General features: G+C 44.4%; 1 protein-coding gene across 11 annotated transcripts; it reads left to right on the top strand.

Annotated features, from left to right (window-relative positions):
• Positions 1 to 78096: 78096 nt before the first annotated feature.
• Positions 78097 to 143611, top strand: LOC115200117 (AP2-associated protein kinase 1). 11 transcript variants are annotated; one of them, XM_029762874.1, is made up of 20 exons: positions 78097 to 78876; positions 102372 to 102490; positions 104071 to 104179; positions 104307 to 104449; positions 104662 to 104783; positions 104948 to 105029; positions 105194 to 105326; positions 107037 to 107140; positions 107732 to 107811; positions 107909 to 108063; positions 108473 to 108645; positions 110004 to 110197; positions 116519 to 116706; positions 116823 to 116918; positions 117374 to 117469; positions 128491 to 128595; positions 128800 to 128868; positions 131305 to 131481; positions 131977 to 132087; positions 132882 to 139125. In XM_029762874.1, exons 1-20 carry the CDS (start codon positions 78714 to 78716, stop codon positions 132974 to 132976), a joined length of 2514 nt encoding a protein of 837 aa, XP_029618734.1. In that variant the 5' UTR covers positions 78097 to 78713; the 3' UTR covers positions 132977 to 139125. The 11 variants fall into 11 exon arrangements, with proteins under 11 accessions (XP_029618734.1, XP_029618725.1, XP_029618724.1 ...); XM_029762865.1 differs by lacking the exon at positions 132882 to 139125 and adding an exon at positions 140734 to 143611 and having other exon boundaries at positions 78099 to 78876; positions 128803 to 128868; XM_029762864.1 differs by lacking the exon at positions 132882 to 139125 and adding an exon at positions 140734 to 143611 and having other exon boundaries at positions 78100 to 78876.
• Positions 143612 to 144179: the final 568 nt, after the last annotated feature.

Here is a 144179-nt window from a genome sequence, read left to right as displayed (position 1 = left end):
TATGGAATCATGTAGTAACCTAAAAAGTTTTAAATAGATTCTTCAAAATAGTTACTCTGCCTTGATGACAGCTTTGCACACTCTTGGCATTCTCTCAACAAACTTCATGAGGAATTATTTTCAAATAGTCTTGAAGTAGTTCCCACATATGCTGAGCACTTGATGGCTGCTTTTCCTTTACTCTGTGGTCCAACTCATTCCAAACCATCTCAATTGATTGTGGAGGCCAGGTCATCTGATGCAGAACTCCATCAGTCTCTTTGTTCAAATAGACCTTACACACCCTGGAGGTGTGTTTTGGGTCATTGTCCTGTTGAAAAACAAATGATAGTCCCACTGAGCACAAACCAGATGGGATGCTGGGGTTGCCATGCTGGTTAAGTGTGCTTTGAATTCTAAATAAATCACTGACAGTGTCATCAGCAAAGCACCCCCACACCATCACACCTCCCCCTCCATGCTTCACGGTGGGAACCTCACATGCGGAGATCATCCGTTCATATACTCTGCGTCTCACAAAGACACGGCGGTTGGAACCAACAATCTCAAATTTGGACTCAACAGACCAAAGGACATATTTCCACCGGTCTAATGTCCATTGGTCGTGTTTCTTGGACAAAGCAAGTCTCGTCTTATTATTTGTGTCCTTTAGTAGTGGTTTCTTTCAGCAATTCGACCATGAAGGCCTGATTCACGCAGTCTCTGAACAGTTGATGTTGAGATGTGTCTGTTACTTGAACTCTGTGAAGCATTTATTTGGGCTGCAATCTGAGGTGCAGTTAACTCTAATGAACTTATCCTCTGCAGCAGAGGTAACTCGGAGTCTTCCTTTCCTGTGGCGGTCCTCATGAGAGCCAGTTTCATCATAGAGCTTGATGGTTTTTGCGACTGCAGTTTAAGAAACTTTCAAGGTTCTTGAAATGTTCCGTGTTGACTGACCTTCATGTCTTAAAGTAATGATGGACTGTCATTTCTCTTTGCTTGTTTGAGCTGTTCTTGACATAATATGGTCTTGGTCTTTTACCAAATAGGGATATCTTCTGTATAGCACCCCTTCCTTGTCACAACACAACTGATTGGCTCAAACGCATTAAGAAGGGATGTAATTCCACAAAGGCACACCTGTTAATTGAAATGCATTCCAGGTGACTACCTCATGAAGCTGGTTGAAAGAATGCCAAGAGTGTGCAAAGCTGTAATCAAGGCAAAGGGTGGCTACTTTGAAGAATATGAAATCTAAAATATATTTAAATTTGTTTAACACTTTTTTGGTTAATACATGATGACTACTATATGTGTTATTTCATAGTTTTAATGTCTTCACTATTATTCTACAATATAAAAAATAGTACAAATAAAGAATAACCCTTGAATGAGTAGGTGTGTCCAAACTTTTCACTGGGACTGTATGTGTAAGGTGGGTATATAGTTTGTGGATTGCTTAGTAGTTATGCGTATCAGAAATGGAGATATACTCGATATATTGCCTTTCTAGGTCCTCTAGTGAAATACTTTTTACAGGCTCTCTTTGTTAGAATGCTACATGCTGTATGTTTGCATAATACTACTACAGGTAGCAGTTGGTTTGTTGTTGTTCAAAATGTCCTTTACTGATGCTGTGTGTTCCTGCAGTACTAGAACTTGATGCCCTGTGGCTTGGCAGGGGCTCGGAGGGAGATTTATCTCTCCACACTGTGTACAAGCTGATTGCCAGGCTGTGTGAGACACTGTCAGGCCTCTTCTCTCACAGCAACAACACCTACACTCAGTCACCATAGTCATCAACCTTAGGACTGCATGTGAATCCATATGTTGGGAAGAAGTAAATTGTATTTCTCACATTCACCTTAAAGTGAAATGCTTACTTACAAGTTCTTTCCCAACAATGCAGAGTTATTACAAAGATTCAGGCATCCTTCCTAACTCGGTTGCCAGAGAGGAAGGAAACCGCTCAGGGATTTTACCATAAGGCCAATGGTGACTTGAAAACAGTTACAGTTTAGTGGCTGTAATAGGAGAAAACTTAGAATGGCTCAACAACATTGTAATTACTCTACAATACTAATAATACTACAATACTAGAGTGAAAAGAAGGAACCCTGTACAGAATACAAATATTCCAAAACATGCATCCTGTTTGCAATACAGCACTAAAGTAAAACTGCAAAAAATGTGGCAAAGAAATTAACTTTTTGTCCTGAATACAAAGCGTTATGTTTGGGGCAAATCCAACACAACACATCACTGAGTACCACTCTTCATATTTTGAAGCACGATTGTGGCAGCATCATGTTATGGGTATGCTTGTCATCGACAAGGACTAGGGAGTTTTTTTAGGATAAAAGGAATAGAGCTGAGCACAGGCAAAGTCCTAGAGGAAAACCTGGTTCAGTTTGCTTTCCAACAGACACTGGGAGACAAATCCACCTTTGAGCAGGACAACAACCTAAAACCTAATGCTAAATATACACTGGAGTTACTTACCAAGGTGACGTTGAATGTTCCTGAGCAGCCTAGTTACAGTTTTGACTTAAATCGGCTTTCTAGCAATGATCAACAACCACCTTGACAGAGCTTGAATAATTTTTAGAAGAATAATGGGCAAATATTGTACAATCCACATTTGCAAAGCTCTTAGAGACTCAGAAAGACTACCAGCTGTAATCACTGCAAAAGGTGATTCTAACATGTATTGACTCAGGGGGTTGAATATTTATCTAATCAAAATATGAGTGTTTTATTTTCCATTAATTAAAAAAAGTCTTCCACTTTGGCATTACAGAGTATTTTGTGTAGATTGTTGACAAAAAATGACAATTAAATTCATTTTAATCTCACTTTGTAACACAACAAGTCAAGGGGTGTGAATACTTTCTGAAGGCACTGTAGGTATAGTTTCCATATTTACTGCATACAACACCACCAACATGATGAAGTGAAAAACCTGTTTTCTAGCAATCCTTTTCATTCACCCTCTCTCTGCTTTATTTGTTGTTACTCGTGAGAATGCCCTTTTATAGCCTACATTTATTCAGCTCTAATTGCCCCTACCCATACCCTATCATGCCCCATCAAAAACATTAGCCCTACTCTGAATCTATTGCAAGCCCCCATTATCACCAACACTGCCTAATTCACTGAGGTTGAGGTCTATTACCGGTGCTCTCACTACATTTTCAAATGTCAGGCTATTTACCAAATACACTGAGGGCACAACAAGAAAAAACTGGATTTCTAGTCCGGTGCAACTACTGCTTAAACTTCTTAGTTCCTTTACTAGCTCTCTCACAATTTTTAAAAGCATGATTAATGTGTGATGGTATTGCATTTTCACCGAGATAGACATTTGAAAGGAAATGAGGGCAATTTCAGATTGTGTCATGTTGCTCTCTCTGTTTATGTCAACTAAGCTCCTCAAAAGCTGATGTTGAGACTAGCATGTATTCCAATGGCAACATTGTGGGCTTTAAAGAGCGACTGCCTTTAATAAGCAACAAATTCCTTTTAGAAAATGGCCTTTATGACATTGATATGAGTCAGAAACATTTATTCTATTGTCAAAATTGACTACAAAGTGTAAATAGGATAATTTTGGTTATATTAGTCTGTCTCGTCTTAAACAGAGTTTGGAACATCTGTGCGTCACAACGGGTAAATGGAGGTTGGGTTTCGATTTGATAATGTCCATTTGCCCATTAACATGGGGTGAACAGTTACGGTGTTTGCTGTCTATCCAATAGCATAGAAAGTGAGACAGAGCTGCCCAGAAATACTGCACTAAACACCTTAGTTACAGTTGAAGTTGGAAGTTTACATACACCTTAGCCAAATACATTTAAACTCAGTTCTTCACAATTCCTGACATTTAATCCTAGTAAAAATTCCCTGTCTTAGGTCAGTTAGGATCACAAATTTATTTTAAGAATGTCAAATGTCAGAATAATAGTAGAGAGAATGATTTATTTCAGCTTTTATTTCTTTCATCACATTCCCAGTGGGTCAGAAGTTTACATACACTCAATTAGTATTTGGAGCATTGCCTTTAAATTGTTTAACTTGGGTCAAACGTTTCAGGTAGCCTTCCACAAGCTTCCCACAATAGGTTGGGTGAATTTTGGCCCATTTCTCCTGACAGAGCTGGTGTAACTGAGTCAGGTTTGTAGGCCTCCGTGCTAGCACACACTTTTTCAGTTCTGCCAACAAATTTTCTCTGGGATTGAGGTCAGGGCTTTGTGATGGCCACTCCAATACCTTGACTTTGTTGTCCTTAAACCATTTTGCCACAACTTTGGAAGTATGTTTGGGGTCATTGTCCATTTGGAAAACCCATTTGCGACCAAGCTTTAACTTCCTGACTGATGTCTTGAGATGTTGCTTCAATATATCCACATAATTTTCCTTCTCATGATGCTGTCTATTTTGTGAAGTGCACCAGTCCCTCCTGCAGAAAAGCATGCCTACAACATGATGCTGCCACCCCGTGCTTCACGGTTGGGATGGTGTTCTTTGACTTGCAAGCCTCCCCCTTTTTCCTCCAAACATAACGATGGTCCTTATGGCCAAACAGTTCTGTTTTTGTTTCATCAGACCAGAGGACATTTCTCCAAAAAGTACGATCTTTGTCCCCATGTGCAGTTGCAAACCGTAGTCGGGCTTTTTTATGGCGGTTTTTGAGCAGTGGCTTCTTCCTTGCTGAGCGGCCTTTCAGGACTTGTTTTACTGTGGATACAGATACTTTTGTACCTGTTTCCTCCAGCATCTTCACAAGGTCCTTTGCTGTTGTTCTAGGATTGATTTGCACTTTTCGCACGAAAGTACGTTCATGTCTAGGAGACAGAACGCGTCTCCTTCCTGAGCAGTATGACGGCTGCATGGTCCCATGGTGTTTATACTTGCGTACTATTGTTTGTACAGATGAACGTGGTACCTTCAGGCGTTTGGAATCGCTCCCAAGGATGAACCAGACTTGTGGAGGGCTACAATTGTTTTCTGAGGTTTTGGCTGATTTCTTTTGATTTTCCCATGATGTCAAGCAAAGATTCACTTAGTTTGAAGGTAGGCCTTGAAATACATCCACAGGTACACCTCCAATGGACTCAAATTATGTCAATTAGCCTATCAGAAGCTTCTAAAGCCATGACATCATTTTCTGGAATTTTCTGGAATTTTCTGGAATCCAAGCTATTTAAAGGCACAGTCAACTTAGTGTATGTACACTTCTGACCCACTGGAATTGTGATACAGTGAATTATAAGTGAAATAATCTGTCAGTAAACAATTGTTGGAAACATTACTTGTGTCATGCACAAAGTAGATGTCCTAACCGACTTGCCAAAACTATAGTTTGTTAACAAGAAATTTGTGGAGTGGCTGAAAAACGAGTTTTAATGACTCCAACCTAAGTGTATGTAAACTTCCGACTTCAACTGTAGATGTAAAATTGAGAAACTAAAACATCCTCAACAAAAAAACGTAAAAAATAATTACATATTTCTTGATTTATTTTAGATTCATTCTGGGGACTTTGAGGATGTGAAATCGGCTTCCGCGTCTACAGTGTGTCATGGGGACAAACATCATTAACCAAATGCAGAATCAGTCAGGAAACACACCTCCAAGACTGAAATCTAGTTTTTCTAATTAGCAACAGAAAAACACAAGCGCCAATCGGCGTGGTCAGTTGCTCTTTAATCAAAGATGAATGCCCCCAACTACTTTGGGCATTAATCACAGAGGTATGTCTACCGAGCATCTACTCTTTCTATGTCTTTAGGGATTCCACAATGATGGTTTCAGCAGTTGTGGCTCTGAGCAGGATGTCTAAAGAGTTAGAGCATGTGAGGGCTCTGCCCCTGGCGCCAGGCTACGCATATTGTAATAAGGCTTAGCTGTGCTGATTGCAGATAAAGCTACATGAGGAAAATAGGAAAGGGGATTGAATTATATTAAAGGAATCAGTGAAAGATCTCTCACTTTAAAGCAACACTCTGTAATCTGTAATGAGCCTTTACAACCTTACATTATACATGTATTTTATGAGAGTATAGGTTTTCCCTCTCTCCCGTGGCTCTGGGAAAGCATTGTTTTGGTCTTTCTCAGTACACATGGTGATCCCAGGGGGCTTAGAGATAACGCGAGAGGAGAGAGGCTGGAAGACTTTGAGGCATCTGCCTTCTTTTGTTGTTGAATTCTTTCGCTGCACGCAAGTCCCTGAACATACTCACCTCCTTCACATGGGTCAGACTGCTAAGGAGCAAGAGACACACCTCAACATTCCTTTGTGATACAACTTGTTGTTTTTCACCTGCATGCACTGAAGAATCTGGCCTGGGCAGTTAATGCTTGAGTTGATCTGAGGAGACAGAGAGAGCAAAATGGAGACAGAGAGGAGGATGTCGTAAGATTGGGTTGTCTGGGGGTGGGGAGTCGACAGGCATGGCAGAGGAGGGAGAGACAGCCAAGTTTATAACCTACTGTAGGTTGAGACAGGAGGGGGTGAGAGAGAGGGGAGAGAAAACATGAGATCCTGGCCTGTGATAGCATTTCTGCAGCCCGCTTCCCTTTGCTTTGGAACATTACTCACATTGCTAATGGTATATGAAGGCTGGCGGCGAGCACAGACCTGTTCCTCTGAATTCTGAAATAGAACAGCTAGGGCTCTATTCAATCCTTATCACGGAAGTTCAGCGTTAAAGCCCAACTGAAATTTAACGGCAATGTTTCCGCGTTGACGGAGAGTATTTATTTCAAAATACAGAGTGATAGAGAGACAGTGGCCTGACATGAGCCTGTACACTCTGCAGATCAAGTCCAAATACCAGCGGGAGAAAAGGGGGTTGTAATCCCAAGGTTGAATTGCCAGTAATCACGTTTCAGGATGAGTCATTTGATTGAATCCCTGACATCACTGTTCTTTGTCATTCTGCAAACTATATGTAATTTGTCCAGCTAAACAATTTTTCTTCCCATCCCGTCGGGGTGACGCAAGTGATGACATTGGGGCCAGGCACAAAGTAGTGCATTGGGACTTGGATCTGGCTTCATGGAACAATCTAGGATTACCCAATGTTCATTAAGGGTAAGAACACCAACAGTTACAAAGTAGTAATTCAATTATATGTCACTGAGACTTTCATTACGGTGTCTAATCAAGGTCTTATCAGCTGCAGACTAATTACAATGTAGACAGGTGTGCATAACACAGGTCAGCTGGTAGCCTAGGTTAATTTAATGAACCAGAGATGGAAATGTGAGCGCTCATAATTTGCACCAAGGTGATCTATTGTTTCATGTAAATGACTACCCATAGCAATTTGATACAGGTTCTATCCTTTGATGCGTTTAGATGAGATTGAGGTTAAGATAACTCTGATACGGGTCTTACCATATGTCCTCTCAGTACCAAGTGAGAAGAAACATTCATACACAGCTCATAATTGTAATGTTGTCGGTCTACATTACCCGTCATCTCGGTAATACTATCTGTGGCATAAAGTCAGAGAGAGAGAGAGCAGAACACTTTAGCAGACTGTTTGTTCTCATGGCTCCACCCTCGGTGGGCTTGATGCCCAGTCAGTCCCTCTCTGTCCACTGCAGCCAGACACACATCCCCGGATGTTTCCCATTGCTGCACCAGTTGTGTGATGACAGATTACACAGAGGGTCACCAGTAAACTGGTCCCTCTAAATGCACATCGTAATGATGCCAAACAGCACACAGCAAAATTCAATGTGTTCATTGGAGCCAAGGGGAAGTTGTTCACTGAGATACGAGAGCAATTGCTTTTACTGTTGCTAGTCTGATGACTCCCGCTGTGTTCCTTGCGCTTATCAGTTTGCAGTACAAGTTTTACTGTAAAAATGTCTCTCGTTTTGACTCTACAAAAATAGAAGTGTTGTAATAATTGGGTCGTCTAAGTGATATGTTTATGCCATTGGAAATATCCCATTCCTGTGATGTGGCCGCTTTGCCTGATTTAATGTTGTTGTTATTGTTTTCGTTGCATTCCATGAGCAAATCGTTTTGGTTCCACAGTTGGCCTTGAAAAGAGACCGAACAGGCTGTTCAGTACATGCACTCAATTAGATCTATTCAGGCAATGTGAAAAGAGCTGGAATGACTCACCAGAGTTCAGCTAAGTTGCTACCTGAAACTTTAGATTGAGTTTGGTGCTTTCCAATGTCCATCTCACTCACCTTGTTCTGGCCTCCCTGAGCTCTACCAGGGAAGAGTGGTAGGAAGTTCAACATGTGGAATATAAATCTGGGTTCTGGCCAGTTGAGATCGGACATTCAGACAGTTTCCTCCCACACTTGTCATATACAGTAGGCTTGAACAGCTCATTTATGTTCATCTATCATTCTGCATTCTGGTCAAGGCTTAAGCTCATCAGCAGACCTTTCTGGCCGGACGTAAGAGTGCACCCATGCACATGGGTCTGTACGTGTGTGTACGTGTGTATGTACAGTATGTGTGTGTATGTGTAGGTGTGTGCGCAAAAAGCCACTTCTCCGGGAATGGTTTTGTAATGAGGGCTTATGCAGTGTTTTCATATGTGTGGGGGTGGACAAAGTGAATGATACAAGCAGACAAAGTGAAAACAAATATTTGTCCACTGGCCGGTTTTCCATCATCAGTTGAGACAGCCGCCAGTTGCCTAGACAGGAATTGGAGAACTTGAGACGTGCATGAAGATGAGGAGGGAGTGAGGGAGTGATGGAAAGATCTATCTGAGGGACTAATCTCCAGGTTTAGTCTGCCATTGTGCAAGTGTCCAAGCCAATACCTCCTACCCAGGAACAGAGGCACTGAATTCAAATAATAAATAATTTGATTATGCTGCACTTATGTTGTAGACCACTTAGCCTCAATGGGGTGATGAGGCCAGTGCACCAACCATTACAGTTTACTGAAGGAGTGCCATAAATTGTCTTAGGAGTGGTGTAAAGGTACGAGGAGACTGGAATCATGGTGGCTCAGGAGACAAACCGTTATTGTTGATCAAGGCAAATAAGTCAAACCCAGATCTAAAATACCTACCAGGCGAACAGAAAAATAACTAGGTGAAAATCAGCTAATTGATAGAATATCAATATCACAGCATCTGGTGGTAGAAAGTCAATCTTTGCATGTTTAAGGTATTGGTTCCTAATTCGCTGTACCAGACAGTTACATAATGTCCTCCTCTATTCATTCTATATAGTAAAATGCCAAATCCCTTCAAAACACTTCCTCTCGCTGCAGCTGCATGTAATTATTGCTACATTGTATCCAAAATGATGAGCCTCTTTTACGGTCTTCTTAACCTAAAGTAGTGAGGAACACTTCACCCTATGAATTCCTCAACATGAAAAGAACATTCCCCTTATGTTAGGAAAGAGGACTTGCCAACAACATTCATACTGAAGTCTCAGTTCAGTGTTGTGAGATCTGTTGGAGTGCCAATGCAAGCCATACATTATACACTCTCTCACGCAAGTAATTTTCTCTGAAATTGATCACTTTTCCCTGCAGGGCCTTGTCTTCAGTCTAGTCTGGGAGAATGTGGTGGTAATGTATGACCAGAGTCAGATCTGTGGTCTTTTAACACAGCTTAGTGTTTATTGTGGGTTCCTTTTGGCAGGCGGTCATGTTTTCTTTTTGTCTCTTGTCAAATTATCGTGTTGCTCTTTGCTATTTTGGTGCTATGCTGGGCTGGTTGTGTTATCAGTCTCTGTCGATTTCCCTCGCATCGTCCATTAATTTGATTCCTCTTTTATCTGAAGACAGAATCACACTTCCTGCTCCTGCTACCGGGGGCTCCTGGGAACCTCAGTGTTTGGCCTGCTCCAGCATTCCCCTATCCTGCATGGCCCAATCACAGCCCCCTCTCCTCTGTCAGGTACAATGGGTCCAGACTTGGGCTGTAGCCATGAGGTGGTGGAAATAGGGTTCAATGTTATTACGCATTCAGTCATAGAGGACTACAGTGGTTTCCCACTATCTGAGTGCTAATAGTGGGTGTATGATCCAATGTCTGTCAGAAAGAGCTCTACACTCTTTGAAGAACCCTTGTTGGTTCCGGGTAGAACCCGTTTGGTTCCAAGTAGAACCCTTTTGGGTTCCATGTAAAACCCTTTCCACAAAGGGCTCTACATGGGACCCAAAAGGGTTCTTCCTGGAACCAAAAAGGGTTCTACCTGGAACCGAAAAGGTTTCTCCTATGGGGACATCTGAAGAACCCTTTTGGAACCCTTTTTTCTAAAAGTGTAGAGATACTGATGAATGAGCTGGCCATGGGTGCTAAGAGATGAGCATATTGCTCATCAGCAGGTCTAGAGCTCCAGGTCTATCTATCAGTCATGTGAGGAATCTGAGCCTTCAGGACACAGCTCAACCACCACGTATCCCTGCACATTGATATTGTAATGGTACTCTTTGTATACAGTGCATTTGGAAAGTATTCAGGCCCCTTTACTTCGCACACCTGGATTGTACAATATTTTCCCATTATTCTTTTAAAAATGATTCAAGGCTTGTCAAATTGGTTGTTGATCATCGCTAGATAGCCATTTTAAAGTCTTGCCATAGACTTTACAGGGTGATTTTTAAAAATGTATTTATCCTTTATTTAACTAGGCAAGTCAGTTAAGAACAAATTCTTATTTACAATGACGGCCTACCCGGGGAACAGTGGGTTAACTACCTTGTTCAGGGGCAAAATTACATATTTTTACCTGGTCAGCTCAGGGATTTGATCCAGCAACCTTTCGGTTACTGGCCCAACACTCTAACCACTAGGCTTCCTGCCACCCTGAATTTGTCTCCAAGTATCTGTTGGAAAGCAATTTTTCCTCTAGGATTTTGCCTGTGCTTAGCTCTATTCCTTTTCTTTTTATTCCAAAAAACTCCCTAGCCCTTGCCGATGACATGCAAACCCATTACATGATGAAGCCACCACAACGTTCAAAATATGAAGAGTGGTACTCAGTGATGTGTTCTGTTAGATTTGCCCCAAACATAACACTTTGTATTCAGGACAAAAAGTAAAAAAAATTTTGCCAAATTCTTTGCAGTATACTTTGGCGTCTTATTGTAAACAGGTTACATGTTTTGGAATAGTTGTATTCTGTACAGGCATCTTTCTTTTCACTTTGTCATTTAGGTTAGTATTGTGCAGTAACTACAATGTTGTTGATCCATCCTCAGTTATCTCCTATCACAGCCATTAAACTCTGTAACTGTTTTAATGTCACCGTTGTGAAATCCATGAGCGGTTTCCTTCCTCTCTGGCAACTGAGTTAGGAAGGGTGCCTGTATCTTTGTAGTAAATGGGTGTATTGATACACCATCCAAAATGTAATTAACAACTGTACCATGCTCAAAGGGATATTCAATGTCTGCTTTTTTTACCCATCTACCAACCCATCTACCAACCCTTCTTTGCGTGACGTTGCAACACCTCCCTGGTCTTTGTGGTTGAATCTGTGCTTGAAATTCACTGCTCGACTGAGGGACCGTAGAGGTAATTGTATGTGTGGGGTATAGAGATGAGTTTGTCATTTACAAATCATGTTAAACACTATTATTGCACACAGTGTGAGTCCATGCAACTTATTATGTGACTTGTTAAGCACATTTTTATTCTTGAACTTATTTAGGCTTAACAAAAAGGTTGAATAATTATTGACTTAAGATATTTTAGCTTTTCATTTTTAATGGATTTGTAAAGATTTCTAAAAACATAATTCCACTTTGACATTATGGGTTATTCTGTTTATCTCAATGATACAAAATCTCAATTTAATACATTTTTAATTCAGACTGCAACACAACAAAATGTGGAAAAAGGCAAGGCGTGTGAATACTTTCTGAAGGCACTGTAGCTTCATTATTGTGTTTAATTTCTTATGTTTTTCTTTTTCTTATTTAACTCTACACATTTGGGAAAGAGTTTGTAAGTAAGCATTTCACTGTAAGGTGAATGTGAGAAATACAATTTGATTTGAGGCTGCTGCTGACTCCACCTTGACCTTCCGTCTGTCAGTCTGCTGACTCCAGCATGTTTCACATTCTTCTACAGGTGCGTTTGTGACACAGTCGATCCCATCATAGATTGTTTGTCGTCTCCTTTCCATATACTTCTCACGTTGCTAAATAGTTTCAGGGTTGGTCATTTTGTGCACTGTACCTGGCGGCTTTTTAGAGAGCAAGCATTTTGTTGGTGAGTAATTTTTCTGAAAAGTAACTTAACTGATCACTGCATACAAAAATCTGAGGCAATTGAACAGGACACATTAACAAACACTTATTGTAGTTGTGCAAAGATAAACAGTCTAATTTGGCTTTGAAACAGTTTGAAATGATCACATATACTATATTTCTATATTGAGGAAATGGAGCAGTTGTCACGTCCTGACCCTAGTAAGATGTACTTTTCTATTGTAGAGTAGGTCAGGGCGTGACAGGGGGTGTTTTGTGTTTTTCTATGTTTTTTGGGGGGGTTGATCTCCAATTGGAGGCAGCTGGTCCTCGTTGCCTCTGATTGGAGATCATATTTAAGTAGCGGTTTTTCTTCCTGGGTTTTTGTGGGTAGTTGTTTTCCGTTTTGTCGAGTGTACCTGACGGAACTGTTGGCTGCCGTTTTGTTTAAGTGTCTTCATTAAAGTAAAAAAATTAGCACTCTACACGCTGCGCCTTGGTCTCCTTTAGACTACCCTCGTAACAGAATTACCCACCATGACTGGATCAAGTGGCGTGCCCGGGCAGAAATGGACACCTGGTCACATACGGAGTAGATGGAGAGGAGGAACTGGACTTGGGGCCAGGTAATCGATAGATATCGGAGCCTACCTGGGAAAAACGAGAGGCAGCCCCAACATTTTTTGGGGGGGCACACGGGTAGTTTGGCTGGGCCAGGGGTGAGGCCTGAGTCAACTACCCGTGCTTTTTGTGGTAAGCATGTGCCTGCCTCTCGCACTCTCTCTCCAGTGCGCCTCCATAGCACAGTACGTCCTGTGCCTGCTCCTCGCGCTCTCCCTCCAGTTCGCATCCATAACCCAGTACGGTCGGTGCCCGCTTTGAGCACTCGGTCCTCAGTGCGTCTCCCCAGTCCGGTGAGACCGGTTCCTGCTCCACGTACAAAGCCTCCAGTAATAATCGATGGTCCGACGCCTGTAGAGATGATCCATGGCACTAAGCCTCTAGTGATGATCCATGGCCCGGAGCCTGTAGGGGTATTCCATGGCACTAAGCCTGAAGAGGTCATCCATGGCCCGGAACCTGAAGAAATAATCCTTGGCAAAAAGCCTTGAGGGATTATAAATGGTCCAGAGCCTGTAGGGATAAACCATGGCACGAAGCCTGTAGGAATAATCCATGGCCCGGCACCTGTAGAGATAATCCATGGTAAGAAGCCTCCAGTGATGATCCTTGGCGCGGAACCTGTAGAGATGATCCATGGCATGGAGCCAGCAGCAACGGTCATTAGTCCGGAACCTATTATGACGCCTCCCAGTCCAGAGCCTCCGGCAACGCTTTTCCGTTCGGAGCCTCCAGCGACACTCCTCAGTTCAGAGCCTCCAGCGACACTCCTCAGTTCAGAGCCTCCAGCGACACTCCTCAGTTCAGAGCCTCCAGCGACACTCCTCAGTTTAGAGCCTCCAGCGGCGGCCAGCAGCCCGGAGCCTCCAGTGGCGGCCTGCAGCCCAGAGCATCCAGCAATGATCTACAGTCCGGTTCCTTTGACGATCCACGGTCAGGTGGTATTAAAGCAGAAGGATCAGCGGGTGGAGCGGGGAGTACACCCCGAACCGGAGCCGCCTCCTATGCTGGAGGTTAAGGTTATGTGGACTGACAATTATCACCCTCCCTACCCTCCCTTTTGTTTTGTGTTTTTTTGGGGGGGGTTTGTTGCATTCGGAGTCTACACCTTTGGGGGGGGGGGGGGGGTACTGTCATGTCCTGACCCTAGTAAGATGTAATTTTCTATAGTAGAGTAGGTCAGGGCGTGACAGGGGGTGTTTTGTGTTTTTCTATGTTTTCTGTTTGTGTTCTAGGTTTTCTATTTCTATGTTGGGTTTTTTGGGTTGATCTCCAATTGGAGGCAGCTGGTCCTCGTTGCCTCTGATTGGAGATCATATTTAAGTAGGGATTTTTCTTCCTGGGTTTTTGTGGGTAGTTGTTTTGTTTAAGTGTCTTCATTAAAGTCAAAATGAGCACTCTACACGCTGCGCCTTGGTCTCCTTTAGACAACCCTCGTTAAACCAGTACTGTAGTTGAATCTATTTTCTACCTCTACATACTCAGTGAATCAACAGTGGTGTACAAATCTCAGCACTTTATTGATCATATCACCCCAACAGTCCCTCACTAATACTACAGTATATCAATACCACTTAACAAGTTTTGTTAATTCATAAATTACATATCTTAAGCTTGTAATTGATAGTTTCCAGACCGCAGTGAATCAGGTTTCCACACAGGGATTTTTAATCCCGCAATGCTATCATAGTACAAAGGAAATGTCCAGTCCTCCACGGCGGCCTGTTTAATGAATGGTGTGGCATATGTTTGTTCTGTGTAAACTTTGCTTGTTCTGTGGGCCCCAGACCACAGGTAGAGTCCAGATGGCAGCTGCACAACTGACCAGGCTTTGACCCCCCTCATATCTGTCTGGGTGTGTGTGTGTGGTCCAGTGATTAAGCTAGGTGTGTCTTTTCTTTGTGTTTGAGCTTGCTAGGAGAGCGAGGCTGGGCAGAGAGTAGGTAGTGTACAGTAAATGGTTGTGGGGCATGGAGACTGGCACAGTGGAATGGGCTAAACTAAGCTGCCCAGGAACAGGTCTACTTTTTCCACAGTCCTTGAACAAACAGCAAGAGGTTCTCTCTTCTCCACAACAGGAACACCACACCCTATCTTCAACAATGGACAACCCTCAAACCCACCAACACAATACAGTAATTAATATTATGAAATAATTTAATGCTGTCAGGCGCGTAACTTACCGGTGGACAGGGAAGGGGGGGGGACATGAACCCCACCCCAATATTAGAAACAGGTCAATTTGACCCTCCCACAATAATATACCATGAGGAATTTGATGGATCGGAAATTCTTTTTCCCACCGTAGCTACTGACTTTCTGTGGCTTTACACTACTACTCAATTCTTTATTTTATGATTGAATCCCCCCGCCACCAATTATGCTTGGTTTGGCCCGGTCCTCAGAGGCCTTGATTTGTGAAGGGAAAAAAAGTTGTGCAAGGCGTGCTATGAGAACGAGCAATATAAGCTACATGGCCAAAAGTATGTGGACAGCCCTTCAAATTACAGCCACACCTGTTGTTGACAGGTTTATAAAATCGAGCACACAGCCATGCAATCTCCATAGCGAAACATTTGCTTTAGAGTGGCCCGTACTGAAGAGCTCAGTGACTTTCAACGTGGCACCACATTTCAGTCATTTTTCCTCAATAAAGTAGCTATGAGCAATGTCAGAGCTAGTAAGGGGGTGGGGCTGTGGGATTATTTAAAATACTTTTTGAAGAGGTAGGGTTTCAGATGTTTTCAGAAGATGGGCAGGGACTCTGCTGTCCTAGCTAGAGGGGAAACTGGTTCCACCATTGGGGTGCCAGGACAGGGAAGAGCTTGGACTGGTCTGGGCCGGAGCCCAGTCAACAGCGAGTTGCAGTAGTCCAGACGGGAGATGACAAGCGCCCAGATTAGGACCTGCGCTACTTCCTGTGTGAGGTAGGGTCATACTCTACGGACGTTGTAGAGCATGAACCTGCAGGAGTGAGTCACTACTTTGATGTTTGCAGACGCAAAGGTTCTTTGCACTCTGGAAGGGGGACACCGTGATGGAGAGGTCTTTGAGCGGGCAGGTCCTCAGGAGAAAGAGCGGCTCTGTCTTTTTGGAGGTTGAGCTTGAGGTGGTGGGCCAACATCCAAGGGGAGATATCTGCCAGGCACGCAGCGATGCGTGTTGCCACCTGGGTTTCAAAAGGGAGGGAAGGAGAATATTAGTTGAGTGTCATCCTCATAGCAATGATAGGAGAGACCATGTGAGGATATGACAGAGCCGAGTGACTTGGTGTATAGAGAGAAAAGGACAGGGCCTAGAACTGAGCCCTGGGCGACACCAGTCATGAGAGTATGTGGTGCAGACACAGACCCTCTCCAAGATAGGAGCGGCCTGCCAGGTAGGATGGAATCCAAGAGTGTGCAAAGCCTGAGACGCCCAGCCCTGAAAGGAGGATCTGATGGTTCTCAGTGTTGAAGGCAGGAGGTAGATCTAGGAGGATCAGAACATAGGAGAAAGAGTCAACTTTGGCAGTGTGGAGAGCCGCAGTGACACCCATCTTGAAGCCTGATTGGTTAGGGTCAAGAAGATCAATCTGAGCGAGTTGGTCAGATAGATCTAGGAGGATGAGAACAGAGGAGAGAGTCGGCTTAGGCAGTGCCTCTAGTAAAGAGAGGTCAAGCGCGTTGCCTGTCTTGTGAGTGGGAGGAGACTGGGAAAGGGTGAGGTCAAAAGAGGCAAGAAGGGGAAAGAGAGAGTTGGAAAGAAATTAATCAAATGCATACGTCAGGAGATTGAAGTCACCAACTGGGAAAAATGGTGAGCCATCAGGAACTGAGGTTATGAAGGTGTTCAAGCTCATTGAGGAACTCTAAGGGCACCTGGTTGGTGATTAGCTGACAACAATGTTAAGCTTGAGTGGAAAAGTGACAGCATGGAATTCAAAGGAGGAGATGGACAGATGAGAGATGGAGAAAATGTAGTCAGATGAAGAGAGAGCAGCTGGAGTAGCAGTAATCTCTGGGGTGATCCATGTCTCTGTCAGGGCCAAAAAGTCAAGGGACTGAAGAGCAACTTAGGCTGAGCTAAACTCAACGTTCTTGACTGCAGATCGGCAGTTCCAAATGCTACCAGAGACCAGGAATTCCATATGGGTTGGGCAGGGTACACTAAATTAGAAGGGTTGCAGCCAAGGGGTGGGGAACTTCTGTAAAGCTTATAGGGAGAGGAGTGAACAGGTATAGAAAACACACACACATGTCAACACTACAAAAGAGCTATATGAGATCATCTGAAAATAACTAGGTAAGATACTCAAGTGAGAGAGTGGTTTGGAGCCTTTCTCTCTTTCCTTCCTGAGACAACTCGGCAGAACCTTCCTAGTTTTCCGACACAAACACTGCTTAAAGACTGAAGTACTAATACTAATTGCTAATTACCTTGCAAAGGTCAAGAGCACACCTCCCGGCACTAATTGCTGGTTGCCTAGGAGAGAAGAAACCACTCCCCCTCCAAAACAGCCACTGATTACCAAAACAACAACAGTCACAGATTGCCCTGCCCCTTGATCCTGGTTGATGTGTCAACAATCATCTGCAAGTTAATAGCGGTCAGCAATTCACACACCAAGTAGGCTCCTGGGAAGACAGGCAGCACTTAAAGTAGATGTCCCTAGGTAGCAAAAAACTGTACTAGGCAATCACAGATAAAGACAAAAATGATACATGTCACTCCTGTAGATATCAGGAGTCCTTTAGCTATAGAATGAATGTTTAGAAAACAAATATGAAGGCCAAACTTGTGGGGGGAAAGCACTCATCATGTTATGCAACCTAATAAAGACCCTAAGAATACCTCCAAAACCACCATTACATTTTATTTCAATTGAGAAAATCTACAAAAGAAATTGGCCCAGCCTAGTCTTTATCGATAGAGATGGATGTGACATTGCACAGCGGTAAAGTGGTTAATTTCTCCTTTATATATTTTTTTCTTCTTGATTTCAATATGGAAGGGAAACCAGGTATTGGTGTTTGTACGTACTGTTTCTTGTTGAGTAAAATGTATTGTTATACCATATTTTTGTGTAACATAGTAGCAGTTCATTCAATTGGGGGAGGTGGGGGGGAGCATAGGATGTTCCCCCATGATGAAAGGGGCATAAGTTAAAAGGTTTGGGAAACACTGATATACTGTAGCGAATCAAATCAAACCAAATGTTATTGGTCACACACATTTTTAGCAGATGCTATTGCGGGTGTAGCGAAATGCTTGTACAGTTGCTTAGGAGCTAGAAGCAGAGCTGCCATATCTGTCGGCGCCATTTACCTACTAATGACTAGCATAACTACAGATGGGCATGCTTCAATCAGCCTATTTATTTATGGTCACTAAGATGCGTATTGGTGGACTACAGGTGATAATGTGGTAACACTTTATTGGATAGTTCATCTGTAGATGCTCTACAGACTATCAACAGATCAGTAACATTTCAACTAACCAGCGTTGGGGAGTAGTGAACTACATGTGGTTCAACTAGTAATTTTACTACATTTTGCAGGAGCTTGGTGGTAGCTGTACTGTATTCAAATGCAAATAGTGTTTTCAGTAGTTAATTCATTATTTTGCCATGTAGCGGTGTAGCTAACTACTGGAACTACAGACACATTTTTGGCAAATAGAAAATAAAATATGGGTGAGGTAGGCAAGAATTTCCTTCCTTTTCAGCATCACCCCTTTGTAATTAATTTTTGTGTTTAATATGCTAAATTACACATTCTGTTAAAATCTTTCTCCAGAGCAATCTGTTCTTACAATTTCCAGTCTATGACAAGGTGTCTAAAGCATGCCACAGGGATGCTGGCCCATGTTGACTCCAATGCTTCCCACAGTTGTCCTTTGTGTGGTGGAACATTCTTGATACACAGGGGGAACTCTTCAGTCGTGAAGAGGGCACGGCAACACCTTTTCCCCCTCAGGAGACTGAAAAGAATTGGCATGGGTCCCCAGATCCTCAAAAAGTTTTACAGCTGCACCATCGAGAGCATCCTGACCGGTTGCATCACTGCCTTGTATGGCAACTGCTCGGCATCTAACCGTAAGTAGCTACAGAGGGTAGTGCGTATGGCCCAGTACATCACTGGGGCCAAGCTTCCTGCCATCCAGGAGCTGTATAATAGGTGGTGTCAGAGGAAAGTCCCAAAAATTGTCAGAGACTCCAGTCACCCAAGTCATAGACTGTTTTCTCTGCTACCGCACGGCAAGCGGTACCGGAGCGCTAAGTCTTAACAGCTTTTACCCCCAAGCCATAAGACTGCTGAACAAGACTACCTCCCCTCCATTTGTTTTGTATACTGCTGCTACTCACTGTTTATTATCTATGAATGGTCACTTCACCCTTACCTACATGTACAAATGACCTCAACTAACCTGTACCCCCGCACATTGACTCGGTACCGGAACCCCCTGTATATAGTCTCGTTATTGTTATTTTATTGTGTTACTTTTTATTTTTTACTTTAGTTTATTTGGTAAATATTTTCTTGACTCTTCTTAAACTGCACTGTTGGTTAAGGGCTTGTAAGCAAGCATTTCACGGCAAGGTCTACACTTATTCGGTGCATGTGACAAATAAAGTTTGATTTGATTTTAAACTGTTGAGCGTGAAAAACCCAGCAATGTTGCAGTTCTTGACACAAACCGGTTCGCCTGGCACTTACTACCATATCCCATTCAAAGGCACTTAAATATTTTGTCTTGCCCATTCACCCTCTAAATGACACACATACACAATCCATATTGAAAATCCAAGATGGCGTAGCAGTCAGGCGTCTTTGTCTTCGTCTTGTCGTGTCCCGTGTATATTTTTATATATTTTAACTTCGCATATATTTTTAAATATTTTTCTTAACCTCAACTTCAACATACTCTCCTGCAAACCGCCTCACCCAATGTGGTATGGATCTGCTATTTTCTTTACTTTAGAACCGGAAACCCGGTTAGCCAGCTAACTAGCTACTAGCTAATAGTCATCGCAGCTAGCTAGCTGCTATCCGAGTGGCTACTCCTGGCTAACATCTCTGTCCCAAAGCAAGCACCAATTAGCCTCAAGCTAGCCTATGCTAGGCCTATCTCCCGGCTAGCTGAAGAGGTCCATCAGCCACTCCTTGGGCTACAATACCTATTTTGCCAATTGGCCTGGACCTCTTTTACTGCCGATATGGAGCCCCGCCGATTCATTACGACTGGACTACCGACGTAATCCGCCCGAGGGTGTTTTTCAACAGGCTCCTCTGTCGCGACGTCCCCTGAATGCCCATCTGCTAGCCTGCTAGCCGCGGCCTGCTAGCTGTCTAGAGCATATCGGACTGTTAGCTGAAGAGGTCCATCAGCCAATTTCTTGGGCTACTGTACCTATTTTGTCAATTGGCCTGGACCCTTTTACTACACTGAGCACTGCTGAGCCATCATGACTGGTCTGCCGACGTAACCGCACGAGGGGGCTACAGCAGACTTATTCCGTCTCAACGTCCCTCTAAAGCCCTTCTGCTAGCCTGCTAGCCCCGGCTGTCGGAATCGCCATGTCTCCAGCCCGCCTAGCTACTCACCCGACCTCTATGATGACTTGTCTACGCATGCCTCTCCCTAATGTCAATATGCCTTGTCCATTGCTGTTTTGATTAGTGATTATTGTCTTATTTCACTGTAGAGCCTCCAGCCCTGCTCAATATGCCTTAGCTTACCCTTTTGTACCACCTCCCACACATGCGGTGACCTCACCTGGTTTAAATGGTGTCTCTAAAGACAATACCTCTCTCATCGTCACTCAATGCCTAGGTTTACCTCCACTGTATTTACATCCTACCATACCTTTGTCTGTACATTATGCCTTGAATCTATTCTACCATGCCCAGAAACCTGCTCCTTTTACTCTCTGTTCCAAACGTACTAGACGACCAGTTCTTATAGCCTTTAGCCGTACCCTTATCCTACTTCTCCTCTGTTCCTCTGGTGATGTAGAGGTTAATCAAGGCCCTGCAGTGCCTAGCTCCACTCCCATTCTCCAGGCGCTCTCATTTGTTGACTTCTGTAACCGTAAAAGCATTGGTTTCATGCATGTAAACATTAGAAGCCTCCTCCCTAAGTTTGTTTTACTCACTGCTTTAGCACACTCTGCCAACCTGTATGTCCAAGCCATGTCTGAATCCTGGCTTAATAAGAAGGCCACCAAAAACCCTGAAATGTCCATCCCTAAGTATAACATTTTCCGACAAGATAGAACTGCCAAAGGGGGCGGAGTTGCAATCTACTGCAGTGATAGCCTGCAGAGTTGTGTCTTACTATCCAGGTCTGTGCCCAAACAATTTGAGCTTCTACGTTTAAAAATCCACCTTTCCAGAAACAAGTCTCTCGCCGTTGCCACTTGCTATAGACCCCCTTCTGCCCCCAGCTGTGCCCTGGACACCATATGTGAATTGATTACCCCCCATCTATCTTCAGAGCTCGTGCTGTTAGGTGACCTAAACTGGGAAATGCTTAACACCCCAGTGTCACGGCTCCTCCTCTGCAGTGCAGGGGTGGTTCCCCCTGCAGGCAGAGGAGGGTCGTTAGTGATTGCAGCTGGTGTGATTGGAGCCACCTGGGCTCAGGGTATTTAACAAACTGCTCCACTAACCTCTCTGCCTGTCTCCTCGCTGAGCTTCTGGCTCGCTTGGCTTTCTCTCTCTCTCTCTCTCTCTCTCTCTCTCTCTCTCTCTCTCTCTCTCTCTCTCTCTCTCTCTCTGCATGTTTGGAATTTTTGGGAGTTTGAGTGTTTGGTGAGGAGGACTCTGTCCTAACTAACTTTCTAGACTCTTGTCTTGATCTTTTCCTTACATTTTATTTTCTATGGTATACGGTTAATGCAATATTTGTTTTAGCGGTATCCACAGTTTTTTTCAGAGTTAGGGTGGAAGAGGACAGAGTAAGTTTTCTGGGGTTTGCAAGGCGTGGTATGCGCGATGGCTTCTCAGCCTAGCGCGGAGGAGATGCTGTCGATACGGCATGGATTCAGGTGTGTTCCTGAGAATGGAGTTAAGGTGGAGGAGGTTCTGCTCGCGGTCGGCGAACAGGTAGGAGCTGAATTTATACATTCTGCTTCTAGAATGAACAAAGCTGTGGTTGTGTTCATGAAAAGAGAAAATTTGGTTGGTAGGCTAATTGCTAGCGGAATATTTGTAAGGGATGTGTTGGTGCCAGTTTTACCTCTTTCTTGCAAATTTACCTCCGTTTATTACGGACGATCAGATCAGGAAAGAGCTGAGTCGTTTTGGTAAGTTTGCTAGCGGGTTTCGTGTACTGTCGGCAGGCTTTCAGGCAGCTGCTGTTAAGCACGTTGTTTCGTTCCGGAGGCAAGTGTTTATGTTTCTGAACAACAATGAGCAACAGCTAAATGTGCATTTTAAAGTGAGGCATGGGGAGGGGCTCTATGCAGGGTTTGCCAGCACAGACAGTCTACGGTGTTTTGAGTGTGGGGATTTGGGGCATAAGAGCTTTGCATGCCCACTTAAAGGCCGTAGACAAAGTGAGGGTACAAGCGCTGGTGGGGGAAATCGAGATCAAAGTGCAGGGGGTAATGAGATGCAGACAGCAGAGGCTGGGCCTAGTCATACCAGGGATGGTGGGGTAGCTGAGGCTGGGTCTAGTCAGACTAGAGATGGTGGGGTAGTGGAGGCTGGGTCTAGTCAGACTAGAGATGGTGGTGTAGCGGAGGCTCGGCCTAGTCAGGCTAGAGATGGTGGGGTAGTGGAGGCTGGGTCTAGTCAGACTAGAGATGGTGGGGTAGTGGAGGCTGGGTCTAGTCAGGCTAGAGATGGTGGGGTAGTGGAGGCTGGGTCTAGTCAGGTTATAGATGGTGGTGTAGTGGAGGCTGGGTCTAGTCAGGCTAGAGATGGTGGGGTAGTGGAGGCTGGGTCTAGTCAGGCTAGAGATGGTGGGGTAGCTGAGGCTGGGCTTAGCTATGATATGGAGGGTGGTGTAGAGGATGCTAAGTCTAGTCAGGTTATGACAGTGGATGAAGAGAGTACAGTGGGGAAGTATAAGAGACTAGGGGGGGAGGAGGAGGGTGCCAAGCGGAAAAGGAAAAAGGGTGTGGTTAAAGGCACAATGGAAACTTTGCCTGTTGCTGTGGGAGATGCCCTGACCAGAGAGGAAGGGCAGGTGGTCAGGGTGGGAGATAGAGATGAGGAGGAAAGTGAGTCTGAGGAAGAGGATGAGGAGTTATTTTTTTCAGACTCCTCTTCAATAGGCCCGGAGCTGACAGCCAGTCAAGCAGAGGGGTCTAAGTACACGGTGAGGGAACTGACAAGGTTTCTGAATGAGACCAAGGGGAAAAAAGTCAATCTTGAGGCTTTTTTCCCTGATTCAAGAAAGTTTGTACGATCAGTACAACATGCTGTGAGAAATGAGGGGCATGGTGTCCTCTCACCCAGGAAACGGTTTAGGTTGAGGAAGTGGGTCACAACAGTGCGTAAGGGTCTACCTTCGGACACTGTTTAGATGTACACTTTCTTTCTGACACTGGGGTTTTTGAGCTTTGCTATTGGTCTCTTTCTCTGCTGGCTTTTCTCCCACTTCTTATGGAGACTCTACGGGTAGGCTCGCTCAATATAAATGGCGCCAGAGATGCGGGAAAGAGAAGTGTGTTGGGTGAATATGTAAAACAAAAAAAAGTACAGGTGTTGTTTCTGCAGGAGACACATAGTGATGTATTGAATGAAGTCGATTGGGGGCTCTGGTGGAAAGGGGCAAGTGTGTTGAGCCATGGGACAAATCTTAGTGCAGGAGTGGCAGTCCTTTTTGCACCGGGTCTGTCTGTAAAAATTTGCTCCTCAAAGGAGGTGTGTAGGGGTAGGCTCCTTGTTGTTAAAGCAGAAATTAACAATATGGGGTTTGTCTTTATAAATGTGTATGCGCCTAACACAGGGAGAGAAAGAGGGGTTCTATTTGGGAGTCTTAGACAGGAACTCTCACAGGTAGCGCCTGAGGAGACACTGGTGGTTGGAGGGGACTGGAACTGCACAATAGATTTTACAAAAGACAGAAATGGGGAAGAGCCTCATTCAGTGTCAGTTGGAGTGTTAAGGGATATTATTAATCAGTTTGACCTAGTGGATGTTTGGAGAACTAAACATCCGAACACAAGACAGTATACATGGGTGAAGGTTTTTGGGGCTAGGGTGAGTGCAGCCCGACTTGATCGGTTTTATATGTCTAGGAATCGGAGCAATAGGCTGTTGGGCGCTACCATTCTCCCGGTGGGGTTTTCCGATCATCATATAACCATGGCTCGGCTGTCTATTTCACCAGGGCCCTGGCAGGCATCCTATTGGAAATTCAATGTAAAGCTCTTACAAGATGCCACTTTTTGCGCAAGTTTCCAGACCTTCTGGGAAAGGTGGAGGCAGCGAATAGAGGATTATGAGTCTCTGAGCCAATGGTGGGATGTGGGGAAAGTCCAAATTCGGCTTTTCTGTCAACAATACACAGCTCTCTCATCCTCAGAGGCTAGGAGAGTTTTGGGGGAACTAGAGCGGTGTATTAGTGAGATGGAGGTAGAGATGGTGGGGCAAGGCAATGTAGGCCTCCAGGCTAATTTAGCTGAATTACGCAGGGACCTGGGCAGTTTTTTCCAGGTTAAAGCAAAGGGAGCACTTGTAAGAGCTAGATTCTCCATGCTCAAGGAGATGGATGCTCCCAGCTCCTTCTTCTTTGGTTTGGAAAGACAGAGCAGTGAAGCCAAGGGTATGCATTGTCTACGGCTGTCTGATGGGCGGGTGACCTCTGTGGTGGGTGAGATGCGGGAGCGGACTGTGGAGTTTTATACTGAATTGTATAGGGCAGAAGAGTGTGATCCTGTGTGTGCTCAGGTCTTGTTCACAGGACTCCCTAAACTCTCTCTGGCACAGAGGGATGATTTGGACGTTCCTCTGTTGTCCCATGAACTGGCAGAGGCCGTAACCCAGATGTCCACCGGTCGTGCACCGGGGGTTGATGGACTCCCAGTGGAGTTTTATAAAAAATTCTGGGGAATAGTTGGACGGGACTTCTTTTGCGTGTTGCGTGAATGCGTCGGGGTAGGGGAGTTGCCGATGAGCTGCCGTCGGGCGGCTCTGACTCTCCTGCCAAAAAAAGGGGACTTGTGTGAACTTAAGAACTGGAGGCCTGTGGCATTGCTCTGTGCGGACTACAAGATATTTGCCAAGGTCCTCTCTAACAGACTGAAGTCCCACTTGGACTCAATAGTACATAAGGACCAAACATATTGTGTACCGGGACGCTCAATCACGGACAACTTGTTCTTAATTAGGGACATGTTGGACTTGTCGAGAGGGTCTAATGTGAACTTCGGACTGGTCTCTTTAGATCAAGAGAAGGCTTTTGATAGAGTGGACCATGAGTATCTGTTTAATGTGATGTCTGTGTATGGGTTTGGGAGGAGTTTTTTGACCTGTGTGAAGCTGTTGTATGCTGGGGCGTCATGCATGGTCAAGGTGGGAGGGGGGCTCAGTAGGCCAGTCTGGGTGAGACGGGGCATTAGACAAGGATGCCCTCTATCTGGGCAGTTATACACACTAGCCATTGAGCCTTTTTTAGGACTGCTACGCAGGAGACTGCAGGGAGTGTGCTGGACAGGCATGGATGTGTTGACAGGAATAGCAGTGTCAGCATATGCAGATGATGTTTCTGTGATGGTCAGGGATGGCCAAGATATGCAGGCACTGGAGACCAGTCTGAAGGTGTACGAGGGAGCTTCTTCAGCTAAGGTAAACTGGGGCAAGAGCAAAGCTCTGTTATGCGGGGCATGGGGGGATAGGGCTCCTCCTCTGCTTCCAGGGGGTTTGCAGTGGGGTTGTGAAGGGCTTAAAGTGTTGGGGGTGTACCTGGGCTCGGAGAGGTGGGTCAGGAAGAACTGGGAGGGGCTGTCACAGGCAGTGGTGTCAAGACTGGCCAGGTGGAGGTGGCTCCTGTCCCAAGTGTCATATAGAGGGAGGGTGCTGATAATTAACAACCTGGTGGCATCTTCCCTGTGGCATAAACTGGCTGTCCTCAACCCCCCCGCCGGTCTGCTTGCAGACCTGCAACGCAAGCTGGTGGACTTCTTCTGGTCGGGCCATCACTGGCTGAGGGCAGCAGTGTTGTATATGACCGTCCATGAAGGAGGACAGGGCCTGGTGGAACTGGAGAGCAGGATGGCTGCGTTCCGGCTAAAGGCGGTGCAGAGACTGCTGTACCATACTGACGTTGGCTGGAGGGAACCAGCATGCGCGCTGCTGAGGAGAGCTGGCGGATTAGGTTTGGATCGGCAGCTGTTCCTCATGAAGCTGGAGAGGCTGAGTACAGCAGGTCTCTCAGACTTTTACTCTGGGGTGCTGAGGGCCTGGCAGCTGCTAAGGCCCACACGAGAAGGGGGTGTGGAGCCTGGGCTGTGGGTGTGGGAGGAGCCTATCTTCCACAACCCAGCCATCCCTTTGAGATCGGTCCAGTCGGCCACCCTGCAGAGACAACTGATGGCAGGGGGTGTAAAAAGGCTGGGTGACTTGAGACTGCTGGGAGAGGAGGGGTGGAAAAACCCGGAAGTCTTGGCACAGCAAACAGGGATAATGTCTCTTAGGCTGCTGGAGAGATTCCTGGAGGAGGTCCAGGAGGCACTGTCTGAGCCGGTAAGAGGGATGTTTGAGCAGCCAAAGGGAGAGGGGCCACCAAGCTTTCCGCCACTGCAGGTGACGGCAGAGACTGGAGACTGGCAAGGGGGTCTGGAGGACTTGTTAGATTTTAACACTCCGAGCCTGGGCGAGTTTGAAGGGGTGGGAGGTAAAGCCCTCTACAACCTATGCGTTAAGGTTAGGAACATTCGGAACCTAACAGGAGTAAAGGCACATCAGTGGCAGGGGGTATGTGGGGAGGAGAGTATGGTGGGTTTTAGATGGAGGGGGCTCTACAAATCCCCAGCACCAAAGAGGTCAGGGGACCTCCAGTGGAGGGTTCTACATGGAGCCCTGGCCACTAACAGCTGGCTGGCACGGGTTGAACCGGGAGTTGGGCAGGAGTGTCCTTTCTGTAAAATGAAAGAAACAGTGCACCATGTGTTTTCTGTGTGCACCAGGTTGATGCCATTAATGTCTCTGTTGGAATGTCTGTGTGAGAGGTTGGGGGTGGTCTTTACTGTTGGGGTGTTCATAATGGGATACAGGTATTCAAATAAGGAGAAGGCCAAATGTGTTTTGTTGAATTTTCTGTTTGCTCAGGCGAAGTTGTCTATTTGGCTAACAAGGAGGAACAGGGTCAAAGGTGGGGGGATAACAGACCCTTTACTATTGTTTAATGGGATGGTCTCTGCGCGCCTTAGGGTTGAGTTTGAGTTCTATAAAATGATAAAAAGTGTGGAGATGTTTCAGGAGATATGGTGTGTTGGGGGGGCTGTCTGTATAGCTGGGGAAGATGTTTTGGATATACGGTTATAGGAGTGGGTATTGTTTTGAGTATTGTGATGTTGGTTTGTATCATGTGGTACATGTATGAATCACAGGATGTATTTTTGGTTTTATTTTTAAGGGGGGGTTGGGTGGTGAGTTTTAAATGAAATGAGAATGGTTCAATAAAGAAAGACAAAAAGTCAAAGTCTCTCTCTCTCTCTCTCTCTCTGAGATCCGGTTTAGTTAGTTTCCATTCAGTCATGTTTACACACACATATTCACGCATCCATGCACCTTACATTATGACATTTCCACACCTCATTCCTTTTTCTTTGTTTATAGTTAATAGTTTTGTTTTATAATAAAGAACGTTTTGAATTGGCCTATACCAGTTGTTGATGTCCTCTCATTTTTGCCACAGGCTATGAGCCGGCCTATGACAAGTGGGGGCTCATCCATAAGTTGTGACAAGTGGGGGCTCATCCATAAGTTAAGGTTAGTTGTACTTATAGTTGTAGTTGGGTTAGTTTAGTTCAGATTGCCAAGTTTTTGTTTGAGAGGGATGTTTTGGTTTGGCCAATATTGTTGAGAGCATTGAGAGCCATGTGTTCGTTTGGTTCAGTTAGTTTGGTAACTAAATTTAGTTAGCAATTCACTCTGGGTTTTTCTGGGTTTTTGTTCAAGTGGGAGTCCTCTCCTGTTCAGGCTTATCAGCGAGTGTCAATAGGAGGCTCGTGGTGTTTTTGTTTTAGGTGGCAGTGAACGTGGGTAGAGCTTCCCTTTTCCTTTTCCCCTACATCGGCTCGGGAGCACCTCCGTGGTTATGGGGGGGCCGCCAGTTTCTGGTTGTCTTTTCCACTCCGCTGGTTTTGTGTGCATAAAACCCCACCACATGTGACTGCACGGAGACCAGGGCCAGTTAGTTAGTTGTTTTTGGAGGATAGTGGAGTGTGGCTCCTGTCCTTGAACCCAGACTGACAGCAGGTGAGTTGTGTTTTTTTTGTTGAGCATTTGTAATAGTTGTATTGGTTGAGGAAAATGTCTTCCATTCTGAGTGGTTTTGTTCAAGCTCCTTCAGAGGTAGCCTTAGAGTTGTGTACTAAGGAGCAGTTAATTGAAATTGCTGAACATTATCAGATTGAGATTGTTGATAAAAAAATTCAAGAGACTATTAAAGCTAAATTAAAGCAGGGTCTTATGGAAATAGGTGTTTTTTCGGGTCAATCTGCTAGTAGTGAAGGTACAAGTTTTCAGTCTAGTACTTCATTAACTTTTGAGCAACAGCGGGAGCTGTTGGGAATGCAGTTGGAGATAGCATGTCGCAATCGCGCTAATAGACCAGAAGGACTACCACAGTTTAATGTTTCACAGAATCTTCGTTTGTTGCCTAAATTTGATGAGTCAGATCCAGATACATACTTTACTTTATTTGAGCGTATTGCGGAAGCTAGAGCTTGGTCTGATTTGGACATGACTATGTTGTTGCAATGTGTACTTACAGGTAAAGCACGTGAGGCTTTTGCAGCACTGAGTGTAGCTGACAGGAAAGTGTATGCTAAAGTTAAATCAACAGTTCTGAAGGTTAACGAACTTGTGCCGGAGGCATATCGTCAACGTTTTCGTTACAGGAAAAAGCTAGATTCACAAACCTATTCTGAGTTTGTTTGTGATTTGACTTCTGCATTTAATCGTTGGTGTACAGCTTCTGAAGTTAGTACTTTTGAGGATCTGTCTAATTTGATTGTGTTAGAACAGTTCAAAAATTCTGTGTCTGACCAGGTTGCTACATACATGAATGAACATAAAGTTAAGTCTCCAAGTGATGCAGCAATAACTTTACTTCCAGGAATAGTAGGTCAAATTTCTTTTGAGCTTCTTTCCAAAGGCCTCAACAGAAGTTTGGGTCTGGAGGACTTAAAGCACCGGTGAATGCTAATACCTGTCGCTATTGTTTAATTGAAGGACATTGGAAGAAAGATTGTCCTCTACTTAAATAAAAAAAGTCAGGTCAAGTTAAACCTGCTTTGATGGCAACTCCTGTTTCAGCCTCTGACCACCAGGGTGAGTTTTTTCAGCCACTAGTTGAGTTTGATTCTCAGTCTTCCCATTGTGATTTTTCAGCCTTTATTTCAGATGGTGTAGTGTCCCTGAAAGATGGCAACCAAAATGTTTCGATCAAGATCTTAAGAGACACTGGAGCTTTAGATTATTTTATTCTGGAATCTGTTTTGCCGTTCTCTAAGGAGTCTGATACTGGCAGATGTGTAATGGTACGTGATATGGGTTTAGCTCCATTCTCTTCTCCTTTACATGAAGTTACCTTAAAATGTGGTCTGGTAGAGGGTGATGTAGATGTTGGGGTTAGACCCCAGTTGCCAGAAGAGGGAGTCCACATGATTTTGGGGAATGATTTGGCAGGTAGTAAGGTGTGGGCAGATGGAAAAGTAAGCATCTTTACAAAGCAACCTTCAGTGTCCCCAGCAAGGGTATCTCCAGATAGCAACTGTGTATCTCCTGAGATATTTCCAGTTTGTGCTGTTACCCGCGCTGCCTCTTGTAATAAGGTTGAGAGTAAGCCAGAAAGTATTGAGTTGCCAGTCAAACTCCAGACAGAACAGTTGACTAGTTCTAGAGATTCATTGATAGCTGAGCAAAAGGCTGATACTACTTTGGATGATCTGTTTGAGAAAGTTGTTCCTGATTCAGTGGTGAGGAATAGTGCTCAGTGTTACTTTCTTCTTGATGGGCTGTTGGTTAGGAAATGGGTTCCACACTATGATCAGGGTCTAGGAGAACCAGTCTTTCAAATAGTTGTACCTACTACTTTGCGAAATAAAGTGTTGCGAACTTCACATGGTGATGTGGCAGGTCATATGGGTGTTCGTAAAACTTATGATCGCGTACTCCGTTATTTTTTTCTGGCCACGTTTAAAGCGGGATGTATCTCAGTTTAGTAAAACATGTCAGCGCACAAGCAAGCCAAACCAGGTTGTAAAGCCAGCGCCTTTGTATCCAATACCAGCCGTAGGGCAACCTTTTGAGCATCTTATTATCGATTGTGTTGGGCCTTTACCACGGTCCAAGTCAGGTCATAGCTACTTATTAACTGTTATGTGTCAAGCAACTAGATATCCGGCAGCTTTTCCCTTGCGTACCATTACTTCAAAATCAGTAGTTAAAGCGTTAACTCAATTTATTTCAACATTTGGGATTCCAAAAATCATCCAGTCAGATCAGGGATCTAACTTTACCTCCCATTTATTTGCTCAGGTTCTCAAACAGCTTAAAGTTAAACACAATAAGTCTACTGCGTACCATGCTCAGAGTCAGGGAGCTTTGGAACGTTTTCATCAAACTTTAAAATCCTTGCTTCGTGCATACTGTACAGAACTGTCTGCAGATTGGGAGGAGGGGTTACCTTGGCTGTTACTAGCTGCTCGTGAAGTAGTGCAGGAAAGCACTGGGTTTAGCCCAAATGACTTAGTGTTTGGTCATAAGGTGCGTGGGCCTTTAGCAGTACTGCAGGATGGTTGTTTGCCTGAGGAACCACCTTGGAACCTTATTGACTATGTAAATGGTTTTACATTTAACATTTAACATTTAAGTCATTTAGCAGACGCTCTTATCCAGAGCGACTTACAAATTGGTGCATTCACCTTATGATATCCAGTGGAACAACCACTTTACAATAGTGCATCTAAATCTTTTGGGGGGGGGGTTAGAAGGATTACTTTATCCTATCCCAGGTATTCCTTAAAGAGGTGGGGTTTCAGGTGTCTCCGGAAGGTGGTGATTGACTCCGCTGTCCTGGCGTCGTGAGGGAGCTTGTTCCACCATTGGGGTGCCAGAGCAGCGAACAGTTTTGACTGGGCTGAGCGGGAACTGTGCTTCCTCAGAGGTAGGGAGGCGAGCAGGCCAGAGGTGGATGAACGCAGTGCCCTTGTTTGGGTGTAGGGCCTGATCAGAGCCTGAAGGTACGGAGGTGCCGTTCCCCTCACAGCTCCGTAGGCAAGCACCATGGACTTGTAGCGGATGCGAGCTTCAACTGGAAGCCAGTGGAGAGAGCGGAGGAGCGGGGTGACGTGAGAGAACTTGGGAAGGTTGAAGACCAGACGGGCTGCGGCGTTCTGGATGAGTTGTAGGGGTTTAATGGCACAGGCAGGGAGCCCAGCCAACAGCGAGTTGCAGTAATCCAGACGGGAGATGACAAGTGCCTGGACTAGGACCTGCGCCGCTTCCTGTGTGAGGCAGGGTCGTACTCTGCGAATGTTGTAGAGCATGAACCTACAGGATCGGGTCACCGCCTTGATGTTAGTGGAGAACGACAGGGTGTTGTCCAGGGTCACGCCAAGGTTCTTAGCACTCTGGGAGGAGGACACAAGGGAGTTGTCAACCGTGATGGTGAGATCATGGAACGGGCAGTCCTTCCCCGGGAGGAAGAGCAGCTCCGTCTTGCCGAGGTTCAGCTTGAGGTAGTGAGCCGTCATCCACACTGATATGTCTGCCAGACATGCAGAGATGCGATTCGCCACCTGGTTATCAGAAGGGGGAAAGGAGAAGATTAATTGTGTGTCGTCTGCGTAGCAATGATAGGAGAGACCATGTGAGGATATGACCGAGCCAAGTGACTTGGTGTATAGTGAGAATAGGAGAGGGCCTAGAACAGAGCCCTGGGGGACACCAGTGGTGAGAGCACGTGGTGCGGAGACAGATTCTCGCCACGCCACCTGGTAGGAGCGACCTGAGATGCCCAGCTCGGAGAGGGTGGAGAGGAGGATCTGATGGTTCACAGTATCAAAGGCAGCAGATAGGTCTAGAAGGATGAGAGCAGAGGAGAGAGAGTTAGCTTTAGCAGTGCGGAGAGCCTCCGTGACACAGAGAAGAGCAGTCTCAGTTGAATGCCCAGTCTTGAAACCTGACTGATTAGAATCAAGAAGGTCATTCTGAGAGAGATAGCAGGAGAGCTGGCCAAGGACGGCACGTTCAAGAGTTTTGGAGAGAAAAGAAAGAAGGGATACTGGTCTGTAGTTGTTGATATCGGAGGGATCGAGTGTAGGTTTTTTCAGAAGGGGTGCAACTCTCGCTCTCTTGAAGACGGAAGGGACGTAGCCAGCGGTCAAGGATGAGTTTATGAGCGAGGTGAGGTAGGGGAGAAGGTCTCCGGAAATGGTCTGGAGAAGAGAGGAAGGGATAGGGTCAAGTGGGCAGGTTGTTGGGCGGCCGGCCGTCACGAGACGCGAGATTTCATCTGGAGAGAGAGGGGAGAAAGAGGTCAAAGCACAGGGTAGGGCAGTGTGAGCAGGACCAGCGGTGTCGTTTGGCTTAGCAAACGAGGATCGGATGTCATCAGCCTTCTTTTCAAAATGGTTGACGAAGTCATCCGCAGAGAGAGAGGAGGGGGGGAGGGGGAGGAGGATTCAGGAGGGAGGAGAAGGTAGCAAAGAGCTTCCTAGGGTTAGAGGCAGATGCTTGGAATTTAGAGTGGTAGAAAGTGGCTTTAGCAGCAGAGACAGAAGAGGAAAATGTAGAGAGGAGGGCGTGAAAGGATGCCAAGTCCGCAGGGAGGCGAGTTTTCCTCCATTTCCGCTCGGCTGCCCGGAGCCCTGTTCTGTGAGCTCGCAGTGAGTCGTCGAGCCACGGCGCAGGGGTGGAGGACCGAGCCGGCCTGGAGGATAGGGGACAGAGAAAATCAAAGGATGCAGAAAGGGAGAAGAGGAGGGTTGAGGAGGCAGAATCAGGAGATAGGTTGGAGAAGGTTTGAGCAGAGGGAAGAGATGATAGGATGGAAGAGGAGAGAGTAGCGGGAGAGAGAGAGCGAAGGTTGGGACGGCGCAATACCATCCGAGTAGGGGCAGAGTGAGAAGTGTTGGATGAGAGCGAGAGGGAAAAGGATACAAGGTAGTGGTCGGAGACTTGGAGGGGAGTTGCAATGAGATTAGTGGAAGAACAGCATCTAGTAAAGATGAGGTCAAGCGTATTGCCTGCCTTGTGAGTAGGGGGGAAGGTGAGAGGGTGAGGTCAAAAGAGGAAAGGAGTGGAAAGAAGGAGGCAGAGAGGAATGAGTCAAAGGTAGACGTGGGGAGGTTAAAGTCACCCAGAACTGTGAGAGGTGAGCCATCCTCAGGGAAGGAACTTATCAAGGCATCAAGCTCATTGATGAACTCTCCAAGGGAACCTGGAGGGCGATAAATGATAAGGATGTTAAGCTTGAAAGGGCTGGTAACTGTGACAGCATGGAATTCAAATGAGGAGATAGACAGATGGGTCAGGGGAGAAAGAGAGAATGTCCACTTGGGAGAGATGAGGATTCCAGTGCCACCACCCCGCTGGCTCGATGCTCTAGGGGTATGCGAGAACACGTAGGCAGACGAGGAGAGAGCAGTAGGAGTAGCAGTGTTATCTGTGGTAATCCATGTTTCCGTCAGCGCCAGGAAGTCTAGGGACTGGAGGGTAGCATAGGCTGAGATGAACTCAGCCTTGTTGGCCGCAGACCGGCAGTTCCAGAGGCTGCCGGAGACCTGGAACTCCACGTGGGTCGTGCGCGCTGGGACCACCAGGTTAGAGTGGCAGCGGCCACGCGGTGTGAAGCGTTTGTATGGCCTGTGCAGAGGGGAGAGAACAGGGATAGACAGACACATAGTTGACAAGCTACAGAAGAGGCTATGCTAATGCAAAGGAGATTGGAATGACAAGTGGACTACACGTCTCGAATGTTCAGAAAGTTAAGCTTACGTTGCGAAAATCTTATTGACTAAAATGACGAAAATGCTAGCTAACTAACACAACACTACACTAATCAAGTCGTTCCGTTGTAATGTAATAGTTTCTACAGTGCTGCTAGTCGGTAGAGGTTGGCTATTATACAAAAGCAACTTTGTAGCTAGCTAACATAACACTAATCAAGACGTTCCTTTGTAATGTATTTAGTTTCTACAATGCTGCTCGTCGGTAATAGTTGGCTGGGTATGGAACAATGGCGTCGCGGGGGACGGAAATAGCTGGCTAGCTAACCTAGCTAACCTAGCTAACCTCGATAATTAAAAAAAGTGTCAGATTTGAACTATCTTATTGAAACCCCTGGTCATAGGAAGTCCTCTAAATTATGCCATGTGAACCTGTTAAAATGTTATCACTCCCGTGATCTAAGCAAAGTGGAAGGCACTCCAGCAGTGAGGTCAGCATTGACTGCTGCTCCAGTCACTGAATCTTGTGGCTTTAACTTTGTGGAGGGGGTAGAAGAGGTAGTTAGGATTTCGGATGAGGTCTTACAAGGTCGGTTGAAAAACTCCCAGACTTTGCAAAACCTTGGGGTTTTGGTAGATCATTTAGACTCTAAGAAACGTGATGAATTGGTAGCTCTTATTAGAAGCTACCCTGTTTTGTTTTCTGACACTCTATCGAAAACCCACTTAATTGAGCATGACATAGACATCGGAGATGCTAAGCCTATCAAACAGAGATTTTATCGTGTATCTCAGGAGAAGAGGGTGCAATTGGAAACAGAGGTGCAGTATATGTTGGACAATGGTATTGCGGAGCCATGTTATTCAAATTGGGCTTCACCCTGTCTTCTGGTTAAAAAGTCTGATTCCACTTTCAGACCTTGCACTGACTATAGAAAAGTTAACAATGTTACTAAAGCAGACCTTTACCCTCTTCCTAGGATGGAGGACTGTATTGATCAAGTTGGGTCAGCAAAGTATGTTAGCAAATTTGATCTTTTAAAGGGATATTGGCAAGTACCCCTTACCAAAAGAGCTTGTGAGATTGCTGCCTTTATAACTCCATCTGGTTTGTTCTCTTATACAGTGATGCCCTTCGGGTTGCGGAATGCTCCAGCCACTTTCCAGAGGCTGATGAATCGGGTGGTCTCAGGTCTGGAAGGGTGTGCCGTGTATTTGGACGACGTGGTCGTCTACTCAGACTCCTGGGAGGAGCATGTCTGTAGAGTGCAAGCCCTGTTCGAAAGACTGGTGTGGGCCAGGTTGACTATCAATTTGGCCAAGTGTGAGTTTGCCAAAGCTACAGTCACATACCTAGGCAAGGTTGTTGGTCAGGGTGTTGTCTGTCCCGTGGAAGCCAAGGTTCAGGCTGTGAAGCAGTTCCCACAGCCCTCCACAAAGAAAGAACTGATGCACTTCCTGGGAATGGCGGGGTACTACCGTGCTTTTTGTAAAAACTTTTCGGGAGTAGTGTCCCCACTGACCAATCTGCTGAAGGCCAAGGCTGAATTTCTCTGGTCCACCCAGTGTCAAGAGGCATTTGATGCAGTTAAGGCTCTTTTGTGTTTGTCACCTGTGTTGGTAGCACCAAATTTTGAGAAACCTTTCAAATTGCAGGTAGACGCCAGTCAAATCGGTGCTGGGGCTGTGCTTCTCCAGGAAAATGATGACAATATTGAGTGTCCAGTCAGTTTCTTTTCCCGGAAATTTAAGAAGTATCAGGAAAAACTATTCTGTAATTGAAAAGGAGGCTTTAGGTCTCATTTGGGCTTTATAGCACTTCGAGGTCTATGTTGGTTCTGGTTTAACCCCTTTAACTGTGTTCACGGACCACAACCCACTTACTTTTCTGAAGTCCTTGCAAAATCCCAACCAGCGCCTGATGCGTTGGGCTTTGTTCTTGCAACCATTCAACCTGGATATTAGACACATTAGGGGTATGGATAATATAATTGCTGATGCTCTGTCTTGTGCTCCTTTAACCTAGTTTGTATTTTCTCTCTGCTGAACCCTGCGGGCTGTCTGCGCCTCTTTCCTCTTAATTTGCTCCCCAGGTACCAGGGCTGCTGAGCTTGAGGACGGACAGCCAGCTAGGGGACACGGGGCTACTACTAGGAGCCGGGACTGGTATCTGTTTGTTTTTTTGGGGGGGGGGGGGATTTGGATTATGTGATTATTATGTTGGGTCATAATTTGAATTGAGGGTGGGACCCTCATTTTAAGGAGGGGGGTGTCACGGCTTCTCCTCTGCAGTGCAGGGGTGGTTCCCCCTGCAGGCAGAGGAGGGTCGTTAGTGATTGCAGCTGGTGTGATTGGAGCCACCTGGGCTAAGGGTATTTAACAAACTGCTCCACTAACCTCTCTGTCTGTCTGTCTCCTCGCTGAGCTTCTGGCTCGCTTGGCTTGCTCTCTCTCTCTCTCTCTGTCCCTGCTCCTCCTCCTCCTCCTCCTCCTCCTCCAGGTATGATCCGGTTTCGTTTGTTACTTTGTTGGTTTAGTTAGTTTCCATTCAGTCATGTTTACACACACATATTCACGCATCCATGCACCTTACCTACACCTTACATTATGACATTTCCACACCTCATTCCTTTTTCTTTGTTTATAGTTAATAGTTTTGTTTTATAATAAAGAACGTTTTGAATTGGCCTATACCAGTTGTTAATGTCCTCTCATTTTTGCCACAGGCTATGAGCCGGCCTGTGACACCAGCCATCCTACAATCTAAGCTTGATGCCCTCAATCTCACACAAATTATCAATGAAACTACCAGGTACAACCCCAAATCCGTAAACACGGGCACACTCATAGATATCATCCTAACCAACCTGCCCTCCAAATACACCTCTGCTGTCTTCAACCAGGATCTCAGCGATCACTGCCTCATTGCTTGCGTCCGTAATGGGTCTGCGGTCAAACGACCACCTCTCATCACTGGCAAACGCTCCCTAAAACACTTCAGCGAGCAGGCCTTTCTAATCGACCTGGCCCAGGTATCCTGGAAGGATATTGACCTCATTCCGTCAGTAGAGGATGCCTGGTTATTCTTTAAAAGTGCTTTCCTCACCATCTTAAATAAGCATGCCCCATTCAAAAAAATTAGAACCAGGAACAGATATAGCCCTTGGTTCACTCCAGACCTGACTGCCCTTGACCAGCACAAAAACATCCTGTGGCGTACTGCATTAGCATCGAATAGCCCCCACGATATGCGACTTTTCAGGGAAGTTAGGAACCAATATACACAAGCAGTTAGGAAAGCAAAGGCTAGCTTTTTCAAACAAACTTGCATCCTGTAGCACAAACTCCAAAAAGTTCTGGGACACTAAAGTCCATGGAGAATAAGAGCACCTCCTCCCAGCTGCCCACTGCACTGAGGCTAGGAAACATTGTCACCACCGATGAATCCACAATAATTGAGAATTTCAATAAGCATTTGTCTACGGCTGGCCATGCTTTCCACCTGGCTAGCCCTACCCCGGTCAACAGCCCTGCACCCCCAACAGCAACTTGCCCAAGCCTCCCCCATTACTCCTTCACCCAAATCCAGATAGCTGATGTTCTGAAAGAGTTGCAAAATCTGGACCCCTACAAATCAGCTGGGATAGACAATCTGGACCCATGCTAATCTGGACCCTCTCTTTCCAAAACTAACTGCCGAAATTGTTGCAACCCCTATTTCTAGCCTGTTCAACCTCTCTTTCGTATCATCTGAGATCCCCAAAGATTGGAAAGCTTCCGCGGTCATCCCCCTCTTCAAAAGGGGAGACACTCTAGACCCAAACTGCTACAGACCTACTGTATATCTATCCTACCTTGCCTTTCTAAGGTCTTTGAAAGCCAAGTTAACAAACAGATCACCGACCATTTCGAATCCCACCGTACCTTCTCCGCTATGCAATCTGGTTTCCGAGCTGGTCATGGGTGCACCTCAGACACGCTCAAGGTCCTAAATGATATCATAACCGCCATCAATAAGAGGCAATACTGTGCAGCCGTATTCATCGACCTGGCCAAGGCTTTCGACTCTGTCAATCACCACATTCTTATCGGCAGACTCAACAGCCTTGGTTTCTCAAATGACTGCCTCGCCTGGTTCACCAACTACTTCTCAGACAGAGTTCAGTGTGTCAAATCGGAGGCCCTGCTGTACGTACCTCTGGCAGTCTCTATGGGGGTGCCACAGGGTTCAATTCTCGGGCCGACTCTTTTCTCTGTATATATCAATGATGCCGCTCTTGCTGCGGGTGATTATCTGATCCACCTATACGCAGATGACACCCTTCTGTATACTTCTGGCCCTTCTTTGGGCACTGTGTTAACTAACCTCCAGACGAGCTTCAATGCCATACAATTCTCCTTCCGTGGCCTCCAACTGCTCTTAAATGCAAGTAAAACTAAATGCATGCTCTTCAACCGATTGCTGCCTGCACCTGCCCGCCCATCCAGCATCACTACTCTGGACGGTTCTGACTTAGAATATGTGGAGAAATACAAATACCTAGGTGTCTGGTTAGACTGTAAACTCTCCTTCCAGACTCACATTAAGCATCTCCAATCCAAAATTACATCTAGAATCAGCTTCCTATTTCGCAACAAAGCATCCTTCACTCATCCTGCCGATCCTTGACTTCGGCGATGTCATTTACAAAATAGCCTCCAACACTACTCAGCAAATTGGATGCAGTCTATCACAGTGCCATCCGTTTTGTCACCAAAGCCCCATATACTACCAACCACTGCGACCTGTATGCTCTTGTTGGCTGGCCCTCGCTTCATATTCGTCGCCAAACCCACTGGCTCCAGGTCATCTATAAGTCTTTGCTAGGTAAATGCCCCGCCTTATCTCAGCTCACTGGTCACCATAGCAGCACCCACCCGTAGCACGCTCTCCAGCAGTTATATTTCACTGGTCACCCCCAAAGCCAATTCCTACTTTGGCCGCCTTTCCTTCCAGTTCTCTGCTGCCAATGACTGGAACGAATTGCAAAAATCACTGAAGCTGGAGACTCATATCTCCCTCACTAACTTTAAGCACCAGCTGTCAGAGCAGCTCACAGATCACTGCACCTGTACATAGCCCATCTGTAAAAAGCCCATCCAACTACCTCATCCCCATACTGTTATTTTTATTTTATTTTATTTTTGCTCCTTTGCACCCAAGTATCTCTACTTGCACATTCATCTTCTGCACATCTATCACTCCAGTGTTTAATTAATAAACTGTAATTATTTTGCCACTATGGCCTATTTATTGCCTTACCTCCTTATCTTACCTCATTTGCACACACTGTATATAGACTTTTTCTATTGTGCTATTGACTGTATGTTTGTTTATTCCATGTGTAACTCTGTGTTGTTGTTTGTGTCGCACTGCTTTGCTTTATCTTGGCCAGGTCGCAGTTTTAAATGAGAACTCGTTCTCAACTAGCCTACCTGGTTTGTCACAGGTGTAGCAGTGTTGTATTGACCAAAACTCAGCCGGGATGTGAATGCTCATCTTTAATATTAGAATAAAGAGAACACGGGAAAAACAATAAACAAGAATGACTAATGACAGTTTCACAGGCTATATAGATACTTACAGCAGTGCGAAATAAACAACCCACAAAAACCAGGTGACAAACACACTCCTAATATATGACTCCCAATCAGGAACAACGATAACCAGCTGTCCCTGATCGGGAGCCACACAGACCAACATAGAAACAGAAATACTAGACAAACACATACCCAGTACTTCTGCCACGTCCTGACCACAATACTAAACAACTACTCCCTCTGCTGGTCAGGACGTGACATGGTTAAATAAAGGTGAAATCAAAAATAAATACAAAATAAATATCTCAATTGTCTCAAGGCTTAAACATATTTGTTTTACCTTTCTCTTCCCCAAAGAATGGAGTTTGATACATCTGGTATTGGATATGACTGAAAAAGTATGTCTCACAGAGATTCATACCTGAACCACACCGTTATTTGCCAAGGAAAAGTACATGATCAGTGAATATATTCAATATACAGGCTACAATGTGGGGATCTCATGTGTGGTAATAACTACAGTACATGTGTATAGGACTTGCATCCTTGGCACAATAAAGTTATTATATTCTACTCAATCCATAGGCTTCATTAATGCCATTCAGACTTGAAGTTGATACAACAACTATGATAGCTGAGGTTCATAGATTGGTATGAATAGGAGTTCAGAACCTAACGTTTTAGGGTCCATACACAGATCGGCTACATACTGTAGCTAGCTACATATCCATAGGCATACAGTTATTTTTATCCTCCACTACACAATAAACAAGTAAATAGTTAGCTAGCTATGTTACTTCAGCTGCATTGCACGGCAAGGCAAGCTTACACAATGGTACATTCAATTTGCAGTAAATACTTTAGCTAGCTAGATTCTTTACATCCACTGTTTCCCAAGACGATAGCCTGGTTTGCTGGTTTTCTCAGGAGTCCCTAAAACATTAAACAATACGAATTACAATGTCATACTCATGTCATTACACCAGCTAGCTAGCTGACTAATGTTAGCTAGTCAGCTAACTTGCTAAATATCGATTTTCATAAATGTACTTTATGACAAAAGAATATGCACAATGGTTGGTCTCTACATTAACAAACATATTCCTCTCAGTTGTAAATGTTTTGCTTGACTCATTAGGACATTATAATTACTTACATTTGCTTCCCCCGTAATGTTTTGTCAGCCATCTTTGCTGAAGAAAGTCTCCAGGGATGGGTGGCTCGTGTGAAATTCGTCATTGGAACCACTCAATATGATTGGGCATACAGTATAAAAACCTTGGGACCCAAATGCATAATGAGCGCTCTAACTCCCCCTTGTGGTGGTCTGGAACAATGAAGCCGTGACGCTGGGTATCTCTAAGTCCTGTGGTGTAAGTTCGCAACTTTTAAAGGAGGAACCACTGTACACTGATTGAAGTGGATTTAACAGGTGACATCAATAAGGGATCATAGCTTTCAACTGGATTCACCTGGTCAGTCTATGTCATGGAAAGAGCAGGTGTTCATAATATTTTGTACACTCAGTGTACATTTTTATTAAGGGTTACTGTAGTGTAGCTTTACTTCTTCCAGTGTAAAGTAATTGGTAGCTTGGTAAACTATAAGTTCAGAGTAGCTTCCCCAACACTGCAACTAACTATCTACTAACCCTAACCCTAGCGCTAACCTTTATCCTAATCCTAAACGTAACCCTTACCCTAACCCTAGACCTAACCCTAACCTTAACCTTAACCTTAACCTTAACCTTAACCCTTACCTTTATTCTAAACCTAACCATAACCTTAGTAAGCAGTTACTTATCACCAGATTTGTTGATAGTATGACCATCTGTAAAGCATCTACAGATGGACTTTCGGAATATCCAAATAAAGTGTGACTGCTAATGCTTATTGCTAAATAACACACCAGCTCATACAGTGCCTTGCAAAGTATTCATCCCCCTGTGTGTTTTTCTTATTTTGTTGCATTACAACTTGTAATTTAAATTGATATTTATTTTGATTTCATGTAATGGACAAACACAAAATATTACAAATTGGTGAAATGAAATTAAAAAATAACTTGTTTCAAAAAATTCTAAAAAATGTAAAACTGAAAAGTGGTATTCACCTCCTTTGCTATGAAGCCCCTAAATAAGATCTGGTGCAACCAATTACCTTCAGAAGTCAGATAATTAGTTAAATAAAGTCCACCTGTGTGCAATCTAAGTCTCACATGATCTCAGTATATATAGACCTGTTCTGAAAGGCCCCAGAGTCCGCAACACCACAAAGCAAGGGGCACCACCAAGCAAGCGGCACCATGAAGACCAAGGAGCTCTCCAAACAGGTCAGGGACAAAGTTGTGGAGAAGTACAGATCAAGGTTGGGTTATAGAAAAATATCCGAAACTTTTAACATCCCACGGAGCACCATTAAATCCATTATTAAAACATGGAAAGAATATGGCACCATAATAAACCTGCCAAGAGAGGGCCGCCCACCAAAACTCACGGACCAGGCAAGGAGGGCATTAATCAGAGAGACAACAAAGAGACCAAAGATAACCCTGAAAGAGCTGCAAAGCTCCACTGCTGAGATTGGAGTATCTGTCCATATGACCACTTTAGGGCTTTATGGAAGAGTGGCCAAAGAAAAGCCATTGCTTAAAGAAAAAAATAAGCAAACACATTTGGTGTTCACCAAAAGGCATGTGGGAGACTCCCCAAATATATGGAAGAAGGGACTCTGGTCAGATGAGACTAAAATTGAGCTATTTGGCCATCAAGGAAAACGCTATGTCTGGCACAAACCCTACTCCTCTCATCACCCCGAGAGCATCATCCCCACAGTGAAGCATGGTGGTGGCAGCATCATGCTGTGCGGATGTTTTTCATCGACAGGGACTGGGAAACTGGTCAGAATTTAAGGAATGATGGATGGCGCTAAATACAGGGAAATTCTTGAGGGAAACCTGTTTGTCTTCCAGAGATTTGAGACTAGGACGGAGGTTCACCTTCCAGCAGGACATTGACCCTAAGCACACTGCTAAAGCAACACTCGAGTGGTTTAAGGGGAAACATTTAAATGTCTTGGAATGGCCTATTCAAAGTCCACACCTCAATCCGATTGAGAATCTGTGGTATGGCTTAAAGATTGCTGTACACCAGCGGAACCCATCCAACTTGAAGGAGCTGGAGAAGTTTTGCCTTAAAGAATAGGTCAAATTCCCAGTGGCTAGATGTGCCAAGCTGTAATTGCTGCAAATGGTGGCTCTACAAATTATTGACTTTGGGGGGGGGGTGAATAGTTATGTGTAACCGATGTGAAATGGCTAGTTAGTTAGCGGTGGTGCGCGCTAATAGCGTTTCAATCAGTGACGTCACTGTTGACCCAGATCATTGGTTGCTGCGGAAAAGGAGGAGGTCAAAGAGGGGTGAGTGTAACCGATGTGAAATGGCTAGTTAGTTAGCGGTGGTGCGCGCTAATAGCGTTTCAATCAGTGACGTCACTCGCTCTGAGACCTGAAGTTGTTGTTCCCCTTGCATTGCAAGGGCCGTGGCTTTTGTGGCGCGATGGGTAATGATGCTTCGTGGGTGTCAGTTGTTGATGTGTGCAAGAGTCCCTGGTTCGAGCCCAGGTTGGGGCGAAGAGAGGGATGGAACCTACACTGTTACATATGCACGCTCAAGTTTTTAGTTTTTTGTCTCCAAACCCCTAAAAAATCTATTTTAACTCCAGGTTGTAAGGCAACAAAATAGGAAAAATTCCAAGGGGGGTGAATACTACAGTATATTGTTAGGCACATTTTTTTAGGGGAAAATTATATTTTAATGGTGTCACCATAATTCTATTTTCATTCATTTTGGAGTCGAAAAGTCGCCAGGGCTGCGTTCAGTACACAATAACGTAATGCAACATTCAATTAAATGGAAACGGTGCTGTTCGGAACGACCAGTTGAAAAAAGAGGAACGGGTTTGGTTATGTGTTCAAAATGCACGCAAAGTCTGTTTAAGAACGTTGAAGAACGTTTTGGGGAAAGGTGTCGTTCAGTACAAGCCGTTCCGCAATGTAGCAAATGTTCAATCAAACTGAACACACCCCAGAACTGACTTTCTCACAGTGATTCTACAAATAAATTGCCAAGCGTGGTTACTTTCTGAATTGTTAGAGTTAGACCAACAGTTTAAAGTATTAAAGTAATACAGAAAAGATTGGTATTGTATTTCAGTTGTTGGGATATATTGACCAAATTATCAGTAATGTTTTGGATGTATTTTCCCTTCAAAATGCCACAGAAATAACCATTTCACAGCATGCCCCTGGGTGTTGAGCCCGGAACCCATTGACCCAGACCCCCCCCCTCCCTCCCAATATGCAATACAATGTTACGCCCTTGCTGTCAACAGGGACTTCACAATATGACATTATCAGTGGCATGTATCCATGGATGCCAAGGGAAGCCAGGCTTCCCCAAATACTGTATTTGACCAATACAAAATTAGAATGATAAAATAGTGTCTCTTTCGTCTCTCTGTGTTTTCGTAATTTTCTGTCTATTCGCAAGTGGCTAAATCTCACGGGAGAAATCATCCTAAATCATAAAAAATCATCCATGATTTGCTGGTGTTTTTATAGTCTTTTATGTCCAACAATTTATGTCCAGCTACTCCATTTGGCTTGTATCCGTCCCCATATCCAAAGAGTGCCTCTTGTCCGGTGCCTCTTGACCAAAGACGCGCTCCTCCAAACATATTAAATTATTCAGTCCTATAACCATATCAATTGTAGGCATAGGCAGAATATTGCTTATTGAGAACATTTCTCACACACATGAGAAATGCAATGCGTAAAGAAAAGACTATACTCATGGAAGCCAATTACAACAATGTCGACTGTCAACACTCCAAATATATTTTTACTGTTGCTATTACTCGTTACTGTGCTATTTAATAAACTGTATTAATCCACAATGGACTAGGAAGAGAATATTCCATGCCCCCAGCTGAATTGGAGTTGATGCCAATGCAAAGACTGTCAATAACCTACAGAACTTGAAACAACGGCATGCAGTATTAAGCCATGAAGTGTGTTGATTGACCATTGAGTAGCCAAGCCTTCATCACAACTATAATAACTTTTTTCATCAAAACCCAACCCTTTTCGCACCCCTGCCAGCTATTGTGCTCATAATTCACGCAGTGAAAATAGCTCAAATATATCTGACACACAACATATAGCCCTACTGTCAGTGCTAAGATTTACCACTGCATTAGGTTTGTTAAAATAAACCCCAGAATGTTAAAATTAGGTTTAATTCACCACATTATACTACTCAAAAGGCACCTAAATGGTGGAACAACTCGACCAGAAGTGTTCATAAGTGTTCTCTTGAGGTGAGAGATGATGCTTGTCACCTGCAGTGTACAGCTGTCTGGACTGGGCAGCTCAAGCCATTGCTGTGGTCCCCCCCCCTGAGCTCTGGGGAGTGACCGTTGTTTGTCTACTAGGATTAGGTGATGGTATGCTGTCAGCATCAGATGCCTCCTCTGAATCCAGTCGGACTCCATTAGATCATCTGATCTCCTGCTGGGCTTTCATTCCAAACCAGATTAACCTGTGCCTCACCTCCACATGACCCTTACCCACCAACCCATCCACCGACTCCCTGTCTGATTGCAGGCATGGTTAATGGACACAGTGCACATGCCTTACATATTTAACATAAAGACATTCATAGGTAAAGGATTAGAGCCAGTGATACTGTTGAAAAACTGATACAAAACGTATAGTCTGTTGAAAAACTGATACAAAACGTATAGTCTGTTGAAAAACTGATACAAAATGTATAGTCTGTTGAAAAACTGATACAAAACGTATAGTCTGTTGAAAAACTGATACAAAACGTATAGTCTGTTGAAAAACTGATACAAAACGTATAGTCTGTTGAAAAACTGATACAAAATGTATAGTCTGTTGAAAAACTGATACAAAACGTATAGTCTGTTGAAAAACTGATACAAAATGTATAGTCTGTTGAAAAACTGATACAAAATGTATAGTCTGTTGAAAAACTGATACAAAACGTATAGTCTGTTGAAAAACTGATACAAAATGTATAGTCTGTTGAAAAACTGATACAAAACGTATAGTCTGTTGAAAAACTGATACAAAACGTATGGTCTGTTGAAAAACTGATACATGACTACACATGCATGGTCGGCTCACCATGTGTTAGCATTATGCAGCAGTAGTATGTTTAAATTCCCAAATGATGTGCTCTATGAGGACTGTGATTGATACAATATGGGTAGGGGATGGCTTGGCTTGGCAAAATGTTCTGTTTCCAGACTGGAGTAACGAGGCTCAGTGAGATAATGTCTGAGCAGGGGCTTTTCTGGTGAAATGAGTCCATAATGGCTGGAAAAACAACACTGTACTTATTCCTCCAGCATTATCAGCAATTCAAGAGATATCACTGGCTGTTTCTACTGGAAGAGACAATGGGAAGTGTGTGTGTGTGTGGGGGGGGGGGGGGCATTGTGAACTTGGAGAGGTCTGTGTGTCGTTATGCCAACATGATTAATCCCAGACAGCCACCCATGTGCGGCCGTGGTCAATGGCAGCCTGTGGGAACCTGGCCCTAGCCAATAGGAGACGTCTGTATTAATGTGCGCTTCAAGTTAAAAGGCCCCATTCCCTTGAGAGTCACAAGATTTGTTCTAAATAGAAAAATAAGAGATATTTGCCTTAAATCTATACATTTATTTATAATGCCTGTGCTGATATATTTTGGGCTCAGCTGTACTGTATACATCACTTGTGAAATGGTATTGGGTGGGACATTCCAGTCTTTTTCTCAGGCCCTGAATCTAGTCCCCCCCACTGTGTCCCCATGTGTATGTTCCTGCCACAGAACAAGCCACAGTTGAATCCAGTTCAAATACACTGTGAGTTGAACCAACTTAAAGGAATTGGAACCAGTTGTTGGAGATATTGAGAGGTCTCTTGTCACACAAATGAGGAAAAGATGCAAGCAGAGGCACGGTGTAGATCAGAGATGATAGATACAACTATCTCCCCAGGTCAGAGGGCATGCTGTGAGAATGAGCAGGTGGTAACTCTTGTTAAAGGTATAATTGGACAGGCAGGTGTTACTCTCTGTGTGTTGTTACACATCAAGTTAATATTATGGAAAACTAACCGTTTAGTTTGAAGTAGTGTTTTATGGTGTAAAATTATGTATTTTTCCCTGTAGCTCAGTTGGTAGAACATGGTGTTTGTAATGCCAGGGTTGTAGGTTCAATTCCCACGGGGGGCCAGCACAGAAAAAAAATGTATGAAATGTGTGCATTCACTACTGTAAGTCGCTCTGGATAAGAGCGTCTGCTAAATGACTCAAATGTAAATGTATGTAATTTATATGTTCAATCAAAGGAACTACTTTTGGAAAATATGTGATCCTGACTTGCGGTGCATAATAAACTCAGCAAAAAAAGAAATGTCCCTTTTTCAGGACCCTGTCTTTCAAAGATAATTCGTAAAAATCCAAATAACTTCACAGATCTTCATTGTAAAAGGGTTTAAACACTGTTTCACATGCTTGTTCAATGAACAATCAATAAACAATTAATGAACATGAACCTGTGGAACGGTCGTTAAGACACTAACAGCTTACAGACGGTAGGCACTTAAGGTCACAGTTATGAAAAAACTTATGACACTAAAGACGCCTTTCTACTGACTCTGAAAAACACCAAAAGAAAGATGCCTAGGGTCCCTGCTCATCTGCGTGAACGTGCCTTAGGCATGCTGCAAGGAGGCATGAGGACTGCAGATGTGGCCAGGGCAATAAATTGCATTGTCCGTACTGTGAGACGCCTAAACCAGCGGTATAGGGAGACAGGACGGACAGCTGATCATCCTCGCTAGTGGCAGACCACATGTAACAACACCTGCACAGGATCGGTACATCCAAACATCACACCTGCGGGACAGGTACAGGATGGCAACAACAACTGCCCGAGTTACACCAGGAATGCACAATCCCTCCATCAGTGCTCAGACTCTCAGCCTATTGCGGACAGAGGCTGGACTGAGGGCTTGTAGGACTGTTGTAAGGCAGGTCCTCACCAGACATCACCGGCAACAACGTCGCCTATGGGCACAAACCCAACGTCGCTGGATCAGACAGGACTGGCAAAGCGTGCTCTTCACTGACGAGTTGCGGTTTTGTCTTACCAGGGGTTATGGTCGGATTCGCGTTTATCGGTTAAAAAAATTAAGTTACACAGAGGCCTGTACTTTGGAGTGGGATCGATTTGGAGGTGGAGGGTCTGTTATGGTCTGGGGTGGTGTGTCACAGCATCATCAGACTGAGTTGTTTGTCATTGCAGGCAATCTCAACGCTGTGAGTTACAGGGAAGACATCCTCCTCCCTCATATGGTACCCTTCCTGCAGGCTCATCCTTAGATGACCCTCCAGCATGACAATGCCACCAGCCATACTGCTTGTTCTGTCTGTGATTTCCTGCAAGACAGGAATGTCAGTGTTCTGCCATGGCCAGCGAAGAGCCCGGATCTCAATCCCATTGAGCATGTCTGGGACCTGTTGGATCGGAGGATGAGGGCTAGGGCCATTCCCCCCAGAAATGTCCAGGAACTTGCAGGTGCCTTGGTGGAAGACTGGGGTAACATCTCACAGAAAGAACCGGCAAATCTGGTGCAGTCTATGAGGAGGAGATGCACTGCAGTACTTAATGCAGCTGGTGGCCACACCAGATACTGACTGTTACTTTTGATTTTGACCCCCCCCCCCCCTTGTTCAGGGACACATTATTCAATTTCTGTTAGTCACATGTCTGTAGAACTTGTTCAGTTTATGTCTGTTGTTGAATCTTGTTATGTTCATACACATATTTACACATGTTAAATTTTATGAAAATAAACGCAGTTGACAGTGAGAGGACGTTTATTTTTTTGCTGAGTTTGTTTTATCTTTATACAGAGCATTAGAAAAGGTTTGGATCCACCTTGGACCAATTGGCTGCTTGGCCTTTTTGGCTTCTGATTCATGAAGTGTTTAGTGCAGCAAAAATACCAGCATACCTAAAAGCCTCAAAATAGAGCTTTCCAGTTTTTTAAAGGTCAGAGGGAGAGAGAGAGAGAGAGAGAGAGAGAGAGAGAGAGAGAGAGAGAGAAAGAGAGAGAGAGAGAGAGAGAAAGAGAGAGCTCTGGAGCTATGGGATTTATTGTGTTGTCTTAAATAATCTTCTCTCCTCTTTAACAAATTAGTCTTGATTGTAAAGCAAAACAACAGATTAGACTTCTGTGTTTGCGTTCAGGCACACTGCTTTCAAGTCTCTGCCTGGCTTACTATGGACATAGTGCCAAGCTCACTCTCTCTTTCTCTCATTCTGTCTCTCTCTCTCACTCAACTCCATTGCACTGATTATCTCTCTCTTCCCTACTCTGTTTTTCTGTTACAGTACACAAACATATGATTGCATGTGATTGCTAAGTCTATATGGGGTGTTTTTCTAATTTATAGAAAAATTCACTTTAATGTACCGTAATGACGGTTTCTTTACCACAGACTACAAATACTCCATGCAGGTCAAGTGAAAGGTAACACAGCACATGACCAGCTGCTGTCAACTTAATCTGGCAATAACAGGCAACTGTCAAACACTCCACACCAAAACCACCAAAGTGGTTGGCTCTGATCAGATAAGTGCAGATATTTGAGAAAAATCTTGTCTTTGACAAATTATACGGATCAGTGCAAGTATAATTTTGCAACATACTGTAGCAATACTCAATACAATATTTTCTTGTGTTCATTTTATAGTGCAATCTTGTGGGCCAAGCAGAACACTCACTGGGATTACGTAATGCTCTGTACCATTATCAGCAAGAACAATATAATATACCAACACCTGCTTTTTTCATGACATAGACTGACCAGGTGAATCCAGGTGAAAGCTATGATCCCTTATTGATGTACCTTCTTAAATCCACTTCCATCAGTGTAGATGAAGGGGAGGAGACAGGTTAAAGAAGGATTTTTAAGCCTTGAGACAATTGAGACATGGATTGTGTATGCGTGCCGTTCAGAGGGTGTATGGGCAAAAATATTTAGGTACCTTTGAATGGGATATGGTAGTAAATGCTAGGCGCACCGGTTTGTGTCAAGAACTGCAACGCTGCTGGGTTTTTCACGCCCAACATTTTCCCGTGTGTATAAATAATGTTCTACCACCCAAAGGACAACCAGCCACAACACCTTGTAGAGGGGGGAGGTTCAACTGGGCTGACAGATAACCTAGCGGTTAAGAGCGTTGGGCCAGTAACTGAAAGGTCGCTAGTTTTAATCCCCAAGACAACTAGGTGAAAAACAATCTGTCAATGTGCCCTTGAGCAAAGCACTTAACCCTAATTACTCCTCTGCTAAATGACTCAAATGTAATATTAGGAAGGTGTTCTTAATGTTTTGTACATTCAGTGTATCTTGGCCGTAGTACATCTCTGCTCTCCGCTCCCGTGGGCTAGCACTTTCCCCATAGTAATTTAGGTAATTACTGAACATTTAGACGTTCTGTACTTGGTTGGGAAATGGCAGTCGCTTATTTGAGGCATTTTAAAAATGCTCTGTGATAGTGCCATTAGGGTTCCTAAATGTAGGGAACAATACGTCAACTTTTTGTATTGGTTAAAGGTCTAGTTCCGCTGTTTTAATCTCAATATCAAATCATTTCTGGATAACAATTAAGTACCTTATTGTTTTCAATTAAAATAATCAAAAATAGCTTCTAAGCAAAGAGCAATTTCTCAAGCTAGAATTTAGTTAGGTCTGTTTGGTACTGGTCTAAGTGGGGAGGGGAAAACTGAACGCTAGCTGTTATTGGCAGAGAGGTTTGGAACTTTCTTTCTTATTGGTCTATTAACTCATTTGATGGTGATGTCACCAGGCAGGCCAAAACTCCATCCCAACAAAACAGGCTACAATTTAAGGTGTTTTTTTCAAACAAGGTTTTACAATTAGAAGGGCATTATCATCATTTTCACAATTTGACAATATTATTCCAATCTTTTGTGTGGAAAATTATGTTTTTGACTGCACTGGGCCTTTAAAGCATCATGAAAGCTTTATGATTCAGTAGGGACATTTAATAGTGACTGTTGCTGATCCTGTTGCTGACCTTTTGTCAGCAAGACAAGGGAGCTGATCGTGGACTACAGGAAACGGAGGGCCGAGCACGCCTCCATCAACATCGACGGGGCTGTAGTGGAGTGGGTCGAGAGCTTAAAGTTCCTCGGTGTCCACATCACTAAAGACCTATTATGGTCTAAACGCACCAACTCAGTAATGAAAAGGGCACGACAACGCCTCTTCCCCCTCAGGAAGCTGAAAATATTTGTTATGGGCCCTCAGATCGCCAAGTGCCAAGTCTAGGTCTAAGATGCTTCTAAACAGCTTCTACCCCCAAGCCATAAGACTCCTGAACATCTAATCAAATGGCTACCCAGACTATTTGCCTTGCCCCCCTTTTACACCACTTCTACTCTCTGTTGTTATCATCTATGCATAGTCACTTTAATAACTCTACCTACATGTACTTATTACCTCAATTAGACTACCGTTTGGGGTCACTTAGAAATGTCCTTGTTTTTGAAAGAAAGCAAATTTTTTTGTCCATTAAAATAATATCAAATTGATCATAAATACAGAGTAAACATTGTTAATGTTGTAAATTACTATTGTAGCCGGAAACGGCAGATTTTTTATGAAATATCTACTTAGGCGTACGGAGGCCCATTATCAGCAACCATCACGTCTGAGTTCCAATGGCATGTTGTGTTACCTAATCCAAGTTTATCACTTTAAAAGGCTAATTGATCATTAGAAAACCCTTTTGCAAGTATGTTAGCACAGCTGAAAACTGTTGTTCTGATTAAAGAAGAAATTAAACTGTCCTTCTTTAGACTAGTTGAGTATCTGGAGCATCAGCAATTGTGGGTTCGATTACAGCTCAAAATGGCCAGAAACAAAGAACTTTATTCTGAAACTCATCAGTCTATTCTTGTTCTGAGAAATGAAGGCTATTCCATGCGAGAAATTGGCAAGAAACTGAAGATCTCGTACAACGATGTGTACTACTCCCTTCACAAAACAGCATAAACTGGCTCTAACCAGAATAGAAAGAGGAGTGGGAGGCCCCTGTGCACAACTGAGCAAGAGGACAAGTACATTAGAGTGTCTAGTTTGAGAAACAGACGCCTCACAAGTCCTCAACTGGCAGCTTCATTAAATAGTACCCGCATAACACCAGTCTCAACGTCAACAGTGAAGAGGCGACTCCGGGATGCTGGCCTTCTAGGCAGAGTTCCTCTGTCCAGTGTCTGTGCTCTTTGCCCATCTTAGTCTTTTCTTTTTATTGCCAGTCTGAGATATGGCTTTTTCTTTGCAAGCGTTGTACGAGATCTTTAAAAATCTTACATTTCTAGCTACAATAATCATTTACAACATTAACAATGTCTACACTGTATTTCTGATCAATTTGATGTTATTTTAATGGACAGAAAATGTGCTTTTCTTTCAAAAACAAGGACATTTCTAAGTGACCCCAAACATTTGAACGGTAGTGTTCCTCATCTACCTTGTACTCCTGCACATTGACTCTGTACCGGTACTTGGTACTGAGTCAAAGTCGCTCACACAGGACTAATAAAGGCCCAGTGCACTACTTTTTTGAAAGAAAATTCTGATTTATTAGGGAGTGCTGCAGCACCCTCAACACCCCTTTTCCCGTGGCTATGAGTACCGGGTCAGACTCGGACCCCCCTTTGCCTCCAGAACAGCCATAATTTTTCGGGCCATGTATTCTACAAGTTGGAAGCTATCCACAGGGATGTTGGTCCATGCTGACGAGATGGCATAACGCAGTTGCTGCAGATTGGATGCCGGTACACTACCGCCACCAGTCTGTACCGTTGACAACAGTCAGGACTCATGCTTCTTACGCCAAATCCTGACTCTGCCATCAGCATGACACAACAGGAACTATGATTCGTCGGACCAGGTAATTTTTTCCACTCCTCAGATGTCCAGTGTTGGTGATCGGGTGCCCACTGGAGCCACTTCTTCTTGTTTTTAGCTGATAGGAGTGGAATCCGGTGTGGTCGTCTGCTGCAATAGCCCGTCAATGACAAGGACCGACGAGTTGTGTGTTTCGAGATGCCGTTCTGCACACCACTGTTGTACTGCGCCGTTATTTGTATGTTTGTGGCCCTCCTGTTAGCTTGAACAATTCTTGCCATCCTCTTTCGAATTCTCGCATCAACGAGCTGTTTTTGCCCACAGAACTGCCGCTGACAGACACCTAGACACTGTCATGCGTGAAAAGCCCAGGAAGGAGCCTGTTTCTGCTATGGTGGATCTGGCGTGCCTGGCACCGACGATCATCCTACGCTCAAAGTCGCTTAGGTAACTCATTTGAACCATTCTAACGTTCAATCGAACAGTAACTGAATGCCTCGATGCCTGTCTGCCTGCTTTATATATAAAACCACGGCCATGTGACCATTTTCATGAACGTGGTGGTGTACCTAATAAGTGTATAGCCTCGTTATTGTTATTTTTTAATGAAGCATTTCACTGTAAATTCTACGCCTGTTGTATTTGGCGCATGTGACAAATACAATTTGATTTCATTTGATCAGATAATCTTTTAATGAACTATGCCAAGTTTAAGGCACAGAGGCTTATGTTTGACTACATTATGACTCTCTGTCTCCCAATGAGATTAGAGACTGGAGGATAGAGTGAGGCAGAGAGAGATGTTCCACTGGAGTCTCCTTGGTGTCTTGACCACTGCAGGGCTGTTAAAGGGAGCCGGAGGCTATAGCCTTGGGCCCACTGCCCAATCTCAAACCTCATTAATCCGTTCCCAGCCTGACGTTGCCTGGACCCATGATGTATTGGGAGGGTCATTTGAAATAGTCCCCACTTCACCCACTCATCCGAGCGGGATTGTGATTAATACGACCCAAGAACCAAGGAAAAACACTGGGAAATTGCTTCTGTGTGGTTGAGTTTGGAGAACCTTATTGACTTCTTAAGGTGCAACTCACAACCTCATCCACCCACAATGTGTTCATAGTTAGATTCAGTGTTAAAATTACTTTCCCACCTGTAGGAATTTCAGAAAGCACATCTATCAAATTATCAGAGGCAATGCTTTATTCCATATCTCTTCTGAATAATCCCCATCTCCCCTGAAATGGGAGAAGGGATCATTGGCAAACATCTTCACCAAAACTTGGAGCCTCAGGTTAGCTATAGCTGACAAAACCATATATCACCCCTATGAATAAGTGTCACATAGGAGCCAGTAGCGTGGAAATAGATAATAGCTTCTCCAGTGCTAACCACAATGACATAAGTAATTGTCTTTATGAGGACACAATAATTTGTTTCCTTTCTCTTTAGTAACCAATCCGTCAGTAGTCCCCTGAACCCTGCAGAAAAGTAACTTCCTTTCTGAAACGTCTGTGACACCTCTGATTAATGTAACTATTTACGCCGACTCTGCCGAGTCAGACTTTGATACCATGACAAGGCACTATGCTCTCCCCAGGTGTGAGTCTACAGAAGCAGCTATGGACTATTCTCCTAAAAAGCACATGGCCTGAGATGAAATTGAAATTGTACTAGTCAGGGCTCAGAGCTCTATCACAGACTTTTCAAGACATGCCTCTCACTTCCTTACAATTTGATCAGCTTTATATGTGGAAGGAAACAAACAAGACAGTCTGAGTGAAATAATCCATCTCCAATGCAGCATGAAGATTACCCTTTCCTGACTGGGGCACGTGCAGACCAGGTTTAGCCTATGATTGAGGTCAACCAGTAGGCTTTCAGAGGCTGGCTCTGCTGAGTGGGACTCGCTGCCAGTGAGTGAATCTAAGGATCATTACTCATCTCTGGGCAGCTCAGAGGAATCCTCTGGTCTAGAGGTCAGATCCAAGGTCAGTAGACCATACTCCTATCTGAAGGACACAACTGGTAGGTGACTGATTGTTCCTAAAATGCTATGATTGCAAGACAATAATTATAATGTAATACATCAGAAATCAGCTCCCCTGGTCCAGGTATGCCTAACAGGATTGGTACTGGGATTGATGGTCAACGTCTGGCCTTGCTCTTGAAGTACATTGCAAATATTGACACAGAGTGCACACATGCTGAAGATGGAAGTATTCAGAATGTCATAAACACTCACAGCCTGACACTGAGCCTGGCACTCTTCCTCAGTTTAAGGAAAACAAAAGAAAAATTATGAAGAAGACAGAAAAAAATGCATCAAAAGTAATACTGGCCCTCAGCAACAGAAGACATATTTCCTTGTCAAATTGTATTTCAGTCAAAACAAGCAATATGTATGAGAGAGAGAAGAATTGGCAATCACACCACATCACTGTTAACGCAGAACAAATAAAAATAGAATATTCAAATCTGAATGCACAATATTAAGTGTAAAGAATGGTGCTAAAAAGGTTTTTAATTAGTAGGCTATTAATGCACATAACGTGAATGTGAAGAAGCATTTCTATTATACCCTTCAATGAGTTTCATTGTTTATAAGGTGCGTGGGACTGACATTATGAGACAGGAAGAACAGGAAAACATATTGTCAATTAAATTGCTTTTTAGCTTTACAGGAAAACAGGTAAGTAAATACAGGAAGATTTTACCACTTCTTCCTTCTTGGGGTCACACTGGTTGAGATTGATAGATACTTTCATGAAAATAGATACTGTCATTTTTTCCCCTTCTATTTGTGTTATTGACTGTACGTTTGTTTATTCCATGTGTAACTCTGTGTTGTTGTTTGCGTCGCAGTGCTGTGCTTTATCTTGGCCAGGTCGCAGTTGTAAATGAGAACTTGTTCTCAACCAGCCTACCTGGTTAAATAAAGGTGGAATACATAAAAAATTAAAAAGAAAAAAGAAAAGCCTCAAACTTGAAATGTATAGTGCACGTTGTGAAGTGGAAAGTTATGGCCATTCTATGTGATGACTAATGATCTAGGGAAAGAAGGGAAAGTCTCTGAAGTGAAATCGGAGTGAGAAAGCACATCCTCCTACAGCTTGTTATTTCAAGTTGGAGCTCTGTTTTGTCTGCCAGTATCTTTTGTGTTATTTTTGTGAGCACAATGAATAATATTCTAACGTGCCAGGATTGTAGTAGCATCTGCGTCATGAGTTCACAATCCTCGGCTCATTTTACAGTAGCTGGACATTTGTCTGGTGTTTGTCAACGTATGGTCCTCAGATAGGCACACAGTGGGTTCCTGCATGCAGTGAGCCTCCTCTGTGATCCCCTTCCGTCTGCACGTACACCTCCAAAGTGCCTCGGTGCAGTTGAACGTCTCCCATGACGCTTTTGGCCTCGTCTCTTGTAATGAAAGAAGTTCAAGCTCTGTCTGTGACCTATAGAGGTGGGGTCTCTCATGAAGGACCTGCTGCCCACACCGTTAACAGCCTGTTAGAGCATTAGGTTACTTTCTGTGCATCTACATTGTATTATACCTGGGGATTACAGGTGTGTTTAATTATTTCATTCTCGGGAAGGATGTTTATGTTACCCACAAGGGGCTCATTAACAGAATATGTTGCCCCTCCGAGCATTGCTTAGACACCCATAGGATTAGGATACAATCACATTATAACTGTTGATAAAACTACACAGATTAGTATCAACAATGCTGGTTTCCACTGTGTTTTATTATGGTTGATTGCTTGGGACAGGCTGCTATCCAGCCCTGAGGGAGCCACTACTCAGATCCATCCGGGGTCTTCCCCTCCCCACTCAATGCTGTGGTATTAGGGTCCAGTGAGGTCGGTGTATATTTGGTAAATGCAGTGTGACATGCCAAAGGATGGGATGAAAGTAGCAGGGATATCTGTATCAGTCACACATGGGAACAGGCAGCTTTATTCTGGTCTATGAGATTTCTAAGTAGAGTGGGAACTTTCCGCTTAAAATGAATTCCATTTGATCACTAAGATCCCATGGTTCTACTAGGCCTACCTCCTGACTACTGCTGTGTCTTGTGACCTTGACATGACCTTATGGTGTCATTTTCATTGTATTCAGATTTCCTGTTCTCAGATGTCTACACAAGTTTCAAGGAGTATACTAAAATGGACACTGAATTATGAGTAGGGCTGTTGTGGTGACTGTATGACCTCTAATCACTCTTACATCAATGCAAATGTGTTCAAAATTGAATCAAACACTTCATGAGAGCCCATGAGCTCATGTTGTGCAACATTTCAATAGCCTATGCAATTGCATGAGAAAACAGAGGGATGGCCTCTACTAATAATAGGATCAGCTTTCTATAGACTAGGCCTACTATATTTATTTCTCAACTTTCCTAATATTAAGCACATTGCTTACATTTACAAGAGGAGTATAGCCTACCTGGTTGGAATTCAAATAAACCACAATGAAAAGCATCCTCCATTCGCTATTTAAGTGCATAGATGACGTATTTTTTCCGCCGACCCTGTTTCAGTACAGGTGCATGATAATGGTCCATTCTAAATCAAATCAAATTTCACAAATATATTATTTAGTGTATGTAAAGACAAGATTAAATCAAGAATAGTCTGATGGGTGACAATGTTAGCCTATCACTTGTGAATGATATACAGTTGAAGTTGGAAGTTTACATACACCTTAGCCAAATCCATTTAAACTCAGTTTTTCACAATTCCTGACATTTAATCCTAGTAAAAACTCCCTGTCTTAGGATCACCACTTTATTTTAAGAATGTGAAATGTCAGAATAATAGTAGAGTGATTTATTTCAGCTTTTATTTCTTTCATCACGTTCCCAGTGGGTCAGAAGTTTACATACACTCAATTAGTATTTGGTAGCATTGCCTTTAAATTGTTTAACTTGGGCCAAACGTTTCAGGTAGCTTTCCACAAGCTTCCCACAATAAGTTGGGTGAATTTTGGCCCATTCCTCCTGACAGAGCTGGTGTAACTGAGTCAGGTTTGTAGGATCCTTGCTCGCACACACTTTTTCAGATCTGCCCACAAATTTTCTATAGGACTGAGGTCAGGGCTTTGTGATGGCCACTCCAATACCTTGACTTTGTTGTCCTTAAGCCATTTTGCCACAACTTTGGAAGTATGTTTGGGGTCATTGTCCACTTGGAAGACCCATTTGCAACCAAGCTTTAACTTCCTGTCTGATGTCTTGAGATTTTGCTTCAATATATCCACATCATTTTCCTTCTCATGATGCCATCTATTTTGTGAAGTTCACCAGTCCCTCCTGCAGCAAAGCACCCCCAAAACATGATGCTGCCACCCCCGTGCTTCACGGTTGGGATGGTGTTCTTTGGCTTGCGAGCATCCCCCTTTTTCCTCCAAACATAACGATGGTCATTATGGCCAAACAGTTCTATTTATTTTTCATCAGACCAGAGGACATTTCTCCAAAAAGTATGATCTTTGTCCCCATGTGCAGTTGCAAACTGTAGTCTGGCTTTTTTATGGTGGTTTTGGAGCAGTGGCTTCTTCCTTGCTGAGCAGCCTTTCAGGTTATGTCGATATAGGTCTCGTTTTACTGTGGATATAGATACTTTTGTACCTGTTTCCTGCAACATCTTCACAAGGTCCTTTGCTGTTGTTCTGGGATTGATTTGTACTTTTCGCACCAAAGTACGTTCATCTCTAGGATACATAACGTGTCTCCTTCCTGAGCGGTATGACGGCTGCGTGGTCCCATGGTGTTTACACTTGCGAACTATTGTTTGTACAGATGAACGTGGTACCTTCAGGCATTTGGAAATTGCTCCCAAGGATGAACCAGACTTGTGGAGGTCTACAATTTTTTTTCTGAAGTCTTGGCTGATTTCTTTTGATTTTCCCATGATGTCAAGCAAAGAGGCACTGAGTCTGAAGGTAGGCCTTGAAATACATCCACAGGTACACCTCCAATTGACTCAAATGATGTCAATTAACCTATCAGAAGCTTCTAAAGCCATGACATAATTTTCTGGAATTTTCCAAGCTGTTTAAAGACACAGTCAACTTATTGTATGTAAACTTCTGACCCACTGGAATTGTGATACAGTGAATTATAAGTGAAATAATCTGTCTGTAAACAATTGTTGGAAAAATTACTTGTGTCATGCACAAAGTAGATGTCCTAACCGACTTGCCAAAACTATAGTTTGTAAACAAGAAATTTGTGGAGTGGTTGAAAAACTAGTTTTAATGACTCCAACCTAAGTGTATGTAAACTTCCGACTTCAACTGTATTATCAATTGTGAATGATGCCCAGCATAAGAAACAATGCCTTTTTTTACAACTTTTTCAAATTATAGTCGCACATCTCATGTAGCCCATAGGCCTATATGTTTTAATAAGGTTTGTATCACAACTAAAGTGGCCAAATAACTTCTTAAAATGAAGCACTTTAATCCACTTTACAAGGGGTGTAGAGCCTAACTGGCATACATAAGCAGCTCGTGAGTTTCAAGTTTGGGGAAGATAATTTTCACCATAAAAATGCACCTTTATAATAAAATAATTACACACATAATTGCATTTGCGGTCACTTTTGCTAATGGTGTTTTCCGCTAATGGAACATTTAATCTTATTGCCTACTACCATGTGCTCATTGCTGCGCTTATAGTATGAAGAAATAGCATAATAGTTTATCAACATTTTAAGCTAAACGTGCTGATCTGTTGCTTCAGCTACATTGCGTTAAAATGTTTTTTGATGCTAGTGGTTGTATTCATTTGGGATCTATCGCGTCCCACAACTGTCCCAGACTATGTTTGGAATATTTATTTCTCATACAGAATAGAATAGGTCAACCTTTGTACTATGGGGGATAGTAGATTGACATAGGCCAGTGCTTTTGCTGTTCGTTAGGCCTACTCATATTGTTGTCAGACGAAAAGTAAATGTTGACAGTTCTTCCAATATCTTCAATCTACACTTCGGAATTGGATAAGGACACGCAGTTGCGTCCCGGATGTCTGTCTTCATGTAGCCTGTGAGAAAGAGCCGATCACGTGATGGAGCATGCAGCACTCAGGGGGAAGCGCACAACCGCCACTGGCTGCAAAAGGTATGGATTCTTTTAGGGTGCGTTATGGCCACACAAAGGGGATGCCGCTGTGAAATTCTAGGCATTATCAATTGCTGGTGTAGTGTGTACAGCCTGCCCAAGAAACAAAGCAGAGCTCATACCATTCAAGCAACTTTTTTCAAAGTATCATTAGAGTCGCATCATGCAGCCTTACAATGATTTAAAATCAAAACATATATCCCAACGTTTTTAAAACAACTAAAGTTACATTAATTACTCTAAATTAATCATTTAGGAAGTTATATGTCTTTGTTAACATGTGTGGAAGCCAGGAGATGCGACATCTGTTTATGTTAATTAATGGTAAATTATCATGAGACCGACAGTTATTTGCTTGACAATCACAGGCTGACGAAATTTCATGACCACCACAGCCCTAATTTATAATTATTTATTTGGGGAATCATAAAATGGAGAACAAAGTGTCATTATGAAAATATGGAGGCACTGTCAGAGGAAACAATTGGCAAAGCTAATCCACCATTAATAACCACTGAGTAGTGAAATGGAGGACTCTTGTTAGTTATCTTGCATCACAGCATACCATCTGTTTTCACTTGATTTAACACAAATAGATGTTACTCTGTCCTTTACAACATAAACATATGACAACATTTCCAATGAGGAGCACGTTCTAGATGTCACCCCCACACTTTTCCTGAAGCAGGGGGCACAACCTTAAGTTAATCACATTACAGTTTAAGTATACTCCTCAAAACATCAATGATATAGTTTAGTTCTGAGAATTTTATATCTTTAATACATGTTTTATCCATTTTTACATAATTTCACTACTTTGTCAATTAAAGCTTGTGTGGTTAGCTATAATGGAGGAATTTAAGATCGTGATAAACATTCCCACAGAGTCCATTGATCTCTCTGTATTGTTTTCACTACAAGAACCTTAGCAACTCAGAGACCTGCATGGCTCTACCTGTCTACCCCCTTATCTGTGCTATCAAGCCCTTTAAAGGAACTTGCAGTCAGGTGCTTGTGAAGTTAAATTCTATCTTAAACCACCTCTCAAATCCTTGCCTTCAATTATGTAGCGTTTTCACCAAACATAGACATTTTCTAAAGAGACTGCTCTCGAAGATCTGACCCTCACGATGCTGGCTCAGAATAAAAAGCCTTCATTATCTGTGATTGCAACCTAACAAAGACTAAAAGGGCTTTGTTTTGTGAGCCAGGGCTGATATTTATCTGCAGCTAGGTAGGCAGCTGTGATTGTGGAGTGGAGCTGGACTGACCTGAGCATATCAGGAATCAAGGTAAGACCCAAGTGCAGACTGTGTGAGGTAACAATGTTTATTGTAACAGGGGCAGGCAAACGACAGGTCAAGGCATGCAGGGGTCGATAATCCAGAGTAGAGGCCAAGGTACAGGACGGCAGGCAGGGTCAGGGTCAGGTCAGGCAGAGGTCGGTAATCCAGAGGTGGAGCAAAGGTACAGGACGGCAGGCTCAGGGACAGGCAGAGTGGTCAGGTGGGCGGGTACAGGGTCAGGACAGGCAAGGGTCAAAAACCAGGAGGACGAGAAAAAGAGAGACTGGGGAAAAACAGGAGCAGAGACAAACACTGGTTGACTTGAACAAACAAGACAAACTGGCACAGACAGACAGACAGAAAACACAGGTATAAATACCCAGAGGATAAGTGGGGAAGATGGGCGACACCTGGAGGGGGTGGAGACAAGCACAAGGACAGGTGAAACAGATCAGAGTGTGACAGAGCAAAGCAAAGAGTGCTCAGTATAAGGCCAGGGGTAGCCTTAGTTATAATCACTAACAGAACCTGTGGCTGCAGATGGAGAACTAGGGCACCTGCTCTTTCTGTGCATGGCCAATGATAATCGAAAGACAGATGGTCTTGGCATAAGCTGATTTAAGAGCTCCTCACTCACTGTCTTGAAGAAGGATGTATGCTGGTGTCTATTTCCAACCTGTTTGAAGGATGTATGCTGGTGTCTATTTCCAACCTGTTTGAAGGATGTATGCTGGTGTCTATTTCCAACCTGTTTGAAGGCTGTATGCTAGTGTCTATATCCAAACTGTTTGAAGGCTGTATGCTGGTGTCTATATCCAAACTGTCTGAAGGCTGTATGCTGGTGTCTATATCCAAACTGTCTGAAGGCTGTATGCTGGTGTCTATATCCAAACTGTCTGAAGGCTGTATGCTGGTGTCTATATCCAAACTGTCTGAAGGCTGTATGCTGGTGTCTATATCCAAACTGTCTGAAGGCTGTATGCTGGTGTCTATTTCCAAACTGTCTGAAGGCTGTATGCTGGTGTCTATATCCAAACTGTCTGAAGGCTGTATGCTGGTGTCTATATCCAAACTGTCTGAAGGCTGTATGCTGGTGTCTATTTCCAAACTGTTTGAAGGCTGTATGCTGGTGTCTATATCCAAACTGTCTGAAGGCTGTATGCTGGTGTCTATATCCAAACTGTCTGAAGGCTGTATGCTGGTGTCTATATCCAAACTGTCTGAAGGCTGTATGCTGGTGTCTATATCCAAACTGTCTGAAGGCTGTATGCTGGTGTCTATATCCAAACTGTCTGAAGGCTGTATGCTGGTGTCTATATCCAAACTGTCTGAAGGCTGTATGCTGGTGTCTATTTCCAAACTGTCTGAAGGCTGTATGCTGGTGTCTATATCCAAACTGTCTGAAGGCTGTATGCTGGTGTCTATATCCAAACTGTCTGAAGGCTGTATGCTGGTGTCTATATCCAAACTGTCTGAAGGCTGTATGCTGGTGTCTATATCCAAACTGTCTGAAAGCTGTATGCTGGTGTCTATATCCAAACTGTCTGAAGGCTGTATGCTGGTGTCTATATCCAAACTGTCTGAAGGCTGTATGCTGGTGTTTGTATCCAAAGTGTCTGAATGCTCAGGTGGAGACATGAGGATACAGTATGAGCTAAATAGTCCTGCAGAGAAGAGGGCCTTATTTGATACACACTTGCCTCTCCTTCTCTGGGCAGTCTGTTAGGAGTGCCCCACCCTGTGCTATAAGAAAGAGGCACATTCCACAGGAAGTTTACTCTTCCCCTCTTCCCTCTCTCTTCCTGTCCACTCTCTGATTTGTGCTGATTGTTGTAGACTGGGTGGGCTGATAAGAGAATGAGTTGGGGAGACCCCTGGCCTGCATACATACAGTAATGGTGTGGACCAACTGTACAAATGAGAGGTTATTGCATCAGCGGTGATACTGAAATTGAACACAGTTTTATCAGAGATATCCAATCAATTCTATCAGAAAGGAGCAACTAAATCAAAATCGATGTGATACTAGCACCTGCCAGGCTGCTATAAGTGCTTACAATAGATTTAATCGTTGTTCCTGTTACCTGTGCTGGCTTTGTCACGGAGTCCATCAACACCTTCACCTTCCTAGTTAATGCAGCTGCCACTGCTATCAGCAGCAGCAGTCCACCAGCTGAGGCTGCATTGTGTGGGGCTAACAGCTTGCCTCCAGCTTTTACTGGACCTCTGTGACAGAGAGCACGTCCCTGAGCTAGATCAATAAACATGCACTGACATATTTCATTCACATACAAAATTCTTAGTGTACAAAACATGTACAAAACATGCTCTTTCCATGACATAGACTGACCAGGTGAATACAGGTGAAAGCTATGATCATTTATTCACTTGTTAAATCCACTTCAATCAATGTAGATGAAGGGGAGGAGACAGGTTAAAAATATATATTTTTAAGCCTTGAGACAATTGAGATACCACCCAAAGGATATGCAGCCAACTTGACACAACTGTGCGAAGCATTGGAGTCAACATGAGCCAGCATCCCTGTGGAACGCTTTCGACACCTTGTCCATGCCCCGATGAATTGAGGCTGTACACAACTCAAAGCTTATAAATGTTTGTGCAAGCGCAGAGCTGTACGTTTATTTTTGGATGCCAAGTATTCCCTTATGCACCTTAATGTTTTTTTATATTGGGCCAGAAAATTGAAGACATAGGCCTACTCTGCTGCAAAGGAAAACAGCTGGAATAATGTGTCAATTCCCTAATGTGCTCACTTATAATTTCTGTGGGATTAGCACTCAGATGGTTAGACAGAGGAATGACCTTGTGTTGGCTAGTGAGGATTCTTTATAGTAGGCAGAACAGAACACTTAAACATCAGGGTCTTTCTTGGATAGTAGCCTATGCAGCAGCGAAATCTGCATTAGATTTTCTGCTCTGTTGATTTCTCTGTTTGCTTTTTTTGAGGTGTGTGTTCATAGTTTTGGAAGAAAAGAGACTGAAATTTGTTGAAGACAGCTGTAATAACATGAGGTTTTTCGAAGGGCACTTGTAAGAGGAATATTGTATGATCTTATCAACTGAGGGCATGTAATTGCACCATTAAAGCATGTCAAATGTTCTTCTTTAACTTCAAACACAATGTAACCATTCACCATGCCATTTAAAAGGCACCTTTATTGCAAAGTATCTGTCACAATGTCAGGAACCAGCTGCGATTAGCCATGCTGTTTACCCTCTTCCCTAGATTTCAGAATTTCTAGATTCTAGAGGAATGTCAGGTTTTTGGCTGTGTCTGTGGAAGTCATTAGCTTCTGACAAATAGCTTCAGTAATTATAGCTTGAACCTCTTGTAGGAGAAGCCCAACAAGTCAAGTGCGGCTGCTCAAGTATGTGCTGATTGACCCTGTCTTAGAGTGGGATGAGATCCAGATGTGGCAGAGTGACTGCTATTGGAGGGAAGGGCACTCCATCCTCTTGATTTGGTACACCATGTCTTCTCCTTCTCCCAAAGGTCTAAACATCATGTAAAATAGAGAGGCACAATGATGAATCTCACAGAGACTCAAGTTTAATAGGATTTCATCTTCAACGCGTTCATACACACCAGTGATGGTTCAGAGTTTATAATCCAGTTATTGGAAAGAAGGAGTCCATATAAAGTCCAGCTCTTTGTTGGTAATCCCTTCTCTGGAAAGTGAGAATGACTTCTGACGTCAGCCTGGGTGAGATCACCTCTTATGTACTGGGCCTGGCCTAACCTTGTAATTGGCCAAGGTTTGGCAGGGTTAGAGGTGATTATTGGCTTGTCAAAGGTCCCATGAGAGGTCAGAGTTGTGACCTGTAACCGGATACTTGGCACACTCAGAGGAGGAGGATGAGGCACTCCCCCACTACAGCAGATTTGCCTTAAACAAGATCTAGCTGAGCGGGGATAGGGTTTTCCACAACCAGCTGCACTAAAGTAATGCCTGGGGAAGCTAAAGCAAACCTCAAGATGAGAGCTGGAAGTCTGGGGCTGCTAAATGATGGTGTGAGATTTGCTTTTCAAAAATGAAACCCCTGTTTATCAGGAATAGGAAGGGCTGCTGCAGGCTGTTTGATTTCTATTAAAAGCTCACTTACATTGGCTGTGCACCACGATTGTCTATAATTGACAAGCTACATGTAATATCCCATCTTGGAACTTGTTGCCGTGTTTAAGTCTTTGATTGTTCAAGTATTGAGTACAAAAAAAGTTCTACAGGGGCAAATTGATATCAGTGCTCTGTGAATGACAACAAACAGAAAAACATTAGGAACACCTACTCTGTCCATGACATACACTGACCAGGTGAATCCAGGTGAAAGCTAAAATCCCTTATTGATGTCACTTGTTATATCCACTTCAATCAGTGTAGATGAAGCAGAGGAGACAGGTTAAAGAAGGATTTGTAAGCCTTGAGACAATTGAGACATGGATCGTGTATGTGTGCCATTCAGAGGGTGAATGGACAAGACACAATATTTAAGTGCCTTTGAACAGGGTATGATAGAAGGTGCCAGGCGCACCAGTTTGAGTGTGACAATAACTGCAACGCTGCTTGGTTTTTCATGCTCAACAGTTTCCTGTGTGAATCAAAAATGGTCCACCACCCAAAGGACATCCAGCCAACTTGACACAACTTTGGGAAGCACAGGAGTCAACATGGGCCAGCATCCCTGTGGAATGCTTTCGACAACTTGTAGAGTCCATTCCCTGACGAATTGAGGCTGTTCTGAGGGCAAAGGGGGGTGCAACTCAATATTAGGGAGGTGTTCCTAATGTTTGTACACTCAGTGTGCAGTATATGTCAGCAGCATCTTCATCCTTTGTGGCACGGACAGGACTGTGAAACCCTGAGGAATTATACTTTAAATTACCTTGCATCCTGCCTTTCTCAACGTGTAAGCACTATTGCACTGAAGCATTTCATTTGCTATATACCATATAACTACAGCTGTAGAAGAAAGCATTATGATTTCCTGACAGGGAATAGGTCCCTAAATTATACTGAACAAAAATCTAAACATTTAAAGTGTTCATCCCATGTTTCATGAGCTGAAATAAAAGATCCCAGAACTGTTCCATGTACACAAAAAGCTTATTTCTCTCAAATTTTGGCCACAAATTTGTTTACATCACTGTTAGTGAGCATTTGTCCTTTGCCAAGATAATCCATCGACCTGACAGATGTGGCATATCAAGAAGCTGATTAAACAGCATGACCATTACACAGGTGCACCTTGTGCTGGGGGACAATAAAAGGCCACTCTAAAATGTCCCATCTTGGTCACATAACACAATGCCACAGATGTCTCAGGTTTTGAGGAAGATTGCAATTGGCATGCTGACTGCAGGTATGTCCACCAGAGCTGTTGCCAGATAATTTAATGTTAATTTCTCTACCATAAGCTGCCTCCAACGTCATTTTTGAGAAATTTGCAGTACGTCCAACCGGCCTCACAATAGCAGACCACGTGTAACCACGCCAGCCTAGGACCTCCACATCCGCCTTCTTTACCTGTGGGCAAATGCTCACCTTCGATGGCTACTGGCACACTGGAGAAGTGTGCTCTTTATGGATGAATTCCGGTTTCATTTACCCGCAACAGTGCAACGGTGCTGATGTCAACATTGTGAACGCAGTTCCCAATGTTGGTGGTGGGGTTATGGTATGGGCAGGCATAAGCTACGGACAACAAACACAATTGCATTTTATCAATGGGAATTTGAATGCACAGAGATACCGTGACAAGATCCTGAGGCCTATTGTTGTGCCATTCATCCGCCACCATCACCTCATGTTTCAGCATGATAATGCACGGCCCCTTGTTGCAAGGATCTATACACAATTCCTGTCCCAGTTCTTCCATGGTCTGCATACTCACCAGACATATCACCCATTGAGCATGTTTGGGATGCTCTGGATCGACGTGTTCCGACATCGTGTTTCCAGTTCCCGTCAATATCCAGAAACATTGAACAGCCGTTGAAGAGGAGTGGAACAACATTCCACAGGCTACAATCAACAGCCTGTGGAATGTGCTGCTCATGAGGCAAATGGTGGTCACACCAGATACAGACTGGTTTTCTGATCCACGCCCCTACCTTTTTTTCAGGTATCTGTGACCAACAGATTCATATATGTATTCCCAGTCACGTGAAATCCATTGATTAGGGCCTAATAAATGTATTTTTATTGACTGATTTCCTTATAAGAACTGTAACTCTGTAAAATCTTTGAAATTGTTGCATGTGGCGTTTATATCCTTTCTCCATGTTATAGCCTACCTGATTAATAAGAATCTCTTTATCAAACATTCATAATAATGCACACAGTAGTTCCATCCAGAATGAAAAAGATCTTCTTGATAAGCAGTAACTTCCAGAGCAGGAACCAGCTTAAACAGCATCAAGCTACTAAATCCTTGGTGGTTTATGGATATTGTTTTATAAGGAAGCCTTTGGCTCTCAGGAACTTGGACATTGTCGGATATCTTTTAATTAATTTATCATGAGGCTTTTTCGGGGAATTAGGATACTGAAGTGAACTTGAGGTGAATCACTTATTAATAAAGCTTCAAATAATGAATTTGGTTTCAGTTTAATTCTTTGGGAGTTACAAGACAAGAATATCTAGAAGAAAATACATATTTTCATTGTCATTAACATGTTAATTGACAGTGTATACACTGAAATGGCAATACCAGTTCACTATATTTTCTGGCACACAATATAAGCCTTTCCATACCTTCCTGTTTCCCAGGCTAGTAGTGGAGTACCATGGGTTTTACTGTACCACAAATCCATTGGGCCTCAGTCCCTGACTGCTGTTTCATGAGGAGGAAATGAAATGTCAGTGCAGTGTCAAGACCTGCCACAGTCTCACAGAGGGACTATAGCTCTCCCGTGTGTTCATGTTGGGATTAACAGCTATTAGAATTCATGCTGTAAGAACAGTGAGCAGAGGGTAAGTAAAGAAAATGACTTTGTTTTCCTTCCTATGACTTTGTTTGTCTTCACATTGAATGATAATTTTGTTACCATTACATGATAGGCTATATGAATAAAGTATGTGCACCATTTCCTTTCAACATCATCATATATCAAAGGGCTTAATGTTAATTCAACACACAATCACATACAGTACACTATACACAAACACAGAGAACAGAACTCTATAACGTTTTCATATTTCACCAAAACACCACCAACCCTCATCATCTGCTTAAATCAACTGCTTAATGCAGCATTAATTACATAATGTTTGATATTGTTTATCCACACATTCTTAAGCATTAGTTATGGCAGAGTAAATGTACTATATATACACAGATAATCTCACCGACTAGATATACATCTCAGTGAGGAGAAAATAATGAGAACATTATTTGGACCAAAGAATGTCTGTTACCTGTCTGAGGTCATTTCTATGGTATAAGTAATTATTTAAACCCTTTCCTCTGAATCAAGATACGTGTTCTGGTCATGTTTGCATTCCTAGAAGTGACCACATGTACAGTTGAAGTTGGAAGTTCACATACACCTTAGTCAAATACATTTAAACTCAGTTTTTTCACAATTCCTGACATTTAATCATAGTAAAAATTCCCTGTATTAGGTCAGTTAGGATCACCACTTTATTTTAAGAATGTGAAATGTCAGAATAATAGTAGAGATGATGATTTATTTCAGCTTTTATTTTGTTTCATCACATTCCCAGTGGGTCAGAAGTTTACGTACACTCAATTAGTATTTGGTAGCACTGCCTTTAAATTGTTTAACTTGGGTCAAACGTTTCGGGTAGCCTTCAACAAGCTTCCCACAATAAATTGGGGGAATTTTGGCCCATTCCTCCTGACAGAGCTGGTGTAACTGAGTCAGGTTTGTAGTCCTCTTTGCTCGCACACACCTTTTCAGTTCTGCCCACAAATTTCTATAGGATTGAGGTCAGGGCTTTGTGATGGCCACTCCAATACCTTGACTTTGTTGTCCTTAAGCCATTTTGCCACAACTTTGGAAGTATGTTTGGGGTCATTGTCCATTTGGAAGACCCATTTGCGACCAAGCTTTAACTTCCTGACTGATGTCTTGAGATGTTGCTTCAATATATCCACATAATTTTCCATCCTCATGATGACATCTATTTTGTGAACAGTCCCTCCTGTAGCAAAGCACCCCCACAACATGATGCTGCCACCCCCGTGCTTCACGGTTGGGATGGTGTTCTTTGGCTTGCAAGCCTTCCCCTTTTTCCTCCAAACATAACGATGGTCATTATGGCCAAACAGTTCTATTTCTTTTTCATCAGACCAGAGGACATTTCTCCGAAAAGTACAATCTTTGTCCCCATGTGCAGTTCAAAAACCGTAGTCTGGCTTTTTTATGGCGGTTTTGGAGCAGTGACTGCTTCCTTGCTGAGCGGCCTTTCAGGTTATGTCGATATTGGACTCGTTTTACTGTGGATATAGATACTTTTGTACCTGTTTCCTCCAGCATCTTCACAAGGTCCTTTGCTGTTGTTCTGGGATTGATTTGCACTTTTCGCACCAAAGTACGTTCATCTCTAGGAGACAAAACGTGTCTCCTTCCTGAGCGGTATGACAGCTGCGTGGTCCCATGGTGTTTATACTTGCGTACTATTGTTTGTACAGATGAACGTGGTACCTTCAGGTGTTTGGAAATTGCTCCCAAGGATGAACCAGACTTGTGGAGGTCTACAATTGTTTTTCTGGGGTCTTGGCTGATTTCTTTTGATTTTCCCATGATGTCAAGCAAAGAGGCACTGAGTTTGTATGTAAGCCTTGAAATACATCCACAGGAACAATACATCCACAGGTATACCTCCAATTGACTCGTCTCGTTCCATGTCCGTTCTATATTAAATGTTTGACTCCCCGTACCTGCTTCGTCTCTCCAGCGTCATCCCTTGTGACAGAATGCAGAAGCCATCACACGAAGCATCGGGGAGTACTGGCGTTCAGGTTGGTATGGTTGCATCGGCTCTAGTGTAGTTAAGCTACACTAAAGCTTATAAAAATATATAGTTGACTAAACTAAAGTTACTTTGAAACTACTTGGTGATAAATTAACATATCTAAATCTGAGATGTTATAGACTATAAATTACAATAACAAATCACTCTTGAGTCAGATGTTAACAGAATGTGTAATTTAGCCTATTTAACACAAAAACTATTGTTCAGGTGAGAATGAGGCAGGTCTAATGCCGAAAAAGGACGTTCTTGCGTACTCACACATATTTTATTGTAGCTCAAAAAGTATTATGTAGTTTAACTACTGAAAACACTAACAAGAGTTCTAACATGTAGTTCACCACTCCCCAACACTAGAAGCAGTTCAGATGAAGTATCAGGAGTCCACCATGACAAAAGCAGAGCATGCCATGCACCACTGGGATTGCATCTAAACCAGAACTTCCTAAAAAAAAATAGGAATTATAGTTATTGAGCAAATCATGCAAATAGTAGTGTACTGTGTTTATGATATGGGAATCCTTAAAAACACGGCACTTCGATACAGCTATGACCGGGAGTGACTTTTCGTAGCAGGTAAGGAGAGCATTTTTACTAACCCTAACCCTTTTCTTAACCATAACCGAATTCTCCTAACCTGCTATGTTAATTCTCCTAACCTGCTACGTTAATTCTCCTAACCTGCTACGTTAATTCTCCTAACCTGCTGCGTAAGTTGTCCTAAAGTGCTACGAAAAAGTAACTTCCGGTTGTAGCTGTATCCAAGTGGAGTGTTTTTAGGGAACCCCTTCATGATATGTTAGCTAGAGAAAAATGGCATTCATCATTTATTTTCTAATGTAACAGTGACCCCATGTGGAAGATTGTAATCATTAGAGGACTGATAGAGAAAATAAACACCCCCAAAATGTACTATCTCATATTAATTTCGTAGCTTTTAAATTATTTGAGCACATTGAATTAATCATAGGCAATGAGTTACAGCGAATTTTTTTCAGTGCCTCCCACGTTTAGCTTGCGTAATAGAACTCCCTTAATGTATCCAAGGCTCACTGCTGTTGTTTAGTGTCGGGTTATACCTTGTCAGAACTACATTTCCCAGGTCTCATTTAGGTCAATTTGACTCACTCAGATCAATCTGGACTCAGGGATAGACGTAACATAGTAAATGTAAATCTGTGCTGCTGCAATTAGGATGATATGTCATGTTTTGTATGGTATGTATTAATTTGTGGATGTCCATCATCCATTTCGTATGATATGTTACAAATTACAATTCAAATAAAATAAAATAAAATGTTATAGGTCACATACACATATTTAGCAGATGTTATTGCAGGTGTAGCGAAATGCTTGTGTTCCTAGCTCCAACTGTGCAGTAATATCTAACAATTCACAACAATACACACAAATCTAAAAGTAAAATAATGGAATTAAGAAATATATAAATATTAGGATGAGCAATGTCGGAGTCGGATGGACTAAAATACAGTAGAATAGAATACAGTATATAGACATATGAAATGAGTAAAGCAGTATGTAAACATTATTAAAGTGACTAGTGTTCCATTATTAACCTCTCTGGGCTATGTGGGACGATTTCGTCCCACCTACGTAACAGCCACTTCAATCCAGTGGCGCGATTTTTGAATCGTTAGAAATGCTATAACTTCAATTTCTCAAACATATGACTATTTCACAGCTATTTAAAGACAAGAATCTCGTTAATCTAACCCCACTGTCCGATTTCAAAAAGGCTTTACAACAAAAGCAAAACATTAGATTATGTCAGCAGAGTACCCAGCCAGAAATAATCACACAGCCATTTTTCAAGCTAGCATATCATGTCACATAAACCCAAACCATATCTAAATGCAGCACTAACTTTTGATGATCTTCATCAGATGACACACCTAGGACATTGTGTTATACAATACATGCATGTCTGTTCAATCAAGTTCATATTTATATCAAAAACCAGCTTTTTACATTAGCATGTGACGTTCAGAACTAGCATTCCCACCGAACACTTCCGGTGATTTTACTAAATTACTCACGATAAACGTTCACAAAAAGCATAACAATTATTTTAAGAATTATAGATACATTACCCCTCTATGCACTCGATATGTCCGATTTTAAAATAGCTTTTCGGATGAAGCACATTTTGCAATAATCTAAGTACATAGCCCGGCATTACAGGGCTAGCTATTTAGATACCCACCCAGTTCAGCCTCCACCAAAATCACATTTCCTATAAGAAAAATGTTCTTACCTTGCTTGTTCTTCATCAGAATACACTGCCAGGACTTCTACTTCAATAACAAATGTTGGTTTGGTCCCAAATAATCCATCGTTATGTTCCAACAGCGACGTTTTGTTCGTGAGTTCTAGAATGCTTCTTCGCGGTGTCGCGCATGGCGCATTGGCGTGTCAAAAATGTCTAAATATTCCATTACCGTACTTCGAAGCATGTCAACCGCTGTTTAAAACCAATTTTTATGCCATTTATGTCGTAGAGAAGTGTTAATATTCCGACCGGGAGTATGCATTGAGCCTAAACAGCCGAATAAAATTTCTCCTCAGAAGCGACTCATGCACGCGCATCATTGAAAGGTCCTCCGAGCATCCACTTACAAAAGGCGATAATATATTTCAACCTGAGGTTCCCTCGTAAACCTTCAGTTATTTCGCGGGCTCTGAGAGCCTATTGGAGCCCTGGGAATTGTCACGTTACAGCTAAGATCCTTACTTTTCAATAAAAAGAGGTAAGACGCACGACTCCTTGTCAGACAGGGTACTTCCTGCTTGAAGCCTTGTCAGGTTTTTGCCTGCCATAGGAGTTCTGTTATACTCACAGACACCATTCAAACAGTTTTAGAAAATTCAGAGTGTTTTCTATCCAAACCTGAACAATAATATGCATATTCTAGCTTCTGAGTTGGTGTAGGAGGCAGTTAAAAATGGGAACATATTTTTTCCAAAATTCTCAATACTGCCCCCTATACCAAACAGGTTAAAGTGACCAGTGATTCCATGTCTATGTATAAAGGGCAGCTGCCTCTAAGGTGCAGGATTGAGTAACCGGGTGGTAGCTGGCTAATTGGTATGATATGTTAAGAATTCAATTTCCTTGCAGCTAAACATTACTGTTATCGCCACCCACCTTAGGTAACCTTTGGTCTTATGTATCCATACCAAACATAACATATCATACCAATGTTAGTGTCCCGGATGTGCTTTAATATGTTACGTCTACTGTATGAGACCAGGCTGCCCAGATTACTATAGCTACGGTATTTATTATTATTTTCCAAATGTAGCACACATAGTACATGGTACTACTGCAGTGGAGAACCAAGCTAGAGAGGCTTTCTCAGATAGCTGCCAAAATTCGTTCTGGTTGCCTTTTTCCATGGATGTTGCACGACTCACGATCTACCTGTTATGGGGAACCAGCAACATTAGCGTCCCTGCAGCAACAAGACTTCCGGTTTTCCGATGTTGCCTTCAAAATAAAAGTCTGCAGTAAAACGCCGTGTGTATGATACAAAATCAATGTTTATACTATACTTTGTATAGTCATGGTGCATAATGTTAAAATTATGTTACAAAATTATAACTACATGAGGGGAAAATCCAAACTTAAGGGAATTACTACTTACTATAAGATAAATAATATTATAAGGTGGAGCACATTGAGAAATGGCTATGTTTTTCACATGTCATTGTATGTTATGTATATGACTGGTGCTATCCTTAAAAGTGGTTCTTGAATCTTACAGATCCTATCACGGTTTTAATTAATTTTCAGTTTGCTTGAGATGTATTCCTGGATGATTATATGGCCTAGTGGCTTATGTGTTATCCTAGTAGCACCCTCTAGTGGCTTAAAAAAGAATGTGTCATATCCTAGTAGCACCCTCTAGTGGCTTAAAACATCATACGTCTTATCCTAATAGCACCCTCTAGTGGCTTAAAACATAATGTGTATTTTCCTAGTAGCACCCTCGTGGCTTAAAATATAATGTGTCTTATCCTAGTAGCAACCTCGTGGCTTAAAACATAATGTGTATTTTCCTAGTAGCACCCTCTAGTGGCTTAAAACATAATGTGTGTTATCCTAGTAGCACACTCTAGTGGCTTAAAACATCATGTGTCTTATCCTAGTAGCACCCTGTAGTGGCTTAAAACATCATGTGTCTTATCCTAGTAGCACCCTCTAGTGGCTTAAAACATCATGCGTCTTATCCTAGTAGCACCCTCTAGCGGCTTAAAACATCAGGTGTCTTATCCTAGTAGCACCCTCTAGTGGCTTAAAACATCAGGTGTCTTATCCTAGTAGCACCCTCTAGTGGCTTAAAACATCAGGTGTCTTATCCTAGTAGCACCCTCTAGTGGCTTAAATCATCATGCGTTGTATCCTAGTAGCACACTCTAGTGGCTTAAATCATCATGCGTCTTATCCTAGTAGCACCCTCTAGTGGCTTAAAACATGATATGTCTTATCTTAGTAGCACCCTCGTGACTTAAAACATAATGTGTATTTTCCTAGTAGCACCCTCTAGTGACTTAAAACATAATGTGTGTTATCCTAGTAGCACACTCTAGTGGCTTAAAACATCATGTGTCTTATGCCAGTAGCACCCTCTAGTGGCTTAAAACATCATACGTCTTATCCTAGTAGCACCCTCTAGCGGCTTAAAACATAATACGTCTTATCCTAGTAGCACCCTCTAGTGGCTTAAAACATAATGTGTCTTATCCTAGTAGCACCCTCTAGTGGCTTAAAACATCATGTGTCTTATCCTAGTAGCACCCTCTAGTGGCTTAAAACATCAGGTGTCTTATCCTAGTAGCACCCTCTAGTGGCTTAAATCATCATGTGTCTTATCCTAGTAGTACCCTCTAGTGGCTTAAAAGATCATGTGTCTTATCCTAGTAGCACCCTCTAGTGGCTTAAAACATCGTGTGTCTTATCCGAGTAGCACCCTCTATTTGCTTAAAACATAATATGTCTTATCCTAGTAGCACCCTCTAGTTGCTTAAAACATGATATGTCTTATCCTAGTATTACCCTCCAGTGGCTTAAAACATAACAAGGGGTCTGAATACTTTCCAAATGCACTGTATATACGGGGTCCGTGCCAGAACCAAATGTACAATGTGCAGGGATCCTTGAGTGGTTAAGGTAGATACGTACATGTAGGCAGGGGTAAGGAGAAACTGTCTGGTAGCAGGATAAATATGATTATTATTATTAATCAATATAGCTAGCAGCAGCATAAGTGGTGATGAGTCTGTGTGTGTATGTGAGTGTAAGTGTGTTGGTGTCAGTGCGTGTGAGTTTGTGTGTGTGTGCGTGCATGCGTGTGTGAGTGTATGGGTAGAGACCCATGAGTGGCATATAGTCAGTGCAGATAGACCGTGGATGAGGGTGGGCTGCCATTGCCTAGCCGTTCAAAAGTCGCAGTGCCTGGAGTCTTTGGCTGTTCAAAAGTCTTAGTGCTTGGGGATAGAAGCTGTCTCGGGGCCTGTTGGTCTGGGACCCAATGCTCCGGTACCACCTGCCGGACGGTAGCAGAGAGAGCAGTCCATGGCTGGGGTGACTTGAGTCTTTGGACAGTTTTCCGGCCTTCCTCAGACACCACCTGGTATTGTATGCATGTCATGGATGTCCTTATGTGCAAGGTCAGGGTTCAGGATATCAGCTCCTGAAATACACCAAACAATCTGAGAACCATTGTACATGTGCAAGTTACACCACTTAATCACATCATTGTAGATTTTTCTTCTTTTGACAATGTACACGTTCTTGCAATAATCTTTTTTCTGATAATTCATTCATTCCACAGTGGAGACTGGAGTATCTGTCCATAGGACCACTTTAAGCCGTACACTCCACAGAGCTGGGCTTTACGGAAGAGAGGCCAGAAAAAACCCATTGCTTAAAGAAAAAAATAAGCAAACACGTTTGGTGTTTGCCAAAAGGCATGTGAGATAATCCCCAAACATATGGAAGAAGGTACTCTGGTCAGATGAGACTAAAATTGAGCTTTTTGGCCATCAAGGAAAACGCTATGTCAGGTGCAAACCCAACACCTCTCATCACCCCGAGAATACCATCCCCACAGTGAAGCATGGTGGTGGAAGCATCATGCTGTGGGGATGTTTTTCATCGGCAGGGACTGGGAAACGGGTCAGAATTGAAGGAATGATGGATGGCACTAAATACAGGGAAATTCTTGAGGGAAACCTGTTTCAGGCTTCCAGAGATTTGAGACTGGGATGGAGGTTCACCTTCCAGCAGGACAATGACCCTAAGCATACTGCTAAAGCAACACTTGAGTGGTTTAAGGGGAAACATGTAAATGTCTTGGAATGGCCTAGTCAAAGCCCAGACCTCAATCCATTTGAGAATTTGTAGTTTGACTTTAAGATGTTTGTACACCAGTGGAACCCATCCAACTTGAAGGAGCTGGAGCAGTTTTGCCTTGAAGAATAGGCAAAAATCCCAGTGGCTAGATGTGCCAAGCTTATAGAGACATACCCCAAGAGACTTGCAGCTGTAATTACTGCAAAAGTTGGCTCTATTGACTTTGGTGGGGTGAATAGTTATGCACGCTCAAGTTCTGTTTTTTTGTCTTATTTCTTGTTTGTTTCACAATAAAAAATATTTTGCATCTTCAAAGTGGTAGGCATGTTGTGTAAATCAAATGATACAAACCCCCCAAAAATCTATTTTAATTCCAGGTTGTAAGGCAACAAAATAGGAAAAATGCCAAGGGGGTGAATACTTTCGCAAGCCACTGTACTTTATCTTTCATGTTTATAGCTATGGCCATCCAATGTGCTTTTAAATTCACAACTATTATTATATTCTCAAAACGCCACTAATTGCATGCTGTTCTAGGTACCTTAGGCAGAACATTTATCCTCTCAGGACAGAGACTCTGTAATGGTTGGGTAACAAAATCAGTGGGGCACGTCAACACAAAGTGATCCTCCAAATGAGATTTTACAAGTTCAAGGTACACATCAATTATCTTATCACTGAACCAATTTCCATTGCTTATTGCATCAAAATCCTCAGCTTGTTAAGACATTTTCCTCTGAGTTGGCTTAGGCATGTCTTTATGTTTAGAGGAATCACATTCCTTGCATTTGACAGTGCATAAGTGAATGATTTCTTTCAGACCAAAGAGGCAAAACTTTTGATTGATTGCTATTGTGTTGGTGACCAAGGTAGGTTTAAAAAAATCTTTGGAAGGTTATGCATAATTGGGGTGATATAAACCTATAGCAACATGATTTTAGGATACTGCCTAAAAAAGTGTATTTGTGTGGCCAAGCGATTGACCTGATGCATTTTATGGCATGTGGCTGTGGCTGGCAATGGGCTGATTTTAAATGTGTAAAGGAGCGCAGCCGGCTCATCACCATTAGGATTATCTAGGTTGTTTGCAGCAGGTTTTCCCAAAGGTCCAGCAAAAAATGATGTCAAACACAACCAAAACAAGCAGCAAGTGCATCCAACAAGTTTGTAGAGTTGCAAGCTTGACGTAATGATTGCGTTCTAGGAATATGGGACCACATACTAAACTTTTGACTACTTTAATACACATATAAGTGAATTTGTCCCAATACTTTTGGTCCCCTAGAATGGGGGACTATGTATAAAAAGTGCTGTAATTTCTAAACGGTTCACCCAATATGAGAAAAATACCCTAAAATTAAAGCTGCAGTCTGTACTTTAACTTGAATTATGGTCATTGTATCACTTCAAATCCAAAGTGCTGGAGTACAGAGCCAAAACAACAAAAATGTGTCACTGTCCCAATACTTTTGGAGCTCACTGTACATTCTACAGACCCTACTGGCTATTCTCGACAATACTTTTACTTGGCACCTATCTATTTCATATACAGGGATTTGCTTTAGGGGCATTTATTTGACCTTGGAACAAGTTTAAAACCCAAATGTAATGAAAATGTCATTATGTCACTTAAATACGAAAAAATATGAATCGTTGTTCATGTTTAGACAATTATTGTTCATATAACATGAATAAATACAGGCTATTGACACTTTTGTACTATTACGTGGGGGACTTTTATTTAGAAAACTTACCGAAATTCCGTGACCCGGAAGTACTTTTTTAGTGTCGCTGACGAGACGCTGATTGCACCAAGTTGTTGTCTACTACGGGAGCAAATCGGGCAATGAATTACTAGCTAGTAGCTAGAACGCCAAAGTAGCTAGATAGGCAACTAATTATCGAATATAAACCAGGGAGGAGATTCAGGAGTCAACACCAAGAAAGAGCTCTCGATAAACTGGTGAAATAAATGCCTTTACGCAGAAAAATGGGTGGAGATGTGTGTAAATAGAAGCTAGTAACTTAGAAGGCTGTCAACGCAATTTTCAAAGCCAGATAGGTTTTTGTTGTTGATATCATCAGCTAATTGGCTAGCAATAACATTAACTAGAAATGTATAAATCGCTTAACCGTGTAATCTCGTTGTGTGTTGATAGCTAGTTAACTATTTAACTAGCTTGCTATTATGACAGTCGAAACATTGGTAACTAGTTGCGCTTGGAAATCGAACGAGCAGGCTCTTCAAGAGGATAGCTTTAGTTAGCCTACGTTGGCTACGGTCATTTAATTATCCAAAGCTAATAGTAAACAACATCTACGCGTTATTGTGAATAGGTATTGATTGCAAACCAGTCGACACTTGGCCAACATCACCTGGACATGAAGAAGTTCTTCGATTCACGCCGGGAACTTGTGAGTTCCGGGCCTGGTTCTGGAGCGGGTGGAGGAGGCACTGGGTCCGGCAGCAGCGGTGGCAGTTTCATTGGACGGGTATTCACCATTGGACGGTATCAAGTGACCGTTGATGAAACTGTTGCTGAAGGTGAGGTAACGTTAGAGTATTTGATCTGCTATTTCATTAATTACATCCAGGCAAGCTAATGTGTCACTAAATTGCCCTAACTATCGCTAGTGACAATAATGCTCTTGCTTTGGGTTGGAAACAAGCTTACCCTGACATGACCTCCATCCTATGGTCAGGCATACTGTTAAATTATGATAACTGAATTCTTGATAACCCCAAGAATATATCTACGACAATTTATTTCACCATTTGCAAACAAAAACAGCTAGGCTAGCTAGATACCATAGGATGGAGGCCATTTCAGGGTAAGCTTGTTTCCAACCCAAAGCATTGGGAGGGCATGGTCTACAACTGTATCAGCTGTGAGCTCCTCAGACAGCTGTACTGTCACTGCTGGTGTCAGGATTCATTTGGAATGTGACGTCCAGACTGATAGGAATAATGGAAATCTAAAAACTGGTCAGCCTGCATCCTGAAAGAGATGGGATCTAGGGTGTGGGTGCGGGTGTGTGGAACATGGAATTGGAATCTCACCTCGTCATGAATTACGAACATTATAGGCTAACTTTTCTAACCCCCGTTGCTCTTAAGGGCTAGGTGGGACGTTTGCGTCCCACCCTAGTCAGCAGCCAGTGGAATCCCGTGGCGCGATATTCAAATACCTTAGAAATGCTATTACTGCAATTTCTCAAACATATGACTATTTTACACCATTTTAAAGACAAGACTCTCGTTAATCTAACCACACTGTCCGATTTCGAAAAGGCTTTACAACGAAAGCAAAACATTAGATTATGTCAGCAGAGTACCCAGCCAGAAATAATCAGACACCCATTTTTCAACCTAGCATATAATGTCACAAAAACCAAATATTCTGAGTAGATAGCCCGGCCATCACAGGCTAGCTATTTTGACACCCACCAAGTTTGGTACTCACCAAACTCAGATTTACTATAAGAAAAATTGGATTACCTTTGCTGTTCTTCGTCAGAATGCACTCCCAGGACTTCTACTTCAATAACAAATATTGGTTTGGTTCCAAATAATCCATAGTTATATCCAAATAGCGGCGTTTTGTTCGTGCGTTCAAGACACTATCCAAAGGGTAAAGAAGGGTGACGCGCGTTTCGTGACACAAAAATTCAAAATATTCCATTACCGTACTTCGAAGCATGTCAAACGCTGTTTAAAATCAATTTTTATGCGATTTTTCTCGTAAAAAAGCGATAATATTCCGACCGGGAGTCGTTGTTTTCGTTCAAAGACTGAAAATGTAAACATGGAGTCGTCTCGTGCACGCGCACACCAGTCTCATTGTTCTCAGATCGACCACTATCCAAATGCGCTACTATTTTTCAGCCAGGGCCTGCAAAGTCATCATTCAACGTTCTGGCGCCTTCTGAGAGCCTATGGGAGCGTTAGAAAATGTCACGTTACAGCAGAGATCCTCTGTTTTGGATAGAGATGATCAAGAAGGCCAAGAAATGGTCAGAGAGGGCGCTTCCTGTTTGGAATCTGCTCAGGTTTTGGCCTGCCAAATTAGTTCTGTTATACTCAGACACCATTCAAACAGTTTTAGAAACTTTAGGGTGTTTTCTATCCAAATCAAACAATTATATGCATATTCTAGTTACTGGGCAGGAGTAGTAACCAGATTAAATCGGGTACGTTTTTTATCCGGCCGTGCAAATACTGCCCCCTATCCCCAACAGGTTAATGTTAGCACCTGCTCCACACCATACATTATCTTTCAGATTAGATTGGGAGTGTTCTGGTGGCTAGCTGCTTGTTTCTGGTCACTGACTGAAATGGGTGTGTGCATTTGTCAGTGTTGGTTGGAACATTGAGGGGATTCGATTAGTGCCCCGGGTGAACCAGGTTAGCGTTGATTGCATTCGTTTTGGAATCGGGCTTCCTCCCGGGAGTGAGCCAGGTGCCCCGTTTTGGCTGACAGCGAAGTCCTCGCAAAACAAAAATGGCACAGGTTAAGCACGTGGAGTAATGACTAGGATTCTGTGTTTTCACATGCAGATGTGATTGCTTTTGATAAAAATGCCTCATTTGCCTTCCCAATCAAACATATACAGTATATTCCCCTATATTTGAAGGTGTCATAAGTATTTGGACAAATTCACTTATAGTGTATTACATTTATTTCAAAGTTAAGTATTTGGTCCCATATTCCTAGCACGGAATGACTACCTCAAGCTTGTGACTCTACGAACTTGTTGGATGCATTTGCAGTTTGTTTAGGTTATTCCGGATTATGTTGTCCCAAATAGAAATGAATGATAAATAATGTATTGTCATTTTGGAATCACTTTAATTAAGTTAGAATATGTTTCTGAACACTTCTACATTCATGTGGATGATACCATAATTATGGATAATCATGAATAAACTGTGAATAATGATGTGTGAGAAAGTTAGAGGAATAAATATCATCTAACTTTCTCACTCATACTTTTTCACGATTCATGATTCAATCAAGCACATGAATGTAGCAGTGCTCAGAAAAATATTCTATTCTTATTTGCAATAAAAGTGACTCAAATGACACAATACATTATTTACCATTTATTTCTATTGGGCACAACATAATCCGAAACAACCAAAACACTGTCGCGCTGCTTGCTTAGCGAGTACCACTTCCTCCTGATTCGGCCATACCTGGCTGGAACTCGGGACCTCTGCCATGGTAGCATGTGACTGCCCTCCTGAAGCGTCTTACCAGTCCACACCACGCGAAAAGCTAGCCATTCTCGTGCGCAAGTGGGGACACTTCAGGCTGAGGACTACCTTCAACCCCTAAAACTTAGTCAACAGCGACCCCAGCATTGATCTGAGCACAACTGTAGATCTGAGTCACTTGGCACCACTGTAAAGGACATCACGCTGCTTGCTTAGAGAGTCCTACTTCCTCTTTGCTTCAAATCCCCAAGACGCGTCTCCGAACGATGGGTGACCAAGCCTTCTGCTCCCTTGCCCCCTGACCATCTGAGAGCCGTTCCATCACTCATAACTTTTAAAACGGTCCATAAAACCCACTTCTACATGCTCTATTTCATAGTCCTAGTCTAAAATGTATTTAGCACCTAGCGCACTATTGCTATTTTACCTGCCGTGGCGGCAGGTAACCTAGTGGTTAGAGCGTTGGGCCAGTAACCAGGAGGTTGCTGGATCGAATCCCCAAGCTGACAAGGTGAAAATCTGTTCTGCCCCTGAGCAAGGCAGGTAACCCACTGTTCCCCGGGCGCCGTCGACGTGGATGTCGATTAAGGCAACCCCCGCACCTCTCTGAGAGGTTAAATGTGGAAGGCACATTTCAGTTGAATACATTGTTGGACAACTGACTAGGTATCCCCCTTTCCCCTAAATGTATGTTGTTTTTATTGTATCTAATTACTTTTTCCTCAGTAGAGCTCTTTGTCAGGAAAAGCACCATACAAATTACATTTATTAATTATTATTTCTATTGGGCATAACATAATCCAAAACACAACCAAAAAATTCTGTAAATGCATCCAACAATTTTGTAGAGTCACAAGATTGATGTAGTCATTGCGTGCTAGGAATATGGGACCAATACACCAAATACTAAACTTTTGTCTAAATTTAATACACTAAGGGATTTTGTCCAAATACTGATTACACCTTCAAATTGGGGGACTAGATGCATAAAGTGCATTCATTTTTAAACGGTCAAACAGACGTGTGAAAATACCCTAAAATAAAAGGTGACATTCTGTACTGTCACCTCCATATAAAAAATGTATCTTAAATATAAAATGCTGGAGTATAGAGACAAATTCAAAGTTTTAGCTGTCCAAATAAATACGTAGGGGAGTGTATTTTATGAAAAAAGATGTATGTTTCTGAACGATGCATCATGCTGCTTTATTGACACATGACCCAGTGGCGCATATTACTGTTCAATTTGCGAAGGGCACTCCTCCCTCACCGCTTTTGCTCATTCAAGTCACGGGCCATAGCCCAGTGCACCGCGGTTCAGCTTAATCAAACTCTATCACTAACACACCTTACCTTTTTGAGCTTTGTATGTTCTCTTTTGTCACATGACGTTGATGAGCATCTTGCATTGTCTTTGTCATTCCTACAGTTCAACACAAAACACACAGATCCTGCCTCCTCAAAAGCCAACTACTGGTAACTGTATAAGTATCTCTGACATCCCTGGACTCATTGTTTTTACTGGGTCTTTTTTAATACATTTGGTAGCTTTGTGAATTTGATGAGTGGACTTACTGTAATATGCCAAATATAGGACTAGCCTAGATCATAATATTAATGGGGTCTGTTGCACTGTCAAGATGCATGCTAACATCAGCTCTTTTGTAAAACTACTCAGTCTTGCCTAATTTGATGGATTGGCCTTATTGTTTGTCAAGATTACAGTCTCGAGCCTTCTTGGGTGTGACGCTACAAGCTTGGCACACCTGTTTTTGGGGAGTTTCTCCCATTCTTCTCTGCAGATCCTCTCAAGCTCTCTGAGCTCACAGCTGTTTTCAGGTCTCAAGAGATGTTTGATCGGGTTCAATTCCGGGCTCTGGCTGGGCCACTCAAGGACATTCAGTGACTTATCCTGAAGCCACTCCTTGCGTTGTCTTGGCTGTGTGATAAGGGTCGTTGTCCTGTTGGAAGGTGAACCTTCGCCCCAGTCTGAGGTCATAAGCGCTCTGGAGCAGGTTTTCATCAAGGATCTCTCTGTACTTTGCTCTGTTCATCTTTCCCACGATCCTGACTAGTCTCCCCACAGTATGATGCTGCCACCACCATGCTTCACCGTAGGGATGGTGCAAGGTTTCCTCCAGACGTGACACTTGGCATTCAGGCCAAAGAGTTCCATCTTGGTTTCATCAGACCAGAGAATCTTGTTTCTTATGGTCTGAGTCCTTTAGGTGCCATTTGGCAAACTCCAAGCTCAAATCAAAGTTTATTTGTCACGAGAAGCCTCAGGCCTACCACTGTTGTGTCGTCTGCAAACTTAATGATGGTGTTGGAGTCGTGCCTGGCCATGAAGTCGTGGGTGAACACGGAGTACAGGAGGGGACTGAGCACGCACCCCTGTGGAGCTCCAATGTTGAGGAAAAGCGTGGCATATGTGTTGCTACCTACCCTCACCACCTGGGGGCGGCCCGTCAGGAAGTCCAGGATCCAGTTGCAGAGGGAGGTATTTAGTCCCAGGATCCTTAGCTTAGTGATGAAGTAGGCTGTCATGTGCCTTTTACTGTGGAGTGGCTTCCGCCTGGCCACTCTACCATTAAGGCCTGATTGGTGGAGTGCTGCAGAGATGGTTGTCCTTCTGGAAAGTTCTCCCGTCTCCACAGAGGAACTCTAGAGCTCTGTCAGAGTGACCATCGGTTCTTGATCACCTCCCTGACCAAGGCCCTTTTCCCCTGATTGCTCAGTTTGGCCAGGCGACCAGCACTAGGAAGAGTCTTGGTGGTTCCAAACTTCTTCCATTTAGGAATGATGGAGTCCACTGTGTTCTTGGGGACCTTCAATGCTGCAGACATTTTTTGGTGCCCTTCCCCAGATCTGTGCCTCGACATAATCCTGTCTCAGTGCTCTATGGACAATTCCTTCGATCTCATGGCTTGGTTTTTGCTCTGACGTGAACTGTCAACTGTGGGACCTTATATAGACAGGTGTGTGCCTTTCCAAATAATGTCCAATCAATTGAATTTACCACAGGTGGACTCCAATCACGTTGTAGAAATATTTCAAGGATGATCAATGGAAATGGAATTTCGAGTCTCATAGCAAAGGGTTTCAATACTTATGTAAATAAGCTATTTCTGTTTTTTATTTGTAATACATTTGCTAACATTTCTAAAAACCTATTTTCGCTTTGACATTATTGGGTTTTGTATGTAGATTGATGAGGCGGGAAAAAACTATTTAATACATTTTAGAATAAGGCTGTAACTTGAAAAAGTGAAAGGGTCTGAATACTTTCTGAATGCGCTGTATACATTACATTCACCACTGGCTTGTATCTTATTGATTGACGCTATTGGCTCAGTGTGCTGCTGTCTACATTGCAGGGTTGAGTAATTAACTGAAATGTTGGTCATTTTTTAAACAACTAATTGACCGAGGTCGGTTCAGTTATTTGAATTCCAATTATTTTTTTCTTCTTCTGTGAGCTCAAATCAAACACACAAAAGAGCACAATTGGTTAGGAGACTGCAAAACGGCAGCCATTCTCTCCGGCACCATTCTTAACAAAGCTCAATGTGCACACTCCAATGCTTTTACTCTTGCTATGTAAAAGAGACAAAGGGATACGGCATCGAGAGGGATAGAGAGCAGTTGCTTCATGGGGTATCTCTACCTGAAAATGATGATCTAAATGATTGAAAGTTGATATTCAGCAGTCATAAAAGCATGTTTTATTTACTTTGAAGAACTAATAGTGATTTTGTCCGACAGCATAGGCAGCTCTATAGAGATGAGTTGACTTGGAATTAAATAATAAAGTAATCAAATGAAACAAATGTAATGTACATAACTGAAACAGGTGATCAGCAGTAATGGGCAGTCACTAGGCGTACCATCATCAGACTGTTATGAATTGTTTTATCCTGTTACAGCATAATACTCTAACCGAACCCACCTCAAAAAGCACTAATAGCTCAGCACTACTACATTGTTTACTCTTCCAGACTATTACATCATTAGGCAATTTTGCTCTCCACACCATAGCCCCAGAGCTATGCTCTAGACCAGAGGTATCCAACTCTTAGGCCTGGAGCCTGCTGGTTTTCTGTTCTACCTGATAATTAATTGCGCTCGCCTGGTGTCTCAGGTCTAAATCAGTCCCTGATTTTAGAGGGAAACAATTAAAAAAATGCACTGGAACTGGCTTCGAGGTCCAGAGTTGAGTTTGAGGGCTCTAGACAGTATTGTCCCGTCAATGGGCTATCTACACCCTCACTGTGTTGTCTAGTCTGCTGAGCCAGATGTTTGTCCCGCACGCTCGTGTTCTGCTTTAGGGACAATGCTATGCTGATCCACAAACCGTGGTCAAATTGAATATGCTATTTTGTCAGCTGAGATGGCCTGCTGCTGAATAATGGATGGACAGAGTATGATTTATTCATCACTGGTATAGATGGGCACCATCTGTCGGTCCGCACCATGCCTGGTTAAATGCCTGGATCATAGGGTTAGAGTACTTAAAGTATGATAAATAAAAACACACTATTAAATGATCTCTATGGCCTGGATATCCTCACATTCAGTCCTCTGCAGGCTTAGGACTACTCCTCTATGAAAGTGAGTGTGCTGTTCAGAGGGGACAGTGACACATGGGGGTTGTTGGATGGTACAGTCAATTCACAGTGAAACAGCTCAGTATAACATTAAATTGATAACTTTCTGTATATTCTCAAACCATGCATGAACAGGCTGCTTTCTGTATGCTGATGTGGTTTACCGGTCTGGGTTCAGTGGTGGAACCAGCTGAGCTGACTTCCTTAAACCATTAGAAATGCTCTCTATTAGAAATTGCGCATTTTGAGAAATTACAGTTGGAATGTTTTTCGGGGGACCATATTTTCTGGCTATAGATTTGCTCTCCAGTCAGGTTGTTTGTTCAGATGGTTTTGAGGTATTGCTTGGTCACATTTGCAGGAATTTCAAAAGCAGCTTTACCCCTGTTCACTCAGCAAACCCAAAACCAGAAAGCATTTAGCTGCAACTAGGCATGTTAACCGTTAATTTGACTGGTCATGCTTATCGGTCTATAGGGTAATTTGACTGGTCATGCTTATCGGTCTATAGGGTCATTTGACTGGTCATGCTTATCGGTCTATAGGGTCATTTGACTGGTCATGCTTATCGGTCTATAGGGTCATTTGACAGGTCATGCTTATTGGTCTATAGGGTCATTTGTGGAATTTAAATTGGGGTGTGTGTCTTTCCGTTAGTTTTCATGCGTTCTATTCATCACACATACACAGCATACAGATTGTAGTTTGAGGAGCAGAATAGTCTACCACCTGTCAGACAACTCAATAGTAGCTCCTCAAAAGCCTGTAGGCTACTGGAGTGAAACCTGCTTTTGTAAGCCCAGTCATTGTGGAACAAATACCAATTCTAAATGCAATCGCTTGTTAAACTTCGTTGGCCACGATTAAAATAAGCTATTTTTATTTCTCAATCTCAACTCGTAATTAAAGCGCACCTCCCATTCGGGTGTATAGGCCATAGCCTGCCTACCGTTGACTACCAGCGAGTCACCCACCACTTTGTGAGCTTCAAGCAGTATAATTGTTTGAAACCTGAATGCTTTACTTTACTTCAAATAATGAAACATGCCTTGCTTCAAAGTAGCCTTGTGAAAATCTGTCCATAGAAACATAGAGACAATTATTTTATAAGGACTTCCTTATGCCATTAATCAGCATTTAGCTTCTGTTCTATTGGTTTTCATATCAACTTTCTTTCGTTGTCCAAAAGCCAAAGGCACAATCTTAGTCATATTAGCAACCCATCATAGTTGTTGCTATTAGATTCCCCCTCTTTCTAAATTTCTAACAGAGATTTTAATATTTGTCACAACTACTCACATTAGGTGAGCTGTTTAGAACGGTGTTTTCCATGAATTGCATTTTGGCAAATGTTTTAAAATGTTTTATTAGCAGCTTCTTTACAGGATTTGCATGTTCAATAATAAGCTATAGCCTTCTGAACTTTAAGACGATAGTCTTGCTCTTGGTGCACATTTCCATTAAGCTCTCAATAAAAAATGTCCGGTCCTTGTATGCATGCGTAGTATCAGAGAGGAAGAAGCAAAGCGAGAGGTTTCACTCTCTTCAAAATCTGTCCCAAAAAAATCCCAAGGTGTTTCTTTGGGCCTAAGCTTCCCTTTTCCCGCACTATATTCAAATGTCAGTATGCGTCCTACAAATGGTGGAATAGGCAAAGTATAATAACACAACTGATGGCAGTAGCTAACTAGCCAGAAAACCTCTATAGCTAGCAAGCAATGCTAAAGGGATTGCAAACAGATTAGCATAACTTTAGCAAAAAATAAATAAATAAGTGGATTTGTGGGAGTGCTGATGATGTCGCACACTGTATGCACTTTCGGTAGCTTGATTTGCGTCCAGACTGAGGATAAATCCGCACACATTGCATCCCTGACCACCTCCTGAAGTGGTAAGCCAGATCTGTACACAATCTGACCACAAACGTTTGTTTGTCTAGACGTGTCTTTTCAATGCAATCTTCGTATTCTGATAGCAGAAGTCGCATGCACACTACCGGTCGAAAGTTTTCGAACACATACTCATTCAAGGGTTTTTCTGTATTTTTACTATTTTCTACGTTGTAGAATAATAGTCAAGACATCAACACTGTGAAAAAACACATGGAATCATGTAGTAACCAAAAAAGTGTTAAACAAATAAAAGAATAATTGTATATATTTGAGATTCTTCAAATAGCCACCCTTTGCCTTGATGACAGCTTTGCACACTCTTGGCATTATCTCAACCAGCTTCATGAGATAGTCACCTGGAATGCATTTCAATTAACATGTGTGCCTTCTTAACTTTTAACTTGTGCAATTTCTTTCCTTATTAATGCATTTGAGCCAATCAGTTGTGTTGTGACAAGGTAGGGGGGTATACAGAACATAGCCCTATTTGGTAAAATATCAATTCCATATTATGGCAAGAACGGCTCAAATAAACAAATGGAAACGATAGTCCATCATTACTTGAAGACATGAAGGTCAGTCAAAACTGAACATTTCAAGAACTTTGAACGTTTCTTCAAGTGCAGTCGCAAAAACTATCAAGAGCTTTCATGAAACTGGCTCTCATGAGGACTGCCACAGGAATGGAAGACCCAGAGTTACTTCTGCTGCAGAGGATAAGTGCATTAGAGTTACCAGCATCAGAAATTGCAGTCCAAATAAATGCTTCACAGAGTTCAAGTAACAGACACATCTAAACATCAACTGTTCAGAGGAGACTGCGTGGATCAGGCCTTCATGGTCGAATTTCTGCAAAGAAACCACTGCTAAAGGACACCAATAATAAGAGACTTGCTTGGGCCAAGAAATACATTAGACCGGTGGAAATTTGTCCTTTGGTCTGGAGTCCAAATTGGAGATTTTTGGTTCCAACCGCGGTATCTTTGTGAGATGCAGTGTGGGTGAACAGATGATCTCCCCATGTGTATTTCCCACCGTGAAGCATGGAGGAGGTGGTGTTATGGTGTGGGGGTGCTTGCTGGTGACACTGTCTGATTTATTTAGAGGCACACTTAACCAGCATGGCTACCACAGCATTCTGCAGCAACACGCCATCCCTTCTGATTTGTGCTTAGTGGGACTATCATTTGTTTTTCAACAGGACAATGACGCAACACTGCCAGGCTGTGTAAGGGCTATTTTACCAAGAAGGAGAGTGATGGAGTGCTGCGTCAGATAACCTGGCCTCCACAATCGGCCGACCTCAACCCAATTGAGTTGGTTTGGGATGAGTTGAACTGCAGAGTGAAGGAAAAGCAGCCAACAAGTGCTCAGCATATGTGGGAACTCCTTTCAAGACTGTTGGAATAGCATTCCAGGTGAAGCTGGTTGAGAGAATGCCAAGAGTGCACAAAGCTTTCATAAAGGCAAAGGGTGGCTATTTGAAGAATATCGAATATAAAATATATAAAAAAATAATATTTGGTTACTACATGATTCCATATGGGTTATTTCATAGTTTTGATGTCTTCACTATTATTCTACAATGTAGAAAATAGTAAAAAATTAAGAAAAACCCTTGAATGACTAGGTGTCCTAAAACTTTTGACCGGTAGTGTAAGTGTCAAATGTAGACACAACCATATATGACTGGCATTGTCATGGAGGAAGCCTGCCTGCTGCTGCACCATCACACACACACAATGCAGCCACTGGGGCATGCTAGGAAAATGCAAGGATCAAATTTAAACTGACTGCCTTTCATTTTTCTATTTACCGATGAGTATCAGCTGGTGCAAGCTGGTTTAATGTTAATGCCTACTGGAGGCAAGACTTTGCCTGTAGAATTGTCTGCTCAATGCAGGATGCAGGGTAATGCATACTCCTCAGTGAGCGTGTTTGTAAACAGTGTAGTAGTTTTTTCATTTATAGTAGGCTACGTGCTGTTACACAAGCTCCATTGCAGTGATGACGACCCTTTGTTTACTGAACTGTATTCAAAAAGTGTTCATTTGTATGTATTTGGTTGAGTGGACAACAACATATTATACTGACTGTCATCTGTGTTGGGGGGGTATTTTGTAGCTCTTGTTGTTGACCTGTCTAGTCCAGTAAATCAGTGTGCCGGTGCATGTAATTTTAAGAAGGTTGCTAATCCCTCTAAATTCACGCAAGCACCCGAGATTAGACGGTGCGAACTAGCAGGTGCTTGGCAGGGCAAACCCAACATCAGCTGTGGCAGGACCACACACACACACACACACACACTCTGTAGTGTGTACATGTTTGTGTGCTTGCCCTCGCAGTATATTCTGATGATCAATTTGATTCAGGCACTAAACAAGCTATGCTGGATATACTATTTTGCATACATTTGCATAAATGTGTTTGAACTTGTTCATATGAGAGCCTATTTTTTAAAAACTTCTCAATGCAGTCAATCATAAATAAGCAGCATGGGGTATCTTTCAGCCCATCTTCCTCATTCTGTCTTTAATACTTAATTAGTCACCATAGGACTAAGTATTATGGTGCGGGTATGATGAATAGAAAATACAGAAGGGAGTTGATTTTAGCCTGACCCATGGGTCATACATTTACCAATACCATGTGTACGTATGTAGAATACCATTCTACTGAGTGTATGTACTATTCACACAAAGCCTCATTGGACAGCAGCAGCACCTACTGAACTGAAGGCTGTGGTGGAAAGCCTCAGATGATCAAACACACTGATCACGTGGAGGGTGCTGTCCTTGGCTTAGTGATACGAGGCAAGCTGGATGACTCAGCCCAGGGCATGGCTCAGCGCAAACAACAACACATGGCATTCTGGCCTGGGAGAGCACTGGGCTGGCTACCCACAGGCCTCTCTGAGCAGCTGCAGCAGCCTCCTCTAGTAGGACTGACTGTTTGTGTCTGTCCGAGTGAGTAATAAAGATGGAGGCCTGTGTCCGAATGCCCATACTTGTGTCCTAAATAGTAGGCTGTTTGAGTATGTGAAAATAGGAAGTGTTATAGTATGTGCATTTTTTAAAAATCTATTGTGGTTTAAATGCCAGGATGTTGTCATTTCGGGCTTTTCATCTAGTAGAATTCGCTGCACACTTTTCAGGAATTTAAAATGTATTGGAAGAGGGGTATGCGTGTTTTGATAGCTAGATCTCTTCGAGTGAACAACTTGCAAGATAGTGAAGCTTCTGCAGTGGTCTTCAAATGGAAGTCACTTTTGTTCTCATTAAAATGATCACAACTATTTTAATTTTAACGTTACTTCTTTGAAAACAGATCTGCTGCCTGCCATGCCTTTAGTAAAGCTAGCTACATGCTTTAGTAGGACTCGAAGTTGCGTTAACGAGCATCAGCCATAGACTCCCAGTCATTGTGTGATCTTCTAGCATGCTAGTAGAGACCCATATAATTAGTCATTGCGCTAATATTAGTTTAACGTCCTTCATACTGGACACAGAGACATGAAAATGGTATCCATGAGTTCATCTGACTCTGGGGAAGTAGATAAAGGGCCTCATTGCCAACATCCAGAAGTATCCTTTACATTAATTCATTTTCTACTGTTTTTTTTGTGAAGTCCTTTTGTAAAACCCAAGTGGATTTCAGTTTTCTCATCAAAAAGTGTTTCTTGTTTGTAATAAATAAATAAAAATTGATACCGGTACATCTACTGTTGGTGTGTTTTACTTTCAACATTTCAACATAAAAAAATTCACTAGCATGTCTGAGGTATCTTGTTGCAGGTGCATGGTTAAGCAATAAAGCCAGAGGGGGGTGTGGTCTATGACCAATATACCACGGCTAAGGGACAACGCAACGCGGAGTGCCATATACCACAAACCCCCGAAGTGCCTTATTGGTATTATAAACTGGTTACCAACGTAATTAGAGCAGTAAAAATACATGTTTTGTCATACCCGTGGTATACGGTCTGGTATACCACGGCTGTCAGCCAATCAGCATTCAGAGATCGAACCACACAGTTTATAAATTGAAACAAAAAAGAAACCCGCACACTGCTCTTGCTAGTATCACTTTTTTATTGAAGCTTACGTGTTGGCCTCTTGGCCTTCGTCAGAGATTTTTGCTCTACTAAACTAAATAAGCCATCTTTTGATATAATAATTGATTATATTTCAATAGCACTTTTCATAATTTCAAAAGCAAACAAACAAGCAATACATTATGAGTAGCAGAGCTATAGTTGGCTAGTTTAACCAATATAGGCCAAGTCTGAGTGCATGCATCCTCCAAAGATGGAGAGGGACAGTTCCTGGCTTGATCAGAGGAAGGTGATTAGGGAGATGGTTGATGAAGATTGACTCTGGTAACGATCTTGTAGAGGGCTGCTCTGGGAACCAGAGTTTGTAGCCACTGGACTTCTCCTTCACAATGTATGGCACCCACTTGGGTGATGCCTCATTAGCTCTGGGCGCCAGTAAGCTCACCACACACAGTTCAGAGTAGTAGCCAGTCATCCTCATTATGAGCCCCCTGCTTCAGCACTGCATTCCTCCACTGCGTCTCCCATTCCTCTCAAGCTTCTGGTGACTCTTCAGTTCATACATGCGTGGCCTATGGTACACTCAAGATTACTCAAAATACTTAATTCCAAATGCTAGGTACTTGGCTAATGTTAGCCCAAAACAACAACATGAAAGGTCACTGGGTGGGGCTACAAACGATCTTGTCCACTTCATATGAAACCATAACTGCTAAATAGTATGTGTACTACACACTATGCTGTTTAACTTAGCAGGCAAGCCAGATTGTGTACATGACCAGAGACTTTCTGCAGGGTTGAAAGGCTTTAGCTGTGATAGCAGTAGAAATAGACAAGGAAGCAGTTGTCCAATAAAATGCTCTCAAATTTGATTTGGACCTTGCTTGTTTTACAGACTGCAGGTGCTCTGCATTCACATACACAGCCATCTCCCAGTTTGTATTCTGCTCAGAGCATGAAGGCCCCTTTTTTAAAGAATAATCTACAAGATTCATGAGTACAGACAAGCCTGTTTGTTGTCTGGTGCAGGGTGAGGAGCCACTGTGAAGTGTCTGTGTTTATGGTGCTTGTGTTTTGATGCAGAAGATTGGACTCAACGGAGGGGATGTCTGCCATTTTGCGGGCTCCTAACCAATTGTGCTATTTTGTGTGTTTTTTCTGCATTATTTGTAAATTATTTTGTACATGTTTCTGCCGCTGTCTCTTATGACTGAAAAGAGCTTCTGTATATCAGAAATGCGATTACTCACCTCGAACTGCACAAATGTTTTTCTTTAAAGAGGGACGCAAATTAATTACTCCAGACACCCGACCAGGCCCAAATCCCCGTCATTGGCTGAAGAGAAGACTCAGATGCAGGTCCGGGTGCCTTGTGAGAATTCGTTGGCGAGTGGGTAACCCGCCTCTACCATCCGTCCTATTGGCTAATGTGCAATCATTGGAGAATAAACTGGATTAGCTCCGTTCAAGACTATCCTACCAATGGGACATTAACTGTAATGTCTTATGTATCAGGAATCGTAGCTGAACGACGACATGGATAATATACAGTTGGCTGGTTTTTCCGTGCATTGGCAAGACAGAACAGCTGCCTCCGGTAAGACAAGGGGTTGCAGTCTATTTGCCAATAACAGCTGGTGTGCAAAATCAAATATTAAGGAAGTCTTGAGGTTTTGCTCACCTGAAGTAAAGTATCTCATGATAAGCTGTGGACCACATTTATCTACTAAGAGAGTTCTCATCTACATTATTCGTAGCCGTCTATTTACCACCACAAACCAATGCTGGCACTAAGACCGCGCTCAACGAGCTGCATAAAGCCATAAGCAAACAAGAAAATGCTCATCCAGAGGTGGTGCTCCTAGTGGCCGGGGACTTTAATGCAGGGACACTTGAATCCGTTTTACCTAATTTCTACCAACAAGATGGAAAAAAACTCTACACCACCTGTACTCCACACACAGAGATGCATACAAAGCTCTCCCTCGCCCACCATTTGGCAAATCTGACCATAATTATTTTCTTTTGATTCCTGCTTACAATCAAACACTAAAGCAGGAAGTACCATTGACTCGCTCAATACGGAAGTGATCAGATGGCGCAGATGTTAACCTGTTGGGGCTAGGGGGCAGTATTTGCACGGCCGGATAAAAAACGTACCCGATTTAATCTGGTTATTACTCCTGCCCAGTAACTAGAATATGCATATAATTATTGGCTTTGGATAGAAAACACCCTAAAGTTTCTAAAACTGTTTGAATGGTGTCTGTGAGTATAACAGAACTCATTTGGCAGGCCAAAACCTGAGAAGATTCCTTACAGGAAGTGGCCTGTCTGACCATTTCTTGCCCTCCTTGATCATCTCTAACAAAAACAGGGGATCTCTGGCATGACGTGACACTTCCTACGGCTCCCATCGGCTCTCAGAACCCGGGAAAAAGCTGAATGACGTAATTCAAGGCCCAGGCTGAAACACACTAGCGCGTTTGGCAAGTGCTCTATCAGAGGGCCATCAGACTGAGGCTCGTGCATGAGGGGATAGCATGCTTTTACTTTCACTCTCTTTGTAATAAAAAACGATTTCCCGGTCGGAATATTATCGCTTTTTTACGAGAAAAATGGCATAAAAATTGATTTTAATCAGCGGTTGACATGCTTCGAAGTACGGTAATGGAATATTTAGACATTTTTTTGTCACGAAATGCGTCGTGCTCGTAACCCTTATTTACCCTTTCGGATAGTGTCTTGAACGCACGAACAAAACGCCGCTATTTCGATATAACAATGGATTATTTGGGACCAAACCAACATTTGTTATTGAAGTAGAAGTCCTGGGAGTGCATTCTGACGAAGACAGCAAAGGTAATAACATTTTTCTTATAGTAAATCGGACTTTGGTCAGGGCTAAACTTGCTGGGTGTCTAAATAGCTAGCCCTGTGATGCCGGGCTATCTACTTAGAATATTGCAAAATGTGCTTTCCCCGAAAAGCTATTTTAAAATCGGACATATCGAGTGCATAGAGGAGTTCTGTATCTATAATTCTTAAAATAATTATGTTTTTTGTGAACGTTTATCGTGAGTAATTTAGTAAATTCACCGGAAGTGTTCAGTGGGAATGCTAGTCACCTGCTAATGTAAAAAGCTGTTTTTTGATATAAATATGAACTTGATTGAACAGACATGCATGTATTGTATAACATAATGTCCTAAGATTGTCATCTGATGAAGATCATCAAAGGTTAGTGCTGCATTTAGCTGTGGTTTGGGTTTATGTGACATTATATGCTAGCTTGAAAAATGGGTGTCTATTTCTGGCTGGGTACTCTGCTGACATAATCTGTTTTGCTTTCGTTGTAAAGCCTTTTTGAAATCGGACAGTGTGGTTAGATTAACGAGAGTCTTGTCTTTAAAATGGTGTAAAATAGTCATATGTTTGAGAAATTGAAGTAATAGCATTTCTAAGGTATTTGAATAACGCGCCACGGGATTCAACTGGCTGTTGAGTAGGTGGGACGCAAGCGTCAGGACTGTTTTGCTTCCACAGACTGGAATATGTTCCAGGACTCATCCAATGGCATTGAGGAGTATACCACATCAGTCACTGGCTTCATCAATAACTGCATTGATGACGTTGTCCACACAGTGACCGTACGCACAGTTGAAGTCGGAAGTTTACATACACCTTAGCCAAATACATTTAAACTCAGTTTTTCACAATTCCTGACATTTAGTCCTCGTAAAGATTCCCTGTTTTAGGTCAGTTAGGATCACCACTTTATTTTAAGAATGTAAAATGTCAGAATAATAGTGGAGAGAATGATTGATTTATTTCAGCTTTTATTTCTTTCATCACATTCCCAGTGGGTCAGAAGTTACATACACTCAGCGGTCTTGCTCAGCGGTCTTGCTCAGCGGTCTTGCTCAGCGGTCTTTCATGTTATGTCGTATTTGGTAGCATTGCCTTTAAATTCTTAACTTAGGTCAAAAGTTTCGGCTTACCATCCACAAGCTTCCCACAATAAGTTGGGTGAATTTTGTCCCATTCCTCCTGACAGAGCTGGTGTAACTGAGTCAGGTTTGAAGGCCTCCTTGCTCGCACACGGTTTTTCAGTTCTGCCCTCAAGTTCTCTGTAGGATTGAGGTCAGGGCTTCGTGATGGCCACTCCAATACCTTGACTTTGTTGTCCTTAAGCCATTTTGCCACAACTTTGGAAGTATGTTTGGGGTCATTGTCCATTTGGAAGACCCATTTGCGACCAAGCTTTAACTTCCTGACTGATGTCTTGAGATGTTGCTTTGATATAGCCACGTAATTTTCCATCCTCATGATGCCATCTATTTTGTGAAGTGCACCAGTCCCTCCTGCAGCAAAGCACCCCCACAACATGATGCTGCCACCCCCGTGCTTCACGGTTGGAATGGTGTTCTTCGGCTTGCAAGCCTCCCCCTTTTTCCTCCAAACATAACAATGGTCATTATGGCCAAACAGTTCTACTTTTGTTTCATCAGACCAGAGGACATTTTTCCAAAAAGTATGGTCTTTGTCCCCATGTGCAGTTGCAAACTGTAGTCTGGCTTTTTTATGGCAGTTTTGGAGCAGTGACTGCTTCCTTGCTCAGCGGTCTTTCAGGTTATGTCGATATAGGACAAATTTTACTGTGGATATAGATACTTTTGTACCAGTTTCCTCCAGCATCTTCACAAGGTCCTTTGCTGTTATTCTGGGATTGATTTGCACTTTTCGCACCAAAGTACGTTCATCTCTAGGAGACAGAACACGTCTCCTTCCTGAGCGGTATGACGGCTGCGTGGTCCCATGGTGTTTATTCTTCCGTACTATTGTTTGTACAGATGAACGTGGTACCTTCAGGCGTTTGTAAATTGCTCCCAAGGATTAACCGGACTTTTGGAGGTCGACAATTTTTTTTCTGAGGTCTTGGCTGATTTTCTTTTGATTTTCCCATGATGTCAAGCAAAGAGGCAATGAGTTTGAAGGCAGACCTTGAAATTCATCCACAGGTACACCTCCAATTGACTCAAATTATGTAAATTTGCCTATCAGAAGCTTCTAAAGCCATGCCATAATTTTCTGGAATTTTCTAAGCTATTTAACGGCACAGTCAACTTAGTGTATGTTAACTTCTGACCCACCGGAATTGTGATTAAGTGAAATAATCTGTCTGTAAACAATTGTTGGAAAAATTACTTGTCATGCACAAAGTAGTTGTCCTAACCGATTTGCCAAAACTATAGTTTGTTAACAAGACATTTGTGGAGTGGTTGAATAATGAGTTTTAAGTATGTAAACGTCCGACTTCAACTGTACATACCCCAACCAGAAACCATGGATTACAGGCAACAGCCACGCTGAGCTAAACTGTAGGGCTGCCGCTTTCAAGGAGCGGGACTTTATCCCGGACGCTTATAAGAAATACCGCTATCCCCAAACAGTCAAAGCGCCAATACAGGACTAAGACTGAATCCTACTACACTGGCTCTGATGTTCGTCGGATGTCGCAGGGCTTGCAAACTATTGTGGACTACAAAGGGAAGCCCAGCCGCGAGCTGTCCGGTGACACAAGCCTACCAGACACGCTAAATTACTTCTATGCACACTTCGATGCAAGTAACACTGAAGCGTGTATGAGAGCACCAGCTGTTCCGGACAACTGTGTGATCATGTTCGCCATAGCCAATGTGAGTAAGACTTTTAAACAGCTCCACATACACAAGGCCTCAGGGCCAGACAAATTACCAGGACGTGTACTCCAAGCATGCACTGACCAACTGGCAAGTGTCTTCACTGACATTTTCAACCTGTCCCTGACCGAGTCTGTAATACCTACATGTTTCAAGCAGACCACCATAGTCCCTATGCCCAAGAACACTAAGGTAACCTGCCTAAGTGACTAATGACCCGTAGCACTAATGTCTGTATCCATGAATTGCTTTGAAAGGCTGGTCATTGCTCACATCAACACCATCATCCCAGAAACCCTAGACCCACTCCAATTTGCATACTGCCACAACAGATCCACAGATGACACAATCTCAGTCTCACTCCACACTACCCTTTCCCACCTGGACAAAAGGAACACCTATGTGAGAATGCTGTTCATTGACTTCAGCTTAGCGTTCAACACCATCGTGCCCACAAAGCTCATCACTAGCTAACGACCCTGGGACTAAACACCTTCCTCTGCAATTGGATCCTGGACTTCCTGACGGACCGCCCCCAGGTGGTAAGGGTAGGCAAAAACACATCTGCCACGCTCATCCATAACACGGGTGCCCCTCGTGTGCATGCTTAGTCCCTACCTGTACTCCCTGTTCCATAACTGCGTGGCCAAGCACGACTCCAATACCATTAAGCGTGCCGACACTACAACTGTGGTAGGCCTGATCACTGGCAACGATGAGACAGCCTATAGGAAGGAGGTCAAAGTGTTGAAGTGTGGTGCCAGGACAATAACTTCTCCCTCAACGTGATCAAGACAAAGGAGGTGATTGTGCACTACAGGAAAAGGAGGGCTGAGCACGCCCACATTCTCATCAACGGGGTTGTAGTGGAGCTTCAAGTTCCTTGGTGTCCACATCAACAAACTATCATGGTCCAAACACACCAAGACAGTCGTGAAGAGGGCACGCCAATGACTATTCCCCCTCAGGAGACTGAAAAGATTTGGCATGGGTCCTCCAGATCCTCAAAGTTTTATACAGCTGCACCATCGAGAGCATGGTAACTGCTTGGCCTCTGACCGCAAGGCACTACAGAGGGTAGTGTGTACGGCCCAGTACATCACTGGGGCCAAGCTTCCTGCCATCCAGGACCTCTATACCTGGCGGTGTCAGAGGAAGGCCCTAAAAATTGCCAAAGCCTCCAGCCACCCTAGTCTCATAGACTGTTTTCTGTGCTACTGCACGGCAAGCGGTACCAGAGTGCCAAGTCTAGGTCCAAAAGGCTCCTAAACAACAGCTACTCCCAAGCCATAAGACCGCTGAACAGCTAATCAAATGTCTACCCGTACTATTCGCATTGACCCCCCCCCCCTCTTTACGCTGCTGCTACTCGCTGTTTATTATTCACTTTACCCCGACCTACATGCAGATCACCGACCATTTCGAATCCCACCGTACCTTCTCCACTATGCAGTCTGGTTTCTGAGCTGGTCATGGGTGCACCTCAGTCACACTCAAGGTCCTAAACGATATCAGAACCACCATCAATAAGAGACATTACTGTGCAGCCGTATTCATCGACCTGGCTATGGCTTTCGACTCTGTCAATCACAACATTCTTATTGGCAGTCTCAACAGCCTTGGTTTCTCAAATGATTGCCTCGCCTGGTTCACCAACTACTTCTCAGACAGAGTTCAGTATGTCAAATCGGAGGGCCTGTTGTCCGGACCTCTGGCAGTCTCTGTGGGGGTGCCACAGGGTTCAATTCTCGGGCCGACTCTCTTCTCTGTATACATCAATGATGTCGCTCTCGCTGCTAGTGATTCTTTGATCCACCTATACGCGGACGACACCATTCTGTATACCTCTGGCCCTTCTTTGGACACTGTGTTAACTAACCTCCAGATGAGCTTCAATACCATACAACTCTCCTTCCGTGGCCTCCAACTGCTCTTAAATGCTAGTAAAATTAAATGCATGCTCTTCAACCAATTGCTGCCCGCCTGTCCAGCATCACTACTCTGGACGGTTCTGACTTAGAATATGTGGATAACTACAAATACCTAGGTGTCTGGTTAAACTGTAAACTCTCCTTCCAGACTCACATTAAACATCTCCAATCCAAAATTAAATCTAGAATCGGCTTCCTATTTCGCAACAAAGCATGCTTCACTCATGCTGCCAAACACACCCTCGTAAAACTGACCATCCTACCGATCCTCGACTTCGGCGATGTCATTTACAAAATAGCCTCCAACACTACTCAACAAATTGGATGCAGTCTATCACAGTGCCATCCGTTTTGTCACCAAAGCCCCATATACTACCCACCACTGCGACCTGTATGCTCTTGTTGGCTGGCCCTCGCTTCATACTCGTCGCCAGCCCCACTGGCTCCAGGTCATCTACAAGTCTCTGCTTGGTAAAGCCCCGCCTTATCTCAGCTCACTGGTCACCATAGCAGCACCCACCCGTAGCACGCGCTCCAGCAGGTATATCTCACTGGTCACCCACAAAGCCAATTCTTCCTTTGGCCGCCTCTCCTTCCTGTTCTCTGCTGCCAATGACTGGAACGAACTGCAAAAATCTCTGAAGCTGGAGACGTTTTCCTCCCTCACTAGCTTTAAGCACCAGCTGTCAGAGCAGCTCACAGCTCACTGCACCTGTACATAGCTCATCTGTAAATAGCCCATCCAATCTACCTCATCCCCATACTGTATTTATTTACTTATCTTGCTCCTTTGCACCCCAGTATCTCTTCTTGCACATTCATCTTCTGCACATCCTACCATTCCAGTGTTTAATTGCTTAATTGTAATTACTTCGCCACGATGGCCTATTTATTGCCTTACCGCTCTTATCCTACCTCATTTGCACATGCTGTATATTTTTCTGCTGTATTATTGTATGTTTGTTTATTCCATGTGTAACTCTGTGTTGTTTTATCTGTCGAACTGCTATGCTTTATCTCGGCCCAGTTGCAAATGAGAACTTGTTCTCAACTGGCCTACCTGGTTAAATAAAGGTGAAATTAAATGTTTTAAATAAATGTACATATTACCTCAACTAACCTGTACCCCCTCACATTGACCCGGTACCCCTTGTATATAGCCTCGTTATTTTATTGTTACTCTTTTATTTTGTACATATTGTTTCTTAACCAGCAATGCAGTTTTAAGAAAAATAAGAATTAAGGTCTTGTAAGTAAGCGTTTCACTGTAAGGTCTGTTATATTCGGCATAAATAAAATTTGATTTGAGAACTACTAATAGGATGTCAATTTCTCATTCACATTAGTGAAACTTGATCCTGGGCCATATCTGCTTCTGCTTTGATCAGAACCCTCCAGCTCAGCCAGTGGAGGCTGTGGGCCAGCCAGATGCAGGCCAGCCTGGGAGGTGCTGAGCCTAGTGCAGCAGCCCAGCAGAGCTCTCAACCAACTCCTCAGAGCATTAGCTCACCTTCTACTAGCCTGTAATCAGACAAATCCTACCCATATCTTACAGCGCTGTGCTGCAATAACACTGTAGAGCCACCAGTCCTTCAAAACACCATATCTTCATCACCAACATAATACACAACTGTTTTTTCTCTTTGAACAATGTGAGATAATTCTAGCTAAAATACATGCTCAGTATGTTTGGTTCCAGACAGTGCTTCTGCTGAACCCTGCCCTTTGGTGTTGTTCTTTATGTAGGCAGAGCCAGCCCCCTCACTGTTTGAATGGTGTGTAGATGAAAGAGACCAGTGTTGTATCACAGCAAGCCAGCACTGCCTCCTGGGTCACCAGAAACAAATAGTGTGCACAGCCAGCCACACAATCACTCATGATTTTGTGTGTCTGCATATGTCTGAATTAGCAGGCAAGAGGGAGAGAAATGGAGAGACCCAGACAAAAGGGCTGTTTTGGAGCCGTGCCGACTGCCAATGTGTCAGCACAATGTGCCTCGTAGTCGGATAGTCGGATGATGGACTCTCACACTCCACCTTCTCCAGTCACAGTGCGGCAGCTCCGCTACCTGCAGTCTTCCTCTGATTCTCATCTCTACTGCTGACTCACCAATGCTATGTTGAGCCTTCCTTTACCACAGCTTCATCCACCCCTCCGACTGAACACAGATTTCACAGCATTTCTTCCCAGCTAGCTCTGCCACTGTTGATCTGGGGTCATACAGTGTGTGTTTATACCAGAACTTTGTATGACAGAGAGGATGAATGTTGCCAGGGTTGTGTGGTGTGCTGCTATCATGATGAGGTAATGGACAGATTGAAGGAGGCCTGCTCTGCTCTGCACACAGTCAGCCACTCGGCATTATCAGCAGCTTTGACTCATCCAGGCTGACTGACCATGACTCGAGGCTAATTTAGTCACTGTTCCTGATATTTGTCGAAGCAAAGCACGTCATTTAGCCGTTTGTCTTGAGGGGAAACCAGTGTCACGAAACAAGCATTTGTGTCGCTCCATATTTAGCTGGTCTCTTGTGTTTATTGTATTCTTACTGTTAGGTTAGCTGACAACGCAGTTGGTCTCAGTGGTGACCTGTGCCACTCAGTCACAGGTCAATGCTGAAATCTTTCTCTCTTTAGGAGGCTTTGCCATTGTGTTCCTGGTGCGGACCCACCAGGGGGTCCGCTGTGCCCTGAAGAGAATGTACGTCAACAACGAGCACGACCTGCATATCTGCAAGCTCGAGATCCAGATCATGGTGAGAACCGGCTCTGGGCTGGAGTTCTGCTCAGTCTGTCACCAAGTCTACCTTATAATGCACAGGCTCTCTCAGACAAATGGGCTTCACAAAGGGGGCAAATCACGATGCCACTGCTGTAGTGAAGCTGATGTAGAACCACACAGATGAAACTACACAAATTAAAGAATAGGATTGTGTTTCTATTCTGGAAGAGGTGATATGGGAAAGAGTTGCTGACTATGGATATGAGAGGGAGGGAGCAGAAGGGTGGGTAGTAACTGAGTCATACAGTCTTCACTCCGTTAGAGCCTGCTGCTGAATATGTTGAGTTGGAAATCATGCAGATAAACTCCCTCAACCCCTTGGGCCTCAGTTCCCTAACGGGACAACCAGCCCCTGCAGCCACACCCTGGGGGGCATAATTGGTACAGGATGGCTATCATTATTGGGTCATTCCACGAAATGGGTGCCTTTTGCGTCCCTTTGATATTTTAAGTAGCAATTATGCACCAATATTGAATTTTAAAAGCCTGTCATATTAAATTAAGTGCACTATAATATAGACCACATGAAGAATTCAATACATCAGATTTGTTTTATGTGAATAATGGCTTGCTAAAGTGCCAAAATTCAGCATTTTGACATGTCCCTCCATCAACACTGTCACTTCTAGGAAGATTTCAACTCACTTAATCCCAAAATGTCTCCAAGTTTCACCATTGTAAAGGCCTATTTATTTTTCTGCTTTGACAGTCATTTCTGAAGGTTATTATTGCTATTAATGTGATTGGTGATGCATTTACGTCTGTCCCTCATTTTACGGCCAACCCTATTATGCAAACAATTTATTCCTTTAAAATAATGGACCATTCCACCATGTTAAATGATTCACAGCAGGTGACATTGTTTGGGGCCTCTGAACCGCAAGGTGGAAAAGGAAGTAAGTCTTGTGTATAATTCCTAATTTTATGAACACCATGTGGTCCCGTGCTCTTCACCACATGAGGAGTAATGGCCGATCTTCTCCTAAAACCTAAACTGTGTTATCGTCAACCCTGTTAGAGGCCCAACGGTAACTTTATCCATTTGATATTATATGGGAGTTTATTTGTACAAGGGATACTTGATCAATGAGAACATTTGGGATTTATCTCAAACATGCTTTTAAATAATATTTAAGCAGTTACATAAGTGTCCGTAACAGGTTTGACAGACGGTGTGGTACAACTGCAGATAAAATGCTCTTAGTTTATAGGATTTTAATACCTGAGACTGGAAAATCTGTTTTTCCATACACTCAACATATCCTCCATGCAATTGAAATGCTGAAAGAAGAGATATTTTAAAGTGAATTTCTTAAGTTTGCATGTCCAAAAGGCACCCATTTTGTGGAACAACCCTATTACTGCCAGCCTTTTGGCAGATCCTCATAGTCAGCAAGCAGAAGCAGAATACACTCAGGCAATCCAAAAAACAAACAAAGATCACCATTGTTATGGCAGCCTTTTTGGAACTTGAAAGCAAACCAGAGACCTATGAGGTTCTTTATATTCTTTGTAATCTTAACCAATTGTGTGTGTGTGTGTGTGCATGTACAGAGGGACCTTGTGGGCCACAGGAACATTGTGGGTTTCCTGGACTCCAGTATAACTGCAGTGGGAGCAGGAGATGTCTGGGAGGTCCTCATCCTCATGGACTTCTGTCGTGGTAATTCTGCCCCTCTTTCCTTATCAATCACTTTCGTAGTTTCATTAGTGTACAAACCTCATGCCATTACAGGAGCGCATCTACTTTGTTTCCAAACCCGTTGTAAGCCCTCCCTGGTTTGTTGCAGGTGGTCAGGTGGTGAACCAGATGAACCAGCGTCTGCAGACAGGCTTCACTGAGGCAGAGGTGCTGCAGATCTTCTGTGACACCTGCGAGGCTGTGGCCCGCCTCCACCAGTGCAAGACGCCAATCATCCATCGAGATCTCAAGGCACGAGCACCTAGCTTCACACACACACCCTCAGAGTCTACACCCTACTCACACTTGTCCTCTATCTGTTTGTCTTTAATACATGTCCTAGCTGCATATGTGTGTTGCAGCATGAGAGGTGAACCATGAAGTGTATAAATATGTTACCATTCAAAGAGCAACTCAGGAGTCACCTGTCTCAGGAGTCATCTGTGTGTCTATCTCCTCTGCAGGTGGAGAATATCCTGCTCCATGACCGGGGACACTACGTGCTGTGTGACTTTGGTAGCGCCACCAACCGCTTCCAGGACCCTCAGACAGAGGGCGTGCCACTGGTGGAGGAGGAAATCAAGAAGTGAGTGATTCTGAAGAGCTTCACCTCAACTGGAATACTGAACTCATGGGTGTGGTTTGATAGTTTGTCTAGTGAACCAACAAGTACAACAGGTTGGGGTGTTGTGGATTCACTGTGCCATTTGAAGTCCTTCCTAAATGAGTGTGCTCCCTCCCCATCTTAAGGTACACTACTCTGTCATACCGAGCCCCAGAGATGATCAACCTTTACAATGGCATGGTCATCACTACAAAGGCAGACATCTGGGTGAGTTGGCATACTGCTGAATCGCCATGAGAGATTATGACTGGTTTCTCTCCACTATAGCGTTATGTTGGCTTGATGTCAAGTACAGTGTAACTGACTTGCTGGGTTGCAAGTTTTTTGAGGTAATACAAGGTGTGCTGATGTCCACTGTGCTGTCTCTACAGGCTATGGGCTGCCTACTGTATAAACTGTGCTACTTCACCCTGCCGTTTGGGGAGAGCCAGGTGGCCATCTGTGACGGCAGCTTCACTATACCAGACAACTCCCGCTATTCCCCGGACATGCACTGCCTCATCAGTGAGTAGCCATCCTCCCTGTCAACTCCTACTGACTGGTCCATGCATTTGTATGTAAGAGAGTTGTCTTTCTGGCTCTGTCTTTCTCTCTGTGCCCCTTCTCGATTACACAGTGCAAGTCCTTTAGTCCACAGAGAGAAATATACAGTGCATTCGGAAAGTATTCAGACCCCCTGACTTTTTTCACATTTTGTGTCGTTATAGCCTTGTTCTAAAATTGATTTAAATAGTTTTTCTCCCCTCATCAATCTACACACAATAGCCCATAATGACAAAGCAAAAACAGATTTTTAGACATTTTTGCTCATTTATTCAAAATAAAAAACTCAGTACTTACTCAGTACTTTGTTGAATCACCTTTGGCAGCGATTACAGCCTCAAGACTTATTGGGTATATCGCTACAAGCCCGGCACACCTGTATTTGGGAGTTTCTCCCATTGTTCTCAGCAGATCCTCTCAAGCTTTGTCAAGTTGGATGGGGAGCGTCGCTGCACAGCTATTTTCAGAGATGTTCGATTGGGTTCAAGTCAGGGCTCTGGCTGGGCCACTCAAGGACATTCAGAGACTTGTCCCAAAACCACTCCTGCGTTGTCTTGACTGTGTGCTTAGGGTCATTGTCCGGTTGGAGGTGAATCTTCACCCCAGTCTGAGGTCCTGAGCGCTCTGGAGCAGGTTTTCATCAAGGATCTCTTTGTACTTTGCTCCTTTCATCTTTCCCTCGATTCTGACTAGTCTCTCAGTCAGTATGTTGCCACCACCATACTTCACCGTAGGGATGGTGCCAGGTTTCTTCCAGATGTGATGCTTCGCATTCAGGCCAAAGTGTTCATTCTTTGTTTCATCAGACCAGAGAATCTTGTTTCTCATGGTCAGAGTCCTTTAGGTACCTTTTGGCAAACTTTAAGCGGGCTGTAATGTGCTTTGTACTGAGTGGCGGCTTCTGTCTGGCCACTCTACCATAAAGGCCTGATTGGTGGAGTGCTGCAGAGATGGTTGTCCTTCTGGAAGGTTCTCCCATCTCCACGGAAGAACTCTGGAGCTCTGTCAGAGTGACCATCGGGTTCTTGGTCACCTCCCTGACCAAGGCCCTTCTCCTCCGATTGCTCAGTTTGGCTGGGCGGCCAGCTCTAGGAAGAGTCTTGGTGGTTCCAAACATCTTCCATTTAAGGGTGATGGAGGCCACTCTGTTCTTGGGGAGCTTCAATGCCGCAGAAATGTTTTGGTAGCCTTCCCCAGATCTGTGCCTCGACACAATCCTGTCTCGGAACTCATGGCTTGGTTTTTGCTCTGACATGCATGGACAACTGTGGGACCTTTATTTTGACAGGTGTGTGCCTTTCCAAATTATGTCGAATCAATTGAAGTTACTATATGTGGACTCCAATCACGTTGTAGAAACATCTTAAGGATGATCAATGGAAATAGGATGCACCTGAGCTCTATTTCGCGTCACATAGCAAAGGGTCTGAATACTAATATAAATAAAGTATTTCTGTTTTTATATTTAATAAATGTGCACATTTCTCTAAAAACCTGTTTTTGCTTTGTCATTATGGGTTATTGTGAGGAGATTGAGGGGGGGGGGTTATTTAATCAATTAATCAAGGCTGTAATGTAATAAAATGTGGAAAAAGTCAAAGGGTCTGAATACTTTCCGAATGCACTGTATCAGTATCATAATTACCAACCATGTTTTCTTCCATTCATCAGGATACATGCTGGAGCCTGACCCAGAGAAGAGACCAGATATCTACCAAGTGTCCTACTTCGCCTTCAAGCTGGCCCGTATCGAATGCCCCATCCAGAACATACATGTAAGTCACCTCACCATCAGTAATGACAACAGGACTAGAAAATCACCCCGGAGACAAAGGTTACAAACAAATAATTCAAAGGGCGAAAATGTAGAGGAACTTTTAACTTTATTTGAATTGTTACCTTGCCCTCCAAATGCCAGGTGTAATGTTATTTAATTTCAAATGTAAGAAGCTTCCACATTTTACTAAGAAGTTTTATTCATGTCTAATCTTTTTGGAAAACAACATAAGTCTAGTGAAAAATGCCAGAGGATGAGGGCGCAAGGAGCTTTGTGGTTGTTGCCAGTTGGCTGCCCTCTGTCCCCCAGGCCCCTTTGCTTTGCATTGATGGAGCAATGTCAGCACTCAATCTGACACAGCACATTTCAGACGTCATTCCCAGTGGACATTCAAGGCCGATTCATGGAATCTTTAACTGATCATGACATTGCTGCAGTCATGTCATGCAGAAGTTATAATGATAAAGGGTTCTTGTTGCCTCGCTGTGACAAAAGGAAAACCATTACACTAGAAATCTGAGTGAAGCTGATTGATTAAAATTGAGTAGTATTTCTAAGCATACTACTGAAACTCTTCTCACCTTCACAGGACTCTCCTATTCCTACAAAACTCCCTGAACCAATCAGAGCCAGCGAAGCTGTGGCCAAAAAGAGTCAATCCAAAGCCAGGTAAGTGAGGAGCATGAGGAACAGGGCTTTTTTTATAGTTACAGATGTGAAGCTCCGGCAAAGGATAATCTGGCCTGCCCTTCCTCTCCCCTCCCAGGCTCTCAGACCCTGTCCCCACAATGGAGACGTCCATCGCTCCCCGTTCACGCCCCAAAGCTGGAGGGGCCCAGTCCATAGGCATCCTGCCCATCCAGCCGGCCCTCACCCCACGCAAGAGACCCAACATGGCTGCAGGAGGGCCCCAGCCCATAGGTACGTATAAACTACCCTCTGTACTTGCTTTGTTTCTCAGTCAAAGCTTGAACCACAAGGACCTGATGATGTGGTGATCAGAGAGCTGAGGCCTGCTAGCAGGGGAAGTCTCTTATCTTGTAACAAAACACTCACCAAGATAGACATCCTGTATTGAGCTTGATGTATTGAACTGTTCCAAGTGTTTGGCTGACATAACATGGCCTTGTAATCCCAGTGGTTCAATTTGTCTGTCCGGACAAGGCTTTAATAGTCTATTAATGAGCCCTTGGTGACACCCGTAGTCTATCTGAGCCCTTCTGTCCATCTGCTTGTATAGAGACAGATAGTAGCTGCAAGCTTTTCTGTTTTAGTCAATTGTTATCAATGTCACCCTTACAAGACAAGCATCTTTTCCCCTGTACTACAGGTGTTTTAGGCACCGCCCAGCCTGCAGTTGCTGTCCAATTAGTCCAGCAGGCCACACCCCCACTGGCTCAGACCACCCCTTCGCAGCCCATGGCCACGCCCCAGCATCATCAGGGTCTCTTCATGAAGCAGCAGGCTGCAGCCTTCTTCAGCCCACAGCAGCAGCCCAACCACGTGAGCGTATTACCTTGTGTTTGGGCTTCTTAATATATCAGAGTATCTTTTTACCATTTGCCAATAATATATTAAGTCATTGTTTTTTATGCATATGTTTATTGCCTTCTAACTTATATTTCTTTGTGGAGGGCACTTTTAGCAGGACCTCTGAATGACCTTGTGGTTTTGAATGAAATTGAATCCAACTGAATAACTTTATTGACTTTCCAGGAACTCCCATCTGATCTCTTAATTCAAATACACTGACATGTCATGTTTAACAAAAGTCCAACTGCAAAAATGACAACTTTCATGAAAAACACAGGGAACAGATTAGTATTTACATATGGTGAACTTGTTTGCACTTGGCAGAGCAATAACTCATCCCAAACTGGGCAAAATGAGACAGTAGGAAGTGTTTCTCCCACCACAGGACCTGCACTTGACTGACTCTGAGCCCACGGTAACCCCCCTCCCCTCTGGCAGCCTACTGCCTTGTGGGACAGGGAGGGCTAACAGGCCCATCCCCTCTGGCAGCCTACTGGTCTGTGGGACAGGGAGGACTAACAGGCCTGCTGCCTTGTAGGACAGGGGCACTAACAGACCCATCCCCTCTGGCAGCCTGCTGGTCTGTGGGACAGGGAGGGCTAACAGGCCCATCCCCTCTGGCAGCCTGCTGGTCTGTGGGACAGGGAGGGCTAACAGGCCCATCCCCTCTGGCAGCCTACTGGTCTGTGGGACAGGGAGGACTAACAGGCCTGCTGCCTTGTGGGACAGGGAGGGCTAACAGGCCCATCCCCTCTGGCAGCCTGCTGGTCTGTGGGACAGGGAGGGCTAACAGGCCCATCCCCTCTGGCAGCCTGCTGGTCTGTGGGACAGGGAGGGCTAACAGGCCCATCCCCTCGGCAGCCTGCTGGTCTGTAGGACAGGGAGACTAACAGGCCCTGACTCGCTCTGTCTTGGGCCTTAGAATCTAGCTAATCACCTAACACTGAAGATAGCCATTTCATGCTTTGCATAGTGATCAAATAGAATCAAACCAAAAAGATAGGATTCAGGCATAGGATTTCCTTTCACTGTAGTTAAAATGTTTAAAGTTGTCATGAAACGTCTGTCACTGGAACCTGTCAACACTCAGTTCTGTCTCCTTTGGGATTTATTGTTCTAAATCCAATCTCTGTAAAAAATATGAATCAATAACAGATCATCCTGAAAACCATCCATTGGTATTTTGCCACTAATTAACCATGTCTTTTCACTAACCAATAGAATAGCTAATCAACTTAAATCAGCCTGTAATTTTCTTCCTTCTCTCACTGATATTGATATTTTCCTTATCTCCATATTAAACCCTTTCTCTCGCTCTCTCCTCCCAGCATCTGGCTCCTGGACGTGGGCTCCACAAGGTTGGCTCCCTGACGCCCCCCTCCTCCCCAAAGATGCCCCCCCGAGGCAGTCACAGACGCATCCTGAGCGACGTCACTCACAGTGCTGTGTTTGGGGTCCCAATCAGCAAGTCAACCCAGCTACTGCAGGCGGCTGCAGCAGAGGCCAGCCTCAACAAGTCCAAGTGAGCTGAATTAACCCATCTCAATGAACTGAGGAATCAACTGTCCATTCATTCCACACACGCACTGAGAGAGGGAGCGAGCGAGAGAGGGGGAGCGAGCGAGAGAGGGGGAGCGAGCGAGAGAGGGGGAGCGAGCGAGAGAGGGGGAGCGAGCGAGAGAGGGGGAGCGAGCGAGAGAGGGGGAGCGAGCGAGAGAGGGGGAGCGAGCGAGAGAGGGGGAGCGAGAGAGGGAGGGGGGGAGCGAGAGAGGGGGAGGGAGCGAGAGAGGGGGGGGGAGCGAGAGAGGGGGAGGGAGCGAGAGAGGGGGAGGTGAGCGAGAGAGGGGAAGGGAGCGAGAGAGGGGGATGGGAGCGACGAGAGGGGAGGTGAGCGAGAGAGCGGGGAGAGAGGAGAGTGGGAACTGAAGCGAGAGAGTGGGAGGGAGCGACGAGAGGGTGGGAGGGAGCGAGAGAGAGAGGGGGAGGGGGGAGGGAGCGGGGAGAGAGGGGGGGGGGAGGGAGCGAGAGAGGGGGGGGGGGGGGGGGGAGAGAGCGAGAGAGGGGGGGGGGGGGAGCGAGAGAGAGTGGGGGGGAGGGGAGCGAGATAGAGGGGGGGGGAGCGAGGAGAGGGGGGGGGGGGGAGCGAGAGAGGGGGGGGGGGGGGAGCGAGAGAGGGGGGGGGGGCGAGCGAGAGAGGGGGGGGGGAGAGCGAGGAGAGGGGGAGGAGCGAGAGGAGGGGGAGGAGCGAGAGAGGGGGAGGGAGCGAGCGAGGGGGGGGGAGCGAGAGAGGGGGAGGGAGCGAGCGAGGGGGAGGGAGCGAGAGAGGGGGAGGGAGCGAGAGAGGGGGAGGGAGCGAGGGAGAGGGGGAGGGAGGAGAGAGGGGGGGGGGGAGGAGAGGGGGGGGGGCGAGCGAGGGAGAGGGGGAGGGAGCGAGAGGAGGGGGAGGGAGCGAGAGAGGGGGGAGGAGGGAGAGGGGGGGGGAGCGAGAGAGGGGGAGGGAGCGAGCGGGGGGGGGGGGAGGGGGAGGGGGGAGCGAGCGGGGGGGGGGGAGCGGGGGGGAGCGGGAGGGGGGGGGGGGAGCGAGCGAGGAGGAGGGGGGGGGGGAGGCGAGCGAGAGGGGGGGGGGGAGCGAGGGAGAGGGGGGGGGGGGGAGTCCCCCGAGCGGAGGAGGGGGGGGGGGGACGCGATGCGCGAGGGAGGGAGGGACGAGAGAGCGAGAGAGGGAGGGAGCGAGCGGGGAGGGAGGGAATGGAGCGAGGGGGAGGAAGCGATGAGGGAGGGAGGGGAGGAGGGAGCGATGCTGGGCGGGGGAGCGAGCGGGCGGGAGCGAGGGGGATCGGAGCGCTCGAGGAGGAGGGAGGAGGGATCGCGAGTGCGAGAGGAGGAGGAGGGAGCGAGGGGGGGGGGGAGGGAATGCGAGCGGGAGGGAGGGGGGGGGGAGCGAAGCGGAAGGAGGGAGGCGCGGGCGGAGGGAGGGAAGAGGACGACGCGAAGGGGGGGAGCGAGCGGGAGGGAGGGGGGGAGCGAGCGGAAGGGGGAGCGAGCGAGCGGGAGGGAGGGGGGGAGCGAGCGGAAGGGGGGAGCAGACGCGAGGCGGCGAGGGAGGGGAGGGACGGCGAGGGGGAGGAGCCGAAGCGGCGAGGGGGGGGATCGATAGGGCGGAGCGGGGAGGGAGGGAGGGAGGGAGGGAGCAAGCGAGAGGGGGGGAGGGAGCAAGCGAGAGAGAGGGGGAGGGAGCAAGCGAGAGGGAGAGAGGGAGGGAGCAAGCGAGAGGGAGAGAGGGAGGGAGCAAGCGAGAGGAGAGAGGGAGGAAGCAAGCGAGAGGGAGGGAGGAAGCTAGCGAGAGGGAGGGAGGGAGCAAGCGAGAGGGAGGGAGGGAGCAAGCGAGAGGGAGGGAGGGAGGGAGCAAGCGAGAGGGAGGGAGGGAGGGAGCAAGCGAGAGGGAGGGAGGGAGGGAGCAAGCGAGAGGGAGAGAGGGAGGGAGGGAGCAAGCGAGAGAGAGAGAGAGGGAGGGAGCAAGCGAGAGGGAGAGAGAGAGGGAGGGAGCAAGCGAGAGGGAGAGAGGCTGCAAGTGAGAGGGAGGGAGGGAGCAAGCGAGAGGGAGAGAGGGAGGGAGCAAACGAGAGGGAGAGAGGGAGGGAGCAAGCGAGAGAGGGGGAGGGAGCAAGCGAGAGGGAGAGAGGGAGGGAGCAAGCGAGAGGGAGAGAGGGAGGGAGCAAGCGAGAGGGAGAGAGGGAGGAAGCAAGCGAGAGGGAGGGAGGAAGCTAGCGAGAGGGAGGGAGGGAGGGAGCAAGCGAGAGGGAGGGAGGGAGCAAGCGAGAGGGAGGGAGGGAGGGAGCAAGCGAGAGGGAGGGAGGGAGGGAGCAAGCGAGAGGGAGGGAGGGAGGGAGCAAGCGAGAGGGAGAGAGGGAGGGAGGGAGCAAGCGAGAGAGAGAGAGAGAGGGAGGGAGCAAGCGAGAGGGAGAGAGAGAGGGAGGGAGCAAGCGAGAGGGAGAGAGGCTGCAAGTGAGAGGGAGGGAGGGAGCAAGCGAGAGGGAGAGAGGGAGGGAGCAAACGAGAGGGAGAGAGGGAGGAGCAAGCGAGAGGGAGAGAGGGAGGGAGCAAGCGAGAGGGAGAGAGGGAGGGAGCAAGCGAGAGGGAGAGAGGGGAGGAAGCAAGCAAGCGAGAGGGAGAGAGGGAGGAAGCAAGCAAGCGAGAGGGAGAGAGGGAGGAAGCAAGCGAGAGGGAGGGAGGGAGGGAGGGAGCGGGAGGGAGGGAGGGAGGGAGCGAGAGCGAGCGGGAGGGAGGGAGGGAGGAAGCAGGAGGGAGGGAGGGAGGGAGGAAGCAAGTGAGAGGGAGAGAGGGAGGAAGCAAGTGAGAGGAAGCAAGTGAGAGGGAGAGAGGGAGCAAGCGAGAGGGAGGGAGCAAGCGAGAGGGAGGGAGGGAGGGAGCAAGCGAGAGAGAGAGGGAGGGAGCAAGCGAGAGAGAGAGGGAGGGAGCAAGCGAGAGAGAGAGGGAGGGAGCAAGCGAGAGAGAGAGGGAGGGAGCAAGCGAGAGAGAGAGGGAGGGAGCAAGCGAGAGGGAGAGAGGCTGCAAGTGAGAGGGAGAGAGGCTGCAAGTGAGAGGGAGGGAGGGAGCAAGCGAGAGGGAGGGAGGGAGCAAGCGAGAGGGAGAGAGGGAGGGAGCAAACGAGAGGGAGAGAGGGAGGGAGCAAGCGAGAGGGAGAGAGGGAGGGAGCAAGCGAGAGGGAGAGAGGGAGGGAGCAAGCGAGAGGGAGAGAGGGAGGGAGCAAGCGAGAGGGAGAGAGGGAGGAAGCAAGCGAGAGGGAGGGAGGAAGCAAGCAAGCGAGAGGGAGAGAGGGAGGAAGCAAGCGAGAGGGAGAGAGGGAGGAAGCAAGCGAGAGGGAGGGAGGGAGGGAGGAAGCAAGCAAGCGGGAGGGAGGGAGGAAGCAAGCAAGCGAGAGGGAGGGAGAGAGAAAGGGAGGAAGCAAGCGAGAGGGAGAGAGGGAGGAAGCAGGAGAGAGGGAGGAAGCGGGAGGGAGAGAGGGAGGGAGGGAGGAAGCGAGAGGGAGGGAGGGAGGGAGGGAGGAAGCAAGCGAGAGGGAGGGAGGGAGGGAGCAAGCTGGAGGGAGGGAGGGAGGGAGGAAGCAAGCGAGAGGGAGGAGGGAGGGTGGGAGGAAGCGAGTGAGAGGGAGGGAGGGAGGGAGGAAGCAAGCGGGAGGGAGGAAGCAAGCAAGCGAGAGGGAGGGAGAGAGAGAGGGAGGAAGCAAGCGAGAGGGAGAGAGGGAGGAAGCAGGAGAGAGGGAGGAAGCGGGAGGGAGGGAGGGAGGGAGGAAGCAAGCGAGAGGGAGGGAGGGAGGAAGCATGAGGGAAGGAGGGAGGGAGGAAGCAAGCAAGCGAGAGGGAGGGAGGGAGGAAGCAAGCGAGAGGGAGGGAGGGAGGGAGCAAGCGGGAGGGAGGGAGGGAGTTAGGAAGCAAGCGAGAGGGAGGACGGAGGGTGGGAGGAAGTGAGTGAGAGGGAGGGAGGGAGGAAGCGAGTGAGGGGGAGGGAGGGAGGGAGGAAGCAAGTGAGAGGGAGGGAGGGAAGAAGCAAGTGAGAGGGAGGGAGAGAGGGAGGGAGGAAGCAAGCTAGAGGGAGGGAGGGAGGGAGGAAGCAAGCTAGAGGGAGAGAGGGGAGGAAGCAAGCTAGAGGGAGGGAGCGAGCGAGAGAGAGAGAGAGAGGGAGGGAAGCGAGCGAGAGGGAGGAAGCAAGCAAGCGAGAGGGAGGGAGGAAGCAAGCGAGAGGGAGGAAGCAAGCAAGCGAGAGGGAGGAAGCAAGCGAGAGGGAGCAAGCGAGAGGGAGGAAGCAAGCTAGAGGGAGGAAGCAAGCGAGAGAGAGAGAGAGGGAGGAAGCAAGCGAGAGGGAGGAAGCAAGCGAGAGGGAGGAAGCAAGCGAGAGGGAGAGAGGGAGGAAGCAAGCGAGAGGGAGGAAGCAGGAGGCAGGGAGGGAGGAAGCAGGAGGCAGGGAGGGAGGAAGAGAGAGGGAGGGAGGGAGGAAGAGAGAGAGAGGGAGGGAGGAAGCGGGAGGGAGGAAGCAAGCGAGAGGGAGGGAGGGAGGAAGCAGGAGGGAGGGAGGGAGAGAGAGAGAGAGGGAGGAAGCAAGCGAGATGGAGGGAGGGAGGGAGGGAGGGAGGAAGCAAGCGAGAGGGAGGGAGGAAGCAAGCGAGAGGGAGAGAGAGAGGGAGGAAGCAAGTAAGAGGGAGAGAGAGAGAGAGAGGGAGGAAGCAAGCTAGAGGGAGGGAGCGAGCAAGCGAGAGGGAGGGAGGGAGGGAGGGAGGGAAGAAGCAAGCGAGAGGGAGGGAGAGCGGGAGGGAGGAAGCAAGCTGGAGGGAGGGAGGGAGGAAGCAAGCTAGAGGGAGAGAGAGGGAGGAAGTAAGCTAGAGGGAGGGAGGGAGGGAGGGAGAGGGAGAGGGAGAGAGAGCAATAGGGAGAGAGAACCCTTTAAACACTCCCTTTTATTTACATTTAAGTCATTTAGCAGACGCTCTTATCCAGAGCGACTTACAAATTGGTGCATTCACCTATAATATCCAGTAGAACAACCGCTTTACAATAGTGCATCTAAATCTTTTAAAGGGGAGGGGGGTTAGAAGGATTACTTTATCCTATCCCAGGTATTCCTTAAAGAGGTGGGGTTTCAGGTGTCTCCGGAAGGTGGTGATTGACTCCGCTGTCCTGGCATCGTGAGGGAGCTTGTTCCACCATTGGGGTGCCAGAGCAGCGAACAGTTTTGACTGGGCTGAGCGGGAACTGTGCTTCCTCAGAGGTAGGGAGGCGAGCAGGCCAGAGGTGGATGAACGCAGTGCCCTTGTTTGGGTGTAGGGCCTGATCAGAGCCTGAAGGTACGGAGGTGCCGTTCCCCTCACAGCTCCGTAGGCAAGCACCATGGTCTTGTAGCGGATGCGAGCTTCAACTGGAAGCCAGTGGAGAGAGCGGAGGAGCGGGGTGACGTGAGAGAACTTGGGAAGGTTGAACACCAGACGAGCTGCGGCGTTCTGGATGAGTTGTAGGGGTTTGATGGCACAGGCAGGGAGCCCAGCCAACAGCGAGTTGCAGTAATCCAGACGGGAGATGACAAGTGCCTGGATTAGGACCTGCGCCGCTTCCTGTGTGAGGCAGGGTCGTACTCTGCGAATGTTGTAGAGCATGAACCTACAGGATCGGGTCACCGCCTTGATGTTAGTGGAGAACGACAGGGTGTTGTCCAGGATCACGCCAAGGTTCTTAGCACTCTGGGAGGAGGACACAAGGGAGTTGTCAACCGTGATGGCGAGATCATGGAACGGGCAGTCCTTCCCCGGGAGGAAGAGCAGCTCCGTCTTGCCGAGGTTCAGCTTGAGGTGGTGATCCGTCATCCACACTGATATGTCTGCCAGACATGCAGAGATGCGATTCGCCACCTGGTTGTCAGAAGGGGGAAAGGAGAAGATTAATTGTGTGTCGTCTGCATAGCAATGATAGGAGAGACCGTGTGAGGATATGACAGAGCCAAGTGACTTGGTGTATAGCGAGAATAGGAGAGGGCCTAGAACAGAGCCCTGGGGGACACCAGTGGTGAGAGCACGTGGTGCGGAGACAGATTCTCGCCACGCCACCTGGTAGGAGCGACCTGTCAGGTAGGACGCAATCCAAGCGTGGGCGTTTATAGCCCATATAGTTCAACACAGGAATAAACAGTCCTTTCAATCTACAAATAACTCAATAGGCTTTTTAATCACCCATATTTGTATGCATGTTTTATATTTGGCACATACTTGTTTGTACTTGAGATAAATGAGATGGATGGTTTCCACTGTAACCTTTGTGTTTTCCTATGTGTGTTGTAGGTCAGCCAGCACCACCCCCTCTGGCTCCCCCTGCTCCTCCCAGCAGAGTGTGTACCAGCCAGGGGAGGGCGGTGCCCAGACAGCCCCCTCTGTACCCACTGGCAGCTGGAACCCTTTTGGTGATGACAACTTCTCCAAGCTCTCTGCAGAGGAGCTGCTCAACAAGGACTTTGCCAAGCTGGCCGAGAGTAAGACCACAAAGTCCAGTCTGTGTATAGACACCTACAGGTGCAATGGATAGATGGTAGATAGGTAAATTATCAGAGGTGATGTTGTTTTTTAATTGTGTATGTCTTTATGACAGCTACAACAGGGGAGAGGGCCAGCCTCTCCACAGAGAACCTCATCTCAGGGCTGCAGCCTGTCTCTGCTGCTGGGGCCACATGCAAGGCTTTCCCAGGTAAGACCCCACGTGTTCACCAGCCTTCCTCTCTCTCCCTGTGTCATACAGACGTCATTATTCCTCTCCCTCATCTCTACATATTTCCCATGTGGTGTCCTTGTGATTTTATCTGCCGGCTTCTTCTCTGTAAATCTTTATTTTGAAGGCCGATGTTTCTCCAGCTCTGTAGAATTCTTTCATAGAGAGATGTATCGGTCTGAGCTGTCAAGTGAACCTCTCCAACCTTACTGTCAGACAATTTTGTCTGCGCCCAACCCAAACCAATTACTGTTGTGTAATTTGTTCTCCTCAGCGCTGTTGTCCTCTTACATCTTGTTGACTTTCTATTAGATCAGTAACTATCATAACCTGACCATCCCGTCTTCTCCAACATCCTTCCTCCCCCTATTCTCCTGCTTTCTCTCCTTCTTTCTCTCCTTCTCCCTCTTTCGTTCTCCCTGTGTGATGTTAAGCTGAGAGATCTGCTGACATCCTGGGTTTGGATGCAGGCTCAGCGATGTTGAGTGTCCCGGACCCCTTTAATGCCCTCTCCCTCTCTGACACCACAGGTAACGCCCTTTCCCAGCATGCAGCATTGTTGTGGAATGTGTTAGAAGGTTCCACTTCTCTGTCCTGCCAGGATCCATACTTTACCATTAATCCTCCATCCAGTGTGTTTCAATTCCTGCCCATAGATGTTCCTGAGACACTCATGTTGGTGGATTGTATGTGTCCTATATCTAATGTTTAAAGCCATTGTTTAGATCATGAGTCTGGGGTGACATGGCTTTGCTCTGTAGTCCTATTGTCCCTGTCCTGTTAGCGTCATTGATTCCCTTTCAGTTCCTATGAATAGAGACCTTAGCTGGATCGCCTCACACTTGTGGACCCGTGCCTCTGACTACTGTTGCCTGGTTACCTGAAGGACACATTCTCCTTTGTTAATCGGATTGCTGTTCCTCTGGAGGTGCCTGCTTTAGAATGCCTCTGTCACTGAGAACAGTGGGAAAGTTCAGCATCACATCTGAGCTCTTCCTTCAGTTGGTAGTTGATTGCTTTTCAAAATGGCTCAGGGGAAATACTCTGTCCTCAGTTTGTCTTAGCCCAGGCTAGGCTGTATTCCCTGTAAGGCCCACATAATCGCTCCAATGACAGTCAGTGGATGCCAGTGTTGTCTGTCAGTGGGGACTGAGCTGAGGGGTTAAAAGGCTGCCTGCGGCTGTTACATAATCTGGGTGTGGTTAATCTTCTCTGTCCTCTCCCCATGCACACAGTCTTCTACACAGGGCACAAACAGAGTGAGAGCACTGAGGATTTACTGGCACACAGCACTGGTAGAGCCCACAACAGGAACTGCACCCCTGTTGTTGGGAAAGCACTGCACATTGTCTACAGGAGTTCATATAGCCACAGGCCAGATGTAAAGCCCTTTCAGAAGGGATGGCCATACTATCTAGTCTAGTTATTCAATTCTCATATCAAATGTGAGAAGGTGATTGGAAAGAGAACCCGTTTCCTCACAGGTGCTGCTGCTGTTATGGTGCCAAAAGAGCAACACCAGAGCCATACATCTACACTGAACGAAAATATAAACACAACATGCAACCATTTCAAAGATTTTACTGAGTTACAATTCATATAATAAATTCATTAGGCCCTAATCTAGGGATTTCACATGACTGGGAATACGATATGCATCTGTTGGTCACAGATAGGGCTGTTGCGGTGAGCGTATTACCGCCACACCGGCGGTCACGAGTCATGACGGCAGTCAAATTCCACATGACCGTTTAGTCACGGAAATTAGGCTTCTCCAAGCTCTGATGCTGCTGATGGTCATTAGTAGCCTACCAAACTTGCTAACTGCCTGGTACTCAGCACTCTAGTGTCCCTCTAATCACTCTGACATCAATGAAAATGTATTTGAAAATCTAATCAAACAGTTCATGAGAGCCCATGAGCTAATTTTGCGCAACATTTCTATAGGCTATGCAATTGCAGGAGAAAACAGTGATGGCCTCTACTAAAAAGAGGAGGATCCCATCAGCTTTCTATAGGCTAGGCCTACTATATTTATTTCTCAGCTTTCCTAATATTAGGCACATTGCTTATATTTACAACAGGAGTAATGCCTACCTGGCTGGAATTAAAATAAACCATGATGAAAAGCGTTTTTGATATTTCAGTGCATAGATGACATGTACAGTGACCTGTACAGTTGAAGTTGGAAGTTTACATACACCTTAGCCAAATACATTTAAATTCAGTTTTTCAATGTCAATTCCTGACATTTAATCCTAGTAAATATTTCCTGTCTTAAGTCAGTTAGGATTGCCACTTTATTTTAAGAATGTGAAATGTCAGAAAAAGAGTAGATATTTATTTCAGCTTTTATTTCTTTCATCACATTCCCAGTGGGTCAGAAGTTTACATACACTCAATTAGTATTTGGTAGCATTGCCTTAAATTGTTTAACTTGGGTCAAACGTTTTAGGTAGCCTTCCACAAGCTTCCCACAATAAGTTGGGTGAAATTAGGCCCATTCCTCCTGACAGAGCTGGTGTAACTGAGTCAGGTTTGTAGGCCTCCTTGCTCGCACATGCTTTTTCAGTTCTGCCCACAAATCTTCTGTGGGCTTGAGGTCAGGGCTTTGTGATGGCCACTCCAACACCTTGACTTTGGAAGTATGCTTGGGGTCATTGTCCATTTGGAAGACCCATTTGCGACCAAGCTTTAACTTCCTGACTGATGTCTTGAGATGTTGCTTCAATATATCCACATTATTTTCCTGCCTCCATAATACTGTCTATTTTGTGAAGATCACCAGTCACTCCTGCAGCAAAGCACCCCCACAACATGATGCTGCCACCCCTGTGCTTCACGGTTGGGATGGTGTTCTTCGGCTTGCAAGCCTCCCCCTTTTTCCTCCAAACATAATGATAGTCATTATGGCCAAACAGTTATGTTTTTGTTTCATCAGACCAGAGGACATTTCTCCAAAAAGTACAATCTCTGTCCCCATGTGCAGTTGTAAACCGGAGTCTGGCTTTTTTATGGTGGTTTTGGAGCAGTGGCTTCTTCCTTGCTGAGCGGTCTTTCAGGTTATGTCGATATAGGACTCGTTTTATAAGGGATATAGATACTTTTGTACCTGTTTCCTCCAGCATCTTCACAAGGTCCTTTGCTGTTGTTCTGGGATTGGTTTGCACTTTTCGCACCAAAGTACATTCATCTCTAGGAGACATAACGCGTCTCCTTCCTGAGCGGTATGACGGCTGCGTGGTCCCATGGTGTTTATACTTGCGTACTATTGTTTGTACAGATGAACGTGGTACCTTCAGGCGTTTGTAAATTGCTCCCAAGGATGAACCAGACTTGGAGGTCTACAATTTCTTTTCTGAAGTCTTGGCTGATTTTTTTGATTTTCCCATGATGTCAAGCAAAGATTCACTGAGTTTGAAGGTAGGACTTGAAATATATCCACAGGTACACCTCCAATTGACTCAAATTATGTCAATCAGCCTATCAGAAGCTTCTAAAGCCATGACATCATTTTCTGGATTTTTCCAAACTGTTTAAAGGCACAGTCAACTTTGTAAACTTCTGACCCACTGGAATTGTGATAGTGAATTATAAGTGAAATAATCTGTCTGTAAACAAACAATTGTTGGTTAAATTACATGTCATGCACAAAGTAGATATCCTAACCGACTTGCCAAAACTATAGTTTGTTAACAAGAAATTTGTGGATTGGTTGAAAAACGAGTTTTAAGGACTCCAACCTAAGTGTATGTAAACTTCCGACTTCAACTGTATTTTTTCCGCTGCCTGTTTTGACACAGGTGTATGATAATGGTCCATTCTAAATCAAAACAAATGTCACACATATTATTTAGTGTATGTAAAGACAAGATTAAATCAAGAATCGTCTGATGGGTGACAATGTTAGCCTATCACTTGTGAATTATATATTATCACTTGTGAATGATGCCCAGCATAAGAAACACTGCCTTTTTTTTGGCGACTTCTTCAAACATAGTCGCACACCTCATGTAGCCCAGCCCATAGGCCTATACAGTGGCTTGCGAAAGTATTCACCCCCTTGGCATTTTTCCTATTTTGTGGCCTTACAACCTGGAATTAAAATGGATTTTGGGGGGCGGTTTCTATAATTTGATTTACACAACATGCCTACCACTTTGAAGATAGAAAACATTTTTTATTGTGAAACAAACAAGAAAAAAGACAAATAGAACTTGAGCATGCATAACTATTCACCCACCCAAAGTCAATACTTTGTAGAGCCACCCTTTGCAGCAATTACAGCTACAAGTCTCTTGGGTTATGTCTCTATAAGCTTGGCACATCTAGCGACTGGGATTTTTGTCCATTCTTCAAGGCAAAACTGCTCCAGCTCCTTCAAGTTGGATGGGTTCCACTTGTGTACAGCAATCTTTAAGTCATACCACAGATTCTCAATTGGATTGAGGTCTGGACTTTGACTTGGCCATTCCAAGACATTTAAATGTTTCCCCTTAAACCACTCAAGGGTTGCTTTAGCAGTATGCTTAGGGTCATTGTCCTGCTGGAAGGTGAACCTCTGTCCCAGTCTCAAATCTCTGGAAGACAAACAGGTTTCCCTGAAGAATTTCCCTGTATTTAGCGCCATCCATCATTTCTTCAATTCTGACCAGTTTTCCAGTCCCTGCCAATGGAAAAACATCCCCACAGCATGATGCTGCCGTCATCATGCTACACTGTGTGGATGGTGTTCTCGGGGTGATGAGAGATGTTGGGTTTGCGCCAGACATAGCGTTTTCCTTGATGGCCAAATAGCTCAATTTTAGTCTCATCTGGCCAGAGTACCTTCTTCCATATGTTTGGGGATCTCCCACAGGTGAACACCAAACATGTTGCTTATTTTTTTTCTGGGAAACTCTTCCGTAAATCCCAGCTCTGTGGAGTGTACAGCTTAAAGTGTCCTATGGATAGATACTCCAATCTCCGCTGTGAAGCTTTGCAGCTCCTTCAGGGTTATCTTTGGTCTCTTTGTTGCCTCCCTGATGAATGCCCTCCTTGCCTGGTCTGTGAGTTTAGGTGGGAGGCCCTCTCTTGACAGGTTTGTTGTGGTGCCATATTCTTTCAATTTTTTAATAATGGATTTAATGGTGCTCTGTGGGATGTTCAAAGTTTCGGATATTTTTTTATAACCCAACCCTGATCTGTACTTCTCCACAACTTTGTCCCTGACCTGTTTGGAGAGCTCCTTGGTCTTCATAGTGTCGCTTGCTTGGTGGTGCCCCTTGCTTAGTGGTCTTGCAGAACAGGTGTGTGTGTATATATATATATATATATATATATATATATATATATATATATATATATATATATATATATATATATATATATATATATATATATATATATATATATTGCGATCATGTGACAGATCATGTGACACTTAGATTGCATACAGGTGGACTTTATTTAATTAATTATGTGACTTCTGAAGGTAATTGGTTGCACCAGATCTTATTTAGGGGCTTCATAGCAAAGGGGTGAATACATATGCCCGCATGCCACGGAATTATAAGCAAATCTTGTCTGCTAAATGAACTAGTGTAGCACACAGCCATTTGTCATACCCACATCAGGACCTAACATAAGGACTACTCGGTATTCTATTCTTTTATTCTAAAATAGACTCCATTTTTGTCATATCATGCTTTTTTTAGACCTGTCTAAAATATATCATGGATTTATTGTGAAGGTGTAGGCTATATTACATGGATTTATTAGACTTTTTAAAATGGCCTACAAGCCATGTGTGGAAGCCAGGAGATGCTAAATGTGTTTGTTAATTAATGGTCAATTACTGTGAGACCAACAGTTATTTGCTTGACGATCACCGGCTGATGAAATTTCTTTCCGCCACAGCCCTAGTCAGAAAACCAGTCAGTAAATGATGTGAACTAGAGGTCGACCGATTATGATTATTCAACACCGATGCCGATTATTGGAGGACCAAAAAAAGCCGATACCGATTAATCGGACGGTTTGTATGTATGTATGTATATGTATGTATGTGTACAGTCGTATGAAAAAGTTTGGGCACCCCTCTGAGGCTGCATAATAATTTACTCTGTCATCACAGAAAATGATCACAGTGGCATGCCATTCATTTTCTAATAAAAGATGAGTACTGGGGTATTGTCCAGACAAAGATTTTTAGTGTAGCAATATTAAGTTGTATGAAATTAAATCAGATGTGAAAAATAGGCTATGCAAAAATGTGGGCACCCTTGTCATTCTGTTGATTTGAATACCTGTAACTACTTAGCACTGATTAATTGGAACACACAATTGGTTTGGTGAGCTCATTAAGCCTTGAACTTCATAGACAAGTGCATCCAATCATGAGAAAAGGTATTTAAGGTGGCCAATTGCAAGTTGTTGTTCTCTTTGACTCTCCTCTGAAGAGTGGCAACATGGGGGCCTCAAAACAACTCTCAAATTACCTGAAAACAAAGATTGTTCAACATTATGGTTTAGAGGAAGGCTACAAAAAGCTATCGCAGAGATGTAAGCTGTCAGTGTCCACTGTGAGGAACATAGTGAGGAAATGGAAGACCACAGGCACAGTTCTTGTTAAGGCCAGAAGTGGCAGGCCAAGTAAAATATCAGAGAGGCAAAGGCGAAGGATGGTGAGAACGGTCAAAAACAACCCACAGACTACCTCCAAAGACCTACAACATCATCTTGCTGCAGATGGTGTCACTGTGCATCGTTCAACAATTCAGCGCACTTTGCACAAGGAGAAGCTATATGGGAGAGTGATGCGGAAGAAGCCTTTTCTGCACACACGCCACAAACAGAGTCGCTTGAGGAATGCAAACGCACATTTGGACAAGCCAGCTTCATTTTGGAATAAGGTGCTGTGGACTGATGAAACAAAGATTGAGTTATTTGGTCATAACAAGGGACTTTATGCATGGCGGCAAAAGAACACAGCTTTCCAAGAAAAACACTTGCTACCCACAGTAAAATTTGGAGGGGGTTCCATCATGCTGTGGTGCTGTGTGGCCGGTACTGGGAATCTTGTTAAAGTTGAGGGTCGCATGGATTCCACTCAATATCAGCAGATTCGTGAGAATAATGTTGAAAAATCAGTCACAAAGTTGAAGTTACGCCGGAGCTGGATATTTCAACAAGACAACGACCCAAAACACTGCTCAAAATCTACCCGGGCATTTACGCAGAGGAATAAGTACAATGTTCTGGAATGGCCATCCCAGTCCCCAGACCTGAATATCATTGAGAATCTGTGGGATGATTTGAAGCGGGCTGTCCATGCTCGGAAACCATCAAACCTAACTGAACTGGAGATGTTTTGTAAGGAGGAATGGTCCAAAATACCTTCATCCAGAATCCAGACACTCATTAGAGGCTATAGGAAGCGTCTAGAGGCTGTTATTTTAGCAAAAGAAGGCTCTACTAAATATTGATGTGATTTTTCTATTGGGGTGTCCAAATTTATGCACCTGTCTAATTTTGTTTTGATGCATATTGCACATTTTCTGTTAATCCAATAATACTATTTCTATCTATACCATTTGTATTTCATATACCTTTGACTATTGGATGTTCTTATAGGCACTTTAGTATTGCCAGCCTAATCTCGGGAGTTGATAGGCTTGAAGTCACAAACAGTGTTGTGCTTGAAGAACAGCGAAGAGCTGCTGGCAAATGCAGGATAGTGCTGTTTTTATGAATGCTTACGAGCATGCTGCTGCCTACCATCGCTCAGTCAGACTGCTCTATCAAATATCAAATCATATACTTCATTGTAATATAATAAACACTCAGAAATACGAGCCTTTGGTAATTAATATGGTCAAATCCGGAAACTATCATTTTGAAAACAAAACGTTTATTCTTTCAGTGAAATACGGAACTGTTCCGTATTTTATCTAACGGGTGGCATCCCTAAGTCTAAATATTGCTACGATATCACAAAGAGCCAGGTGGCGCAAACTGCTGCATATACCCTGACTCTGCTTGCACTGAACGCAAGAGAAGGGACGCAATTTCCCTAGTTAATATTGCCTGCTTACATGAATTACTTTTAACTTCATATGCAGGTTTAAAAAATATACTTGTGTATTGATTTTAAGAAAGGCATTGATGTTTATGGTTAGGTACATTGGAGCAACGATTGTGCTTTTTTCGCAAATGCGCTTTTGTTAAATCATCACCCGTTTGGCGAAGTTGAAGTAGGCTGTGATTCAATTATAAATTAACAGGCACCGCATTGATTATATGCAACACAGGACAAGCTAGTTAACCTAGTAATATCATCAACCATGTGTAGTTAACTAGTGATTATGGGAAGTTTGATTGTTTTTTTATAAGATAAGTTTTAATGGTAGCTAGCAACTACCTTGGCTCCTTGCAGCCACAAGGTCCTTTTGATGCTGCACTCGCGTAACAGGTGGTCAGCCTGTGGATGGTTTCAGTCGATCCCGCAGGGGAAGAAGCTGGATGTGGAGATCCTGGGCTGGCGTAGTTACACGTGGTCTGTGGTTTTGAGGCCGGATTGGAGGCGGCTTTATGGTAGAGAAATGAACATGCAACAGTTCTGGTGGACATTCCTCTCAGTCAGTTGTGGCATTGTGCTGTGTGACAAAACTGCACATTTTTGAGTGGCCTTTTATTGTCCCCAGCACAATGTGCGACTGTATAATGATCATGATGTTTAATCAGCTTCTTGATATGCCACACCTGTCAGATGGATGGATTACCTTGGCAAAGGAAAAATACTCACTAACAGGGATGTAAACAAATGTGTGCACAACATTGAAGTTAGCTTTTTGTGCATATGAAACATTTCTGTGATCTTTAATTTCAGCTCATGAAACATGGGACCAACACTTTACATGTTGCGTTTATATTTTTGTTCAGTATAAATAAGGCTCTGGAGTTCAGACTGTGTCATAGCAGTTTGTTGTCATTGACCTGCGACCTATGACCTCTCTCCCTTAGTGAAGGGGGCAAATGGGCAGCTGTGCTGTGTCATATTCTGAGCCCCCTGCCCCAAGTCCTCTGCCCCCCTGTCTCTCCATAGCAGCCAGTCACCTGTAAGTATGTATGGAGTTTAGGTTTTGACCCAGAAGATACTTACTCACATGCATGCACCTGGTTTGCACTCAGTTTGTTTGGATGCACTAACCTGCTGGAGAGGCACATCCTGAAGGCAGTCCTCCTGATTTGTCTGTGGCACGGCCCTGGGACACCTAGCAAAGCTTACTTAACAAGGATGCTGTCAGTCAGGTGTCTAACAGTGCTGACTGATCCAACACTTGTTCAGTGATGAAAGTGGAGAAGAGACGTGTAAAGACAGTCATTGATATAGGCCTTGTCTGTGGAATGGTGCTATGGTAGCTAACCTTTTTTGTTGAGTGAGGCTGAAATTTTGCTCTTTAGTCCGTCAACTAATGAGCCAATAAAGATGAAATACTGACTAGCTGCTGTGTTTGTATTCGTCTCCACGTCGTTGGTTGGTGGGAGGGAATGATGTGTTGGTGGTTTAAGGCTAGCAGTCCTTTTGGAGGCATGCTGTTTTTCTCCACTACTTGTTTGACATGAATGGTGTTACCCGCCTGAAATTAACATGTCCTCTACTCAAGCATGGTCTGTGCACTCTGTCATCACACTAGGAGTGATTTAGTTTTTCCTAACCTTTTGAATGTGCCTCTGCTGAAGAGTGAAGGAAAAGACCGGTGTCTTCATATCATTCCTCATGGCAAAATACCCAGCCAATAGAATGACTTCACAAATCCAAGAACTAACAGCTGCTACACTTTGCAAACGTTACCAACTAATTCTCAACAAGATAGTATAATGATCATGTTCTCATTTGTACTTAGATGAGTCTAGCGTACATACAGTGCATTCGGAAAGTTTTCAGACCCCTTCACTTTTTCCACATTGTTACTTTACAGCCTTTTTCTAAATTGGATTAAATAAAACATTTTCCTCATCAATCTACACAAAATACCCCATAATGACAAAGTGAAAACAGGTTTTTAGAAAATTGTGCTAATTTATAAAAAAAAATAAAGATGCCTAATTTATGTAAGTATTCAGACCCTTTGCTATGAGACTCAAAATTGAGCTCAGGTGCATCCTGTTTCTATTGATCGTCCTTGAGATATTTCTACAACTTGATTGGAGTCCACCTGTGGTAAATTCAATTGATTGAACATGATTTGGAAAGGCACGCACCTGTGTATATAAGGTCCTACAGTTGACAGGACATGTCAGAGCAAAAACCAAGCCATGAGGTTGAAGGAATTGTCCATAGAGCTCCGAGACAGGATTATGTCGAGGCACAGATCTGGGGAAGGGTACCAAAACATTTCTGCAGCATTGAAGGACCCCAAGAACACATTGGCCGCCATCGTTCTTAAATGGAAGAAATTTGGAGCCACCAAGACTCTTCCTAGATCTGGCCAAATTGAGCAATCGGAGGAGAAGGGCCTTGATCAGGGAGGGGACCAAGAACCCGATGGTCACTCTGACAAAGCTCCAGATTTCCTCTGTGGAGATGGGAGAACCTTCCAGAAGGACAACCATTTCTGCAGCACTCCACCAATCAGGCCTTTATGGTAAATTGGCCAGATGGAAGCCACTCCTCAGTAAAAGGGACATGACAGCCTACTTTAAAAAAAATGAGATGCAGTGCCTTAGACCGCTGCTCCACATGGGAGCCCACTTGGAGTTGGGCTCCCATGTGGTGGCAGCATCATACTGTGGGGATGTTTTTTGGCGGCAGGGACTGGGAGACTAGTCAGGATCAAGGGAAAGATTAATGGACCAAATTACAGAGAGATCCTTGATGAAAACATGCTCCAGAGCGCTCAGGACCTCAGACTGGGGCGAAGGTTCACCTTCCTACAGGACAATGACCTTAAGCACACAGCCAAGACAACGCAGGGGTGGCTTTGGGAAAAGTCTCAATGTCCTTGAGTGGCCCAGCCAGAGCCCAGTCTTGAACCTGATCGAACATCACTTGAGAGACCTGAAAATAGCTGTGCAGCGACGCTCCCCATCCAACCTGACAGAGCTTGGGAGGATCTGCAGAGAAGAATGGGAGAAGCTCCACAAATACAGGTGTGCTAAGCTTATAGCGTCATACCCAAGAAGACTCGAGGCTGTAATCACAGCCAAAGGTGCTTCAACAAAGTACTGAGTAAAGGGTCTGAACACTTATGTAAATGTGATATTTCAGTAAAAAACATTTTATAAATGTTCAAAAATGTCAAACAGTTTTTGCTTTTTCATTATGGGATATTGTGTGTAGATTGATCAGGAAAAAAATATTAAATCCATTTCAGAATAAGGCTAACGTAACAAAATGTGGAATAAGTCAAGGGGTCTGAATACTTTCCGAATGCACTGCATCGTCCCTTGTCCTCAGTCCTACATCATAGTCTCCCTGCTCATACTTTTCTTATGCACATTCTCTCTCTCTTCTCTTTCATTGCCTTCCTCCCTGTCCTCTCCTCTCATCCCCCTGTCCCTCTCACAGAGAAGCTGATTGAGGGGCTGAAGTCCCCTGAGACATCTCTGCTGCTCCCTGACCTTTTACCCTTGGCTGACCCCTTCAGCAGCTCTGCAGAGGGCAACAGCAATGGTAACAGGCTCTTCTGCCTGCCTGCCTGTCTGCATGCCTTCCTCTCCCCTTCCTGTATCCTCTCCACACATGAGAGATGTTTCAGGTTGTTTATGAACTGAAGTCCGTCTCATCTACCTTTATTCTCTGGAGCTGGAGCTCTTTGGTTTCCTCTCTCTTCTCATTCATTTCCTTATCTGACCGTGTCTCCTCCTCTTTCATCAGCAGTGAAGGCTGAGATGTGTGTGGACTCTCTCATCCCGGGCCTGGGTACAGTCTCAGCCAGCCTGCCAGGTTAGTGTACTGTACCACTCCTAATATAGGCAATGTTATTACATTTATCACTTGGCTTGCATTAATTAATATGACGTGTGCTCTGTGTGGTGCCACAAGGTAATGCGTTATTGGGATAACACTAAGATTGAATGTTTTTTTTCTGGCACTAACATCATACAGGGATATGACTATTAGTTCAGGAGCTCTGTTGCGGTTTCCTTTGTGTTAACTATTGCTTGATGTTGAAAGGACCAGGTAATTTATCAGTAACCTGCGCAAACATTCCCTGCCAAGGATAGCTGACAGGTTTGCCTGCACCAAATTAATGTTCCCTGTCGCCATTTCTTCAATGCTGTCCACTAAACTGTCTGGAACGGTTGCGACAGTGAGTGTCTAGGTTTATTGCAATGATCCCTTGCCATGACGTACTCTTGAGGGCGAACAGGAAAACATTTGCAGTGCACTGTTAATTAGAATAGCTGATTCTGCTCCAGATAAAATTGAGCACAGTGTGAATATTTGTGTCATGACTGACATTCCCCAGTGAATGTAGGCTGGACCTGGGGACAAGGCTGCTACTGCTGAGCAATAGAGCGTGTCTGCTGCCCCTGAGTTTGACCTCTCAACATCACGCAGTAGGCAGTTTTTCCCTCCTCTCCCACTTTTGGTAGTAGTGTCAATCTGCTCCTTTAGAGGGCACCAATGGTCCTGTCATTGGTCCAACTCCTACATACAGCAAAGTACCACAACTAGTCTGCGTTTGATCAGGGGATATCTACTTTGAGGATGGACATACAGTACCAGTCAAATGTTTGGACACACCTACTCATTCCAGGGTCTGTCTTGATTTTATTTTTGTACGATTTTCTACATTGTAGAATAATAGTGAAGGAATCAAATCTATGAAATAACACATATGGAATCATGTAGTAACCAAAAAAGTGTTAAACATATCAAAATATATTTTATTTGAGATTCTTCAAAGTAGCCACCCTTTGCCGTGATGACAGCTTTGCACACTCTTGGCATTTTCTCAACCAGCTTCATGAGGTTGTCACCTGGAATGCATTTCAATTAACAGGTGTGCCTTGTAAAAAGTTAATTTGTGGAATTTCATTCCTTCTTAATGTGTTTGAGCCAATCAGTTGTGTTGTGACAAGGTAGGGGTAGTATACAGAAGACAGCCGTATTTGGTAATAGATCAAATCCATATTATGGCAAGAACAGCTCAAATAAACAAGGAGAAATGACAGTCCATTATTTTAAGACATGGTCAGTCAATCTGGAAAATGTCAAGAACTTTTAAAGTTAATTGAAGTACAGTCGCAAAAACCATCAAGCGCTCTGAATAAACTGGCTCTCATGAGGACCGCCACAGGAAAGGAAGACCCAGAGTTACTCTGCTGCAGAGGATAAGTTCAGTAGAGTTAACAGAACCTCAGATAGCAGCCCAAATAAATGCTTCAGAGTTCAAGTAACAGACACATCTCAACATCAACTGTTCAGAGGAGACTGCGTGAATAAGGCCTTCATGGTCGAATTTCTGCAAAGAAACCACTACTAAAGGACACCAATAAGAAGAAGAGACTTGCTTGGACCAAGAAACACGAGCAATGGACACTAAATTGGTGGAAATCTGTCCTTTTGGTCTGAGTCCAAATTTTAGATTTTTGGTTCCAACCGCCGTGTCTTTGTGAAACGCAGAGTAGATGAACGGATGATCTCTGCATGTGCAGTTTCCACTGTGAAGCACGGAGGAGGAGGTGTGATGGTGTGGGGGTGCTTTGCTGGTGGCACTGTCAGTGATTTTATTTAGAATTCATGGCACACTTAACCAGCATGGCTACCACAGAATTCTGCAGCGATACGCCATCCCATCTGGTTTGCGCTTAGTGGGACTATCATTTTTTTTTCAACAGGACAATGACCCAACACACCTCCAGGCTGTGTAAGGCCTATTTGACCAAGAAGGAGAGTGATGGAGTGCTGCATCAGATGACCTGGCCTACACAATCACCAAACCTCAACCCAATTGAGATGGTTTGGGATGAGTTGGACCGCAGAGTGAAGGAAAAGCAGCCAACAAGTGCTCAGCATATGTGGGAACTCCTTCCAGATGGTTGGAAAAGCATTCCAGGTGAAGCTGGTTAAGAGTGTGCAAAGCTGTCAAGGCAATTTCGTAGTTTTGATGTCTTCACTATTATTCTACAATGTAGACAATAGTGCAAATAAAGAAAAACCCTTGAATGAGTAGGTGTGTCCAAACTTTTGACTGGTACTGTATATCTGAGAGTATAAAGCTCATTCACTTTTGGTCTTAACTTTTTTTCTGTGGGGAAAAGGGTGAGCATGATTACTAGCCCTACTGCTTTTTCTTTTGCTTAGGCTAATGGCCTTTCATTTTCTTTCTTTCCTTCCTCCCGCCATCTTAACCCCTGGCCTCCCCTCCCTCAGACCCTCTGGCTGGAGAGGACTCTCTGCTGGGCTGCTCTCTGCTGTCTCACACCTCCACCCCTGGGGATCAAACTGTCTGTGCACCACCCTCCTCCTGCTCCTCTGCCCCTCCTGGCCCTGCTTCCTGTCTGGACAAGCTAGCTCCAGTCTCATTTGGCACTGCCCAGACATCTGCTGGTAAGACCTTTTCTCCAGCTGTCATATATTGTATACCTGTGGTAAAACTCCTCATAGCAAGTCTGACCTCTGATCACAGTACCACAGACCTGCAATATCGCTCAGCTGTAACGCCGTCAGACTACTAAAATATACATGTTCAAAGCCAAGCAACCTTTGAATTGATGAAGTTAACTGGGTAGTTTAACAATCATATTACTAATATCAACATGAACTATATAATTTCAACTAGGGAATGAGATATTGAGACAGACATGTTGGCAGCCTGTATCAAGGGCCCTTTCTTTGTAGCGCTATGCAGCTGCCACAACATTGTGGGACCTTCTGCAGACCCTTGACTCATTTACAAAAGCCACATCAGATGCATGGCTTAGTACTAATGCTGTGACTGCTCTGGCTGCGTCTGTCTCTGTACTCCCTGCACTCTCCTCTCCTCCCCCCTCGCTCTCTTCTGGGCTGCGCTAACCTCCCCCTCCATCACCCCTTCACCTGCAGACTCTGCTTACCTCATGTTGGGCTTCCAGCCGCCCGAGGCTGGGGAGAAGGGCACTGAGGACGAGTTTGACCCCATCCCTGTGCTCATCTCCAAAAACTCCAACAGCCAAGGTATGTAAGGCAGGCCAGCAGTGTGTAGATGGGGTTGGATCCATGTGTCTTATTGATCCACACAGAGGATCAAAGTACTGTTCTGTATGAGCTGCCTTCCTCAATCCACATAACTGCCAGGGGACCACGAATGAGCACAGCCATTACTGAGAAACCCTAGCTAACACCTTAGTTCATCACTTACACCTGCTGAGAGTAACCATGGCTGAGAAACCCTAGCTAACACCTTAGTTCATCACTTACACCTGCTGGATGTGCTGTAACATTAACTAGCCCTTCCCATCCTAGCATGATTTCACATCAGTGGTTTTCTCATTGACTTTTCACTGGTTGAACTTTGCCAATAAGAATGGGCAGTTCCTATCAAAGGCAGGCACCATTATGCAGATGTTTTATACAGTCTGTCAGAACAGAAGCACCAAAGGCAGAGCATTAAGGCATCTTTTAAGAGTAGTGTCGTCTAGAGGTTAGGATGACATACAAGATGTCCTCCTCCCAGCACTCTTTCCCTGAAATGCTGCGGCTGCATATAGATAATCTTGGCTTACATTCTCTTTTCTTCTCTTCCTACCCGTCTTCCTCATTCACTCCTTTATGCTCCTGTCATCCCACCCTCTCTCCTGTCCTATTCTCTTTCACCAACTCTCAATTCTTTGCTATTAACTGTCCTTTCTCCTATTCTCTCTCAAATACTCTTTAAATATGACTCTCTCCCGCTGGTTCCCCTTTCTCCCACTTCTCTCTTCCTTACTCCATCCATATCCTCCTCTCTCTCTCTGTCTGGCACGTTTCAGGTGGTCACTCGCGCAGCAACAGTGGCACTTCAGAGTCCAGCATCCCCAACTTGGCCCGCTCCCTTCTGCTGGTGGAACAGCTCATCGACCTCTAGGGGGTGGGAGAGAGAGGTCGAAGGGGCAGCTTGCAGTTGTAACACGATGGGGAGGGGGCAGCAGAGGCACTTATGTAGCACCTTGCAAGATGAAATGGAGGAGCTTTAGTGCGGACTAGTGAATACTTTCTCTGCTGTGCCTCCGTGCCCCCGCCTCCATCTCTTGCTTTCTTGATACGCTGGTTTCAAACCATTCATCCTGGCCGTTGGCATTCCCATGTTAACTCCCCGTCCTGACAGAGTGTCTGCTTCTGTCTTGGCTGTACTGTGGTCTTTATCACGCTGTCATCCATCTGTCAACATTCCTGTTTGTCCTGCCTTGCAGATTCAACCCCACGCTATGCACATACTGCCTGGCTTGCCCATAACTCCATTGGCTTTGCTGTTTTACAATGTTTGATCAGGGTTTATGCAAACGTATGTGTCCCAGGTCTGACCATGTAACACAGCAGTATAGTACTTCTATCTCTCCTAGCTATCTGTATGCACTCTACCTGTAGCAGCTATTACCATGTCTAGTTATTCGAGCAAAGCAGATGCTGACTGAACTATCACGAGCTGCTTGCATGGGCCATACAGATGAGGACAATGAGCTGTCAGTCCTTAGGCTCCTGCCGTGTTTTTAACTTTTCTTAAACTGCTGTGGTTCACCGCTGCCCCCTGGGAATGTTTGGCTGTCTGTGGCAAATGGTCGAAGATGTCTGTGTCATTGTGAGGTCAAAAGCGCTTATGCAACATGCCCCGTTATGGTGGGCATTTACAGGCTGTGTCTAGCTACCCCAAAACTGCCTCTGATAGTCTGTTCTTCTACAACAACCATCTCCTTGACTGCACAACCATGTTTATCTTAGCTGTGCGTTAAAAAGATTGTAGCTCTTACATATCTGAACATTCCCTGGGATTATTGTTCCCTTGCTGTGCATTTCCTGTAGTTTAAGGTCATATTGAGCTGGTGCATTTTGTCTCTTACTATACCTCTAAGTATAAGAATTATCTGGAATGGTTGACGCATTCGTGGTATTATTCTAAATGTGTAGAATTCATTTGAATGCTCTTGTCTTCTTGATCATACTGTACATTAAGACGGGTGCTCAAGAAATGTCTCTCTTGGGCAGAATGCATGCTAACGGGTTATTGGTCATGTGTATTCCAATAAGAGCTTTATCGTGACTATTCTGTTTGATTTGGGTTTCTGTCCTCGGCCCATTGGCAAGGTTAACAGATCTACTTTTCCCAGAATGTGAGATAGAAATGAGTCCCATATTGAGCATGGATACAGCTGAGAAGTACAATGGTCGTGTATCTCATTGTGGTTGTTTAGTGAGGGTCAGCTGATCTTTACCAGTGAGCCAGCAGAGTGAGAAGTAGGGTCAGCTGATCTTTACCAGTGAGCCAGCAGAGTGAGAAGTACGGTCAGCTGGACTTTACCAGTGAGCCAGCAGAGTGAGAAGTACAGTGTAGCTGGACTTTACCAATGAGCCAGCAGAGTGAGAAGTAGGGTCAGCTGGTCTTTACCAGTGAGCTAGCAGAGTGAGAAGTAGGGTCAGCTGATCTTTACCAGTGAGCCAGCAGAGTGAGAAGTAGGGTCAGCTGCACTTTACCAGTGAGCCAGCAGAGTGAGAAGTAGGGTCAGCTGATCTTTACCAGTGAGCCAGCAGAGTGAGAAGTAGGGTCAGCTGATCTTTACCAGTGAGCCAGCAGAGTGAGAAGTAGGGTCAGCTGGTCTTTACCAGTGAGCCGGCAGAGTGAGAAGTAGGGTCAGCTGGTCTTTACCAGTGAGCCAGCAGAGTGAGAAGTACGGTCAGCTGGACTTTACCAGTGAGCCAGCAGAGTGAGAAGTACAGTGTAGCTGGACTTTACCAGTGAGCCAGCAGAGTGAGAAGTAGGGTCAGCTGGTCTTTACCAGTGAGCTAGCAGAGTGAGAAGTAGGGTCAGCTGCACTTTACCAGTGAGCCAGCAGAGTGAGAAGTAGGGTCAGCTGATCTTTACCAGTGAGCCAGCAGAGTGAGAAGTAGGGTCAGCTGATCTTTACCAGTGAGCCAGCAGAGTGAGAAGTAGGGTCAGCTGCACTTTACTAGTGAGCCAGCAGAGTAAGAAGTAGGGTCAGCTGCACTTTACCAGTGAGCTAGCAGAGTGAGAAGTAGGGTCAGCTGATCTTTACCAGTGAGCCAGCAGAGTGAGAAGTAGGGTCAGCTGATCTTTACCAGTGAGCCAGCAGAGTGAGAAGTAGGGTCAGCTGATCTTTACCAGTGAGCCAGCAGAGTGAGAAGTAGGGTCAGCTGATCTTTACCAGTGAGCCAGCAGAGTGAGAAGTAGGGTCAGCTGATCTTTACCAGTGAGCCAGCAGAGTGAGAAGTAGGGTCAGCTGCACGTTGCCAGTGAGCCAGCAGAGTGAGAAGTAGGGTCAGCTGCACTTTACTAGTGAGCCAGCAGAGTGAGAAGTAGGGTCAGCTGCACTTTACTAGTGAGCCAGCAGAGTAAGAAGTAGGTGCAGCTGATCTTTACCAGTGAGCCAGCAGAGTGAGAAGTAGGGTCAGCTGGTCTTTACCAGTGAGCCGGCAGAGTGAGAAGTAGGGTCAGCTGGACTTTACCAGTGAGCCAGCAGAGTGAGAAGTAGGGTCATCTGATCTTTACCAGTGAGCCAGCAGAGTGAGAAGTAGGGTCAGCTGATCTTTACCAGTGAGCCAGCAGAGTGAGAAGTAGGGTCAGCTGATCTTTACCAGTGAGCCAGCAGAGTGAGAAGTAGGGTCAGCTGATCTTTACCAGTGAGCCAGCAGAGTGAGAAGTAGGGTCAGCTGATCTTTACCAGTGAGCCAGCAGAGTGAGAAGTAGGGTCAGCTGCACTTTACCAGTGAGCCAGCAGAGTGAGAAGTAGGGTCAGCTGCACTTTACTAGTGAGCCAGCAGAGTGAGAAGTAGGGTCAGCTGCACTTTACTAGTGAGCCAGCAGAGTAAGAAGTAGGTGCAGCTGATCTTTACCAGTGAGCCAGCAGAGTGAGAAGTAGGGTCAGCTGGTCTTTACCAGTGAGCCGGCAGAGTGAGAAGTAGGGTCAGCTGATCTTTACCAGTGAGCCAGCAGAGTGAGAAGTAGGGTCAGCTGGACTTTACCAGTGAGCCAGCAGAGTGAGAAGTACAGTGTAGCTGGACTTTACCAGTGAGCCAGCAGAGTGAGAAGTACAGTGTAGCTGGACTTTACCAGTGAGCCAGCAGAGTGAGAAGTAGGGTCAGCTGGTCTTTACCAGTGAGCTAGCAGAGTGAGAAGTAGGGTCAGCTGCACTTTACCAGTGAGCCAGCAGAGTGAGAAGTAGGGTCAGCTGCACTTTACCAGTGAGCCAGCAGAGTGAGAAGTAGGGTCAGCTGATCTTTACCAGTGAGCCAGCAGAGTGAGAAGTAGGGTCAGCTGATCTTTACCAGTGAGCCAGCAGAGTAAGAAGTAGGTGCAGCTGATCTTTACCAGTGAGCCAGCAGAGTGAGAAGTAGGGTCAGCTGGTCTTTACCAGTGAGCCGGCAGAGTGAGAAGTAGGGTCAGCTGATCTTTACCAGTGAGCCAGCAGAGTGAGAAGTAGGGTCAGCTGGACTTTACCAGTGAGCCAGCAGAGTGAGAAGTACAGTGTAGCTGGACTTTACCAGTGAGCCAGCAGAGTGAGAAGTACAGTGTAGCTGGACTTTACCAGTGAGCCAGCAGAGTGAGAAGTAGGGTCAGCTGGTCTTTACCAGTGAGCTAGCAGAGTGAGAAGTAGGGTCAGCTGGTCTTTACCAGTGAGCTAGCAGAGTGAGAAGTAGGGTCAGCTGCACTTTACCAGTGAGCCAGCAGAGTGAGAAGTAGGGTCAGCTGATCTTTACCAGTGAGCCAGCAGAGTGAGAAGTAGGGTCAGCTGATCTTTACCAGTGAGCCAGCAGATTGAGAAGTAGGGTCAGCTGATCTTTACCAGTGAGCCAGCAGAGTGAGAAGTAGGGTCAGCTGATCTTTACCAGTGAGCCAGCAGAGTGAGAAGTAGGGTCAGCTGATCTTTACCAGTGAGCCAGCAGAGTGAGTAGGGTCAGCTGATCTTGGGTTTTGTCTGCTTGTGTTGCGGTGTGGTTCTACAGCCAATCACAGTTTCTCTATTTGTTCCATGTGTCTCTGTTGCACATTTCATCCTCATCATTCATCTCCCTTCTTTCCAATCTACTCATCCATACTACACAAACACATATATACACCTTGATGTTGCTTGCCCTATATAGTGTAATGATCTGGACAAATATCCATTACCAACTCGTATGTACATAAAACCCCTATTTCCTCGTTCTCCCATTGTAAAGAAGTAGTTAAAGTATACTGAACAAGAATATAAACGCAACATGCAACAATTTCAACGATTCACAGTTCATATAAGTAAATCGGTCAATTGAAATAAATTCATTAGGCCCTAATCTATGGACTTCACATGACTGGGCAGGGGTGCACCCACTGGGGAGCCAGGCCAAGTCAATCAGAATGAGTTTTCGCCCACAAAAGGGCTTTATTCCAGACAGAAATACTCTGCATGTATAGAGCTTCTTGATATGCCTCACCTGTCAGGTGGATGAATTGTCTTGGCAAAGGAAAAAAATTTACGAACAGGGATGTAAACAAATTTGTGTACAAAAGTTGAGAGTAATACGCTTTTTGTGCACATTGAAAATTCTAGGATATTTTACTTCAGCTCATGAAACATGGGACCAACACTTTACATGTTGCGTTTATATTTTTGATCAGTATTCATTTTAAAGTGCTTCATATTAAAAGACCTATCATAATATGAATAAATGTGACAGTGCTATAGAATGAATGAATGAATGAATGAATGTATGAAGTGAGTATCAATATGAAATATATACACTTCATAAGTACATATTATAGGTAAATGAAAATAAAGTTTATTTCTGTGTATTCTTTATGGGGCTGTATTTAAGAGTGCAAAGATATTGTGTCCCTCCTATTTGTCCAAAGTATTTTTGTCTATCCTTCTTGGTCTTGTGGGAGACTATTTCAGCATAGGGAAGCCACTAGCCCCATGGTTTTAGCGATGTTAATTTGGTGGTGTTCTGAGAACAGCTCTGTGCTTGTGACTTGCCTTATTGGGGTATTATCTTAAACCTTCATCCTTGGTTTTCCCATAGTTTTTCCTGGTTTGATTTTCTTCCTCTGAGCTGTAGTTTATTTAACAACAGAGTCCCCTCCCTCTGAAAACAGGGCTTATGACGGAAGGGTCTTCCTGATATCTCTGTCCTTTCCTCCTCCTTTACTGTTAACCCCTAAATGCATCAAACAAGCTAAGCTATATCGCCTACCTACTTACACGTTACAATGCAGTCTCATTTGTTGGAAACAGAACCAAAATGTGTCTTACTCTTGACACGTCTTCATCATCCTCCCAGCCAGCATAATCAGTGGATATAATGTACTACATTGTACCCACACTTTATTTACCTGAGGAATATTCAAATTAGATGATACAATGTTTCAAAAACTAAACTGAAATGCAACCCATCTAAGAACTCTCAACTCCACAAAATGCATTTATTCAATTTCAAAAAGTCTTGTTTCCATACTTGGAAAATAGACAAAGCAAAAATATACATTTCCATTTGAGGTGTTACTGCTAGTATCGCATACTTTAAGTTGAAGTTCATTTCTTAGTTTTTTCCCCTTTGAAATAAAAATGTGTTTTACCCCTCTCCAAACCATATATTGTACAGTAAGTTCAGTAAGTAGAAATTGGGCTGTGGCTTTTGAAAAGTGTCTGGAGAGAGAATCAGTAAAACTACTCTTGTTTTAATTCATTTTCCTCTCCGATCTACTTGTTGTACAGTTCAGTCTTTTGCAGGTTTAGGTGTGGCTAACCTATGCAATTCTACAGTAGTGCTCATATTATCCTTAGACACCACAGTGCTGTATTCAGTAGAGGTCTAGCCTTGCCAGTAGAATTTGACTTGTGTTGCTGTGAAACTGATGTACCTAGTGTGTTTGCTGGGGCAAATATATGAACACTGTTGAACTGCGTAAACAGCAGTTGTCCATATGTGAAAGCACAGAGTTATTATCTAGTGTATACATTATATTTTTATGAAATGAGAAAAAAATATTCAAAAGGAAAGGGACATCAAATAAACATCTGAATGTAACTCTAGTCTCCTTGGTGTATTTTTCAATTCATCAGTAGGAAATGAAGTTCAATATATGGTGGTGTTATGAGATAATTGGAAGAGCAAGTATAGGTGGATAACACCTATAGTCACACACCTATAGTCACACACCCACATAATTCACTTCCCTAAAAATGTCAAGGCTCACACTTCAGACAGAAAACACAATCTGCTGTCAGTTTGCCAGTTTATGGATTCATTAATGGCTTTCGTAAGCCTTTTTCCTCCTTTCGCCCTATCATAAACACAGTATCTCAGTACAGTATGGAAATGCCTTGGTGCTAGACTGAGCACCTAACACACACTGCACTCTTACATGGGGTTTGAGTACTCTCTCACACACCTAACTTCTTGCCTTTCAATCCACTGGAAGGCTGAGTATCTTAGAGCTACAGTTCCACCTCTTCTCTTACTCACACCCTGCCCAACTCTTTGCCCTCTGGCTGACTCTGAACTGTGCCCTAAATGGCTGCCACTAACCCTCTCCCCCTGGAGCTGCCGGCTAACTCCTGCTACCTGCACTACCAAGGTAAGACTGCCCCTGTTTCTGCTGCCCTCTGTCTGTCTGTCTGCTCCTGTCAATCTCTCTCTCTCTGCTGGGACTCCAGTGAGTCCTCTCACTCTACCTTGTTTCCACGGGTCCATTTGCTCCTTATCAAGTCCCTATATCTTTATATAACTTACCAATAACGACCCTAAATCTACCAGTATTACTCTTTGTAGTGGTGCGTGGAATTGTTTTGGTGAGGGGTTGTGTGTCTGCTTAGAGGATGTTGGAGGTCTCCTGAAAAACAACAAGTGGAAACAATGTATTTTTTGTTGTAGTGATAGCGCTGAATAGTTGTCTTGTCTGTCGCGTTGTGTTCATTGTTTTGTACAGAGTAGATCATGTTGTGTTTTTGGAGTCGTGCTGTGCTGGCTTGCTGCTGTTGGACCATTGTGCTGTTGTTGCTGTTTCCATGGTGTTTACTTGTTTGTAGTAGAACTGTTGTACGTGTCATCTTTGGGAGTGGCCTATTGATGCTCTGTTAGACCAAAGGACCACAGACGGTGTAGTTTAAAGCTGAGAGAGGGTTTTCAATGTAAACTAAGTTGGAGTCTTAACCACCAGTCATCTTGTCTCAGTGTACACATCTTAAAGGGCAACTCCATCATTGTCGTTATCTCCAGCACAATACTATTGTCTACATATGTGGAAACGGTGCATTTCTATATTTTGTAGAATAAAAAAATATATATAGTTTAAAAGTTCTACCTGATGACGTCATCAAAAGGTAAAACATTTTAAAAAGTGATTTTCAAACATTGAGATTTGTGGTGACGTGGGAAGCCAGAAAATACTCTCCTGGTTAGAAACTTGTTACAGGTTTTGAAAATGAAAGGTTTTTCTACTTTTAATCCTGCCCTGTGATGTCACAGAGAAGCATTTTTAGGGCCTAGTCTTTTTAACCACAGATCATAGAAACGTGCCGTTTTCCCATAATGTAGACACTGGTATGGTGCTGGAGACAATGGATGAGGTTGAAAAGTGGCAGAATTGTCCTTTTTAAGTCTCATCCTTTACTTTGTGTCTTCTCCCCTCTGCAGAGCTGAAAGGGGAGAGTAAAAGCCACGCTGTGCTAGACAAGGGGAGGTCAGAGATTGAGCTGCCTGAAGAAGGCCACATAGCAGACAAGGGCTGTGTCCACTCCAGCGATGAGGAATTTGAGGAGGAAGACAAGAGAAAGGAGGAGCAATGCAGGAGGGCCAGTGAGAGAGATGAGGTGGTCCATGACTGCAGTGGTTCCAGACCTTTGCTGCTGTATTCAGATGAAGAGGAGGAGCAGGGGTCTGAATTACCCCTCCCACCCTCCCAGCCACGCCTATCATACCCACAACTCTCCACTCCCTCCCACCAACCTACCCCAGGCCCACATGTCCCATGCCAGAATAATTCCCACCAGATGCCCCAGCAAGCCAGGGGGGGTGAGGTTGTCCCTGATGTCTTCTACAAAGCCCCCTTCAGGATTGGACAGGAAGAGGCAGGCGACGTGTTCGCAAATGCCCCGTTCCCACGTCCCCTTGTTGTGACTCAACAGCATCCAGATGTCTTCCTGCAGGCCCCCTTTGTGAAGCCCAAGACCCTGCACCCTCACCCAGCTGTGCTTTACCCTGTGGCCCCTGAACCAGCCCTCTTGAGCCAGGTGGCCCCGCAGCCTTTCCGCCCACAGGCCCTGGCCAAGTACTCCCGACACTTTCAAGGCCCATTGCCTCAGCAGCCTGTGACAGCACAGAGGGTGTTGTCCAGCGTGAGCAGGCAGACTGCTGTGAGCTCAGTACCCGTGGGACCCTTACACTCCTGGACTTCAGAGGTGAGTGCAGTAGACCCCTTTGTCTCTGCGCCCTTTCACCTCAAGGCCCCGCAAGAGAAGCCCTGAAAGCTCCCATCCTTCCCTACAAAGCAGGGGAGCCAGCATTGGAGGCCACACCTGTGTACACTACACTAAAGCATACACACTGCATGCTGTCACCAGCACCGGGTCTGGACTGCAGGGTGGCATAGAACTCTTAAGATCTTATCCTTTACAAACTCGGAAAGGTCTTGAAATTGCGCAAGGTCATCAATGCACTTTTTTTGCTGCAGTAGAATAGAGGTTCCAGTCAGTCCCAGTTATCTCATATCCTTTGGTATGCACAGAGGATATGGCAGTTGTTGTTTTTTTCTGCCTACCTCAGTTTGTCCTCAGCTTTTCGATCAGAGTGAAAGCATTGCTCAATTTAGAGAGCTTCTTGTCGGGGGCCAGTGTTGGAGGTTTAGATACAGACAGGACACACACACATCCCCCCGTTCTAGGCTTTACCGCTTAATGAAATTTGACCCTCTGCTCCTTCACTCAGTCCATTATCCATTGCTCTGTGAGGTCCAATAAGTATTCCCATGATAGCCCTGATCTCTCAGGGTGATGATGTCACTACTCATCCAGGGGTTATCCTCTCACAGGGGCCCAAGAAAGGCCTCCTGTATTGGTTCCTCTACATGTCTTATATATTTCTGATGTTTTGGAAGTTATCTCATGACCATTTTAGCCCATTGAGTGGTGTATACTTTTTACGAGGTAGGTTAATGTACATCTGGCGGTGCTGTCATATTTTATCATAATATTCATCTGATGCTGGATTATGTTGCACATGTCAAACTATAATGCATTATGAGTTGACATTTTAGCCTTTGTTTTGATCCAATCCTTCTTATTCACTTGTGTTTATGGTCACCTGACTCACAGTGCTGCTAAAGTCAGCCTAAGGCGTCTGTCACTTACTGTACATGCAGGGCATATAGTACAGAGCATACCTTACTGAGGCCAAAGGTCAGAGTTTCACCTTAAACTTGTCATCACTTGTGGGTGTCTCTGCTGTATGTAATTTGGTGTTAGTTTACTTTAATTTTGAACTGAGCAGGTTGTTAATGTTGTAGCAGAGAAGCCTTATAGAAGTCCTCAAATCTCACGACCAGCACTGTCGGCAAAGTCCCAGTCAGCACCTCCACTACACTCCGTCAGCATCTACTGTTATTGCTATGTAACTTTATGCACTCACATTCCACACCTGCTCATTCAATCATTTTCTTAAATAGTAAGTCTACATTCTACCTGCACTCAATTCAATAAGATTTGGAAACTTTTACAATCAGCAACTAATTCTACCTTTACAAATCAGCACCCCCTGTCAGAACATATCAGAATAACTACAACCCTTGTGAAGCACCTCAAGCAAAACACACAACTTTCACCTGTGGCAAGTCAGACTCACACTTATCTACACATGCTCAAAAGACACAATTCCAAGTAAAGGGTCAACACATGGTTTCATCATAAACCCATAAGTGTTAAGCTTTTGCACTTCTACACCAGATTTTGCATTCCTTTTTTATAGCCATATGAAATGCTGGTATTCCGCTGACTATTGTAGAATCTTGAAGCACTTTTCAATGTTTGCGATCCATTACATTACCTAGTGATGGTGTGGGCCAATACAGACTTTCTCAGCTACTTGATCCAAAGTAAGAATCCCCATCTTAAAAGGAGAAATTATTCTGATTTGCTTTTTGTCATTCTTTGTGATTACTCTTTGTATAACATGTTAAATTCATCTGCCGTGCAAATGAAGACTGAACACTGCATCAGCAGCAATGATAATGTACTCTTCAATTACATGTGTTGAGGTGACACAGCTTTCTGAAGTTGTTGAAATAGTTTTTTTGTAAGTCCTTTCCTGGAAAACTTAAAAGCAGCATTTTTGTTTGATTTGTCTGACTGGAATATGTTGTAGTAAAGTGTGGTGGCTGATTCTACAGCAAGCCTCACCTGCTGAACCCTAAAGGCACCCATATCAAAATACTTGAGTCATGCAAAGCTTGCCATTGAACACCATCATATCTTGTATGTCCTTACGTAAAGATGAAATAAATGTATGCAAAACAAGCACATCTCAATTGTAATTTGTTGCGTTTGTGTATCATCATGAGACGCACCCATATGCATTGCATGTTATAACATGAACGTTTCCTCTACCTTGTGGTTATAGGTATGTATTACACTGAAATAAAATATAAATGCAACATGTAAAGTGTTGGTCCCATATTTCATGAGCTGACATTAAACATCCCAGAAATCTTCCATACACACAATCTTACTTTGCTCAAATTATGAAAAACAAATATCCTTTGCCAAGATAATCCATCCACCTGACAGGTGTTGCATATCAAGAAGTTGATTAAACAGCATGATCATGACAGAGGTGCACCTTGTGCTGGGGACAATAAAAGGCCATTAAAATGTCCAGTTTTGTCACAACACAATGCCACAGATGTTTCAAGTTATGAGGGAGCATGCAAGTTGCATGCTAACTGCAGGAATGTGCACCAGAGCTGTTGCCAGAGAATTTAATGTTAATTTATCTACAATAAGCCGCCCCCAACATTGTTTTAGAAAATTTGGCAGTATGTCCAACCAACCTCACAATCGCAGACCATATATAAGGACGCCAGCCCAGGA

Source organism: Salmo trutta, chromosome 9, assembly GCF_901001165.1.
Source record: "Salmo trutta chromosome 9, fSalTru1.1, whole genome shotgun sequence".
Lineage (NCBI taxonomy): Eukaryota > Metazoa > Chordata > Actinopteri > Salmoniformes > Salmonidae > Salmo > Salmo trutta.
The sequence above is the reverse complement of the archived record's forward strand: the minus strand, read 5'-3'. Positions and strand labels throughout refer to the sequence as shown.

Bases quoted from the DNA above. Each gene is read 5' to 3' on its own strand.
- LOC115200117 (XM_029762864.1), top strand. From the start codon at position 78,714: ATGAAGAAGTTCTTCGATTCACGCCGGGAACTTGTGAGTTCCGGGCCT. The intron at 128,869-131,304 runs GTTAGTGTACTG...CCCCTCCCTCAG, and splicing joins AGTCTCAGCCAGCCTGCCAG to ACCCTCTGGCTGGAGAGGAC. The intron at 132,088-140,733 runs GTATGTAAGGCA...TCCCCTCTGCAG, and splicing joins CAAAAACTCCAACAGCCAAG to AGCTGAAAGGGGAGAGTAAA.